The sequence below is a fragment of the Sinohyriopsis cumingii genome, chromosome 15, assembly GCF_028554795.1.
Source record: "Sinohyriopsis cumingii isolate HCF-2022 chromosome 15, ASM2855479v2, whole genome shotgun sequence".
NCBI classification, from domain to species: Eukaryota; Metazoa; Mollusca; class Bivalvia; order Unionida; family Unionidae; genus Sinohyriopsis; species Sinohyriopsis cumingii.
This window is the reverse complement of record NC_142975.1, coordinates 70,881,610-71,025,788: the sequence shown is the minus strand read 5'-3', so window position 1 is coordinate 71,025,788 and position 144,179 is coordinate 70,881,610. Positions and strand designations below refer to the sequence as shown.

The 144,179-nt window shown below is 35.4% G+C and overlaps 3 protein-coding genes and 1 long non-coding RNA gene across 7 annotated transcripts in view; 2 read left to right on the top strand and 2 right to left on the bottom strand.

Moving 5' to 3' along the window:
- LOC149782045 (6-phosphogluconate dehydrogenase, decarboxylating-like) overlaps window positions 1–41,145 on the bottom strand; it is a 44,342-nt gene extending 3,197 nt beyond the window's left edge. The window contains exons 1-12 of one of the 2 annotated variants that reach the window (XM_089933452.1): window positions 40,953–41,145; window positions 30,998–31,073; window positions 29,210–29,389; window positions 26,961–27,026; window positions 24,570–24,688; window positions 19,298–19,364; window positions 18,004–18,138; window positions 14,652–14,777; window positions 12,959–13,022; window positions 9,616–9,880; window positions 6,470–6,569; window positions 3,028–3,150 (exon numbers count right to left, since the gene is read on the bottom strand). In XM_089933452.1, the coding sequence (XP_089789578.1) occupies window positions 3,028–3,150; window positions 6,470–6,569; window positions 9,616–9,880; window positions 12,959–13,022; window positions 14,652–14,777; window positions 18,004–18,138; window positions 19,298–19,364; window positions 24,570–24,688; window positions 26,961–27,026; window positions 29,210–29,389; window positions 30,998–31,073; window positions 40,953–40,966 (1,335 nt within the window). In that variant the 5' untranslated portion in view covers window positions 40,967–41,145. Of the gene's footprint in view, window positions 1–3,027; window positions 3,151–6,469; window positions 6,570–9,615; window positions 9,881–12,958; window positions 13,023–14,651; window positions 14,778–18,003; window positions 18,139–19,297; window positions 19,365–24,569; window positions 24,689–26,960; window positions 27,027–29,209; window positions 29,390–30,859; window positions 30,905–30,997; window positions 31,074–40,952 lie in introns of those variants that run through there. The other variant, XM_089933453.1, reaches the window with a different exon arrangement.
- Window positions 41,146–41,244: 99 nt separating this feature from the next.
- Window positions 41,245–55,906, top strand: LOC149782044 (uncharacterized). Its single transcript, XM_089933454.1, has 5 exons — window positions 41,245–41,431; window positions 44,515–44,625; window positions 51,160–51,237; window positions 52,326–52,391; window positions 53,853–55,906. The coding sequence occupies exons 1-5, from the start codon at window positions 41,327–41,329 to the stop codon at window positions 53,955–53,957; spliced, it is 465 nt and encodes a 154-aa protein (XP_089789580.1). The 5' UTR covers window positions 41,245–41,326; the 3' UTR covers window positions 53,958–55,906.
- An 8,554-nt stretch (window positions 55,907–64,460) lies between these two features.
- LOC149782043 (uncharacterized) lies at window positions 64,461–65,120 on the top strand. 2 transcript variants are annotated; one of them, XR_016414208.1, is made up of 3 exons: window positions 64,461–64,561; window positions 64,680–64,707; window positions 64,856–65,120. It is a non-coding gene; the product is annotated as an uncharacterized LOC149782043 (long non-coding RNA). The 2 variants fall into 2 exon arrangements; XR_016414209.1 differs by having other exon boundaries at window positions 64,468–64,561; window positions 64,680–64,825; window positions 64,886–65,120.
- Window positions 65,121–66,633: 1,513 nt separating this feature from the next.
- On the bottom strand, window positions 66,634–143,145 carry LOC149782042 (uncharacterized). Of its 2 annotated transcripts, none has more exons than XM_089933450.1 (6): window positions 142,808–143,145; window positions 92,565–93,066; window positions 91,911–92,051; window positions 89,380–89,661; window positions 78,184–78,445; window positions 66,634–69,992 (listed from the first exon to the last, which is right to left on the bottom strand). In XM_089933450.1, the coding sequence occupies exons 1-6, from the start codon at window positions 142,930–142,932 to the stop codon at window positions 67,069–67,071; spliced, it is 4,236 nt and encodes a 1,411-aa protein (XP_089789576.1). In that variant the 5' UTR covers window positions 142,933–143,145; the 3' UTR covers window positions 66,634–67,068. The 2 variants fall into 2 exon arrangements, with proteins under 2 accessions (XP_089789576.1, XP_089789577.1); XM_089933451.1 differs by lacking the exon at window positions 142,808–143,145 and adding an exon at window positions 97,421–97,792.
- Window positions 143,146–144,179: the final 1,034 nt, after the last annotated feature.

The window sequence follows — 144,179 nt, the reverse complement described above, 5'->3', positions numbered from 1 at the left end:
TGAAATGCAACTTATCAAGAGTGTGATACACACAAGTCCCTCATTATTAATGGGCCATCCATTTAGTACGAATGCAAAAATCTGGCAAAGCTTGACCCCTTCCCTCCTCCCTGTACACATGCATACTTTTTGACACCCCCCACCTTCATACATATGCTTGACGCACCGCCCCCATCATCAAATTCTATAGAACACCCTATACTGAATCCACACAGATGAAGGATTAATGATATTAACGTGTTTAATAAAACAGATAGTCTACCACTAGTTGATATACTGTGCAAAGGAGTGGATGTTCATTTGTATGTAAGACATCTTGGAAATAATATTTCCTGTATTCTTGAAGATTATGTCATGAACACCAGAACCTAATAAGGTCTTGGGATAAAGTACAGGCATCTAATTATGCAATTAGGTCAGGTTCGGTTTCATTGTTCAGGAGACAGCATGCCTGTACACTATGTAGGCCTCTCTCACCCATACATGGTGCACAAACCTGCATACTTAATGCCACCCTGTAACATGACAATTTGCTGAAATGTTTACCAGGTCTTGGGATCCCGTTAAGGCAAATGGATATCAAATTTATTCAGTCTGGTCAAATCATTCTGAAGGCTTCTTGCTTACAAGCTGCCATTATTTACTTGTACAAAAGCTAATTCATTCATTAGGTAGGATGCATCACCCTGTGCCCTTGAAACTGAAGTCACAGTCAACACCATCTATTTATAGCTTGGGACCATATTAAAGGATCTAAATGTTCAATTAGGACTCAATTCGTTAAATTGCTTTGAGATATCTTGTTCACTATGTCAGTTACAGTCCTAACCATCCCAAATGTGTGCTGAAACCTTACCTTGCATCATTTATGGCTAAAACTGAATGCTGATCACATACAGTGTTTCCCTTTACCCACATTTGCGCTTCAGAGACCCCCAAATTTTTAATTTGACCCCCAGTTTTGATACCAAAGTTTGTTTTTAACTCAGTCTGACCCTCAGTTTTGACACCAAGGTGATTTTTGACTCTCAGTCTTGCACCCCTAGGGGATACAATGACATAACATAACCCAAATAAGTGTAAGGAAAACATATATCCATCTGGAGAGGACCCCCCCTCCCCAGTCCCATGATCATGTAAAGATGTTTCATAAATGTAGCATGCACCTATAGATCATAAAAATTTCAACAAATTACATTATCCATTAGTCTCCTGCATATTCATGCATTTATTTCCCTTGATCTTTGTAAACTTTATATTAAATTATTTGGAAATTAAAGATGGCCTATTATGAGAATCCAGATTTGCATAGCAATTTCCCTGATGAGCATGCAGTCTAGATTCCCTAAACCTTTGTATTTCAAAATAAAACTTGGTCAAACGGTGTTGAATTTAAAACTCATATGGTAACACTTGTCTTGTGAGCATGCGAACCCCTTTTAATAATGTTTAATATGATAATGGACATCACAAGGTGCAAGCCAAGAATGCAGTTTATCTCAATTTGATCATCAGAAACAAGAACACATGTATGAAATTTGCACGTGTTAGATGGTTACCAAAAAAGTGTCTTTCCAAAGGGAAATCAAATATATTCTTGACTGTGCTGGTAATTTGGGATGACCTTGAAGATGCAAAAATATGGCAAAATGTGAGGTTCATAAGACACAGGAAAAGTATATGAACACAGGCAACTGTTCGTTTCACAGTGTTTCATTATGTCATCTGTATTTGTGTTACATTGGACATATAGTGATTGCTGTATAACAATAACAGATACTCTAGCAAATACTTTAATTTACTGCCAACTGGGGGCCAAAACTGGCCTTTATCCAACCTTCTCCTTTTGACTGACCATGAAACCAAGGTCACTGAGGTAAGCAAGCATGTCAAAGGAAGGAATGGTCATAATGCCATATATGACGCAAATTTGTCACCATGCTTAAAAATATTATTACACAAATTTTTTTACCCAAAACCTTAACACAAATTCTGTATGACTGTGACCTTGACCCCCAGGGTTAAGGGTAACCAAGGATGCTGCAGCATGAATTATTTTAGCTTTATAATGATTCATGCCAAGTCTGATGAAATTATATCAAGGAAATATATGAAAGTGAAAATCTTTAACCAAATGCTGAAGAAACTGCAGCTATTGCCAGAGCCAAATAAGTCTGCTATGTTTCGCTTTCCCACTAATTTGTATTGGACAAAAATTGGTGTTTTCTGATGTAAACCTACAGTCTGCTCGATTTACAAAGACAGGCCATAAAACTGAAATATTATAAAATTAAAAGACAAATATAACATTTTTTATGCTAACTGAGTTGAACGAGAAGTTCAAACTCTGGCCCAACCAAAATGCAAATTTTTAATTTCACAGAAAAACGGATGTTACATCTATTGTAACTGGCAGTCAAGTTGTAGCTAATGGCCAGTAACAAGGATTACTCATTCTAATAAAAATAATCATGTGCTCAATAACAGCGAAACAGCGAATAAGTGCAATCGTCAGGGTAAAACAACATTTTAATGAACACAATGAAACCCTGGCTGGGAATCAATCACGTTGTCTCTTTTATGCTGCTAAATCTACTGGGCACTACCTGTCTGCTGATTACTCCTAAGAGCCTGACTTTAAACTAATGCAGAATTTGGCAAATAATCTGAACCATACCATAAAAAATTCGAACAGAAATATTTGGAGTTTATCCAAAAAATAACCTATCAAAGGAGGGTTGGCTCTCAATCATCTGAAAATGAAACATTTGTGAAAATTGAATTTTATGACCAATCAAAGAGGGACAATGAATGGACTCGACAGTTTAATTGCTTCTCAACAGTAGAGTATTAAAACCAAGTGAAATTAAATTAAGTAGCAGTAACAGAAAAAAATTTGACCAATTTATGCCATCCACACCCATTCCTGTATTGTAAGAGTGGTGGTATTATAAAGAAGGTCTTTAAGGCAAGGGAGCACTGGAAGTGGGTTATATTAGAATATACTGTACTACAACTGGCACTCACTTGTATGAGGTTAGCTGGAAGTCTGGCAGATCTGTACCCATCAAAGAAGGCCAAGGCCGTGCTAAAGGCTGGAGTGGGAATTCCAAGCTGGACAGCTGAAGCTACTACTCGTCGCCATGAGGCCTGAAAGAGTGCATCATGAATAGAACAGTCGGTTTCCAGCTCATTAGTCTGTTAAACATGTTCAGTCACTATCAAACTCTATTTTATGAAATTCTGGTGAAACATGACATGTAAAATATGACCTTCCAAAGGTAAGTGGATGAATAAATTGCCATTTAAGGGTATGTACAATCAAATTCTAAAAAATTACACCCATTATTGTGTGTGTGTGTGTGATTTGGATTTTAATGTAGCTTTAAAAATTTTTCACGACTCAGACAGGGATCGAACCCACGACCTCCTGCACCCAAGGCAGATGCTCTAACCACTAGGCCACCGGTGCGTTATTGTCCAATTGTCAGTTACAATAATAATAATGAGTTTCTTTAGAAAAGGTAACTCAGTTACAGGAACTAAATAACCATGAGGCTTTCAGTTATGTACTATATATAGTTTGTGACAATAATTTGACGTAAAAATTGAGTTTTTGTGAAAATTAAGACATGCACAAGCATCAATGAGCACATAACAATACATAAAATATCACACTGTACTGAAAAATTCATATGTAAAAAAGATGTACAAGTAGAGAAAAACAGCAGGTATTTATATTACTTATAACTGTTATAGTGTCCTACGACTTGAAGCAACAATATCAGAGCTAAGTCATGTGAATAAACCAAAGAATGCAGAGGTGCAAATCAAATGCAGTGTATCCCCCAGGGGTGTAAAATTGAGGGTAAAAAAAAAAACCTTGGTGTCAGAACTGGGGGTCAAATAAAAAATGTGGGGGTCAAAAATGTACTGACAAATTTTTATATGACTTGTACTTTTACAGCTTGAAATAGAATATTGCAACTTGCACAACATACTCTCTCTCTTTTTCTCTCTAAACATACAAATAAACCAACATGCACAATTAACAAACAAATGCATTGTCCATTCAAAGAATAATTTTATTAGTTCATCTTTGTTTTAAAGTTGTACTTTTAACAGTCTCCTTATAATCATTATGAAGCAATATTATAGCCCAACACAGTACATAAAAGCCAATACAAAAAAACCAAATAAATCTTTTAAACAAATGGCAGTCACATTACTGCCTTTCATAAAATGTGTACTATCATTGGTTTCATTGTACTTCGTCCTAGAACATATTTATCCAAATATCAAGGAGGATAGTGATTCATCTTCTTTCTAATAAGTTACACTTGAACTTTAAGATCTATCTTTTATTGCAGCAAAGTTAAAAACCAACAAAATCTGCAATGACCTGCTGACTTTGTAATCCTAATAACGCATTTGTCTATGCAAGTTTACTGATTTCTTTGTTGTGAAAGAATGTCTTGGGTTATAATGTGTTCTCCAGATATCTTGTGGCAAACGATGGCAGATTTAAAAAAATTCTAAAACCCTTTCACGAAAGGATTATTCACTTTTGCAGTATTCGCAATCACGATCATAAAATCACACCGGTAATCCTAATGTATGAATACCGTATTCCAGTCAAGGGTATTATTTTCTCCATTTTTCATTTAAGTTAGATCCACAGTTACTCTTTTGTGTTCTGCTTCTTTCACTTTCTTCGCTAATGATTTTTAGTGCACGTCATTTTAATCTGGAGATCACTTTCTTGTGCAACAAGCATTGAGATTAAACATTTAGATGACAGCTTGCTGAGCTCGATGGAAATCGCGTGAGAGCTCGCGAGATTAGGAGAAGCTACTCCGTCATAATATTGCCTATGCTAGTCTGGTTCATTGTTTCGAATGTTCCCTGCGTTGCACTCTGTTATACGAATAGAGGAGCGCAAGACAAGGAACAAACAAAGCGGGGAACCAGTCAATGCCTATGCTCGAAGTATATATGATGCCATCCATTGTCCACTGCATTGGGTATTAAATAAATCCTGATCACATTATGAAAATCCTTTGTGTCAAAAAACCGCACAGAAACAAAATGTGTGCGTCAATTTTCTCCAGCGTGCGTCCCTGACGCACAAATGTGCGTAAAGGGAAACACTGCAAATGTATCACTATTGCACTAATAAAGCTCCTAAACTCATACAGGTGATTGGATTTAAAGTCCATTAAACCTATTAAAGCATATCCTAAAACATTTCTTACTTATAAGTCAAGTCCAATTGCAAACTGCACAGACCCAGAACTGGTGTTACATAATGCATGGGCAGATCTAATTCTATGCATGCAGGTTGTCAGATGTAATCAGAAGAACAAACAACACAGACCCTGTTCTGCAGGTGCATTATGCATTATCGTCTGTCATTTGCAGTTGGATTTGACTTATAAGCGAGTATAAATTTTAGTGCCAGCAAAGATATTAAATTGCTAGTTAGCTTGTTTTAACACAAAAGCACACAAAAAAGTAAAATTTATACAAGATGCCCACTCATTAACTGTTTTCAGTTATTGATACACCCCATACCTAGATCTTAATTTCTTCAGTTTTGTTGGAAGATACACTTGTCAATGCCCAAATACAAAATGATTAAACTATACATTCTCATTTTCTCTTTTCATCTAAATGCAGCATAAACTTATCAATGCAAGAATTCAGCCGCATTTCACAGTAAACGAAAAAACTTGTACCCTGAATTCTTTAAACTGTTTTATATTTTGTCTCTTGATTGAATGGAGAGGATAATGGAAATGGTATTTATTCATGAAATCATCAATGGATTAAACCGTATGTAGGTTTTTCATCAGAAAAATGCACCGACATCATACCCATAGGCATCATGATTAATCATACATTATTTTTCATCTAACATTTATGCTGAAGTAGATTGATCTCATAATCATTGTTGTGGTCATACAATTAATGAGGAACTGAGAGTTGAAGTAAAAATTATATACAGTAATCCATAATATTTTACATTTGAGACTCTGACAAAAACAGCAAGTTCAGCTTAACTGCACCATACAAATTTTGTCATTTGTGTATTCAACAAAACAAATTTTTATCAATTTGATAGGATCTGAAATTCTCAAGAATACAAGAACTGCAGTGCTCCTGGATGTGCTAGCAAATTAAAAACAACCACTACAAAAAACTTCCAAAAAGTGAAAACACAATGTGATAAAGATGCATGCAAAAGCTCATAATGTTGGCAGTCATTTATAAGAGAAAGTGACTATTACTGTCAAATTGTGTCAGGTATAGTTGTCATATTCAACAGCCATGGCTTGTCAGTTGGTCTTGGAATGAAAAACAAAGGATATTTAGCATTAAACCATTAATGTGAATAAAATCTTGAATCTTGCTAAATTCATGATTTGTTTGCAAATGTAAATTTTGTTGAGATATGCTGTGTTCTTACCTGGCATTTCTGTATCTCTGCTTTGAAGAAGTCATCTAAGAGGAGATTACTCAGATCTGGATTTTTCTCAAAGGCATGCTTAATGTTACCCAGAAACACACTGGAAATGAATAAACAGGCAAAACATATACATATCAAAGAACTGTAATAAAATATATTTAATATAAGAGAAACCTCAGTATTACAGAAAAGAAATGAATAACATGAAACAGTAACAGAATCCTTTATATGCCTTTGTGTTGGATAGGAATATTCCAAACTGGCTTAGCCAAGTGTGTGATGCAATATTCTGATATTGATACTGAAAATGGGATTTTTCGATTTGACAATGATGCTTACTGAAGGATTAGCAGCAAAGACAGAATAGCATATTGTGAGTACTAATGCAACTTTTATACATGATGTTTAAGCACATATCAGCATTCAAATGGTTGTCAAGAGATAATGGCAATACACAACTTCTGAACTGTGTATTGAAAACAGCTTGTGCAATGATATAAATGCCAACAGATCCAAAAGTAAAGCCCAGTTTTGCTCCTAAAATTAAATGAAACTGGCAAAAGAAAATAAAACAGACCTCAGTTATTTTCATTTCAGAATAATAACAGAAGAAAAATAAGAAAAACCACAATTACAACTTTTTCACTTGGAAATGTAATACAGAATCTGTACATGTAGTGAGGCTGATCAGTACAAAATGTCATAGTTACAGGATACTAACTTTAACTGCTTCTTGTTTTAGTATGTGAATATGTTCCAATAATGTTTAAGATGACTATTGTGCAAGAACACTTGAGTGATGATGGAAATGGGGGAATTTTTGCCAGTCAGCATCCATTGTGATTGCAAAATAAAAGGTCATGTGAAGAAAGGTAGTTGTCACAAGATAAAAGACATATCCCCATTGTTGATCTACACTGGAAAACATGATCATGCACACAATTAGGGACATATCCCCATTGTTGATCTACACTGGAAAACATGATCATGCACACAGTTAGGGACATAAAAAAGTTGTGCCCATCTTCATCAACCGTTGGTAAAATCCAAACAGCTTAAAGTCTTTCCTAGCCTACCTGCTAAAATTAATATCAGTTGTGATTATGGGAAAGCAAATAAAAGTATACCACACAATTCCATCTACAGCTTGCTCAGTTTAGTTTAAGCTGACTGACTATTTACATTTGTAATGACTGGAGCAATCAAAGTTGAGTCAGGGGCAAACTGCTTGATTGTACTACCATAGGGCTGACAAGGGTATTTCTCGTACTACCATAGGGCTGACAAGGGTATTTCATGTCTCGTACTACCATAGGGCTGACATGGGTATTTCATGTCTCGTACTACCATAGGGCTGACAAGGGTATTTCATGTCTTGTACTACCGTAGGGCTGACAAGGGTATTTCATGTCTTGTACTACCATAGGGCTGACATGGGTATTTCATGTCTCGTACTACCATAGGGCTGACAAGGGTATTTCATGTCTTGTACTACCGTAGGGCTGACAAGGGTATTTCATGTCTTGTACTACCATAGGGCTGACAAGGGTATTTCATGTCTTGTACTATCGTAGCGCTGACAAGGGTATTTCATGTCTCGTACTACCATAGGGCTGACATGGGTATTTCATGTCTCATACTATCATAGGGCTGACAAGGGTATTTCATGTCTTGTACTACCATAGGGCTGACAAGGGTATTTCATGTCTTGTACTACCGTAGGGCTGACAAGGGTATTTCATGTCTCGTACTACCATAGGGCTGACATGGGTATTTCATGTCTCATACTATCATAGGGCTGACAAGGGTATTTCATGTCTTGTACTACCATAGGGTTGACAAGGGTATTTCATGTCTCGTACTACCATAGGGCTGACAAGGGTATTTCATGTCTTGTACTACCATAGGGCTGACAAGGGTATTTTGCACTCTTACAGATGTATTATGATTGGTCATGTATCTTTGTAAACTTTACTTGATCTACAATGACGGAGGCAAGTAATCATATTTGTTTAAAATGTCTGAGAGAATGTGTAGATGAGAAGATTTGAATCCTGGATGCAGCACCCATGGGAGGAGGGGTAGGGGTAGGGGTCAGAGATGTGTGTGATTTGGATTTTTAACATAGCTTTAACAATTTTTCAGTCGTACTGCTATGATGTCTGCAGTGTTGCAGTTTATAGTAATGTCTAACACTGGGACATCATGCTGCAGACACGTAGCATCATGTCCCACCCAGTCACATTATCTTGACACCAGGATCATCAGTCCTAACACTAACCTCTTAATGCTAATGTCTTAGGAGGCTGAGTAGATGTGTGGACATAATAGGGATGGGGTGATGTGGGGGGTGTATGGGGGGTGGGGGTGGTGCAAAAACAAATAAAGTGTATATTTGTGGTCTATTCCATCTCTAGTCACAAGTTGTTGCAACTTAAGGGTGATCTCTTGTGAAATTTTTGATTCTTTAATTTAAAAAACAATGGCATTTTTTATGTAATAAAAGGTCCAAAAGATCGAAAATTACCTAAAAATGTACCGGTTTAAAACCAATTATTTGTGTTTTTCTTAGCTGAATATCCATACCAAAGTATGGGTCACTGAACAGAAACGTACGAAAATATACCATTGACAACTGCCCATAAAATAATTGCTGAAAGAGCAGTTAAAAAACCCAAAGGCTGAAAACAAGTAAACAGTAAAGAGAAGTGTATGTTGGGGAGTGACTCTTTTTGTTAATTATGGTAGAATTCTAGAGATCACATCAGTTTTTCACAACAAAACTTACAAGCTGGAAAATTAAGGCAGGTCTTAAATCAATTAGATTGAAGAAGTCTTGATTTTCTTTTCATAGACTATATCATTTTCTTTTTCAGGACTTTTTGTGATTACTTAGCTACTGACTAACATTTTTCTTTTTTTATTATGTATTTGGAGACAGAACTCTTCTCCTAACATGTGACATAACATCAATGATGTGGTAATATAATAATTGCAATATTTGTTGCACATAATTTGTTAACTTTACAAAAGTGAACATCCCAAAATAATAAATTTTACTTATTATTTTCCAGTCGTCAACCATATTCAGTCCGTGTCAGTCAATGTTAATTATTTTTCACCAGTTAATATCAATATGTGAGTACCTTCTGATAATGCATCCACCCCTCCACATTAGTGCAATTCCTCCAAAGTTGAGTTTCCAGCCCAATTCTTTGGCTGTTTCCCTCATTAGCATGAACCCCTGAGCATAGGAAACAATCTTTGAAGCATACAGAGCCCTCCTAACATCCTCAATAAAGGCTTTTCTGTCCCCTGTGTACTTGGTGTTCTCAGGACCCTTAATCTGTGTGCTAGCATGAACCCTTTCCTCTTGCAGAGCAGATAGACATCTAGCAAAGACTGCCTCTCCTACAATGAAATAGTTACAAAGTGAAATATTAAAACCCCTGTTTTTTTCATATTTTTACAATGTTTAATGCAAATGCACAAACGCTGCAAAGTACAGTCATGGCAAAGTACAACACTGCAAAACAAAGTATAACCATTGCAAAGACTGTGTCTGTGATTTGGATTTTTAATTTAATATAGCTTTAACGATTTTCCAGTCATATCACTATGATGTCTGCACAGTGTGTCAGTTTAAAGAGATGTCTAGCACTGGGGCATCATGCCGCAGACATGCAGCATGATGTCCCACCCAGTCACATTATCCTGAAACCAGGCTCCTAATGGTGAGTGCATAGCGAGGCTGCTATTAGTACCATTTTTAGAAGTCTTTGGTATGACTGGGCCAGGGTTCGAACATACAACCTCCCACATCCGGGGGACACTCTAACCACTAGGCCACCAGAGTGGTTACCATTGCAAACAACAACACTGCAATGTAGAAGACAGCAAAGTACAATCACTGCAAAGAATAACACTGAAAAGTACAATCACTGCAAAGTACAACACTAAAAAATTAAACAGCTCTCTCAAGTGATTTCAGATATAGCATGGTACACCAAAGGACTCCATGACCAAACTCATAATAGCATGGTACACCAAAGGACTCCATGACCAAAATCATAACAGCATGGTACACCAAAGGACTCCATGACCAAACTCATAATAACATGGTACACCAAAGGACTCCATGACCAAACTCATAAAACTTCATTAGCTGAATTAGCTGAAAATTTTTTGTGAAAAACATTGTACCTGAACTGGTCCATCAAATATACGACATAAATGGATGAATAAAAGCAATATGAAAACTTAGTATTTTGTCATTTTTATTTCTATATTAAAACATTATTTGACAAAATTAAATCCACAAACTAAAGTGACACAGTGCATGTAATTTATATAAACTGAAATTATATTTCTGACTGGTCCTTTGTTATTCCTCCTGCTACCCACACCTGACATGCACATATTGAAAAAATTTTCAAGTACGTTTTTTAGTGCCAGGGTAAATGGGGTAAAGTGCCTTGTCCCAAGGCCATGCCATGTGAGCCAACCTGGGCTGATCCAAAAGCAGAATTTCAACTCACACTACTGCAGTTGCAAACCTAGCAAGCTAATCACTGAGCCATTGCCATGACTGCCTCTGTCAGTCACTTTATGCAACATGGAGGAGAATGAACTGGGGATATTTTACATTCCCATATCCACATGTCACTAACAGTGGGGACTCACATTTTCTTTACTCCTGCCCCTGCCATGACACATATTAATTGAATTTTCACTCATTCTTACTATTCAGTGGTTTGGTATGATAACGTGGTCAGCAATTATGACTAATGTTTCTCTAAACACAAAAAAATGCATTCCTCTAAACATTATGGTCATTCTTGCAATACTAGGGACATAAAGTAGTTGACTGCAATGGATCTAAAGAATTCCATCATAAGAAAGGACAGCTCAACATTAAAAATGCCAGGAAAAAATATATCATTAAGCTGAATGAAGATACACATCAGATAGTAAAGAAGAGGGCCTGTCACAGCAATGCAAAACATTAAATATGAATCTTCATGTAAGTTATAGTGTCGTAGACTACATTAACATCATACAGGTATGTCATAATCTGACCTGTATGACACAGTTATAGTGTCGCAGACTACACTAACATCATATAGGTATGTCATAATCTGACCCGTATGACAGAGGAAGTTGTACAGGCCTGGAGTACACTTTAATGACAATTCGACCAGCAGTTTAGAAGTAGTAGCAATTACAAACTTGAACTAATGGATGTCAGACACTTAATGATGGACAAAGGGCCATATTATAAGGCCTCCTGATCTAGAGCTAAAAAACTACACCAATAATAATAATAAATATTTCATACTCTGATCCACTCACTTCTTTGCTGGTTTCTTCATTTAACATGAAATTAAGACTATTTTATTACTCATATAAATTACATGCAAAAGACAAATTTGGGAAGTATCTCTATTTTGTATGCATTTTGAATGCAACTTTGCCTACAGTTTTCTTTTCACAAAGAACTTTCTTTTTCCCCAAGCAAGACCAGTAACTAGAGCAGTGCTGTCCAACCTTTTTGACACCATGGGCCACTGAAAAATGTTTTTCTTGAACCCAGGGGCTGCAGCAGAAAACTGAAAAGCAATGACTATATAGCTGTTTGAGCTCTGGCGGACCATTTAAAACCAGCCTGTGGACAGCACTGAACTAGACAAACACCGCTATTATCTTTTGGCACTGAGCAGTAACAACGTACTAGAGGTGCACAGTATTACCAGTATACCATGGTATTTTTTTTTATGATGTTACATACAATTTTACTTTTTCACTCTACCAGTACTTAAGTAGTTTCTGTCAATATGAAATGTACAGAAATTTCTGAGCAATACTGTTATGAATTTAATGATATTAACACCATGTTTTCATTATTCATGTCAAAATAATTCAAAATTATTTATTGTTTTATGAAACAGATGTATTTGTCAAAAATTAAAACTGAATCTTACAAATAAAATTATATTTATGTTCCTTTAATCACATGAATGATATGTGTCATATATGCCAGCATGGTGGCCGAATGGGATATTGTGAAAGATATTTGGACCAAATCAAGCTTTTGGAGAAAAAAATTTATTTAAAAAAAATGCCATTGATGAGTTATGTTAATGTGTTAAGTATGTTATGTATATTTAATTTTTATTTGCTAGTTTTTTCTCTATGATTATATGTTATGTATAATTATATGTTGGATTTGACCATGTAATTTTCTTTTGAGCTGATATTTTTGCATATATCTCAAGATAATTGTTTTATTTTAAAAAATAATAATATAATGAATATGTTATCTTGCCATCAGGCAGAACAAAATATACATTTTAAGTTTTGAAGAATGGAAATGTAAAAAAACAAACACATGTCAGGACCCTGTCCTAGAACAATGAAGTTTTGGCCCCTAATATAATTGTGGCATACCTTGGTATGTATGGCAGTATTTAAAAAAATACCATAACTTACCAATCAGTGTGACAGGTACACCATATTCAAGGGAGGCAATAGCTGTCCATTTCCCAGTACCTTTCTGAAACAGAAATATAGAAAGTGCAGCTTGTTGTAGAAAAAAATCAAAGGATTGAGAATACTGATGGCCTGGAGAGCTGAAGTGATAATATATACAAGATCAGATGGAAAAACAATACTCAAGAGATAATACAATTCCCCATCATTGTTACAATACCAAACAGAATGTATGTATGTATGTATGTATACACACATAATAAATATTGTATGTATGTATGTATGTATGTATCTATGTATGCATATACTGTTTTGTGGCATTTAAACAAAAAAGTGGCTATGCAGGCCATCTAAAGGTGAAATTTGAAAAAATAAAAAAAAAATTGCACAAATAGTTTGGATGACAAAACATTCAAAATAAATGTAAATAATTACTACAAAAAAGATAAAATATAAACAAAGATGTTAAAATTTTGTAAAATGTATAAAGAATAACAGATAAAGGTAATACATGTAGAGTACTTAAAACATGATCACTATCAATGACAGACTGTCCATAATAATGTTTATCTTAGTCTACATTTTCTTCTTTCTTTATCCGTATAAATTTATATTAACATTTAAAACATTATTTGAGGAACTGTACTAAAAATTTCTTTCTAAAAACATTTCTATATTTTTGTCCAATATACAATATATCTACCATAAAGACAAATCATTTACCTAAATCTGAGTTGCCTCCCTTGATATATAAAATTGACCTGAAATGCCAGTAACTCTTAATTATCTTGTTACTAATTTTAGCAAGACCATATAATGTATTACTATGATACAACTATATCTGGTAAAAGAGTATGAGTACTATACCACTGACAAGGTGATAATGAAATCCTTCCATACCAAGAAGAAGGTAGCTCTGGGATCTCAGAACAGTGGTTACTTGAGGAACTAAGACTGTTTATTACGGATGGTAGTAAAAAAAAATCATGAGTGTCCAAAATTTACCCGATTTTTTCTTTTGCTTTTTCCTCTGATTCCTACAAGTCACGAATTCCCACAGCACATAACTTTTACAAGGATATGTTTAATAACTGCTCAAAAACTGGGTATCTATGTAAAGATATTTCTGCCATAAACGGTTGACCTTTTTTTTTATATCAGTCTATTATAAAACAGATTATTTTATTATTATTACAAAAAAATATTTTATGAATTTTAATTTCACTGGTTTTCATTTCCTCAGAAATGTTTCCTAAATTGTTCAGGGTTGATAACAAAGCATGACTCTACATGTCAATGTAAACCATAAATTAGCACTAAGTGCATTAATGCTTTACGTACCCCTACCCTAACATCTGGTGTTAAAACAGATTTAAAAAATTTCAACATTGAAGAGCAAACTGCAAAATATTTTGGTCAGGTACCAACCATTTATTAATGGTAAGTGGGTGGGTGTGGGAGGCTAGGATTTACACGGGAAATAAAGAACTACAAGAATCATTATACTAGTTTAAAAAAAGAAAGATTACTGTGAGCTAAGAGGATTAAAGAAATTCCTAATTGAAATGATCCCAATTCCCCTCACCCCATATTAAACAACTGGGCACTAAGCCATTTTGCTTAACTGTATATATCATGTAGTTAAAAAGAAAGAAAAATATAGAACTAATACTCAGAATTGTAAATTGCATACCTGTCCAGCTGTATCACGGATTTTTGCCAGAAGATATTTTCCATCGGTGTCCTTAAATCGAAGAATATCTCGACTTATCTCAATCAGGAAAGATTCAAGCTCACCTTTGTTCCACTCATCAAACACCTGTATTACAGAAGAAACAATTTGGGTAAGTGCTCAACCAAAATTTCTGATGTATAAATTTCATCACATTACACACAGGATAGACTTAGACATAGTAGGTCCTGTCACAACGGTGATTCTTATGTCATAGTCATAGCAGCTAGATAAGTGATACCTAGGTCTCGTTATTTACAGGCAAGACAATGTACATCACTGTTCATGCTTATCTTGTACATGTGAATTACAGTGTGTGAACTGAATTTTGATTGAAATGTCAATATATGCACTGCTTGAAGAAAAAAACTATGTTGGAGTAAACAGATTGCAACTAAACGTTAACCCAACAGTGTTCTAAAAATTCAATATCCTGATGCCCATCAATCTCTAGATCAGGCTCTCATATTATTCAAAGTGAGTTGCCCAGCAGGCTTGTCTGCATAAGAGACCCTTGCTCACTTGTACTGTGTAGTGCATATGTGGTTAAATGCTTCAAATGGTGTCCCATGGGCAGTACCAAAGTAACTTTGACAACAGGGGATTAGTGACTCTATCAAAGCAACCATGATAGCATTTTTCACCTTAATGAACAGTAATTATTTTCATCCACTAGTTTAGAGAGTTGCCAGCCACTGCTTCCACTGTTATGCATCCACATTTCTGTGACATTAATTAGGGATAAAATTTAAACTTATTGTTTCTTAAAGTTGAAAATAGTTGATTGAAATAAAACATTATTGAAACACTGCCTTAAAGGAAATCAAAACTGAAGTGGACAAAGTCACAGATACCTGTTGCTGAAATACATGCAAAGCATAAACTATTTATTTACTAAGTAATGGTTGACATCTGGATCTGGAAAAAAACAGTTTTAAAATGGAATGTAATAAATAAATTATCCTGAGACAAATAAACAAATAACAAATATTAGTCAACAAAAAGTATTTATTTCTGTAGTTCTTTAACTACAACAATACATAAATATAATGCGGAATAGGACCCTATTGAATTTGAGTCAGGACAAGCAATTTATTTAAAGCCATTGCTGTAAGCATGTATCTTAAAAAAAAATTCTGGAACTCTGTATAATATAATTTTGAACTCTTTTAGGCATGATTGTACACTGTGAGACATATGACAAAATATGCTGATATTTGTTCTTATTTAACAGTAAAATATCACTTCATCCCTATCACCCAATTAAGGAGGTATGTTCCATTAAAATATATATGGGACTCAGAGAAGGCACTTTTAATGTGGGGTACTCATCCATAGATGCAATCTGGAATTTTCTTATAATTTTAATATGAACTATGTGAAATAAATTTACCCCAGCATATATTTTTTTTAAAAACTGTCTTCTCTGGGAACAGCCCTGACTGTTTTTGGTGATTGTGTTAAATATATTCTGGTTTGTCATAAATGTTAACTATTTTTACATCTGCACTTTTGCTAAAATATTGTTACTGCACTTTATCCATCATTCTGTCAGCACATCTTGTAGCAAATCTGTCAGCTGGTTCATCGTATAATACACCAATCTGTCGGTACATCTTTCAGTACATACCTCAGATGGTTCCCCTTGATGTTAAGTATATCTATATTTTTTGTAATTCCTGGTACATGATCTTATTTAATTTTTGTAATCTTATTCTTGGCTGTAAATCTTACATATTATCTTTGTTAGATTTTGCTACATGACTCGAGTCTATTAAGAGAATAAAATCATATAGGATCTATCAATAGATGCTTACATATGTGTTGACAATTACTGATAATAATCTTAATAATAAGACTTAATGACAACATTGGGTTAATTTTTCATTGGGTTATGGGGTTTGGATGGTTCTAGAAGAATTCAGTAATTTCCCATTGGTTGGGCTAGGTCAAATGAATTGGCAATTTCGAGATAAATTGGGTTGTAAGATCTGTCACTGAATTATGTTGTAAAATATAGTCATAATAGAAGGACAGACCTGAGTAATCAGATTCATTTCCTATTTTTGGAGTCATCCTCATTTCTTTTGTTCCTGCTGTAAGTCTGCTGATGTCTTTTATGTTGTACTTATATATTTTTTGAGAGGAAAAACATTTGTTTGGACTGTTCAGTGGAAACAGAAAGTGCTCACCATTTGGACTCAATTATTATTCTGAAACTGTTGAGAATTATTCAAAGGAGTTATGGTTGTTGTTGTTGTTGTTGTTGTGGGGTTTAACGCCATTTTTCAGCACACGATAGGCTATACATGGCGGCCAGTATTAATGGTGGAGGAAGAACCCGGGAAAACCCCGGAAAGAACCACCGACCCACGAGAAGCTACTGGCAAGCTTTCTCACATACCCACATTGGCTTAATCCTAGACTCGAACCGCCGCAGACAGAGGTGAGATGGCAGTGATCCATAACGAAGAGCGCTTTAGACCACTCGGCCCAAAGGAGTTATGGACAATGCCATCTTGACAACATCATGATTCTAGGTGGATCAGTACATTTCTGGTTTTAATATTTATGTGAAACTTTTCATTCATCTGGAGTTTCACAGAATTTTATCAGGATTATTTTGGATTCACTTCATAATGCTGTCAGTTCCTCTCATAGTGTCATTTAAAACTTTGATAATGATATTACTTAGTTTGTGACCATAGATTGGTAATACTGTAATCCGTCACTCTGTCAGTGCATCTGTCAGATGGTTCTCCTTGCAATCCATCAGTCTGTCAGTTCTCTTTATAATCCATCAGTCTGTCAATTCATCTGTCAGACAGTTCTTGTAATCTACCAGACTGACAGTACATCTGTTAGATGGTTGTCCTTGTAATCCATCAGTGTCAGTACATCTGTCAGATGGTTCTCCTTGTAATCTAACAGTCAGTCAGTACAGCTGTTAGATTGTTTTCCTTGCAATCCATCAATCTGTCAGTACATCTGTCAGATGGTTCATTTTGTAACCTAACTCTGCATACACTGATTCAAAGAGGATTAACATTCATGGTATATTGCTTCCAAAGGATGAGTAAATGATAACAGCTTCACATCTGGGATGCTGTCTTAAGGTGAGTAAATAGGTTGGTGTCAAAAGTTAACAGAAGTGAGGATATTTGTGATGCCTTCCATTATTATGATTTGTATGCAAAAAGTAATAAAATATACCATCTATATCTAAAAAAGACAGTGTAGACAAAATATGACAGTTTTTCAAAGTAATGTATTTTGCTTACTAATGATAAATCTATTCATGAAAAATGCTTACATTAGCCATTTCATCCTGTGTCATTTCTAGAGCATCCTTCAGCAGGTGGTAAGACTCACAGATCAGCTGCATGTCACCATACTCAATTCCATTGTGTACCATCTTTACAAAATGACCTGCCCCCTCAGGACCAACCTGCAAGAAAAGATGTAAATGAATATTATGAAGCACAATAATCACAGAATATTTTAACATAGTTAAATATTTGGAAAGTTTGAAGATGTAGCAGCAATCCTGTTAGAAACTGTCTGTAATTTGACCCTTGGAAGTATGCATTTAACTATGTTGCAATCAATGTAAATAAGAAGTTTTCAATTTTAATTGCCTCCAACAACAAAAATTCACAAAGTTTCATCCTCTTAAAAACCATATGACTGACAACATATTATCTTGGATAATAAGTTTTTTGATGGTTACTATCTTTTTCATTCGTTTTGTGTAACAATGAATCTACAAAACATTAGGATCTTTTTGCAACCTGTGCAAAAAATTTAATACCCATGAATTTGAAGTGATTTCAGTACATAACTGGGTCCTCAATAGAATTTCTGGCCCAGGACTCCAAACTCCAACAACTTGGAGGTTCAAAGCTCAGCCTTGAGAAACCCCATCTTTGCTAATCACCAGTTAAGCCTTTTTGTAAACTTTGTAAAAAAAACGTTTGATTTACTAAAAATTAATTTTGATAGACAAACTAAGGAACAGAAATAATAAATGGTTGAATTTCGTACAAACAACACATGAACTGTGCTCAAATTTGAAAAGCAATCTGCAGATGTAAAGCATTATTTTTCCTTTACTGAACATATGAACTCAACATTTTAAATGTTTTCCCGTTTGAGTAATTGCTAAAGTTATTTCCCTTTTAATGACATGAACTTTACTGACAAGAGTCATTTCCCTTATAAAGACAGCTATACAGGACAACTTTGATGAAACACTAAACAGGATTTTATTATCAACTTTACACATAAGGAGAAATTAACTGCACTACTTTTTTTAAATTGGAGAAATTCTACATCCAAAAAGTATGATATTATAATACAGTAAAGTTTTACTACTATAAAATATTACAATCAAAATTGACATGCATACATAATAAGTCCCTGATGTTATAACTAGGAAGTGCAAAATTTAGCTGGATAAAAAAATCACCTCAAACATTTAACATGTTGAAATGCAGTTACATACAGTTGCAGCCACCAAAAAGTACAAGTAAATTCTTCAGTTCTGATTTGTTAAAGGTGTTCTATTGATACCAGACAGACCTGTTTTTACAAGTCAATTGACTCACCCATTCACAGCAAGGATCTTTGCCCACCTTAGCTGCTATTGACTGGAATATGTCCTTGATATGTGGCCTGAAAAGGTAAAATAACAGCTCTACATAGTGTTAATGATCAGCTGTTTTGTAATGGTCCAATCTTGTGTACAATGTCAGCCATATATATACCCAATTCATGCCAACACAGTACCATCCATATGCGATATTCACCTTTTAATTCTCTGCCTCTACCAATGTTGTTACCTGACCATGCCTTTTGATTGTATTACTGATGTTATAACCTCCTATCCACCAATTAAATATGTTATCTTTCTTTAAAAAAAAATCTTTTTATGCAATTTCTGAAGGAATAAAATCTGCAAAAAATCATTTTAATAAGTTCTGTTAGTTGCTTGATTTTTTTTCTGCATTTTTTCTCACTTAACACAAGCATATTGGATTGCCATTCCCATTATCTGCAAAACATATCTGAGATTCAAAATGGAGCCTCCTCCATACTAATCCACTGTGTACATGTCTCTAGATAAGAAAGACATTAATATGTATCCTAAAAATTACCTACCCTTTCAAACCAAATTAAATGTTAACATTTTAAATTCATTTATTTTTGTGTGCATACATTTTTTGTGGCATCACAAAAGGTGACATCTTAATGATGCTTAGATTCATGGATTGAAGAGATTATTGCTTCTTGGGTCTTTAGATTGGAGAAGAGCTTCAACTTTATTCTCTGGTGAGGAATAATTGCTTCTTGGGTCTTTAGAATGGAGGAGAGGTCCCCTTTTATTTTCTACAGAAGAATAATTGTTTCTTGGGTCTTTAGACTGGAGAAGAGATTCCATTTTTTTCACAGCAGGATTATTGTTCATTGCATCTTTAAATTCATACTTCATAACAACTATAAAATACGAAAAAACTGGTCTCTCAAAAAATAGTAAATTCAAAGTATTTTGGTCTGTTTTAAAAGAATATATCAGCGTGGATTATAAAGAATTTAAACATCAAGCAATGAACAATTACAGAAAAAATTCATACAATACAGAACTTTTAAAACAAAATTTGGAAATTAGTACAGGAATATTGTTATGTTGGAGGTTCAAGGTGAAAGACAATTTTTTATTTTATAAGTCTAAGTGGCAAAAGAAGTGAACAAACAGAAGACAAACTAATAAGTTCATGCAATGATCATAAACAATCTAAACATTAACAGAACACCTTTACCTTGCTTTCTATATATGAAGTTGCCTACTAAAAAAATCTGATACATTACTAAGTTAATAAGTTACATTGCTATCTATATATGAAGTTGCCTACTAAAAAAATGATATATTACTAAGTTAATAAGTTACATTGCTATCTATATATGAAGTTGCCTACTAAAAAAATCTGATATATTACTAAGTTAATACGTTACATTGCTATCTATATATGAAGTTGCCTACTAAAAAAATCTGATACATTACTAAGTTAATAAGTTACATTGCTATCTATATATGAAGTTGCCTACTAAAAAAATCTGATATATTACTAAGTTAATACGTTACATTGCTATCTATATATGAAGTTGCCTACTAAAAAAATCTGATACATTACTAAGTTAATAAGTTACATTGCTATCTATATATGAAGTTGCCTACTAAAAAAATGATATATTACTAAGTTAATACGTTACATTGCTATCTATATATGAAGTTGCCTACTAAAAAAATCTGATATATTACTAAGTTAATACGTTACATTGCTATCTATATATGAAGTTGCCTACTAAAAAAATCTGATACATTACTAAGTTAATACGTTACATTGCTATCTATATATGAAGTTGCCTATTAAAAAAATGATACATTACTAAGTTAATAAGTTACATTGCTATCTATATATGAAGTTGCCTACTAAAAAAATCTGATATATTACTAAGTTAATACGTTACATTGCTATCTATATATGAAGTTGCCTACTAAAAAAATCTGATACATTACTAAGTTAATAAGTTACATTGCTATCTATATATGAAGTTGCCTACTAAAAAAATCTGATATATTACTAAGTTAATAAGTTACATTGCTATCTATATATGAAGTTGCCTACTAAAAAAATCTGATACATTACTAAGTTAATACGTTACATTGCTATCTATATATGAAGTTGCCTACTAAAAAAATCTGATATATTACTAAGTTAATACGTTACATTGCTATCTATATATGAAGTTGCCTATTAAAAAAATCTGATACATTACTAAGTTAATAAGTTACATTGCTATCTATATATGATGTTGCCTACTAAAAAAATCTGATACATTACTAAGTTAATACGTTACATTGCTATCTATATATGAAGTTGCCTACTAAAAAAATCTGATATATTACTAAGTTAATACGTTACATTGCTATCTATTTATGAAGTTGCCTACTAAAAAAATCTGATACATTACTAAGTTAATAAGTTACATTGCTATCTATATATGAAGTTGCCTACTAAAAAAATCTGATACAATACTAAGTTAATAAGTTACATTGCTATCTATATATGAAGTTGCCTACTAAAAAAATGATATATTACTAAGTTAATACGTTACATTGCTATCTATATATGAAGTTGCCTACTAAAAAAATCTGATATATTACTAAGTTAATACGTTACATTGCTATCTATATATGAAGTTGCCTACTAAAAAAATCTGATACATTACTAAGTTAATACGTTACATTGCTATCTATATATGAAGTTGCCTACTAAAAAAATCTGATATATTACTAAGTTAATACGTTACATTGCTATCTATATATGAAGTTGCCTACTAAAAAAATGATACATTACTAAGTTAATACGTTACATTGCTATCTATATATGAAGTTGCCTATTAAAAAAATGATACATTACTAAGTTAATAAGTTACATTGCTATCTATATATGAAGTTGCCTACTAAAAAAATCTGATACATTACTAAGTTAATACGTTACATTGCTATCTATATATGAAGTTGCCTACTAAAAAAATGATACATTACTAAGTTAATACGTTACATTGCTATCTATATATGAAGTTGCCTACTAAAAAAATCTGATATATTACTAAGTTAATATGTTACATTGCTATCTATATATGAAGTTGCCTACTAAAAAAATCTGATATATTACTAAGTTAATACGTTACCTTGCTTTCTATATATGAAGTTGCCTACTAAAAAAATCTGATACATTACTAAGTTAATAAGTTACATTGCTATCTATATATGAAGTTGCCTACTAAAAAAATCTGATATATTACTAAGTTAATACGTTACCTTGCTTTCTATATATGAAGTTGCCTACTAAAAAAATCTGATACATTACTAAGTTAATAAGTTACATTGCTATCTATATATGAAGTTGCCTACTAAAAAAATGATATATTACTAAGTTAATACGTTACATTGCTATCTATATATGAAGTTGCCTACTAAAAAAATCTGATATATTACTAAGTTAATAGGTTACATTGCTATCTATATATGAAGTTGCCTACTAAAAAAATGATATATTACTAAGTTAATAAGTTACATTGCTATCTATATATGAAGTTGCCTACTAAAAGAATCTGATACATTACTAAGTTAATAAGTTACATTGCTATCTATATATGATGTTGCCTACTAAAAAAATCTGATACATTACAAAGTTAATATCAGCCCACAGACAATAGTTTTATTCAAATGTAACCAGAAATAACCACTTTTATCTGACCTACATGTAAGAATTATGCAGGCAGAAAAAAAATCATTTAAAGCAACTCAGATTAAAATTCTTGCTATCATCTGAATATGGCAAGTTAAAAATATGAACAGTGTGAACTTCAAGTGACAACTGTGATAGAAACAAGAATTAGGCCAAAAGCTATGTCTTGTCTGTCTGCTCTGCTGAAACATACCCCAATTACCCTCCACAGCCAATGGAACATAAAAATTAAAATTAGGTCATTATGACCTCCTGAGATGAGTGCCCTCTTCGATGAACACAGCCATCATGTTTCATGACTGTACATGCAACAATATTAGAGAAACAGAGCTAAATGTAAAATCTTACCACTAATGCTTACATCAACAACAATGTCAATGTTGTTTGGAAAGTGATACCAATGCTTCTCAAGTCAAACAAAAATCAAAATGCAGAACTATTAAACCAGACAACAAGTTAGAAACCATCAAACATGCAGCCTTACAATAGATGACTGTTGCAAACAGATCTATAGCTCTTGGGAGATAAATCTGCAATAATACACGTAACGGGTAGAGTCCATCTCAAATGTGTATGGGGAATTGTCGAACACAAATAAACCAATGAATGAATTTCAGAAAATTGATGTCTCTCATCTGACATCTTCAATAATTCATAATTTCTGACTTATTTGTTAGCTAAAGTTAAAAAATAGAACTTACTCTCCATAAATCTGCAGCATACCATCTTGTATTTACAATAATATTTACATAAACATTACAGGTTTATATCCATTGATTTGTATTTATCTGTATATACCATACATCCCACTTCAAACAGTATTAACTCAGACCTGCAATTGTACCATGTGTTGGCGATAAGGTCCATTTTATTCATTTCAAATCCTAGACATAAGGAATGCCATATAGCATGATCTGCCAGCTTGTCTTGCAGTGGCAGACTGATGTCTATGATGTTATCTTTAATGTATCTTATACATGAAAAAATGCAGAAGACCAGTTTCAGAAATCCTTTACTGGTGATAGTGATGTTATCCGGAGTCTAAAGTCACAATACTTTTATTGTTGTACAATACTGTTGGAATATCATGATTATAATATTTTTATCATATCCAGCACACTGAGGCCAAAGTTACATCTTGCAGAAAATTCCATTTTTTCCTACGACTATTGCCTAAAAACTATTGCTAGTTATATCTGACAAATATCTATGTTGTTATTGTTATTATGGGTTTGAACGCCATTTTTCAGCATACAATAGGCTATGCATGGCGGCCAGTATTAAAGGTGGAGGAAGAACCCGGGAAAACCCTGAGAAGAACCACCGACACACGAGAAGCTACTGGCAAGCTTTCTCACATACCCACATTAGCCGAATCCTAGACTTGAACCCACGCATACAGAGGTGAGATGGCAGTGATCTGTAATGGAGAGCACTTTAGACCACTCGGCCACTCTGGGCCCCTGACAAATATCTATTGATTGAAATGTACTGGAAAACAAATTGTGACTTTTTCATTCTGCAATTTAATAGAAAGAAACAAAATAAAATGGCAATTTCTTACCATGCTTTTTCTGATCCTCCTGGCATCAGGGATGGGCCATACCTGGCTCCATCTTCTCCTCCACTGACCCCACTTCCTACATACAGCAGCCCCTTCCCCTCTAGGTACTTACACCGCCTCTGTAAGAAACATCTTTGTTGGTTGCATTTTCTTAGACAGTTCATACTGCTATCAAGATTTATCTCCCTTTTCAAATCACAAAAACATCCACAATAATTCTAAGTTGCATTGTTCTTAATAGGAAGAGTTGCACTGTCTTTTATTAAACTGGGTAACAGATATAATACCACGCAATTATGTTGTCTACATCATAATTACAACACATTTTCAACATACGGACAATGACAAATGACACTGAACTGAAACAATTCTGTCGTGTCATGTTAACATATGACAATCATGAAGATAAATCTGGCGACCTGAAACTAAAATGTTTCTTACCATTATTAATGTACATTTCTTACCTGTGAAATGCTAATGAATTCTCACTCCAGCAGTATTTTTATGACATTCTAAGAGGAATTTTCCTTTGCAGTTTTATGTCAAGTTGAGATGTAGAAAATAATATCAAGAGTTTTTCTTTTTAAATCAGGAAAGTGACTGTTGATCCCAAAATAGATGTACAGTCAAGATATGTTTGGATGAAATACAGTTTGTATGAAAAATTGTATGAACATAATATGAACAATTGATACAATAAATATAAGTATTTTTTAGTACAAAGTGAATCAGCATGCACAATGAATACTGACCATACTCCCCCACAAGTCTAACTATCTTGCAACTACACAGACCCAGGTCTGCCACTGCATACTGTGCTGGCAGAGCTAGGTCTAAGCAGTTTGTCAGAAGTAATCTGCGGAACAAAACAACACAGGCCCTGATTTTCCAGTGCATTTTTTGTCAACAGACAGGGTTTATGTTGTCTGAAGCTGGGCTTGACTGGAAAGCAAGTAGTGGCAGTAGGAAGATAGCAAATAATGGACACAAGAAAGTAGAGATGATCATGTTTGACTGTACTCAGATATGTTTATGAGTGATGGATTTAACAAAATACACATCATCATTAAAATATATTTGCATCTAATTACAAGCACATTATCAAACTTGGTTACAATAAAATAATAAAAGTTATATTGCAGCGCCTTTAGTATACTTATCGATGTAAATGTGTATGACATGGCAGCAATTTGATTTCCATACCAGACTATAAACTGCCAGATGCTGCTGAAAGCTTTCATCCCAAAAACAGCCACAAAAATACTTTGTATCAGTGTTTATAAATATAACATGATTTTTGGAACTTTTATATTAACACTGAGATTTATAATCAATCAAAAGGACATTTACCTAACATAAAAGAAATTTCAACCGTCCACATTAAATATACTTAAATTTACCTAGCATAAAAGGAATTTCAACCGTCCACATTAAATATACTACATTTACCTAGCATAAAAGAAATTTCAACCGTCCACATTAAATATACTTAAATTTACCTAGCATAAAAGGAATTTCAACCGTCCACATTAAATATACTACATTTACCTAGCATAAAAGGAATTTCAACCATCCTCATTAAATATACTTACATTTACCTAGCATAAAAGAAATTTCAACCGCCCACATTAAATATACTTACATTTACCTAGCATAAAAGAAATTTCAACTGTCCACATTAAATATACTTACATTTACCTAGCAGAAAAGAAATTTCAACTGTCAACATTAAATATACTTGCATTTACCTAACATAAAAGAAATTTCAACCGTCCACATTAAATATACTTAAATTTACCTAGCATAAAAGGAATTTCAACCGTCCACATTAAATATACTACATTTACCTAGCATAAAAGGAATTTCAACCATCCTCATTAAATATACTTACATTTACCTAGCATAAAAGAAATTTCAACCGCCCACATTAAATATACTTACATTTACCTAGCATAAAAGAAATTTCAACTGTCCACATTAAATATACTTACATTTACCTAGCAGAAAAGAAATTTCAACTGTCAACATTAAATATACTTGCATTTACCTAGCAGAAAAGAAATTTCAACTGTCCACATTAAATATACTTACATTTACCTAGCAGAAAAGAAATTTCAACTGTCCACATTAAATATACTTACATTTACCTAGCAGAAAAGAAATTTCAACTGTCAACATTAAATATACTTACATTTACCTAGCATAAAAGAAATTTCAACCATCCACATTAAATGTACTTACATTTACCTAGCATAAAAGAAATTTCAACCATCCACATTAAATGTACTTACATTTACCTAGCATAAAAGAAATTTCAACCATCCACATTAAATATACTTACATTTACCTAGCATAAAAGAAATTTCAACCATCCACATTAAATGTACTTACATTAGTATCCGAATACTCTGAGTTCCCTCCATCGATGATGATGTCACCCTTCTCAAGAAATGGGATCTAAAATTAGATTTAATCTTTCATTAGATTTATTCATTTCAGCATATTACTTTCTTTAGTCTGGTTAAAGAGTGAACGAGTTCAGATTAGCTTATAACAGTTATAGAGTGAAACGAGTTCAGATTAGCTTATAACAGGTATAGAGTGAACGAGTTCAGATTAGCCTATATTAGTTATAGAAACTGCTACCAGTGGTTAAGCAGAGCATGGAATCGCCAACAAGCATGTATCACGATACATATTACAGTATCTGTTTATAATACAATATGTATCCTAACTCTATCTGTAAACAGTTACAGAGTGAATGAGTTCAGATTAGCCTATATTAGTTATAGAAACTGCTACCAGTGGTTAAGCAGAGCGTGGAATCGCCAACAAGCATGTATCACAATACACATTACAGTATCTGTTTATAATACAATATGTATCCTAACTCTATCTGTAAACAGTTACAGAGTGAATGAGTTCAGATTAGCCTATATTAGTTATAGAAACTGTGGCAAACGGTTAAGCAGAGCTAGGTATCACCAACAAGCACGTATCATGAAACACATTATAGTACATGTATCTGTTTATAATACAATATGTATCCCAACCCAACTCTATCTGTAAACAGTTTTCCCTCTCTATAAAATACATCAATATAATGCAATCCATGCAAGCATAGGTGTGGTCACTGATCCCAAAATAATGGAAGAATATTTTAAAAAGGTAACTTATTTAATATTATTTTAGGTTTTGGTTTATTATAACTCATTATATAATACCGGTAATACATTATCACAGACTAGTTTTTCATAAAACATTCCCATGAACACATAAACTTGTTTGTAAAGTGCTACCCATCTATAGTACTGTTTGTAACATTAATGCTTGACATACAAAAGATGATATTTAATAACATGAAATCAAAACTTTAATTGGTTCACAACAGTCAAGAACTAAAATTAATTACAATATGCTGTTAAGGTACCAATAACATAACAAATTTTTAATTAATTTAATGGCAAACTAAGATGAACATAGCAATTTATTTCTTGTGATCTCATTGACCTAAACTGTGTGACACTATTCTATTGAGACACCTTGCAATGTGACAGGTGTTCTTCACTGTGGCAAAGGAAACAATCCCACACTGCACAGTATATTTTATATTTAAAATCACAGTTCATTTTTGACCACAAAATGTTTTTAATTTTGTTTTGGTTGACTAGTTGAACAATACTGCTCTACTGAAAGGAAGAAATCAAAATCAGTTTAAATCAATGGAAATGTTCAGCTATTCCAAAAATCAACACTTTAAATTTCACCATAAGCTTCTGGTAGAAAAATATTTTTCAAAGCATACACAATGGAAAATCTATATATTTATTAACACATTATCACAACAGCTGGCTTTGTAAGCTGTAATAGCGGGCTGTCAGTATAACGAGGAAATTTATATAAAGTGAGCACTGTAATATACCCCAGTGTAAGCCACCTTTATAACAGCAGAGTACAGTATAAACTACCTTGCCTACAATATAGTACAGTGTAAGCTAGCTTGCCTACAATATAGTACAGTGTAAACTACCTTGCCTACAATATAGTACAGTGTAAGCTACCTTGCCTACAATAAAGTACAGCATAAACTACCTTGCCTACAATATAGTACAGTGTAAGCTACCTTGCCTACAATATAGTACAGTGTAAGCTAGCTTGCCTACAATATAGTACAGTGTAAGCTACCTTGCCTACAATATAGTACAGTGTAAGCTACCTTGCCTACAATATAGTACAGTGTAAGCTACTTTGCTTACAATATAGAAACATGTAAGCTACCTTACCTACAACATAGCAAGGTGTAAGCTAACTTGTCAGCAATATAATACAGTGTAAGCTACCTTACCTACAACACAGTAAGGTGTAATTTACCTTGTCTGCAACACAGAACAATGTCATGACTCGCATGAGAATGCAGAAACTTCATAAACAATGGATGAAGTAAAACCTACTTGCTTAGAATCTGAGTGACTAATCAAAAGTTTTTAAAAGAGTCTGTCACTTTTAAAAAAGTGTCATTTAAAAGTGTCAGAAAAAGACAAAGTATGAAACATACCACTACAGAAAGTTTCAATATCATGTAAGTGTTATGGTTTACAAAATAAATATTTCAACATTTGCAAAAATGAATTTCTTGTTACCAGTTTTTCAATAAAATCATCCACAGCATCTCCAGCTTTGACAAGAAGCATGACACGTCTTGGTTTCTTTAGCAGTTTACACATCTCCTCTAATGAGTGAGCACCAATGACCTTTGTGCCCTTGGCTTCTTTTGCCAAAAACTCATCAACCTTAGAGACAGTTCTGTTGAAAGCCACAACCTGTAGATAGATTAGTCAACATGTTTTAAGATTAGGCATGATAATATATAGATGAGAAAAGTGTTCATGGAAGTTAAATCACAGTGTAAATCTAAACTAAGATGTACTGGATATACAAATGTACAGACACTATCTGCCACGTATGTTAATTAGCATACAGTTGCTGAATGTGGCCTTGATACTTAGCTATCTTAGAGTTACTGAACGGTGATATCTTTTTATTTGTTACCTGACAGCAGAAATGTCCATGGCAACGTTTATCCTGGATAACTGTGAACATTTTCTCACAAAGACCTCATCTTCTTGGAGTATAATGTATATTTAGCCACATAAAAATTTTGACATGTTAACATTTTGCAAAACATAAGAAAAGCATGTAAACCATGCCGAACAACTCAATCATTCTTAAAAAATTCTTGAAAATGATTCCAAATGCCCTAACCTTTGTTTCTACATAATTTGAAGTCAGAGAACTCGTGATATTCTACATGATTTGAAGAGATATCAAAATAACATGGTGTTTCGTTAAGATTTTCAGCTTTGAACACATAAAAATGGTGTTGTTATTAATGTTACCATTTACAAGGAAACAAACAACTGTACAAATATAAATCAAACTAGTGTCCCCACCACCTCCCTTACAAGACCATCTCTTCTGTGACAAAAAGATGACCTTATTCAAGGTGGCAGCGATTGGTTTTGGGCAGAAAATTTTAAAACTGTACCTCTGTTAACTTTTCTTCAAATGGCAGTCTCTCTTGAGAAGGTGTGTGTGACTTGGATTTTTAATGTAGCTTTTAACAATTTGTTCAGTCATATCGCTTTGATGTCTGCAGTGTGGCAGTTTATAGTGATGTCTAGCACTGGGGCATCATGCCACAGACAGGTAGCATGATGTCCCACCAAGTCACATTATTCTGACACAAGGCCAACCAGTTCTAACACTAACCTCTTAATGCTGAGCGCCAAGCGAGGCAGCTGTTAGTACCATGTTTGTAAGTCTTTGGTATGACTTGGCCGGGGATCGAACCCACGACCTCTCTTGAGAAGGAACTTATAAGCAAGAAGACTAATGTATTATATGACAGTGATGTACACACATTTTCATCTTGAATGAAATCATGAAAATGGTTTTTGTTTCCCAGCTGAAAGTGCAAAATTACACCTACATTAAGCTGGAAAAATCCTTTAGAGCCCAGGATAATTTAATTAATTTTGAATTGCATTTAAAATACTGTATCACTTACACAGAATTTTTTTAATGAAATGTATACAGTCATCATGCAAACTTCATGATAAAGTTCATCCAGTGACAATACTGAAACTCACTGTGAAACCATGATCATTCATGTTGAGAACTATATTCTGTCCCGTAACAGTGATAAAAATATCGATATTTACCTTGAAATCATTATCATTCATGTTGAGAACTATATTCTGTCCCATAAAAGTGACAATATCAAAACTCACCGTAAAACCATGATCATTCATGTTGAGAACTATATTCTGTCCCATAACAGTGACAATATCGAAACTCACCGTAAAACCATGATCATTCATGTTGAGAACTATATTCTGTCCCATAACAGTGACAAAATCGAAACTCACCGTAAAACCATGATCATTCATGTTGAGAACTATATTCTGTCCCATAACAGCCAGCCCTATCAGAGCAATATCTCCTCTGAAACAAAACAATATGTAAAATAAGTTCAAATTTATCAGTCTGTACAGTATGGGAATGGTAAACATATAAATAAAAGCACCCATTCCAAAAACTAATTTGCAATGCTGCCATTCAAATGAGTAAGTAGCAGTTATGATTCGACCCAGATGGTACATGCCATATTCCATTTAACCAATCAAAAACAGTGTAATGCTGCAGTAGATAAAATGGTACTGTTTGCAGGAATTGCAATCAAACATAATACTACCAGAAGAATATTGAATTTTGCTAATAGTCAATCAGGTGAAAGGGAAAAGGTGAAAGAAAAGCTACAAACTGGCATATAACCCTTGTTTCGTATCTTCCATTTACTATCAGACTTGTCAGCCATATTCAGGTCATATTTCTGAATGTAACAAGTTGCCTCCCTTTTTGATAAGGGTTCAGCTCCCCAGAGTTGATATTTAATTATTAAGTATATTGCTGAAAGATTCCTTTTTTTTGGGGGGGGGGGGGTAATTAGTTATGATCCCACTTTTAACACATTATTGGCTGTATCATAGTAAGGACACACCTTGTTAACCAACATGGACTGGCCTAGCATAATATTGAACCTGTGGCACTTGGATTATTTGTTTGTTCTTGTGAATTTAATGCCATTTTGCAGCATATGACAGGTTATACCTGGAAGCCAGTATATTCAATGGAGGAAGAACTAGGCAAAACCCAGGAAAAATGACTGACCCATGGGAAGCTACTGGCTTTCTCACATACCACACTGGCTAAACAGAGGCTTCAGAAACATGGCCAGAGGTGAGATGTCAGTGATCTGTAAATGTGAACACTTTAGATCACCCTTGGTATATTATGAGACTGCAATGAACTGATGACATACAGTCATGTACTGAATAAAGAAAACTATGTTGTAATGTTTTATTATCACAACTACCGGCAATACAAGCTAAAAATTAAAAACTATCTGTTGTCACTAGATCTTTTTGTTCATTAAAAATGCTTAATAAGGGAAGGTAATTCCATGATAGCAAGTGAACCAGTCTATATAATACTAAAATGTTACAATATGCAATAATCTACTGGTACAGAGACCTGGAACACAACTCATAATTATTATTAGCATCTGTCGAGTAATCTATGTATTTCTGCAGTCCAATTTAAGTTTATATCATATAATAATTTTTTATGTTCCAAAGCAAAAGAGGACTGACCCACAAGATGACAGGATATTTTTTGTGTTAGATCAGGTAAATCCTTACAGTAAGAGAAAATACAGCAAGAAAAGTTTTTGCAGGCGATGGTTTCACTACACAATGAATTAATCTTTTGTTCTGGTTTTCTCTACACACTGAACCAAATCAGATTGCAAAGTGTGCACTGTAAAAATCATGCACCAATAATGGCTCTTATTGGAAGGACATTTTTGGGTAGGGTAAGTGGAGCTGAACTAATATGAAATAAAAAATATACCTTTCACGCCATAATAAATAAATGAAAGTCTTTCAATATATACATGCTTATTCTCATCTAAAATAATCACTTCTTAAATCTCAACGGGAATGACAGGACATTTGAGATTTTTAAGAAATATTTAAAACTAATTAACTTAAGTGATAACCATACTCAAATACTACCTGAAAACTATTAATAGAACCATATAATTGGATTCAGCACAGCAGTGTCTGCTATTTTAAACATGAAATCAACAACTATATAGCTATTGGCAACTATTACTCTGCACCTGGATGATACAGATCAGGCACATGCAACCCATGGACCATGGGTGACCTGGTTTTATGGGCTTATTCACATTATGTGGTGTGACTTTAAAAATTGTGCAACTGGCCCACACCATGCAGGAAGTTGCATATGCCTATAGTGTTTCAGCAAAAGGGGATGCTCAAAGGCCATGACTAAACATAAAATTCTGACAAACTTGTGCCTACCATGTTGCCTGTAACTGGAGATCTACATGTACAATATTTGGCCCATGACAAGGCAAGGGGTCACCTGAATAACTGTCAAAAAGGATATGCTTATTTTTCAGATAAAAATGTCCTTAGTAAATGTTTTCCAAAAAAAATGTAAAATGGGGGTGGTGTTGTCATTACATAAATACTGGTTACATATTGGCCATTGTGCAAAGGAATATAATGTTTGCACCATAATGGGATTCTCTCTCAACTGTATAGAATCAGTGCAAATGCTGTTACTGCAATAAGACAATATTCAAAACAGTTTACCAATATTTATTTTTGCTACCCATGGAAACTGACTTTGGAGACGGTGTTTTAGTACATGGTGGCTTTTGTAGTGTGTTTCCTCAGTGAAGCAAAGATAAATGTAATTGTCAATCCACTACAGTAATATGCCAGTAATATACTTGTATCATGTTACACTTTTTAATTTTTCACATTACTGATTGGATATGAATGAATTCATTCTTTGTTATTTGTTGCAAAATTATGCATGTTCCAATTGTTTCCAAAATTTTGGCTATAGATACATGTACATGACTGTTCATAATTTTAACAGTACAGACAAGAAAATGAAGTCAACTTCTGTCATTGCAAGTGCACTACATTTAACAGTTTGGAAGTTTATAATCCTCAATACAAGTCCCTAGAGGTTTAGAACAGACCCAGGGACTAGTTCCAAGTTCTTATCCTCTGGTTAAGTCCTTGGGGGATTGTGCACTATATTTAACAGTTTGGAAGTTTATAATCCTCAATACAAGTCCCCAGAGGTTTAGAACAGACCCAGGGACTACTTCCAAGTTCTTATCCTCTGGTTAAGTCCTTGGGGATTTGGACAGATTCAGGTGGCATTGTTAGTTGCAAATCCGAATTTGTCTTGTGATGCCCATTAAGTGCATATGTGTATTTAGTCATAGGGTGGGAATAAAATTAGTTTCTAAGTTGTGACTGATGTGCAAAGTCCCTGGATGTAAAGACAGACCACGTGACAAATGTTGGTTGCATATCTAAATCTGTCTTTGTTATGTTAAGTGTGGAAAGACTTTGAAAATAATCTGTTGGAATCATCCTTGACACAAGTGTTGATGATGACTATGAACATTAAAATAATTTGAATGTCTTGACTATCGATGAAAGAATATATTTAAGAAAAAAGTTAAATCTACACTTGAAGTTCTTAATTGTTTTATGCCCAAATATATGATGCCAAATAAAACAATATGTGTGGTTCTGGTTACCCAATCAACCCTACAATTTTTACCAACAAATCCTGAAAAAAGAAGAAAAAAGTTGAGAGAAAACAAAAGGATGTATCGATGATGAAAGTTAAATTCAGGATGAAAATGATGCTTATTTTCTAGTTTATGCTCTATTTAAATCCATCTGGATTTACTTACCTACCTACACTCATTTTTTTCTCCAATAAGAACCAAACATATTTATTTTGTCCTAAATGATACATTCAATAAAAGGATAAATAATACAAATGCAGACTCCAGTCTACCAATAACATGCTTTATGTCATCCAAATAACCTTCTTCCTCTTCAAGCCCAAAACCAAATTGTATAAAAATACTGGCTTTTTTCTGGTGGAATAATCTGCAACTGTCTACATAAAGATATTAAACAAAGGTCGTCATCAGTGCAGCCTTCCTTTTATCACATATGTTCAAAATGGATGCATTCTGATAATGGTTAAAATGGGTTATGGACAACTTTGCTGTATATTTGTATATATATATATTTTATACAAAATGTTTCTAGGTCTATGCTTGTGTGTGTGTGTGTGTGTTAGCAAAAAAGGTTTCAATCATGCATGTATATACAATGCTGTGCGTGCTAAATCCATACTCTTGGTTATTGTACACAAAATATGATACTGTTTTTGCACGATACATGTACTCATTTCCTAGCTGCATTTGATATATTTGCCTTTACATATATAAATAATTGAGGGCCATGTGGGGAGAATAATTACTTTTTTAATAATTCTGTAACCCTCATAAAATAACGACTTTATTTTTATTATATTATTTTGGAATCAAAGTGTCCACTAGTGCTTTTCAAAAAGGTGTTGGGATAAATATGGCATGTGATATATCAGGACAGGACTGTTCTTCATGCCAACAGGATATACAAAATCTAATATCTGCAGAGCTTCTAATGGTGGATCTCAGCAGGATATGATACAAGTACTTTACACCTGCTGTTCCACTCCCTTGACAATGACCTTTCATCCAGGTAAAGGATAGGTTATACAGTATACCTTCTAATGATTCAAACATCAATCAGCCAAAACTTCCTGTCACATAAAACATTCAGATGATTCTATGTGGGACTCTTTGTTTTAAGTAGATATATAGGAATGGATGAAAAAACAGGGTGGAGTACATCCACGGTCCTTGTAATACTCTTCTCTTTGACCTTGAAAAATGCACAACAATTAGAAACTCAAACAACAAATCTGGGACCTTAGTACTTTCATAGTACTTCCAGTTTGCAAAGTTGAACTGCATTTACAGCCAGGATCCAGCAAACAGGATGACATTATGTAGTACAGTACAACCTGACGTGAGAGATTTATGACTGGTGACTAAGAAAAGACAAGTCAGTTTTTAAAGATGCTGGTCAGAATGGACAAGTGTTATTTTAAGTTATTAAGTTGTAATTTATATGTACAAAAAGAGAATTGATAAAACTGAAGTACACAAGTATTATTTCAAGTCACTTAACCTGAAGGACAAGCAGTCAACTGAAAATTTGTTGTGTCCTAAAACTACCACATTAGAAGGCTACTTGACACTTACGACATGGAACTGGTTTTACAAAATTTCCCACAATTTGTCCAGAATTGAGATTTTACTTGAGGGTAATCTTCAAATGTTCTTCCTCTGAGACAACTCTGTCCTGGCAATTAAAGATAACAGTTGTGTTATCATTTTTTATTTTCAATGTCTGCTAAATATTACATGAAACCTGCCTCTAATAGTCACTTGACAGTATAATATGGACCAGAATCTTTTACAAAGAGGTTAAAAATGATAATAAAAACAAGAAAAGCAAGCCTAAAGTTAAGATTTTATATGCAGGTGTCCTTTATATTTTTGGGGCATTTTCTGTTTGGTGTTAACATCAATTATAACACATTACTGGCTATATCATGCCAAGGATATGGGAGCCAAATGCCTTTCCCAAGGGCATACAATGGCTTGAGATTGGTCTGGCCTGGAGAGGATTGAACATGCAACCCTTGGATTATAAGCCAATGCTCTACCAAGTGATCTACTACAACTCCCTCCTTTATACTGAGGTGTCAGGTAAAGCAGGGTTATTATGTAGTTAAAAGGTCAAAGGTGACTTGGATGATTTTGACAAGTTGATATTTCATATTTATTTTGTTAACAGTATAATTAGTAATTTACATATTTGCCTACAGTATTTCTCCTCTGACAAGACCTGGGTACTAGGTCTTTCTATCAACATGATATACTTTGTAAATATTTGCAAAAAGTTTGCAAAACTACACATACCTGTAAATTTGAATTTAGCTGCATGTTCCTATAAGCCATCTACAAGTCTCTAATAGGTGAACTATTATTTCTACAGTCTTACAACCTGATTTTTTCTAAGTCTGTGAAAGTCATACTGGTGACAAATTAATTTATAGGTCACAAGCAAACCTCACCTGCAGGTGGCCTGCCATTACATCCATAAAAGTTTGGCGGCCAGTGGCCAAATGATTTGAAAGATTAAATTTTCTCAGGCTGACTTCTACTTAAAATTATTTTATAAATATTGTAGTCTAAATGCACTAACCTCAAAATGCATGTCCAGTAATTACATGGATTTATTACTGGATACTGGATAAATATGGTAGCCTGAATGAGATAAACCACAATATGCATGCAATCACATGGACTGAGATAATTATTGGAATTGGAATGAGCTAACCATCTACTTTCATATCATGCATGGATATATATGTTAGTCTGATTGAACTAACCATGATGGGTATATACTGTCATCCTGCAAACTTGTATATGGTAAATAGCTCATTTTATTACCCAGATTATCATCAACAAGTGGGTACCAGAGTCCCCGCATACCCGTTGGCATCTTTACAGATCGGAACCATTTTCATTTAGAACCAACATCATAAAAAGTATTTTAGTCAATCTCCATGTTGGTCATACACAATGAGTAGCAATAAGATTTTCAAGATATCATGGACATTCTGGAAGTCAGTATGGTACCATTTCATCTAGGACCAACTAGACATTTTAAGAAGCCTTCTGGTGAAAACCCCACGTCAATATGATTTTCTGTTCTATAGGTAAAGTAATCACAAGATTTTCAAGATGGCTGCAGCAGTGGCCATATTGGGAATCACACTGGCTCCATTTTTCAGACAGGACCAAAAGTCTTTTAGAGAAGCCCCTCTTGTTCATAAAACTATCCACTCAGGAAGAGTAACACAAAGGTGGGCATATTGATATCTGGTTGGCCCCATTTTCATTTTGGACCAGCCAGTCTTCTTGTGAAAACCCCATGTTGATGTGACATTCTGCTAGGAAAAGTAGCAATAACAAAATTTTCAATATGGCTGCCATGGTGGCCAATACTGGACAACAAATCAGTACCATTTTATTTAGGACCAAATAAATATGATAAAACGTCTTTCAGTGAAAACTCCATACTGATATGACCATCCATTCCACAAGAGTAGCAATAACAATATTTTCAAGATGGCTGCTGTGTTGGCCATACTGAACATTCAACCAACACCATTTCCATTCAGGACCAACTATATCTTGAGATGAATGTGTTTGTGTCAGTTTCTTGGTAACACAGCATTTGTTTTAAAAAAATTGGCCCTAACTACTGATTTTCAGTATAATCAGCACATAATACCATCTGCATTTCCTATAATAAACAAGTGACAAACACATTAGGATCAACCCATATCCACTAACCTGAAATCAGTGATTTTGTTAATGGATCAGTAAAATCCCAGCCCTTACTAATCTGCTAGAGCATTGAAAATTCTGCCAGTCGCCATCATAACAGTTAATAAGTACAGTATGTTATGTTATGTCTACCAACATTCTACAATAGACTAGGCACAATATTTTCCTATGACATAGATTTACATGAGTTAATCTATTCATCAAATAAATTCTGGTGATTATTGTCAAAATTCTTTGTGCAGCTGGGACATGCCTGGTGTACCGGAGCCAAACAATGAATAATGATGACAACAAAATTTTGAGCACGACTTTAGTACTGGGCAATTGGAAATGTTTGTGTTTGTCCACTCTCAGAATCATACTAAAAACATGTTATAATATGTATACTGTTGCTGATAAATATAAAATACATTGTGCAGCAACAGCTGGAAATATGTGGAAGTTTATGCAATGTACACATACCCCTCCAAAATTATAAATACAAGCATGAGCAGATAAAGAAAGTACCAGATAGCAGAAATACTGGGAAAATGCACATGAATGGCCAAAGTACAATACAGCAAAGGATGTGATTGGTGAGTTTCTCCACTGCATATTCAGAGAAATAAAAAAGTACATGGGGTTCTTTATTATGATTCATTGATACAGCAGGTGCAAACACTTGAATAAATCATCTCTGAACTCAAACTAATATTGGTACAAGTCATGTCATCAAGTTATGGCGTGTTGCTGGACCAAGAAACAGACTAGGACTTATGGACATTGTTCCAATAATCAATTTATTCAGAAAATGAATAAGAAATTTCAATGAATCTTGTTTGTGAAACGCAGCTATTATTGTTTTAAGTTGATATTAAATATAAATGTTGAATTAGAAACTGAACTATCTTTTGATTAGTGAAATTTAGGTAGTGTCAATAAAATTTTGGTTGTGGTGACCCTGTGGGCTAGTGGAAAACAAAATATAAAGTATTATTTTGTTGTAAGCTGGGAAAAAATCTTAATATTAAGCTGTGCAAATCACAACACATGTATATGCTTTTCCATTATAAAAAGAAAAGCTTAAAATGCAAATCGACAACCAGATATCATGCATTCATTTGCAGGGAGCCATGTTAAACTAGCTGGATGAGGGTTTGACTTGTAATCAGGTTCAACATCGAATCAGACCGGCCAAGGTCAGCTGCCTTTGTATGGTAAAGGCTCTACATGATATAGCCAATAATGTCAAGAGTACTGTTAAAATCAACAACAACAAAATCACAACAAACCAGCTAAATATGTGTACAATCCTTGCAAACCACCTACAATCCTTCATAGATGCAAGTCTTAAAAATGTGAAAGGAATATGGTAACTTCAACTATGACCAACACTGACATGGGACCATATCCTGACATCAAACACTTATTATTACAGTGCGGTTCATTAATTGCAAGTCTATAATAGATACTAATCATTACAGTGGGGTTCAGTAATTGCCAATCTATAGTAAATACTAATCATTACAGTGGGGTTCAGTAATTCCCAGTCTATAGTAAATACTAATCATTACAGTGGGGTTCAGTAATTGCCCAATTGTTATAAATACTAATTATTACAGTGGGGCTGATTAAGTGAAAGTCTGTAATAAATACTAATCATTACAGTGGGGTTCAGTAATTGCCAATCTATAGTAAATACTAATCATTACAGTGGGGTTCAGTAATTGCCCAATTGTTATAAATACTAATTATTACAGTGGGGTCAATTAAGTGAAAGTCTGTAATAAATACTAATCATTACAGTGGGGTTCAGTAATTGCCAATCTATAGTAAATACTCATCATTTCAGGGGGGTTCAGTAATTGCCCAATTGTTATAAATACTAATTATTACAGTGGGGTCAATTAAGTGAAAGTCTGTACTAAATACTCATTATTACAGTGGGGTTCATACATTTCCAGTCAATAAAAAATGGAGTGGGAAGGGTAGTCAGCACTTGTAGGAAAGACTAGTTAAGATTTAGCAGGACTATTACATTTCTCAAAGGGGTCCGGAGTGGCAGAAAGCACTCTCCGTTATGGATCACTGCCATCTCACCTGTCTGCATAGGTTCGAGTCTCAGATTCGGCCAATGTGGGTTATGTGAGAAAGCTTGCCAGTAGCTTCTCGATGGTCGATGGTTCTTTCTGAGGTTTTTCCGGGTTCTTCCTCCACCAGTAATACTGGCCGCCATGTATAGCCTATCGTGTGCTGCAAAATGGCGTTAAACCCTACAACAACATTTCTCAACTAGCCATTCTTGCCTGAAGAAATTGATCTGACTTCCCTCTGACCTTTCCTACCCCATTTTTGACATTTGGATATTTATGTTGGAGTGTAGGTCAGAGTAAATTCCCTATAGAAAAAGCTGGAACTCAGTGCCACCATGTGGTGGCGGCATAGGGTAGCTTAGCCAACTTAAGCCACACCTCAACATTGATATTCAGATGTCAAATAGGGTTAGAGGAAACTTGGATTATGAAGAAACTTATTAAATTCTAGGCTTGCTTGGGGAAAAAAAGAATCAAAATTTTCCACGTCAAAATTGTGTATGCAGTTCTCTTTAAAAATATAATCTGGAAAAAACGTTCAAATGGCAGAAGCATATAAAAGACGTTAACACGTGTTTCGTCAACTCTAAAACAGAAGAACTTGAGAATAAAAGAAAAATGAAGTCTGTATTTATGGTTCTTTCGTATATCTTGTGATATGACTATTATTATTATTATAATTAAAAGGGTCCTATACAAATCGACCAAGTACACATTATCCAAGGTCAAGCTCGTGTGGTCACCTGAATGACCACTGTCCAAATGCTGAACTTTCTATGACAAAGTGACCGGATATTTCAACATAAAATAACGATCTTGCAAACCATAACATTGTTATCAAAGAAAGACAGCATTAAAATTACTTACTGTGGCTTTGACATCTTTGTGTAAATATTGATATTAATAACTTAGTGAACAACTGTATCAATCGTGCATGCACTGACGACTAATGCCAAAATTCAGAACACTGCCGGTAAATGTCCGCTTTAACAACCAAAAGACGCCTGTCTATGTTGACCAATCAATATTGAGATGTGTATTTCGTGATTGTCACTTTCGTGATAATGAAGTATATACAGAATTTTCAATGAATAGGAAACCAGACTCGTCGAGTTAGACTTGTTATCTACTGTTTGTTTTACTCAAGCATCTATTTAGGATATCAGATTTCGTAGAAACCAGTCTAGTTGTAAGAGAACTTGTTAGTTATCCACGAGTGTTGCTGCCATTCAAATAAAAAGATGGTGTTCCTCACAAGTTTTTTAGCGCGAAGACTTCCACTTCCTAGAGCCCGAGATAAACAAGACAACTTTTGGAGAAAATCAATGTGGCTTCGCATATCTTCGGTAAATTATGCTCAGCAAGGGGTATCCTTAAAGTATCACGTGTTTTCGAGGTGGTGTTTAGGCCGAATGAAAGTCCCAATAAAGTCAAACTTAAGGGCAATAACACGAGAGATGCTATTCTTAAATGTAAAAATAAATAATTATTAGAAACAACAGTTGAAGGCAGACATTTATTTACATTTATATTATTACAGATGATGCATTATATGACATGGGATGGAGGGGGGGCCTTGACCTCTACCGAGAAACAAAGAAAAATACTTAGTGCTTTAGTAGAGGTAATAATAACAACAGAAAGCACCCACACACCCAGGTTTCACCAGAAAAGAGGTGCATTATGGAATATTTTTTATTTTGGATCTTGTTCTCATTTAACTTTATAATTTTCCCGGACCAATGTTTATTATAAGAATTGTCACACTTTTCTTGTTTACTTTTAATTGATTAGATGCCATTCTGTAAATTTCTGGACATCTGATACCCAACAGTCCATTTTGTTATTAATTCAACCTCAAAATATGACTTTGCAACACAGCAGACTAACACAAACCTTTGTTTTGTGTGCCAAATACAATGCCCCCCTTATGTGGCAACCACTTCTGCACAGGGAAAGTGGTCTTATAAGAGGGTTGTCCATTCCATAGGGGGACTCTGTTTATGAGAAGGATATGTGCATGAAGTGAGAAAGCTACATGTAACTTAAAAACATTTAATTATCTTCATTTACGAGTAACATTATTTATCAAAAGGATTTTCTTGTCTTAAGAATAGATCTATTTCAAGGGAACATACATTAATAATTTTTTAGTCTTACGGGTGAAAGTATTTATCCAGTTCTGTTTGTATCATGTTGTCTGTAGCCAAACCATTCAAAAACATTTAAATCTTTGTACAAACATTGCTTTGTATCTGTTTCCATTTACTGTATTTTTCCAATGCTTATCTGTCATGATGTTGTTTATTTGAATCTTTACAACATCACATTTTCATCAAGAACTCTTGAACTCCCACTCTCTACTTGAGTTGAATAACTTTTACTTTTTCTTTTAAAGTAATAATTTTCCATTTGTGTGATGATATGTTAACCTTTTGTAATGACCTATTCCTACGTTGTTAATTGTACTACAATTCATTCATGCAGAAGTAACTTATATAGAGTAGGTGAAATGTTTTGTTTATAAAGGAAGTGATACATGTACTGTCATGTGATTTTTTGGTCTTCATCAGTTACCCTGTTTCATTTCATTTTCTGTGTGAATCCATAAAAGCTATATTTAACCTATACCGACCAAGTTATGATCTTATTACCTCCAGTCATAATCATTAGACAGAAGAATTCAACAGTTTTGTAATGCCCCAAACCCTATCACAACATTGTTGAGCCCATTTCCTAAAACATCAGCATTTGTAGATAATGATATAATATTTACTTTAATAGTGCATGTTATTATGTACTTTAGTCAGCAATTATCTCAGATGTAAATTAATTGCCATTTGAAAGTTGTTATTTGCTGTTGGTGACTTTGGCTTTTGCTAGTACCAATAAAGACAAGTGCAGATCTGCATCAAAGAAAACAGGGCAGTTTTTAAAAACAAAATTTCTGTAGAACAAAGTATACCCAGTGGATGAACAGCAGTCAAGATTTCGGGGATACAGGACAGAATCACTGTGTGAAACCCACAATCCCATGCTGAATGGGGTTCTCAACAGATGCATACCCTCTGGTTTTTATGCTTGGAATTTAAATGTGACCTGTTTCTGATGCAAGCTGTGTTTTTACGATGCACATTGATCTGGACCAGAACATCAGTCGTTGATTTGATTTGAATTTTCTGCTGAGCAGATTAATTATATGCATCAGTGATTAACTCGTGCTGGACTATTGTTTACACCTTATCAGCCAGTAATATCACACCTATGTCAAATCAATATGAACTGTGCAGAGCCAATATGTCACTGATGACACCCTTAGGTATGCCTAATTTAGTCAAAGTTAGATTCTTTTTTGATTGTCTTTGATGTTTAAGATACATTGAAACTCCTCAAAATTAAAAAACCATGGCCTCGCCTTCCCCCTCCCAGCAATTGTTTGATTATGATACGTTTTTGCAATTGTGAAGAAAGTCACCAACTTAATCCACACCACAATTAACAACTGTGGTTCAGAGTTCAGTTATAAAGTAAATATTTAAGGTATTTACATGCACTGCATAAAGGTTCAATTTCAGCAGCTTGGTTTGAGTGAAAGCCCTCAACTTCAGGATGGCTTATAAATCACACTACTAATGATCATCCATAAATAGAAAGGAGCAAAATGCAAACCAAGGTGGTCCCTCAGCAAAGAACATATGGATATTTCTTTCTTTTGAATAAAAATAAGCAGAATCTGGATTAACATCCATGAAACTGAAATAGGGGTGTTTTAATTTATGTTGCTTTAAACACCAACAAAAAATTAGTCACATGCTATAGTACCGGAAGGGGAGTTGGATTATCTCTTTGATGGCTTCAGGCATTGCTTTGATGGCAACTACACATGATGAGACTCGCTTCTAGGCTTCATCACTTGCCAAGCTGCAGCAGCAAACCAAGACTTAGAGTAATTTGATAACTGTGGGAATTTTAGCCTTAACTGCAAGTTGTCCATTTTAACAGAACATGGAGGCAGAATTATTCTGCATGTATATGTCATTACACCACCTCAATCAGTCAAAGAGATACGTTGGCTCTTCTTCAAGTGCTGTGATGTTGTCAGTCACTGATCACAACTATGTGCACAACTGGTACAGCATGTACTTTGTCAATAGCTTATATATAAAGAACTTGTCAGCTTGAAGTTTAATTTGCATATGGGGGATGAGTTGAATTTAAAATCAGTTTAATTAAACATCATCATTTTGGTTCTTGTAGAGATGTACTGTGTACATATTTGAAAAGGTTAGTAATCATTGCAGCCATATTTTGGTAAGTTGGTATGTGGATGTGGTAGAGTAACTTGTACTAATTATTACCATGGTAAACCATCACAAGTTCCCAATTCTCAACTTTTTATCGCTTCTTCTTTTTCTTTCTTTTAATACAGAAATTCTATGGAAGGAACAGAAATTGTTTTGGTTTAGCAATTGTTCCAGGATGGCGGGCCCTTCGATATGCCACCAGGGCAAGAAAGTTGAAAAAGGAAAATATGAAGAATGTGAGTTTATTGTATGATAATAAAACAGTATTTAAAAAAGAAATTGGCCTTGTTACATATGCACTTTTATGGATGAACTTGTGATATGTCATGTCTGTCAGGAAGTGTGTCTGGGTGTACATCCAGCCGTTTGTCCATTCATCCATTCCACTGAGTCTTTTCCTTATAAGATGATGGATATAGTCTGTCACTCGGATGCATAGGTGACTGTTAAGATCTTTGAATCTTGGAGAAGAGGCATATTTGTCAGAATGAAAAAAGTTAATGGCTGTCATTGCTAGTATTATTTTGTTGTGAGCTGTGAAAATTGAAAATTGTGCATTTTACTTTTTAAGCTTAGCTCTCTCTCTCATATATATATATATATATATATATATATATATATATATATATATATATATATATATATATATATATATATATATATATAACACGTTCTAACCTTACCCTTATGGATCATTGCCATCTCACCTCTGTCCATGTGGGTTTGAGTCTCATGCTTGGCCAGTGTAGGTATGTGAGAAAGCTTGCCAGTAGCTTCATGTCAGTTTGTGGTTCTTACAGGGATTTTACTTGGTTCTTCCTCCACTAGTTATACTGGCTGCATATCTTGCAATGAAAAATGGCATTAAACCCAAAGCCAGAACAACAAAACTCTCTCAACAAAATTGCCATACCATATTTTATTAAATGTGATCAGTAGAGGGCTGGCTTGTGTACATTTCACATTAATACAAGAGATGCCATTGTACTATCTCGTCCAGTTAATGTTACTCGATGCCATTGTACTATCTCGTCCAGTTAATGTTACTCAAGTAGAACCACAGTAAAGAAGAGCTAGATCAAGTTTGATTTTCATCATTTTCCAGAAAAATTTCACAGATTAGATTTTCCTATTTAAATTAGAACTTTGTCCATCAGTGTCTGGTCATTAAATGTTTGAAGGAGGTACAGTTTGGTATGAGGGTTTATATTGAAAGTCCTTGGTTAGTTTCAGTTTTACTATTTTTAGCAAAATTGTATGGAGTTATAGCCCCTTTTTAATTTTAAATTTTGCTTCTTTAGTTGCATCACATTGGAGGGGGCATCTATGACATATGGATACATTTCTAGTTTGCATGAAACTCAAATGTTTAATGCTCATATTTTGCATGACAGCTAGGGCTCTCTGCAAAGTGCTTCCATTATGCCCATACTTGTATTTTACATGACAGCTAGGGCTCTCTGCAAAGTGCTTCCATCATGCTCATACTTGTATTTTACATGACAGCTAGAGCTCTCTGCAAAGTGCTTCCATTATGCCCATACTTGTATTTTACATGACAGCTAGGGCTCTCTGCAAAGTGCTTCCATCATGCTCATACTTGTATTTTACATGACAGCTAGAGCTCTCTGCAAAGTGCTTCCATTATACTCATACTTGTATTTTACATGACATCTTGGGCTCTCTGCAAAGTGCTTCCATTATGCTCATACATGTACTTGTATTTTACATGACATCTAGGGCTGTCTGCAAAGTGCTTCCATTATACTCATACTTGTATTTTACATGACAGCTAGGGCTCTCTGCAAAGTGCTTCCATTATGCTCATACTTGTATTTTACATGACATCTAGGGCTCTCTGCAGAGTGCTTCCATTATGCTCATACTTGTATTTTACATGACAGCTCAGGTTCTCTGCAAAGTGCTTCCATTATGCCCATACTTGTATTTTACATGACAGCTCAGGTTCTCTGCAAAGTGCTTCCATTATGCCCATACTTGTATTTTACATGACAGCTAGAGCTCTCTGCAAAGTGCTTCCATTATGCCCATACTTGTATTTTACGTGACAGCTAGGGCTCTCTGCAAAGTGCTTCCATTATGCTCATACTTGTATTTTACGTGACAGCTAGGGCTCTCTGCAAAGTGCTTCCATTATGCTCATACTTGTATTTTACATGACAGCTAGGGCTCTCTGCAGAGTGCTTCCATTATGCTCATACTTGTATTTTACATGACAGCTAGAGCTCTCTGCAAAGTGCTTCCATTATGCTCATAGTTGTATTTTACATGACAGCTAGGGCTCTGTGCAAAGTGTTTCCATTATGCCCATACTTGTATTTTACATGACAGCTAGAGTTCTCTGCAAAGTGCTTCCATTATGCCCATACTTGTATTTTACATGACAGCTAGAGCTCTCTGCAAAGTGCTTCCATTATGCCCATACTAGTATTTTACATGACAGCTAGAGCTCTCAGCAGAGTGCTTCCATTATGCTTATACCCCTAAATAGTGATCTGATACTCAGGATATTCTTATGACCTCAATCATCAGGCCTAGATGCACATTTTTGTGAAATGTAGATTTATTCTGATTATTTTGGTTTGGTGTATTACTCACGCCAACACAAATTAGATTATATAGTACTGAGTTATTTGGAGTTAATTGCTTTGACAAGGACATGTCATAGTTGCTGCCTCAGCCAGATCCTTTGGTGTGTCTGGCATGCCAGTGACTGAGTCACCTTGAACCCCTGTTAGTTTCTTGGCCCATTCCATTCGTCATAATGTGACCTTAGGTGATGATTATGTACAATGATTGGAATTACTAAAAGTAGGAGAAAAATAACTGTAGTTTCATAAGGTAATTGAGGTTTTTCTGGTGCATGTTTGCTGTTTAATCTGGGCTAAAACATTGAAGTTACAGTCCAGCAGGTGGTTGGTCTTTAAGGGTGACACTTTTTGACAAGGACTTTAGTAGTGAAACAGGTGAGATTTCCCATTTTGCTACAGTATATAGTGTGTTTACATCCATTGATGGCACACTCTCATGGTAGGTATATTTGAAGGGGAGAATTTTTCCAAATAATACTTAATGGATCCATCTTTGTTGATTTTTCTATATTCACTCCAGATGAAAGTCAGGATAATGGCGACAAATCACATGGAAAGGCAATTCCTGACTTCATAAATATTAAAGAAAATCAAGACAGTGTAACAGTTAATGTTAACTATAACATAGCACTTCAACAGTTCAATGATCTAATGGTAGACAAATGAAGGACAATTAACATGTACAATTTTTCCAACAAGCAATACTATTCTGATACATGGAAGTGGATATATAGCTTGGACCTATAATGGCTTCCTTGATTAATGTGACATGATAAGCAGTACCAGCCATCACCAGTATCAGCAGAGCCATCTCCCACATGACCCATAACCTTTAGCTCAGGATGTGCCAAGCAAGCAAGAGGTTTTTCATACCTCCACATGCATTGATAGATAAAAAGTTAGACAATGCCTAAATTGTTTACACTTCCATCTGCACAAGGCCAGGCAGAATAATTACTACAGTATATAACATAATGTCCCCAGTTGAAGGCCAGGCAGAGGAATCACCACATTGTATAAGATAAAGTCCCCAGTTGAAGGCCAGGCAGAAGAATCACCACAGAGTATAAGATAAAGTCCCCAGTTGAAGGCCTGGAAGAAGAATCACCACAGTGTATATAATAAAGTCCCCAGATGAAGGCCTGGAAGAAGAATCACCACAGTGTATATAATAAAGTCCCCAGATGAAGGCCTGGAAGAAGAATCACCACAGTGTATATAATAAAGTCCCCAGTTGTCATTATCGAGAATCATAAACTGATAAACACTGAAGAACTGTTATTGACTTGATGGCGCACAAAAGCAAGTGATGAAATAATTAAGGCAATTCAGGTAAAGAGGATCACTGTAATATTTTATATGGCTACACAAACAGATGGCTCAGAAATGGCAATGGTACATATTTAGAACACTCCATTACCTGCCAAAAGGAAGTGTTCAGTCAGCATATAGGGCAGTACATGAAGATACTGAAGAAAAAGTGGTTTATGAAGCACAGGGGTTTCATCATGTTTACTCATCAGAGGGTCCCATAGATGAAGATTTAGTGAGGTCCATCACAACTGAGAGAAGATCAAGACATGATAAGAACAATAGACATATCAGCGAACCCAGTGCTGATAATTAAAGGACATTACATATTGGTTCCTCTATTGTTAAAGGAATCTGAACTAAGGGGCTAATGAAGGCTACTAAGAAGGGCAGCATAAAACATTTAACATACAATATTGAACATGCACACCATACAAAACAACAGTTGTTCTTATAGGTGGAAATGATACCAATAATGTTCATAGCTTGCATACAGTCATATATAGTTATAGAAAAGTCTTCATTACACTCAGCATTCTCATAGTACCTGCAACATTATGTGTCTGGGATACCTTCTTGTATCGATGCACAAGTGAGCCTGTTAAATGAAGTACTTATTGATTTATATAAATAGTTTAAATTCCATTGTATAGACAAATATTCTTCATTATGTTTGGGAAACACAGGTAACAATTAAATATAAAACTACCCTAAATATAAATTGCAATATCCCAAATTTTGGGAAAACATTCATTGAGTGTTGTTTTGTGGTGAAATAGGACATGTAACAGGAACCAATCATCATGACAAAGTCATTTGCTATATTTGGACTTGGCCATAAGCAATAGCTCTGCTCTATGAATACAAATTTGTAGGGGTGTGGTGATGAAGAAAGTGCCAACAGTATTTCATATCAGAATATTACTTAACCACAAGTCCGTTATTAAAATAAACTAATGTATAACAAGTTTAATGTTTTGTCACAAATATGCAGAGAATGCAATGAAACTAAGTGTAAATGCATATCACTAATCCATTTTTTTAATTGCCATAAACCAAATTACAACCCTGAAAGAGAAACTGACTCCTAAAATTCCAGTTCTAAGTTTATTGCACAAACATCCAGCTGTGCATATTCTGCTAAAACATTAGACAAGTCACCAATACACTTGTACCAAATTTCATGTGAAGATATCTATAAATGTTCAACTGTAACCTCCCTTGAGGCATTACAGTGCCAATGTAACCTCCCCCAAATCTTACAGTTCCACTGTAACCTCCCCTGAGGCCCTGCAATTCCACTGTAACCTCCTCCAAAACCTTACGGTTCCATTGTAACCTCCCCTTAGGTCTTGCAATTCCACTGTAACCTTCCCCAAAACTTTACAGTTCAACTGTAACCTCCCCTGATGCCCTACAATTCCACTGTAACCTCCCCTGAGGCCTTGCAATTGCACAATTTAGCTTACAGAACTTGTGAAGATGTAAATAATGAAGTCAGCATTAATTCCTTTATTGGCATTGATTTGAATACAGATGTAGGTTCTAATGGTATAAGCAAGGGTAAATTACATTTACATAATTGTACAACAAATGTAGAATCTGATAATTTTAATTGTTCAGGTAATGATGATACAACAAAAAACATGTATGAATACATAAGAGTAAATCCATGATATCAACCTTATATTGCATTGGCTAGTAAATCCCAATGATAGAGTATTTGTACCTCAAAATTTGACACTTCTCTCACTTGTAATGAGAACGTAAATGATTACTACTACAATTAAAATACACCTTTTGGAGTAGTTAGGAAGCATATTTGTGATAGTCTTAAAACTTAGATGATTTGAAGCTCACAATAAAACAGAAGAGAGTTATACTGGAAAGAAAGGAACACTCTGATGAAAGAGATGGAGGTATTATTCTTTCAGATGCAGATGAGGTATTAATCATGCGTGACTTCAACGTTGATTACCTTGAATTTGCCGGAGTATATAAGTCAGTGCAGTGTATAAGTTGAATCAGCAAATTTTCCATCCTTTATCCATATCAGTGCTGAGTATAAGATGGAGCCAGATCAGCACCTCATATTGTTTTTTTTCAGGTCGTTCCACACAGCATCACAAATTTTATCCTATTTGTAACTCAGTAATCTTTCCCCGGATAGAAAGTAAGTGTTTTATAGGTAGAAATATCAAGACGTCAGAGTTAAGTTATTGAAGACTTGGACAAGCTAGTAGTATAATGGTGATTGTGTATTTTATTTACAGTTAAGGGGTAACATAATTGGACCTCTGGTTTTCCTGCTTAGACTTCTAATTTTTGAAGATTCAGTCTCCAATATCTATTAAAATAACAAATGCCTATAAAGAGCTCTGGAAAAACACAAGCATGTAGAAAACAATTAGCAAGTAGAAAAATATATAATTCAAGGTATACACAGTTGATGCACAAAGAAACAATATTTTGCTGAGGTATTAGAGTATGGTGAAAATTACTTGTTCCCATCCTTTTCAAGTATAAGGACCTTAACTTCCAAACATTTTGAGGACCCGCACATGCTAAAAGTTGTATTTTTAGGCCCCATTAAGTAAGAAAATATATACCCCTTGGAATAACCCCATGGCCCCTTGGTATCTGTGCTGAACAAGACAGGATAAACTGGTTTAAATGGTTTGCCTAATCTACCATTTATATGGTGTTACAAGAAAAAATTATTGTTGATTGTATAGTTTACAAAGGTTACCCATGAAAAATGCTAAAATTGCTTGCTGCAGGTATCTTATTTATGGATAGATAGGTAGAAAGATAAATTGACTGGTTATTTCTTTGATTAAATTTCAGCTATGGGAGATCCGTCTAAATGCAGCCTGTAATGAACATGGCATGGACTACCACACTTTTATGACCAGCTTAGCTCAGGTAAGTTAACACGTCCTTATTCATTGCTTCTGCATGCTTTGGTTGAATGCCAGTAATGGTGCAATTAAAACTCTTTACTTAGCTTTTGAAACTTTTAGTTTCTGTTTCCAACTAAAATTTATATTTATCCATGTGCCAGCAGAGTTGGGAAGGGATAGAGTGTTTTTCCAGTTCATTTGTGTTTGTTTGCTATGCTGTCAATATCTTGGACCCTATTTTACCAGCACTCATGAAAATTGGAATTTGGATCAATGGTTAGGGTTGGTAGCTTCGTCATAAAAAACCTAGGTCACTGTGACCTATTTTTTCTTCTTTTATATCCTGAAACTCTGAGACGGCCATACCATAGGTAGGTCACTGTGTGGTAATTTTGTGATGCTTTAATTTCTTTTGTATTTTAAGCCATTTGTTTATTTCACCTCACTGTCTTGGTCAATATTTAAATTAATTTAATAAAAATAGATACATGGATAAATCTCAGTGAAAGTATCTCATTTGTTCCAAAACAAGTTCACTTAACTTTGGTTTCAAGCTTGAATGACTTTTGTATGTTCAGCTAGTTGTTTGTTATGTACTTAATATTTTTGACTCTGTTTCCCCCATGCTTGTGAAAAGTGCACCTGAGTAACTTATGCATTCACAGCAATCGTTAATCATTTTCTCAATACCTTGAACTTATTTCAGCATTTATAAAAATTGGCATATGGATACAACACAGCATGATATAGCCAGTATTGTGTTAAAAGTGCCATTGAAATCAACAGAAAAAGGCAAAAATATTAAATTGAAAATTAGAAGACAGATGCATTGGATTGATGCCTAGATAAAATCTATATTTTACTTATTTTGTATCCAGCTGAAGATGTCAGAGTTGTAACATGAGACTTTCAGATAAGTCAATACTAGTTAATTTTTAAAGAAAGAACCATTTCATGATACTTTGTGTTATAAGCAGACTGTACTTGAAAGGGGTCAGAGAAAGAGAAAGAACAAAGAGTGCCATTGTAACTCATTATTCGAGAGTGTTGAATATGGTACAATCAATTTTTGTATTCATTTTCTAGTGTCTATACTTTTCCCCTTTTCAGGCGGATATTGGACTGAACAGAAAAGTTTTAACTGACTTGGCCATATATGAACCTAGAACATTTCAGGTTAGTATTGTATTTATCATATGACTGATGTGCTATTTAGGTACACATACACTGTCGTAAAAGCCTAGTTGCTCTGTAGCCCTGCTTTTCCTAACTCAATCAGCCACAAACGCCTTTATTTAGGCAAAGTAATTATTGCTGTCAGCTGAAAAATCCTGGACTGATTCATATAAATTATAACCAGTTTCACTGGAACCTTAATTTGGGAAAAGTAATAATGCTTATCAACTGTAATGTTAAAAAGTGATTCTTATAAATTCTGGTCATGATGTCTGCCATTTATGTAAGAGTTCTTATCACGGTGAAATGGGCATTGTCACTTAGTTCAGTAGTAACAGTAATACACTACTATGAAATCAGGATAAGGTCTGGAGATATAATTTTTCAAGTTAATCTTTAGTCCATTCCAAATAGGTATCTTTTCTTATTTAGAAGATAAGAAGACCAGTCTAGGATTACACTCTGACAATATGTTGTCTGCAACATATAATCTTGGTGAATGTTAGAGAAAAATAATAAAGTTTATCTTTACTTGTTCCCCTTAAGATATATAGAGTTAGTGAAAATTTATTGCGATAAATAATAAATAATAATTCATTTAATTTTAATTAATTATTATTTGGTAGTTTGCACATTATTAAGCATTATCATCAGTATTTTTTAACTTGGGGTGAAATGATTAATCAATATATCGATGCCTTAATACCTTTTCCCTATACAAGATGTGAAATACAAGATGATACTTACCCTATGCAAATTACATTATTCTTCAGCAGCGGTGAATATTTAAATGGTTTTTGCATTTTAATTTTTGTTGTTGAGAATTCATCTACAACAGCTGTCACAGGCATATGCATTCATTTCTGTCCAGTTAATGAAACAAAACTATTGTTAACACTTACTTGCCTTCAACAAATCATCACAAGGTGTCTAGAACTTGCATGGTTTGAAATCTACATCTACACCATCTCACCAATTTCATTTTATTAATTTTGTCCCGTCAGCATATTCAGCTACAGATAACATATATAGACATAAAGGAGACATTCAAGACTTGTGAATATTACCAGCATCATGGTTATTGTTTTTATAAATTTATGAATTAATTGACCAATAAACCTTTATGAGTTTCCTGATTCCACAATTTTTTGGCATTGTCAATGGATAGCAATACTTGAACTGTTGCATAGGCATAATTTTGAGTGCATTGTGATTGACCCATTGTCATTCTTGTGATTAATAATTTAAAGAAGCGAGTATTGAAATCCTAAAATTGTAAGGAGAACAAAAATATCTATTTGTGGAGAAACTACAGTTCTTTAAATTTAATTTATTGTTTGATGCAATACCAATGGAAATGAGAAAATAATTACATATTTTGTACTAGTGTTTCATTACACATAGAAAGAAATATATATAAAAATAATAATTTTTATTAGACATGTCTTTATATTTTTTCAGAGTTTGGTGCAATTTGCAAAGCAAAGACAGTTGGAAGTTGGCCTTGAATCATTAACAATAGATTCACCTCATGGTATATTCCACAGAGGATTGCCTAACAAGTGATGACTTGAACACTATTTGATCTTATACTGATGCTGTGCAGGGAAAGAATTTTTTTTAATATACTCTCCATGAACTGTGTTCAAAGGCTGATACAGTAATCATGTTTACGCAATCAGGACCTAAAGTGGAAATAGTCTTGCCAGTATCTTGAAAACATACCCATATTGTACTCTTCGGGCTAAGAGGGATTTCATTCCCTTCTTGCCTATGATATTGTGTCCATTATCTATTACCAAATATAGGTTGTATTGCTAATAATAGTGAAAATTCATGGGCTTTCTTAAGTTCGTAACAAAGATCAATGCAGTGGCCTTTCAGTTCCACGGGTTGTTATGTCAAGGGAGGCCACTCAAATTTATGAAAATTAGACCAGATTGTTGTTATATCCCTTGGGTGTTGTTCCACTGATGGTAATATTTGAACAGTAGTAGAAAATACTTTTAAATTGAAGTCCCCACCCCACAACAATTGCCTAAATAATATTTCAGTGTGACATATAAAGAAAAGAAAATTTAAAAATATACTGTAAATACTATTTAGAGCAGATTGTTTGTGGTCGTGAAAGGTACCATGAACAGTAGAATCTCTGGAATTAAGCTCTTCCATCCAATCTCTTGTAAATTAATATCATCTTGACTCTTCAAGTCATTAGTATCATCAGTGATTTGATTATTCTTTGAAGGAATACTGAAATAGTAGTTTTCTTTGCAGAGAATACCAATTGTGAATATTTTTTTATCTAAGATTTGCTGTAAATTATGTCAGAATCTGTGGCAAAATCAAGAATGTATAGTTGACCCTTTTCCTTGAAAGGAAAAAGAATGCTTTGTTCATACCTAGTATTATGACAGTACAGTGTTTTAAATACAAAAACGTTTTGATTAAAATGTTCAGCATAAATCTGGCAAGTTTTTAACAAAACACTCATAAAGGTTAACAGTAATGATTACAGTATATATTCACTTACAAGTCAATTCCAGCTCCTAAAAGGGACCCAGAACTACTGTTACATAATGCACCAGAAGAACAGGTCTATTTTGTGTTTTCTTATACTGATTAGTCTTCAGAGACTGCATAGACCCAGATCTGCTGGCATCTTATGTGACAGCAGATCTGAGTCTGTGCAGTTAGCAGTTGAATTTGACATATAAGCAAGTATATACACTATGTAAAATCTGATGTCCACAGTTAGTCATCTTTACTTAGCACTTCATTATCTGTCTACTTGTGATGAGTATTCATGTCACCAGCTGTTTTCTGGTGTGATTCATCGCACATTATTATGGATACAAATAAAAGTGGAACTGAAAATTGGACATGCCCTACAATGTAGTCAAAATTGTATAGCAACTTTGAGCATGGACAAGTCCAAAATTATTTATTGGATATAGCTCAAATTTTTAAGTCCGTTTCATTTGATTAAAATTGGCGAGTGTGTAAAATTTTACAGCCTTTGAGGAATGAGTAAGGAGTTTGGGTGGACTTCACTTACAGCAGATATTGTACTTTGTTGTTTTGAACCGTATTATTGGAGATGACATGTCTTAAAAGAGTTTGTGTGCTAAAGTGTGAAAAATTAAGTATTACTTTATTTGGAAAATTGTTGATAACATATGGTCTCAAGATGGCTTTCAGATTGTCTTAGTCCATATGTGTGGCATTTTTTAATAGGTTAATTTTCTTGTGGTTAGATCTCAATAATTTACTCTTCTGTTTCATAATCATTAATTATGGAAACAGTCACAAATGTTGAAGAATGATGAAAATTAAAGATGGAAAGTAGAATTCAGTTCAGTTCTCTAAATGACTTGTGCTGGTTCAAGGAAAATGTTGACAAAATGCAATGCATGAAATTACAAAGAGACAAATGTTGATAACTGTATGAATGTATGATATAAGAACTTGATGTTGTCAACATTTCCAAACTGAGAATAAATCCTATTGTTTTAGTTACTGCATGTTTATGAATTGTCCCCATATAAATTACATCCAGGTAAATCTTGGTTCCAGAATTTTTTCAAATGATTGACAAAATGAATGTGAACAATGTACTTCTAAAATGTCATTTAAAGCCCAAGGAGACACACACACACACACACACACATACTTTATTTAAAGTCCAAAGGATCTGCACTACTCAGCAACTGACATGGACCTTTACATTATGGTAATTTAGCATTAAATACAGCTTATATTATTACTAAAAGTAATCTACAAAAATGGTTCAATTGCTACTTCACTTAAAAGAAATTGAGGCTGTATTTAGTGGAAAGCCTTAAGGTATCCCACTTGTGATCGATTCCATTGCCATGGATAGTAATGGAAGCAATCACACATGGGTTTCTGATGATATAAGGTATTGAGACTTCAGGGTCATACAGTTAATGTCCTTTCACAATCTAATATTGCTGCTTTTACTAAAGTAAGAAAAAGTCTTAAAATGACTCCTTAACCAGTTTCAACCATATTTAATGTGGATCATCATTGTACTGAGACCCTAAAACCTATATTTGTCAAGAACTCCTGTTTTTGAAGGACAAGTCATCTTGTCTCTTGAGTGTCAAAAAACAAGTCATTGTCTCTCGCTCCAGTGGCCTAGTGGTTAGAGCATCCACCTCAGATGCAGGAGGTCGCAGGTTTGAACCCTGGCCACATCATGCCAAAGAGTTATAAAAATGGTACTAACAGCTGCATCAATAGGTGCTCAGCATTATGAGATTAGTGTTAGGACTGGTGGGCCTGGTAGGAGGATAATGTGACTGGGTAGGACATGACGCTACATGTCTGCGACATGATGCCTCAGTGCTAAACATCACTATAAACTGCCACACTGCAGACATTGTAGCAATATGACTGAAAACTTGTTAAAGCTGAATTAAAACTCCAAATCACACACACTCTTGACAAAGGAGAAGTCATCTTGTCTCTTATCAAAGGTTAAGTTATCTTGTCTCTTGTCAAAGGATAAGTCATTGTGTCTCTTGTCAAAGAACAAGACATCTTGTCTCTTGTCAAAGATTAAGTTATCTTGTCTCCTGTCAAAGGATACATCATTGTGTCTCTTGTCAGGATAAGTCATCTTGTCTCGTTATAATACAAGTTATCTGGTCTCTTAATTGTCAGTGAAAGACACAATTCACTATGGTTTGTTCAAAATACCATATTTGTCTATTATAAAATGCATCAAACTGCAATTAAATCCATTAACATCATAAGTGGGAAGAGATGTGATGAGACTGCATTGTCAAAGTGACCAGATTCTGTGATCCTTAATTAAAATATTCATCCAGAGCTACTTTAACATAAATGACAAGTTGTGTTTAGAACAGGAATGACTTTGAACATGTGCAAAGTTTTTAGTTGAATTTAAAATATGAAAAAAACATGTCTAAGGGTGATACACTGCAATCTGTTTCATTTTTTCAACAAACTGAACTGAACATTCATGTTTCTGTTGGTGCTTGAATTGTTTTTGGTCCAGAAGTATTCATCTTTTGTGTCTCATCTGTAGCGATTGTTACATAATTCATTATTAAGTGGTCAAAGTGCCCATCTGTCCTTCCATCTATCTGTCCACCTGGCATTAACTTCTCTGTTTGGTCTGAGTGAGAGCAATGGTTCATGCTTTGAGATCTTTCTCTGTCTTGTGTATTTATATGTTAATTTCATTGAAGAGTACCGTAGGACATTGCATAATTTTGGAAATCTGGAGAATCAGAGATCAAAGTGATAATTATCTATTTGTTGATTCTTTGGTGGTGACCATACCTCAAATTCCATCATATTTAGTACACAAGTTCACCAAGTCTCATGCTTAGCAATACATTCTTAAACGAAAAGTCAGACTCAACTTAACACCCTGACATCTGAATGTTCAGTGATTTTGCATTAGCCAATTTTGACATCTAAACTTTTCATTGAGCCCAAGGTGAAGGATGATAGTTTGATATGCACACCATTATGTTGACAATATGATGATATGATGTCCATCCGTCTGTCAGGTTTTAGTTCTGTATATTTACATTTTTAAGCAAACTTTCTTGATTGCAGTTAAAATAAGAAATATTCCTATTGAATTTTAGGTTAAAGAGCAAAATGTCAAGGTCATAGGGACTAAAAGAAAATGAAGAATGTTTTCCATACAGTTGTTTTTTTGTTTAAGTTGACTTGGCCAAACTTTGTAGATGGCTTGTGCTTAATGTAAGAAAGAAGTTTATTAATTTTTAGGGTAAAATGTTTCAATATCAAGATTGCTGAAAGAAAACAAATTATTCTACCATCTGTTGTTCTATATCACATTTCTTGACCAAATCTGTGGATGACTTGCACTTGGGACAAGATAAAATCCCCATTAAAAAGGGGTTAAAAAGTTAGAAGCTAATGTCCCAATAACAGAAGCAAGGGAAATTGTTAGGGTAAAAGTTAAGTGTCAAATTTAGTGCATGGTTTGGAAAGGACGTGAGGTCTAAAAGGTCAGAATCATAACAAGGGATATTGATTGGGGCCTGGGCTCACCTCCCAGCTAAAACCTTAAAGGTCTTTGAGCTTAAGGCCAGCACTATAATTTTGATTGCCTCAAATGCCATCCTCTGTTTGGCAGCTTCATTCAGTCTCTTGAAATGAGAATCATTGTCTCCAGTGGCATTTAAGTGCTTGCTGGAAGCTGCAGAGAGGATGTTGCATCAAGTGCTCTGCATGTCAATGGTGCTTTTTACATAACTGGATTTTGGTTAATCCCATCACAAGGAACAAGAACCCTTCTTATGCTTGTGAGGAAATTCATCCCCACATAAACGAAGTCCTGAGGAGGGATCAGATCCTACTTCTCTATGTTGAGGATAATACCAAGATGGTTCACATTTGACAAACAGAGGAAGACTACTTCAAAATGAATTGCTGTGGACATTATTCATGAACTAGTTGTTGAAATAATGGAGAATGGTGATCTCTGATAATCTCATGTGGGTTGCAACTACCCTCATGAGTCTGATAAAGGCTCAGAGGGCCAAAGGGAGACTGGGATCATGTTCTCTTTAATTTTGAGCCCCCAATACTAATTGTGAGGAAATAATTAACCCAGACTGTGGACTAAGAGTCCTGGAATAGGAAAGCACTGCAACAGGAGCAGAATGTATTAGTGCTATTACTAATGGATTATGATCTTGCTTCAAGATTTTTAAGGGATGACGCTTGTGGTCCATCAAAGGATTTTGTTTAGCATCTTATAACAACTAGTGTGTATCATCAAAACTTCATCACTCAAACATAGTGTGTAGCCAGCACACAAAAATTCAAGCTTAAGTGTAGAACATTCTCACCAACGTTCATGGGTATGAATAGGAAGTTGGTTGGCTTTTAGTGGTACATTTAACACATAACTAGCTATATCATGCCAGTGAAATGGAAGTTAATGCCATGCCTTTTCCTTGGACACACTAAAGCAGCCAACCCATGGATTAGGACTGTGTTGCTCAGCCAACTGACCAACTGTGGATTGATAAATATAACAGGAGATAATAAAACATGCAAGAGCTTTTTTACTTCCTTCTCAGATTGTCCCTTGAGGATATCAATACAGGTGTACCTGCAATTCTCATTTAAAAACACAAAAATTAATTTGTTTACAATTGAAATAATTTAAAAAGCTTTAGGTTTATATATATTTAATGGTTATTCAGTACAGAACAGGCCATATTTTTCTATGACGAACATAAAATTGCACATATAATCCATTTTAGAGGTTCTTTTTGTACTGCAAATTATATTTTGTCTTGATGATGTTGTGACCACATTGAAAAACTCTCTGAAATGTACACAAGAACAGCCAGTCAAAAATTCTTACAATACAGGTAGAGAAGCAGAAATGAAGTCAAGCCAGCAATGAAGCCATGATGTGAATTATGTGATTTAATTGAAAATGCAGTCCTGATGCCTTTAATCTTTCAATTTTGCACTGTAGTCTCATTCCTTGTCTTGGTATCTGGTGACACTTCTGCAATTACTACAGACTTATAACTTGGCAGACAAATGTGTGGGCAAGAGATTATTGATATGTAATAGATGAATTTGTGTGTGGCAGTAACTGGATTTCAACTGCATGTCATAAATATATCAAGTTTATTGCATATAGGCCAATATATATTATTTTTCTGACATTCTCTTTTAATCAAAAATGTATATGTTGGCAATATTTAAGTAAATTGTTTCTTCTCAGGCATCAGTTTATATTTTATCAAGCAACTTTTATCCATTACTTATGAAAGCAAATTTAATCAACATGGCTGTGTAAGATGTTGAACTGACTATTAATGGATTAAATACAAATTAGCTAATTGTAAATATATCTTAAACTTCACCAAGTTATCTAGCAAACACTTGCATGGTATTCAATGTAATTAAATCAACTCAAAGTAGTCTTTTAAAGAGCATAAACATCAATCTTGATGAAATATTTCTTTTCCCACCATTTTATGCAGGTAATTGACATATGATATCTGATATTAGCTGCAGGAGAAACACAGGTTTGAATAGTTATTTTTTTTTTTACATGATCTGAGCACGGATGCAGGATGATACACAAGAAATTTTAAACTGTTATTTGCTTTTCAAACTCCTCTCATCAGTTTGGTCCAAATTAGTTTACTCTCTTCTTAGGCTAATTTGTTCTAGTCAGGAAAGGCATTTTTATGAATAACAAGTGATATCGCAGATAATGGCAGGTTGAATCTTATAAATCCTATTTGAAAATATAACTCCTGAAAATAGAGAGTCATTATTTGCAATACATAAATACATGAAAATGACTATCAAATTAGAAAGGTTAAATGTACAATTCTGTACCTATTTGTGTGATTACATAGTTAATTGATAATTATACTTACATTAAACAATGCTGAGAAGCATACATCAATTGCTACAATTAGTCATTGTATTATGACGCCCTTTGTCATATTGGCACATATAAAAATGGACTAGTGTCAATATGATGCACATGCCAATAGAGATATGTGATGCAAGTTTGTTTTTTTTTAAATGACCAATGCAAGGCCCATAACTGAGTAAAATATCATTCTCCAAAAAGTGTAAATTGAAATTGACCTTGGCATCTTAATGTTAGGCTTCACCCAGATTTTATTTTCGTCCATTAATCTTTCAAAAGTTCTAGTGTGAATAAATTTGTGAAGCAATCGAAAAATAAAGTTCTAAGTCAAAGTTATCAGAACTTAATAAAAATTTCCTTGGACAATTGTGAAAACTGAACTTGATTCAGGACTTCCAAATGTAAAACCCTATACAAAATTTGGCTTAACAATAGAGGAAATGTGACCTAATGTGACATGATGAATAGACATGGATAACACTACAACCCCACCTCCTCCAGATATCCTTGGGCATAAAAAGTTCATATGACCATTACTAATTTAAAGCAACAAGCAGAATATTTATCTAACATGTAAAAATCTCCATCTAGAATGTGTGTTAAAGCAATAAGTATATACTGGTAGACTGTTTATATAACCTTTACTGGGGATGATTTCTGTGATGTCAATGACCCTGGATAATGCAGCGGTAACATGCTCATTCTGCACCCCAGATTCTAGGTTTCGTCCATTTCTCCAGCATGTGCAGATTTTTGTTGCCCACCAGATAGATCTATACTAATTTTTTCTTTTTGACACGATTAACATCTTCCTCCTATATATGTGCAGGATAGGGAAATCTAAAGGGATATCATTTGTTTCACATCATGCTAGTACCTTGTGTATTGTGCAAAGTGTAAATGTATTTCATATTCTGACTTGTTTTCAACAACATGATACAGCCATCTCACTTTTGGAGCATTAGGCTTGCATATAGGACTCAGCAGGCCTCATCCCTGACCTAAATCTTATTCCCTCAGGTTAGATTACCTATTGTACACTGCATTGTTAAGATTCTAATAGTCAATAACTATTATTTCCACTCTTGTGTAGCTGATCTTGAATGATCTGTCAATTTAAACTTTAACTCTGTTATAAATGCTTAATCAACCAAAGAAATTAGTACAGTGCAATGATGCCCATGCATTGCACAATGTAATTCTCTACACTATGCATGAAGACAACATACATACATACATACATACATACATACATACATACATAGTGTATCCATAAAGTGTTGGGTGTTCCTAAATTGATCTAATAGAAACAAAAGCAACAACTCTTTATGTATAATAATTTTATTAGTCTTTCAAGAATGCATTCAGTAAAATCTCGTCTTAAAAGATATTATATAAATGGGTTTCAGAATTACTCAACTTTCTGAGACTTGACTTTTTCCCATGATCATATCAAATGACACAAGATTCATACTCTTTCTATGAAATGAGGGTCAAGTTTTTGAAAAAAATATATGATATCAATGGGCCTTCTGTAGAAAATAATATACTGATAAATTTGATTAAGACGTATTTTCTACAAGTTTACTTCCTTCTTAAAACTCAAATTATTGTATATTTACACCAATTTATATGACATTAAAAAGTTAATTTGACCTTTCATGTAAGAACACAAATAGCAAACAACAACCTTAGCGATTATTTTGTTGTCTTGGAAACTGAAATGCAACAATTCTTTCCTTAGTACACTAGACAATGCTTGTGAAACATTAATTTAATATCTTTATTTTGTTGCATCATAAACTTTTTAATTGCCAAACACTTGAAAAAGATATAACAACTTTACTTTGCAGTAAAGATAAGAGTCAACATCGTGTCTGCATTGTTTAGATTTTTTGCTTTTCTTAGCAACCATTTGGACTGCATATAATGCAAATGCATGGAACAGTGTTTTGACATTTTTAAATCCAATGTGAAGAGTTTCTTTCAAATGCTATACAAATGGTCTGCACAAATCCAACATATTGATCATATACTATCTTAGGTAACCATTTTTATTGCACAGTAGCCTGTGTAATAGTTTATTTCATTCCATTCAGAAAAAAGGTAGTTGGTCTATGAACGTGATTCTTGTGAACTATGTGAATTCTGGATCAGTACAATGTCCTTTTTTTTCTAAAGGCCATATATACACACCATCAACACAAATTACTACAGGACATATATCCATGAATTAATACTTATTAATAGAAGAACAAAAATAAAATAAAATAAGCCATGCTATTTTAGGTAGATTATTCAACACTGATCACGAATGACAAGTTACGGGAAAGATGCTTTATTAAAAAATGAATTCAATGTTAGAGTTACAACCTTCAAAACAGCTTATTTTCAAATATATTATTTCAAAACTGAAACAGAAATTAAGGATCTGACTAATTTGTAAATCAGCTGGAAGCCCAACTAAATTCCAGGAATAAAACCTGTCAATCTAGGTTGTATTCAGCAGCCCAAAGATGGCAAACATACAGTTGAAATATGACACAGTCAGCTTCATTACTGTTCATTTCCTTTAGTACGTGTTCTTAATAATTATCTTTTGTAAAATATTTTGTAGTTATCTATTGAAACAAAAACTATTTTAATATTGTATACACGAAAAGCGGAGCTATCTGGCTTCAGTATATGGTAGCCCAGATCCAACAATATGGTAGCCCCATGGCTCCAGACACAAGATTTTGTCCTTTCCTTACAGCTTTAAAAATGATAATAATATTTCACCTGCATTACACTTGGAAGAAACATAATGCATAAAAAAGAACATAAAAATGCATTCTTTATGCCCTGGTCATTTTAATTGCCACATTAACAATTAATCATGAAGGACTGAAAGATACAGAATTAAATATATTAAAAATGAAATACTGGTAGAAAACATTATCTTGTATTCATATTCATATTCAAATGTACACAGGTGTTAAAATATTTGCTTTGTTACAAATTTCCATGTCGATGACAGGTAGATTTAGTGCATGTATTATCTAGGTAGGTAGATTTAGTCTATAAATGATCTAAGGTAGGTAGATTTAGTCTATGTATGATTTAGGTAGGTATATTTAGTCTATAAATGATCTAGGTAGGTAGATTTAGTCTGTATGATCTAGGTAGGTAGATTTAGTCTCTGTATGATGTAGGTAGGTAGATTTAGTCTGTATGATGTAGGTAGGTAGATTTAGTCTCTGTATGATCTAGGTAGGTAGATTTAGTCTATGTATGATTTAGGTAGGTATATTTAGTCTATAAATGATCTAGGTAGGTAGATTTAGTCTGTATGATCTAGGTAGGTAGATTTAGTCTATGTATGATTTAGGTAGGTATATTTAGTCTATAAATGATCTAGGTAGGTAGATTTAGTCTGTATGATCTAGGTAGGTAGATTTAGTCTCTGTATGATGTAGGTAGGTAGATTTAGTCTGTATGATGTAGGTAGGTAGATTTAGTCTGTATGATCTAGGTAGGTAGATTTAGTCTATGTATGATTTAGGTAGGTATATTTAGTCTATAAATGATCTAGGTAGGTAGATTTAGTCTGTATGATCTAGGTATGTAGATTTAGTCTCTGTATGATCTAGGTAGGTAGATTTAGTCTATGTATGATTTAGGTAGGTATATTTAGTCTATAAATGATCTAGGTAGGTAGATTTAGTCTGTATGATCTAGGTAGGTAGATTTAGTCTCTGTATGATGTAGGTAGGTAGATTTAGTCTGTATGATGTAGGTAGGTAGATTTAGTCTCTGTATGATGTAGGTAGGTAGATTGATTCTCTGTATGATCTAGGTAGGTAGATTTAGTCTGTATGATCTAGGTAGGTATATTTAGTCTATAAATGATCTAGGTAGGTAGATTTAGTCTGTATGATGTAGGTAGGTAGATTTAGTCTCTGTATGATGTAGGTAGGTAGATTGATTCTCTGTATGATCTAGGTAGGTAGATTTAGTCTCTGTATGATGTAGGTAGGTAGACTGATTCTCTGTATGATCTAGGTAGGTAGAAGAAAATATGCAAAATGTCTAAAATAAATAAAACGTTAAAAAGAAAATATATACACTAAAATCTTTTATAGTTCCTTCTTTTGCCATTATTCATTCATAGTCATCAGTAAAGACTAGATTTAGAAAATCTGTTATTTGATTCCATTCTCACCACTGTGATTAAACAACTAAATCAGACAGGGATCACAGCTTACTTTGCAGTCTGGGATCTAATGGCAGGGGGTGTCTCTATATAAAACGGCTAATGGTTATGTCATCCATGTCAAGTGGTTTTCCCAGTTTATGTCCCCACTTGAAAACCACCTCATTTACTGTGATATGTATTGTCCCTGTTACAATGTACTACTTATTATGTATAAATGATATAACAAGTCATCTAGAGATTACATATCCCCTCTCCTCCCCCATCCCTGATTTATGTGATGATTCTTCCTGAAAGTACTTTAAGGTCTAATATTCAATTTTGATACTACTTATGTTATTACTATATGGTACACATGACATAATGTACATACTACATACCTGTTTGAGAAAAGCCAAATTAATGTACAGGATATCTCAGAATAGTGCTCCTGAATATTTACAATCACTATTCCAGTATAGGCTACCTGGTAATACTCCCCACCTGCGATCCATGTCTACCAAACAGTATAAAATTCCCAAACCAAATAAGGAGTTATTTATAAAAAGTTTCCAATACTCTGGAACTCTGCTCAGGAATAGTATTCCAGTTGAGATTAGAAATGCCCACTCTATTTCCTTCTTCCAAACCCAATATATCCAGTGGCTTCAGAGATGCAGCTTAAATAAATGAATTCCTTTGTATGAGGGCCTCAAGGTAGATTAGTTTTTAGCTAATTGTGTTACCCTCTTTAAATAAGGTCATTATTATTATTATTATTATTTTACTAATTATGTTATATCAGGTTTCCATGGTAACAAAGTACTGAATGCAGAAAATTCAAAGCATCAAAAGAAACTTCTGTGCATCTTACCTGACAAATGTACTATGTTTTATTTGAAACTGAAAGGTTTAGAGTTTTTGGTCTAGAAATACACATATTTATGGAGGGGGCACTCAAATATTTTTGGAGTTTTACAAATTTACAATGAAAATAAAAAAAGTACATTGTTTAAATACTCTATTACAAACCACTATTGCACGCAATCAGCATGCCATGAGAAAATATGAATTAGTGTAATTAACATATGCCCATTCCCAGCTCCTCACATCAGCACTAGAAAAAAGGACACCTTCTCCATTAGTGTAGCATTTTTCATCCCCCATTCCCCTTATTAGTTTAAACTTAACCACAAACAAATACTAAAATCTAAATAAAGAAATATATTCTCAATTTTTTATGTACATATTGTTAAAATTTTAACTGAATTCCACAAAGTCAACAAAAAAATAAAAAGTTCAGTACAGATGTAAAATGGATAATCTAACATTGCAAATATACATGAAAATAATAATACACATGAATTACAAAGTAATTAAATTGAGAAAGTAACTTAATATTTTTCATGTCACATTTCTTCTTCCTCAAAAATATTAGTTTCAGATTTATTTTCACCAGAAGGTACTATGTGGTGGTGAGAAGTCAGAAACTTCGGCTAAATGTCAATCTACAATTTCACATGGTTTCTTATACTGACATATTTCCAATGCATTATAATCGCACGTCTCTCCCAGTTGTCTACCTTGGATATTTTTCTATAACTTTATTTTATTATTACTTATTATTATTTTATTATTTTAAAACTCCATTCAAACTTTTCCAAGTGATTTTAGTTCAGAATTATGTGAAACGTTTTCACACTCCAGAATATGAGAAACAAGTCTTATGGATAATGATCTCAAAGGTCTCATATATGCAATTTTGCTTTCTCCATCAAAATCAGAAAAGGCAAATAATCTGAGTAGATCTCCAAATATGAGAAAGACGATAAAATTTATAAAAACTCAAAAGAGATATTAAACATTAAATGTGAAATGAAGGAATGATATGATTTGACAGGAGGTTTCTGCCATAAATACATGAAAGCGTTTGCCACAAATTATCATATAGATTTAAAAATATCAGCACATTTTAAGCATTACATATGTCATCATAAACATTTAGTTTTTGGATTCTTAAAAATATGTAGAATACTATATATGCACTTAAACTGCTGCTAATTGTCTAGGTGTATCTGGGTCTTTGGAACAATTTGTCTCAGTTTTGGACAGTGCTGTTTACTTTCATTCAGAACTTTCCTGCATTCATTTGACATTGTGACATCAATGAGTTCTAGAAAACTGAGATTTCTAAATTTATTTAGGTCAAGTACAGTATCATGTAATGAGAAGGTACGCAGCTCCAGTTTTTCCAGGTTAGTACAGGCATTGATACTGTTACACAGAGATTTAGTACACTCTTCAGACATAGTTAATCTAAACAGTTTGAGGTCTGTCAGGCTAGCCATGGTAGTCAAGTCAAATACCCCATGTAGTGTGATGCGCTTCATGTGCAGTCTCTTCAAGTGAGCAAAAAATCCAGTACTGATACAAAGACAGAGACGTCTACTGCACTCATCAGACATGTTTACACTTTGAAGTTCGAGGGAGGTCAGCTGTGTCAGGCTGTTCAAATCAAATATACCATCATTTAGTGTAATATACCATAGAGTCAAGCTTTTCAGGCAAGTACAATTACTGATGCTACTTTTCAGGAATCTACTACACCCATCAGGCATAGATACCTGGAGCAGTGAGAGGAATGTTAAGTTAGTCAAGTCCCTCAGGTCAATTATACCATCATGTAGTGCGACATCATCCAGTTCTAGGCTGTTTAGGTGACCACATCCACTAATAATACTACAATGAGAAATACTACACTTCTCACACATTGTTACCTCAACCATTCTGATGTATTTCAGCCTCATCAGTCTGCTTGGTTCAGGTAAACCATCATGTTGTCTCATGCACAGTTTCATGCCAAGCAAGTCCAATTTCTCTAGTTTCTCCAGCTGAGCAATGCCACTGATACTGCAACACTGAAGTCTGTTTTCCTCAGAGATGATAAGGCGATCAAGTCTGATGGAGATCAGACAAGTCAGGGTATGCAGATCCAGTACACAATCATGTAGTGTGATGTCATTCAGCTCTAGCTTCTCTAGTTTAGTACAGGCACCGATGCTCCTGAATAGAGACTTACTCAACCTCTCAGAAATATCCAAGGTAGACAGTTTCAAGGAGGTAAGATCATGCAGGTTACTCAGATCAAGTACACCATCAGTTAAAGTGATGTCATACAGCTCAAGTTTGTGCAGGTGAGTAAAGCTACTGATACTGCTACACAGAGATCTACTTTGCTCCTCAGACAATGAAAGACTCGACAGAGTGAGGAACATTAAGTAAGAAAGGGAACTCAAGTCAAGCACACGGTTACTTTTTTCACTCCAGTTCAGATTTAGTGACTTGACATAGCATGAACTTTGTCTTGACATGACTAGTTTGTACCATTCATCATTCAAAGCAAAGATATCTGGTATTTCAAGAGGATTATGTGTATCCATTTCATTCATGCATGTTTTGTACATTTCATTCAGGCTCTCAATATCATCACTTACTTTGAAATAAAAACTACCACCATCATCATCACCATCATCCATTCCTTGTCTATATTTTAGAACACAGGGATCCAGATCACAAACTTGGCATATTCTGATGAAAGCCTTGTGACCTTGACCTGCATCAAGACCACATACGAAAATGAAGAGATTCTCATGCCTAAGGACATCATTCAGTGTTTTCAGGGATTGTAAAAATGACTGAAAGGCATTTTCATTTTGAACTAAATGGATAGAAGCCAAATACTCTTGAACTGACGTATGGAGAAATTTAATAGAAATATTCTTCTCCAGTGGAGAGAAGAAGTCTTCTTTGGATATTATGCCACAGTCAAGAAGGGCACTGAGCTTCATATCTGCATCATCCCCAAGTTCTTGAATCAGTTCCTTCTCAGGTATTACTACAGAAACACCACCTTCTCTTGTTAGTAGGAAATGGTGGGCAACCTTACAAGCACTATTCAGATATTTCTCACGAAACATTTCTGAACGATGGTCTATGTTTTCCTGAACTTTCCTTCGTTTAAAAGAGTTATTTCCACTTTTCGTATGATGCCTCTCAATGAGACAATCAAGTATTTGATCGTAAAAGTCTGTGCGTTTATCAGGAAGGCTTTGGTTCCTGTACAAGATGTGGGCAAGAAAGAGGAGAAGAAGGGGTATATTTTTAAAGGACAATATTATTTCTTCATGACTGTATATATCTATACTTTTTGCCTGCCCATACATATCATTGTCCAATTTAATCACCTTCTCAACAAACTTGAGAGCGTTATTTGGGCTAAAACCCTGGATGTCCAAAAGGAGGTCATAATGGGATGTTGCTTTTAAACCAAGCCTGGAAATCTGCCATCGTCTCATTCCCATTAAAACAGTGACTCTTGGGTATAAACATCTCTTGAACAATTTTTCTAAAAATTCAGGAGGTTTTTCCAATTCATCCAGTCCATCAAATATGATCAAGATTTTTTCTGGATGATCACTTAAAATTTTGGAAACTTTTTCCTGAATTTCTGCTTTATCTCTTTTTAGCTCCCTTTGTATGCATTGGTTACACAAAAGCTCTACAACATTTGTTTCATTTGAAATTACAGGTGAATAGATGTAAAACAAAAGATCAAATTTAAGGAGATCTTCATCTAAGGAATCATGGGTTGAAAGGCCTGCACCATCTTTACCAGCAGCTCTTTTCTTGTCTTCTTGTAAGTTATACCATGTGATAACATGTTTCCTACAATAGGTTGATTTGCCACTACCTGCAACACCTGTCAAAATTATTCTCTGTCTCGCTTCAAATAAATCTTTGTTAGATACTGGACTTTGGTCTTGCTCTTGTATTTTTCTCTCTTTATCTTCATCTTTTATAACAACGTCAGTGTAGAAGTTATCAGGAGTAAACACTTCTTCGTTCTCATCAAAGGGAGAGATTGGAATGGTTCTTAAAGACTTGTACCGTGACAGCAATTCAGCACGCAGATGCTCAAGCTCTGCAGAAAAAAAAGATATAAAATTAAATTGAACAAATGAATATAGACTGAACATACTGCAGTACAGTTACAGATGGCTCTAAAATAATAAAACTAAAATCTTTGTATACACTGTATGCAGTTTCTCTCACAAAATGAAGAAAGCATGAAACGAACAGAAGACAAATCCAGTTTCTTTTTCTAACTTTACTGTGATGATGTGCATCACAGACTAGAAGATGTTAAGAAAACAGTTGTATAACTTGAAAATAATTGGAATTTGAATACAAGATAAGTGAGTGAGAAGTAGCCACCTATTTCAGTAAATGACTTTATCAAAACAACGACATGTAAATAAGACTTCAGCCATTCCAAATAAAAAGCTGAAAATAGGTTTTTTGATATAGCTGCCTGGCCTGGATCCAGAAATTAAACAAATGTGGCAGGAAATGTAATTTTGTTAAGAAATTTTAAGTAAATATAGTTATGCCATTCTAGAAACGCTGAAGATGTGTTTTGGTTATAGTTAGTATTTAAGTCATGTGAATCTGCCACATATAAATTTGATTCAGTATAGCCATGCCAAGGAACATGTATACCAAAAGTGATCAAACTAGCACCATCTGCTTGGAGAACACATTAAAAAAATGTTCATCATGAAGACACATAATTTGTAGAAGTCACCACTAAAAAATTGTGAAGGTAATAAAAAACACTTCTGCCTAGGTTGATCAAGAATTCAAAAGTATATTATCCAACAAGTTGATAATACATTGCTATGGAGCCACCTTGACATAAATTTGATAGACAATATGCTAAAAAAACATTTGGAGTTACAATTTTTACTATGAAACAAACTTACAACTGATTCAATTAAGATAATTGTCAGAATTTTGTAAGAATTTTGGCGCATGCTTGTATCATTACTTAAAATTCTGTCCCACTTAAAACTCAAGAGTTAACTAATAATTTATGACTCTCACCAATGGAATCGGAAGGAGGCAGTCTATACACACAAAACAAATTACTGGTACATTCTTTAATATGTTAATAAGAAATTTAGAACTTTTATCCAATAGTTTATTTTAGATATTAAAACTCACTGAATTCTCTTAAATTCAAACATGCTTCCTAGTCATCGATCGCATCATGTGACACATTTATAACAGAAAGACCACAAAAGCACAACATTCATGTTGATGCCTTGCATATCATGTTTTGAATGTTTGTACCTTATTTTTTTTGTGTGTGTGGATATGTTGAAGAATACCTGTTGCCAAATGTCATAATAAGAAAACATAAGCTACAAATTATTACCTATATATCATGCACGTCCTTAAAAGACACAGTAAATAAAAGGTAATTCAAAAAGGAAAATAGGTATCAATGATAACAGATGTAATTTCAATAAAAGATATATGCATATTTCCTTTGAACATAACTTTTTCATTTTAAAATCAAATGTATTTTCCATACCTCCAATAAGAAACATTTATGGCATGTCCTAAAGCATAGAAGACTGCTTTTCAATTCGTTTTATTTAAAATGGTTTTGAGGTTTTACGTTGGATCAGTTGATCTGAGAAGTGTTTTTCTATATTTTACGTACCGCTATGGAGAGAAACCTATTGCATGCAGGAACTATACAGTTTGCAGGAAAGATCTGCTAGGGTGATTTTAAATGTTAAAGATATTTTAACATTTACATCATCTCTTTTCACCACCCTCAGGTGGATGCCAATAAAATTAGATTAGTTTTAGAAAAGCTGTTCTTTCAAGGTCTTCAATAATTATGTGCCAAGTATCTTAATGTTTTTAAGTTCGTAAGAAACATTAGCATGAGTACAACACTTTATATATTACGAAAGACCAGGTAGAGTAATTTCAGAAATCTTACGCTTATAATGGTTGTCTGATAGAATAGTTTGCAGCATGCACCTACTGTTTCAGCTTGAAAGAAAGTATACCTCAACAAATATTTTAATGAGTAATCCTGATTTTATGACAGCATAACATTTGTAAGTGGTAGCTGTGATTCATCTATGTGATAGCAGTATGTTAACCTTGTGTAACTGATATTAACTTCTGTTATATTTGTATTAACTTCTATTATATTTGTATTAACTTCTATTATATTTGTATTAACTTCTATTGTGTTTCGTATTCTTTGATTCAGTAAATGTTAACATTGTAAATTGTTTTGCTAATTGCATGTATATTTGCTGTAAATTTATTTTAATTACAGGGCCATAAGGTAAACTATCTGATTGTCAATGCAGTAAATATACCATGGCATGTACTTTACCCAGCTGATTGTCAATACAGGAAACATACTGTGGCATCTACTGCAGCCAGCTGATTGTCAATGCAGTAAACATACCGTGGCATATACTGCAGCCAGCTGGTTGTTAATACAGTAAACACAACATGTAATACAGTAAACATACCATGGATTTACATACTTATATTTATATACTGTGATGATTTAGCATGATTACAGCAGCGTTACAACTTTGGTGGGGGTCTCCATTGATGTGTGATGAGCAAGGATTTAAGAACAATCAGCAATGAAATTTGTTGGCAGCGAATGCAACCAACTCTAATATTATAAATACCTGTGTCTGTTATATAATTTTCTTGCTGTTTATTGTTTTGAGCCTGCTATTGGCAACTGTTTTCCTTGCTATTACTTCTAGTCTAATGCAGTGTGTGACTTCACTGCAGTAGCCTCGCTAGGGTTCACTTGTTGGTCATGAGTAGTTTTGTGTGTGTGTGTGTGTGATTTGGATTTTTAACGTAGCTTTAACAATGTTTCAGTCATATCGCTACGATGTCTGCAGCGTGGCAGTTTGTAGTGATGTCTAGCACTGGGGCATCAAACCGTTGACATGTGGCATGGGGCCCCGAGTGGCTTAGTGGTCTAAAGTGCTCACTGTTCCGGATCACTGCCATCTCACCTTTGTCTGCGTGGGTTCGAGACCAAGGCTCGGCTAGTGTGGGTACGTGGAAAAGCCTGCCAGTAGCTTCTCGTGGGTTGGTGGTTCTTCCCTGGGTTTTCCAGGGTTCTTCCTCCACCAGTTATACTGGCCGCCATGTATAGCCTATCTTGTGCTGAAAAATAGCGTTAAACCCTAGAACAACAACAACGACGACATGTGGCATGATGTCCCACCAGTCACATTATCCTGACACCAGGCCAACCAGTCCTAACACTAACCTCTTAATGCTGAGCGCCAAGCAAGGGAGCTGTTAGTACCATTTTTGTTAGTCTTTGGTATGACTCAGCCGGGGATCGAACCAACGACCTCCCACATCCGAGGCAGACACTCTAACCACTAGGCCACCGGAGCAGTCTTGAGTAGTTTTGATCTGCACCTCCAAAATTTTCTGAAACTATGAAGAAGACTGTTTTTATTTTTCTCCACAAAGAAATTTTGTTCTGTGTCACGGTACGAGGTAATTATTATTTAATGAATATTTATTACATTCTTGTAAAATTATGTTGTTCTTTATTGAATATTCTTATTTTCTTGAATATGTTCTGTAGTGGGGGTTAGATTTTCCACAGAATTCAGCATGCCGAACAGGATTTTGTAGGGTATATAAACCAGAAGCTTTGCGGAATTGGGAGGGTGGTCAACCATTTATTTTAGGTCAGAAATCAAAACTATAGGTACATATATTAAATTTATTATTATTTCAATTTGTAGTAAATAAAACTGATTTGATTATAGTCTTATTTCAGATAAGGGAGGGGGAAGTAATGGGTAAAATCATTGCTTATAAATGATTTTTTAAACGTATAAGCATACAGCTTTAATTTTCATATAACAGAGATTAATGATTTGAAATTTCATTATAAATCCATCATTTATTTCAACTGGTGTAATTGAGATATCAGTTATCAACCCATGTTTCATTTTTGTCTGTTTTACTGCAATATTCACCACTGTGCCAGTATAATCAAATACGATGATACATTCAGTTATCTTTAATTCTTAAGCTTATTATTTAGTTACACATTTACATCTGTTATTGTTGAGTTTGATTAATTAATTTTGCAATAAAACTGAGGAACCTAAAAATCAAAGCTTGGTTATTCAATTAATTTTAAGATATATATGCACACATGCATTCATTTGATTGCACTCTAATTACAAATAACTACGTACATCCACAATAGTAATAGTCACTTAAACACACGTTACTGAAGGATGTCACAATACTTTAGCCAGCTGATTGTCAATACAGTAAACACCCTGCTGTTCAGAAAAATTCTAACCACTATCACTTAATATCGAGTGACTTATTTGTACTTTGGTATTACATCCATTTTGTTCAAACCTCGCTAAACAAAGCCATTCTTATCTGAGAATATGTATTTCATTGATCTGGAAAGTTGTTGTACTTGTAGGGTTTAACGCCATTTTTCAGCACAAGACAGGCTATACATGGTGGCCAGTATAATTGGTTGAGGAAGAAACCTGGAAAACCCTGGGAAGAACCACTGACCCATGAAAAGCTACTGGCAGGCTTTCTCACGCACCAACGTTAGCTGAGCCTGAGACTCGAACTCACGCAGACAGTGGTGAGATGGCGGTGATCCATAATGGTAAGCGCTTTAGACCACTCGGCCGCTCGGGGGCCCCGATCTGGAAAGTCATTTGTTTTACCACATGCACCATACAGACACATACTAAAAGTTGATTCTGGACTGTGCACTCAGCTGGTTAAGACTACAAGATCATATGCTAAATTGGAATTGCCTTTCTACTGTAGTAATGGATACAATATGTTCCGGCACTGTTTCTGTAGGGATGGCAGGTGGAGAGGTCATCTTGACATCCCCCATGAGACTAATCAACAATTCTACTGTATTCACGGTTACAGTATATTCTGGGTGTTATTCTTGCATGTGCATGAGGGTGGAGATGGTATCACAACATCCCCCATGAAACTAATCAACAATGAGACATGAGGTGTAGTTAACATACTGTTTTCTTGTAGCTCTTGAGCTGCTTTCCAAAATGCTGGCTGAAGTATTTTCATAACAAAGTGCACATTTCTAATGTGTATGCCAATGAGCAATTGTATGCTTAGACACGTCTTGTGTCCCTCTTCACGATTTTAAATTGTTTACACTTCTAGCAAAAGCTGACAAGTACAGTGCCTGAAAATGTCTGGTGAAACTGAATGTTACCTATGGTAATCACATGTGACAATAACAAATGGCAAAATAACTGCAATAATATTATACATTAAACAGATTTTACAAACATGTTGTAGGCACTTAAGAATAAATTTACAGAATTTAACTGGAGTGTCTGGAAGACAGTTTTAGCAATATGGCAGTGAAAGAAAAATTGGTTGAAGCCAGATACACCAGTAGCTAACTAGCATATATAAAGGAGTGTAAACATTGTTTATATGATATATACACATAAAGACGCTTTCCATCTTTTATAGCTGGATTTGAAGGTAGCAAAGAAAGTAATCTTAATGTAATGTGATCAAGTAATATATCTGCTGGAGAAATGTAAAGGCTGACACCATTGGATATCCTTTTTCCTCTGACATAACTTTGTCATTGTAGATGTGTCATGTGCATGATATTTCTTACATCTGAATCACCAAAATAAATAGGTTACACATATATATAAATATATATGAATATAACCATAAATAGGACAGTGGTTACTATTAACACAATAAAATTAATAACATAATATTCAAGTTTATATAATTAAAATTTTTATAAATGGACTACACTTTTTGTCATAGGTGGGCTGTAAACGGTTATGTGACACTGATCTGGAATTTTGTACACATTCATATATGTATATATGTCAGTTCCACTGACAAAAAACACTAGTTGAATTTCCAACCTGTGCCAGTTTGGGATAATTTTTTTTACGATAGCCGCAAAACATATTTCCTTCTAAGTCAATAAATTAAAGCCATTGATAACAAAACAATCCAATGTGGCTGCAACTTTTGATATCCTTATGATACATCAAATTCGACATTCTGAAAGGCCAGGCTGACCTAACTCATGATTAGTGTAACCCATGTGACCTTGTTGACAGTCAAGATATTCTAATGCAACGCTCTTTGTATTGCATAATAGCTTTGTATAGAAGAGAATTATTACACAGAATTAGGCATTCCTAAAATTATTACCAGTCTTGGAAGATATTCAGTTGTATTAAGAGGATTGATTCTTTAATTTAATTTAATCATTTGCTGGAATTACAGTGCTCTAACATCCATTTAAAGACATTTGGAAATTTAACAGCTATTATTGAATTACTGTGAATTCATTTAAAGTCATAATGGCATAATATCAGTGATTCTTCTGTACTGTTGACACATCAATACAAAACAGAAAATCATTCAGGAAACCATTGGAACTCGTTAGGATTACTCGATACTTTTAGAATTGATAGAACATTTAGGACTGTTTAGGATTTCAGTCACCTTACTGCAAGTTCCTTAAACTTTTTCATTCATTTTGTAATTAGGGAAATAAATTATATTTTCAATTTTACAAAACTTGTTGGTTTACACCCCTTTCTTTTTACTTATTTTAAGGCCATAGAATCATAACACCATGAAAAATTAAAGAATAATTACTGTCATTTAATAAGTTCATAAAGGAAACCAACACTAATGCTGGTACTGTTCCTTTCTTTAATTTAATTACACTTACTTGCTAGATTAAATCAGAGTGAGCCATTTGTGATGATTAGGTTAGAGTAAACAATACAACAAAGCCACTTAAAACACTGCTAATTACTCTACACACTCTGTTCTGTTTGGCCAATTCTGATTTGCTAATAATTTGGTCACTTAGTCCACTTAGCTCAAAATGCAGTCACACAGTAACAGAACATTTGTACACGAACAGTTGGGGTGTGAGACAGGATGTAACATGACCTCAAGTAAAAATTTGCAATCCAGATAAAGTCTGTGACCAGAAGATGAAACACTAATCATACAGCCCAGATAATATCTCTGACCAGAAGTTCAAACACAGTAGTCATCCATTCCAGACAAAGAGTCTGACCACAAGTTCAAATAGTGCAATTGTACAGCCAATATTAATTCTCTGACCACAAGTTCAAACACTAATTGTGAAGCCCAGATAAAGTCTTTGACCAGAAGATCAAACAATAATCATAAAGTTCATGATAAAAGCACTGAATAGAAGTGTAGACACCATTGTACAGCCCTTTGCTCACTCCAGCACTTAACTCAAAACATATGACAGGCTTTACAAGCAACTCTACTTTCATAAATCACGGCAGCTTTTCTTTGACATCAAGTTTGTTGAATCAATCTGTGGTTGCTATGGTGAAAGAACAATGCATCTTTTTAAAAGCATACAAAGCAAGAGCAACAAATGATCAACAAATAAAGTGTCCTTTTTGCTCTAAAATATCACTGTGACCCTCATCAACTCTTGTGTTGTAATTCTGAGTGTGTGATTTGGATTTTTAACGTGGCTTTAACAATTTTTCAGTCATATCGCTATGATGTCTCCAGTGTGGCACTTTATAGTGATGTCTAGCACCAATGCATCATGCCGCAGACATGTAGCATGATGTCCCACCCAGTCACATTATCCTGACACCAGGCCGACTAGTCCTAGCACTAACCTCTTAATGCTGAGCGCCAAGCAAAGCACCTGTCAGTACCATTTTTGTAAGTCTTTGGTATGACTAGGCCGGGGATCGAACCCACAACCTCCCACATCTGAGGCTGACGCTCTACCCACTAGGCCACCTGAGCGGTGTTGTAATTCTGACTTGGAATCCTTGTTAGCCAAGGTAGACAACTGACTTTCTCCAACATCAGCCATGAATGAAGTCAATTGATGACCCTTGGCTATCTACGATAGAGTTTGATATTATGGTGCCATATGAAAAAGCTCATGAAAAAAGTATGTGCTACTTAAAATGACCTTTTTGTTGTTGATGGAATCGATTAATTTGATTCCTGAAAGGAGGAATACTGTAATTATAAGGATGAAATGGTCATGGGTGGATATTTAGTACAGTATAAATATTACTTAATCAATCTCAATCACAAAGTTAACAAAGTCCTTCAACACTTATTTACTTTAATAGTGATTAGGCAAATTGTATATTTCAATAAATATCTAAAAATGATCATTTAATCACCGAGATAACGAGTCAGATTCCAAAGCATACCTTTTTGCAGATCAAATGCAGGTTGTTTCTTCCCCCTTTCTTCATCCATTTCTGCAACTTTATTTTCTATCCTGTCCAGTCTACTTTCAAATGATGACATTCTTGTTTTAATTTCTGCAATATCTTTTTCTGTTGCAAGAACTCTACACTGCAGATCATACATAATTTTCTCAATTTCCAAAATGTTTTTTGTAATATTCTGGTTATCTATGTCTGGGTTGGTTTCAAAGAAGGATTTCATTTGTTGAAAATGTTGTCTCTTCTGTAACAAAAATTTCTTATGACTGATCAATCATAATAACTGAACCATGAATACAATATATAAACCAGAAGTATTTTTAAAAAATACATTTTTTCAAAGAAACAACAGCTGACACATATCAGTCTAGATTTAATATATATATATATATATATATATATATATATATATATATATATATATATATATATATGAACGAACACATGTCCTGCCCCACACCCTACACACAGATTAAAACATGGATTACACACTCAGCTTTCTCACTTGTGCTCAATACTGGTTGGAATTTATTCCATTTTTCCCACCATATTTTGTATGCTTTATGGATAAATACTAGGTGACTTGACTTCAAGCAACTTTTAACACTGCAATTTAGAGTCAAAATTAAAATTTTATTATTTTTTCTGGAATTTAACAGAATGTTTGCATTTGTGCATACCTGTATCAATTACTAATATGACTTGTACTGTGATCAAACCAAGAAAAATACCCCTAGGAATTTAAAGTGTGTTCAATTTCATTTGAACTCTGTAAACAAATTCTGAATTGTTTCCAAACATAGTGTATAAATCTACACTGAATATTTTTTTCCTGTGCTTTACACAAAATGAGCACAGCTACTTTTTCACTCTTCCAAAATTAAAGTGTCTGTACTTAAGAAATAAGAGTAATTAGAACTAAATTAATTTTTGAGATAAAGTACAACATCGATAAACAACCTACAAATAGGTGTAAGTGACAGTATTAAACATAGTCCATAAGACTATCCATTAAGAACTTCTGATTTCATAATTCTTTCAGGCTTTTAGTTTCCAATCACCTTGAAATGCTGCTTTTATTCTTCAGAATTTCAAGTTGACTAATCTGAATATGATATATACTATAAAATAAAATCAAATAAAAATAGTTATAAAAGTGTCCTCATTGACAAATAATGTATGAACCAAAAGTAAAACACCACCGTTTTTGGGGTGGTGGTGGTGGTGCAGGATAAGTATGATTTAAGAGTTATACTATGAATATTTACTCAATATATCTTCCGGAATTTATTTGATCAAAATCATCTGTGGCTAAACTGCTCCAATAAGGATTTTAAGTTTTCTGTAATTTATTTTGAGCAAGGTTCTTGTAACAAATAATGTTTCATATGTAATTGTGTTATTAAGTGTCCACTGAGAAAATATTTCATTGCTATCTCTGATCCCCCAAAGATATGCAAGACAGCTTCTAGATAATCTGACTGTAGAATAAACTCCATGTGTTGGGGGAGAGGTTTCAAAACATAAGTTGTTTCCCTCCCGCAAATCCAGCAAAAGAAAACTGTTTCCCTACCGCAAATCCAGCACAGGTCGTGAAGCTGCATACTTATGAACCTGTTCAATGAATCTGGAAGGTAACCAGTTGTGCTATGGCTAGAGATATCACCTGGACAAGTTAAGCCTTTTATGATAAAAGATCTCTAGAGATAAAAGTTGGAGAAAGTGGAATTGGATCTCCATCCCACGGCAAGGATAACATCATTTGGAGAACAGTTTCACTCAAATGCAATGTTTGTGGTGACTGCCGTAACTTTGTGAGCCAAAATGCATAGAAAATTCATTTAATCTGGGGCTATTTCCTGATATGAGGAACAAATAACCCACTTTATTTAGGATGAAAGTGTCTGTGTGTTGATCTATTGTCCTTTCTGTCTTTGAGGGCTAAGAACTTCAGTTAGTTTCAAAGAGCATGTATTCTGCCAATTCTGTCTGCCCTAACTAATACAGTGAGGAAGTAGGTAAAATAATTTGAGAGGTGAACAAATGAGGCCGTTGAAAATGGTTCAGATGGGGTCTTGTTCATCCAAGTTAGTACCTATGATATATTCCACTTTGGGCACAGCTTACAATCAAAATTGGACAGATGATCAGATAGGCCTTTGTTTTGTCCAATATTCTCTCTTCCATGATGATCCAGGGTGTTAGAGATCATGGAACAACTTCCTGTTGCTAACTATTTCTCACCAGAAAGCCACAGTAGGAAGTTAACTATATCCGAGGTATTGATACCTGCAGTGGTAAAATGTGTTCTTGCAGATTTTCATTTTGCCTTCATATATTTTTAAGTGGAGAGTCATCTCACTTGAGTGATTCTCTCCACCACTGGTTGTAAGAACTGTTTGTTCCTGAGGGCTTGTTTAATAATCCAGATGGGTAAGTTCAACAACTCTGGGCTGGGATGAAACACCTGTCATTGTCATTGCTTGAGCAGGCGAGGGAATATCTAGATTTTCCTGTGGATTTCCACTGCAAGATTTATGAGGTCAGTGATCCACAATTTTTCCCATCTGAGTAGTAGTGCAATCAGGATGAAACGACACTCTGAATCTTTTTCTTTCTCTATCACCTTCACAATCAGAGGCATAGGAGGTTAAGTGATTGCATCCAGGCCGGTCCAATCAATGAAAAGGGCATCAACTGCTTGGGCCTGTGAATCTGGGACAGGAGAGACAAAGGTTGGGAGTTTGGCATTCCACTAGTTGCAAATAGGTCCACTGTTGGTTGATCCCATCGGGCACATATCCAAGTGAAAACAGAGGGATGAAGAGACCTTTCCATCTGCATTAATTGATTCTTCCGGGACAGCGAGTCCACAAAAACATTTAGTCATCCTGGAATATGACAAAAATGGACATGAATTTGCCACTGAAGACACCACTTTAAAAAATCCAAACTGGAATGCAAAGGTCTGGGAACTTGGTTCCACCTTGCTGCTTGAGAGAAGTCACCACAATGGAATTGTTGGACAGAACAAAAACTCCCTTCCCATTTAGACCCTCCTGCCACCAATGACAAGCTTTTAAAATGTCTTTCATAATGAGAACATTGATATGTCAATGATGGGGGGGGGGGATTGCACATTCCACTGGCTTCCCAGAATGATCGAATAAGGTGTGGTTTTCGATGGTTGTAGATTCAGTTTTACGGCTTCCCAGTGGTCTGTGTCCTAGGGGAATCCCTGTGATCTTTTTTGGGTCTAATGAGTGGCTTGTTTGTGAATTTCTTCAAACTGACAATTAAAGAGGAGATTAGATGAGAAAACTTATGAGCGTAGCTCGGCTTGTGGTGGTCTTTAAAAAAGGTGGAGACAGAGAACACTACAACTCATTCTGCCAGTTGTAAGTATGTAGCTGTTGTTCTGACATTGACAAGGGTATGCTGTGCAGCTCTATTTAAGACATGGGCCATTCTGGAAATAGTCTCCCATGCATATCCAGCAGGATTCGGGGTGGGGGAGGAGAAGGTAAGCTGTGTTTTGCCTGTTTAAACATTGCCACAGATACTAGATCCAACATAGGGCCCTTGGCCACTAGTTGCACACAAACAGCTGTGTGTCATTAAAAGACTTAAAATCCATGCCAAATGGAAAAAGGCTTTGTCATGCCCAAAGCTGCAATATCTCGATCAACAGCTGGGGTGTCCATATCGAAAATTGGAGTGAGTGTGCAACTTGTAGAGGGAAGGCATCTTTTATGAGAAAAAAGTCAGTGGACACTTGGGTCTTGTTATTGACGATGCAAGCAGACCAAAATGTCTGGAACTCTGCTTGACTGTGGAAATAATTTTATTCTGAAACTCAAGGCCAAGTCGTTGACGAAGAGGGAGGAGGCAAGCAAAACTTTGGTGGCAGTAGAAAATTCTTCAATCGATGCATGGAAGGTCGAGTCTTCATGCATTGTAGTAAAATCTAATAATGATAAGGGGACTTGAGAGCAAGTCTTGCATTCTTTGGATAAGGTGGTGAAGCTGACATCTCTTGTGATACCCGAGAAGTAGCTGGAGAAGAATGTCGAGGATGGTGGCCCACTATTCTTGCAGAACATTCCGAGTTAACTACTGTAAGAGCCATTGATTTCAGTCAAGGTCATATCTGGCCTACCTGTCAATTAAAATGTATCAACTGTTACAAACTCCTGTTTTTTCCAGAGGACTGACCCATATCCTGGCATCTGTTTTGCATATTAGAAAGTCTTATAACTAAGGCAATAAACCATTGACACTTAAAGGTGTTTTGTTGTGATCAGTTGAGTTGAAATTCTGTTTTATGGAATTATTAATTCTTTTGTCTGGAAATATTTAAGTGCTCATACAGAATTCTTGGACAAAGACATTTATTGAAATTTTATTCGGAATTCAAAACTGGAATATTATTTTCTGTGGTTCAACACGGAACTGTTGACACAACAGCACTTTGAAGGTTGCAATTGACATCATTGTCCTCCATCTTGGATTTTTTTTATCAGGACTCCAACTCAGATTCATTTAGGACTTTTTATTTCTAGGACTTCTAATTTTTAATTCTTGGATTATTCTTGGATTATTTCTTATGGATCTGATTCGTAGAACCATAAGTTCTTTTTCTCATATTTACCTTGTTTTTCTAGGAAAATAATTTATCTCTTAAATTTTACAAAGCCTGTTGTCTTCATTCTTTGTTGTGTTTATTACAAGCCTAAACGTAACAATAAATTTTAAGACAATGTTACCTTTAGGAATGGCCCAATGAAGGCCAATACAGGTAAAATCAGGAGTGTGTAATGTATATAATCATGAAATGAACACTAAGACTAAATCAATATAGAAAAGTTACCTGTATGTATCCAACCATAGCAGAAGTTATACAGCAATATTATGAGCTTTCTATATCACACACCAGACCTGCACATATATTTAATTACAGCTATAACAATGTGGGGGAAGTGCATACCTGACCCATGCAACTATATATCCAGGATGCCTAAGTGTGTCATAACCACAAAGTGATAATAATGCAATGAAAGAATGAAAGTTGGAAATATTAGATGTATTTTCCTTCCAAGTGAAGACTCCTTCAACATGTATAATGGTAGAGCTTCCAGAAAACTGGTAATGCAACCTGGCATGAGCAGAAGTAGTAAGTAATTTATGGGATATGGTGCAAATCTGTGTATCAAGGGGAAATCACTATCAAACTGCCACCTAGGTGGGCAGATAATATATAGTCTTTTAGGTCAAGATTTTTAACCTGTGAGGGCCGAATTTGCAAGGTAGGAGCAGTTTTCCTAAGGTACATATATTACGATTGTGAAACACATTTGAAGAAAACTAGAATTGGTAATATTAATAAGTAGCCTTTAATTTAAATTTTCATTTGATATGAACAGTTGCTTACGTTTTATTGAATGAAAAGGAGACTAGATGTTGCATGTCTCCAACTTCAATTTTTAAAAATTTTTTTGGTCATGCTTAAACATGAAGAAAACAAATGCAACAACTTCAGGGTGTATGTTAAAGATTTTTTGCAGCTGATTAATGATGCTGTTTTATCATCAGCAAAAGACTAAATATATATTCATTTTTAAAGCAAAAACAACATACCTTTATAATGTTGGAAATAGACTTTAGTGCAGTGTTTTTGACAAGCAATCAGTACAGTAATAAAAGGATCCTTGTGTCAAACGCCAAGATCAAAGAAGAATGAGCAATAACCACATTTTGCCATGCATCTAAGAATATCGATATACTGCATATCTATTTCATAAATGTATCCTACAAACTGACCCCCCCCCCCATTTTCAAAATTTCCATTTGAAATTGCTGAATTTTTTCAGTGTCTAAAGCATTTTCTTCATTCAGTGTCATTTTTAAATTGTAGTGTGACACATTCTCTCTCCTTCCTTCCTTCCTCCGATAAAGGTTCTCTCTCTCAACAATCAAGTTCAGGAGAGAGAGAGATATCCATTTCTTAATTAGTCCACTCTTGTAACAGCAATGTGAAATGTATGTGACCTGAGAATCTAATTTTCATGACCATCGTTCAGTTGCTGAACTTTCGACCTGTTGGAAATCCTTTCTTTTTCCATCGTCAGTTTCGTTTTTACATAGCTAGTTTCAGATGTAGGCCAACAAACATATATTGTTCTATTTTTTTATTTTCCTCAAACGTTTAACTGCGCAGACATTATAATATTTTAAGATTGTTGCCGAGAAATCTTTTTTATTTCAAATATTTTTGGTGGGTTGCAATTAATAAGTATAATTGAAAACCTCACAACTCTTGCTCTATAATTTATAATCAGTGAGAAATAATTATGTTAATTTTTGGTAATAATGACTTTCAGGCCTCTCAAATGTACAGCTCCACTCAAAATAATACCTGACAACCAATGTCACTATCATGATACATGTGTACTGGACACCAAAGCTCCCATCCACTGTTGCAAACTCACATCTCAGTGTTCGTATTGTTGTTTATTTCTGCCACACTTGGTGGTAAAGATCAAACATCTCACTTGGCTTGGTAACACATTTGGTATTTCTCAGTTGATGTTTCGTACCATATATAACTGTAAAATAGTACACTTCTCTACTGTGTAGAGAGAAGACCCAAACTAATGGCTGTGATAATGTTGCCCTACCTGAAGATATTACTTTAAAATCATTCAGATGTAGACACCACTAGAATGTTACAGAATTAAATACGTCTAATTGGTAGGCTATTGAAAGTTGTGTTCAAACGTGCTGAACATCAGAAGATGTATTGAAAATTAGATTTTAAAACAACTTCAGTTGTAAAGAAAGCTATTCTAAAACTATATGTGTTTTCATATATTAAAGAACACATTAATTATAAAAGCTATTAAAGAAATCAAAGACATAATACAGCCAATACTATTGATATGCATTCAGTTTGCATGTTTATAGATAGTAAAGGAAAGTTCAGACTTACATAAGATTTAGTAGTGAAGCAGGCAAAAATAAAATTTTATGTAGTACGAGTCTAGAAATAACCCTAAAAGTCGTTAAATCCATAAATGAAATCCTAACTTTTTCAGTGGTATTTATTAATTTGAAAGAAAAATTTATGTTTCATTTTACATGATGTGATTACAAAATTCAGACCACTGCAGTCAATGACAAACCTGCAAATGTATTTTGTGTCAGTTATTACATTTGTCACATGTATAGGGTTGTATTCATCAATTTTTTTCTTGCAAGCAACATTGCTTGTAGATGTGTTTACATAAAAATCCGTAAGACATCTGCCTTTCACAATTTTCAAATGAGAAAACTAGTTTCCCATTAGTTTGACTACACTGCATAACAGTATTCTCTATACAATAAAACATGAGAAATATAGCTGTTCTATATTTCCACCCTTTTTCTCAACATTATGATAATTAGTACTTTACCTTCATAATTAATACAGCTTGATAAAACTGAGTTCTTTGAAAAATGAATGCTGTATTTATTTGGATAAAAGATTCTGCCAACAATATTATTTAAAAAAGTCTTTTAAACGTTTCAAACATTATTATTTTATTTTAGTTGCTATGGCAGCCAAAGTAAATCTATAATTATTTCTCATTTTCAATATGATTAGTATTGGTTCCTTATCAGTAAACTATAAATAAATGAACATAATTATATTTTATATGGAGATCGTTTGTGAATAACGCTGCATAAATATTGCATCATCTAGAGAAACGTAATTTACTTAAAAGTTTGCTTTCCTTTTCAAAGATGTTTCCAATCACATTAACATTAAGAGAACATGTAACAGGAGGAGGAAATGCTGAGCATCCAACATATACCTCGAATATCCTTCCAGGGAATAATCCCCCCCCTGCAAAAGATAACCCTTTCTCCTATATCCAGTAAAGAAAGTGATTACTGAAATCTTCTTAATGACGAGCTTTCACTGGCAAATCCATTGAAGCTCATAGGTTGTGTTTACTTTTAATTGGGTCCGATGGTCATCTTGGCTGCCGTCACCAGACCCACCAGATTCTAAGTTTGTCTCTGTGAAGCTAAATCTCCAAGATAAAAACTGGAGAAGATTGATTCTGTATGCCAACAGTTTCAATTTTCTCAGATAAAAATGCTATGGTTGAACATGAGTTTCATAGATTGCACTAATTTAATGAACTGAAATCTTCATGATGGCAGCCACTCTCCATGTGTTTATGGAAGTGAGGGAGTAAGACGACTCTATGTAGATTGACAGTAAACTATTACAACCCAGGAGAGATTCCATTTTGGTAACAGGATGAGAGATTTTGGTTAATTCAGATCAAACTTGGTTAAAATGTCTGACATATCTTTATCATGAATGATACCACATCTGCCAGGAGGCCAGAATCAATCAAATATCATGGAGCAGTAACCTGTCATGGTGACTGGGACCAACTGTTTCTCTTCATAGAACCAGAGAAAACAGTCAGTTGATGTCTTGATACACTCAAAGGGATGATGTTATAGACTATGCACCAATTCCTGAAAAAATGAAACTTTCTCTCATGTGCCTCCAGAGTGGAGAGCCTTTTTTCTCCTGAGATTCTTTCCATAATCTAAGGTTTAAATTCTTTCTCTCATAAGGCGTCCTGACATGTGCCAAGCATGAAGACAGTCCAGGCACGAGTGGAGCACACATGAGCATGGTTGTTTCAGTAGATTGGATTTGGCTGTAGTCTTTCTGGACAGATCTGTTACTAGATCTAGTAGATCTGAGACCCAGGACTTATCCCATCTGAGAGAGGCTTTCAGTATCATACTGCAGTTCTGACCCCACAACTGCTTGATTATTTTCGGTACCAAAACTGGGGGAGAGTAGGTGAATTGCTCACAACTCCTCCCAACTGACAGTTTATCCACAACCCGAGATTCTGGGTCTGGAACTGGCAAGTCATAGGAGGGTAACATGTGATTCCATATTTTCGCAAATAGATCTATCAATGGATGCTCCCAAAGTGTGCAAATTCTGAAGAAAGACTGATTGATGGAGACACCATTCTGAATTAATGGTTTTACATTGGACCATCTCAGGACAGAGTGTCTGCCAGGAATGTGCCTGATTTGAAACTGATATGGAATTGGTTGCACCAACATAGAAACTGCCAGATCTAGAGTTGTATGACATCATTAGGACTATTTTCCAAAACTTAAAAGTGTTGACAGTAGTGCAGACCAGCAACAGTTGGGCACCCCAACCATATGTACTGGCATTGGTACATACTGTCATTTCTGCTTCTACACTTCAAATATGAAAATATACAAACAAAATCATAGTAAATTGACTTGCATGTTCATTTGGAGCTACAAATATTTATAGTAAAGCAATGTTTTCCTCCAGTCTTGAGGTCAGCTATTGTACTCAGTGGATCAACGGCATTTATGTTCATTATCATCGATTTATACAATTGATGTTACATGTTTGTTGTTGTTCATAGGTGACGCTTAATACGTTTAACCAGTGTTTCATTACACTAGTGTAAGTATGGGCAAGGGACAGTTGAATTATTATTCATTAAAATTTAACTTGAAACATCTTAAACAACACATTAGCAATTGAGCAAGACCGTTAAAATTAAATCAAGATATTTAACTCAAGTCTATTTGCTAAAATCATTTTGAGTTGGTTTTTCCTTTTCATCGCAAATCTGCCAAGGGACGGCTGAGTTTCAAAGACTCAAAAGCAACACAACCACATTTGAACCCTTTATTACTTATAATACCTTAAAAACATCACATATTTGGCCCAAACTCTCCAGATTACAACAATAAAGTAATCAATTAACTACTTGTTGTGTATACATCCTAGCCTTATTCCATCTATGTAGCCATACAATGGTTGCAACGACTGCTGCGTCAGTTCCAGATCTCAATGGACTGGTTCTGATTAGTTTCTGTACTGCCACAAATGCCCAAAATGGTATTTTGGAATCGCATGTATGCTAAACCATGATAATACTAGTTATAGTAACCCAGTCACTCTGTTTGCCATTCACAGGTTACATGCTTCTCTTTGTAAGCAAAGTTTACAGTCTTCAGTAGAAGTACAAGTAGACAATCATCATAACAGCAAGGGTCATACAGGATGATAAATATTTACTAGTCTTTCAACATCTTGAAAATAAATTTCTGCATTTTGTCAGCATAATCGAAGTTTTCTCAGGCAATTTTTTTCTCTCAATAAACCCGAAGGGCACCTCCATTAGAATATGCCTGTGGCATCAGGCTACCGGACATAGTGATAACAAGAGTTTCAAAGCTGGTCACCATGACAACCATATTAGACATCACAGTGGCACCATTTTAATTTAAACCTAGACATTATAAAAAGTGATCTAGTGAAAAAACACTATGTCAACATGCCTTTCCATTCAGCAGGATCTAACATCAGCACCATTTGCATTTTAAACCAACTAGACAACGTAAGAAGTCTTTTTGTGGAAATCCCATGTCAATATGACTTTCCATTCATCAGAACTAGTAATAATAAGATTTTCAAGATGGCTGCTGTGGTGGCCCTCTTAGATGTCAGATTGGTACCATCTTCATCTAGGACCAACTTGACAGCATAAGTATTTTAATGAAATCCCATGTTGATATGACCATGCATATAGCAGGAGTAGCAATAATAAAGTGTCAAGATGGCCACTGTGGTGGCAATATTGGGAGACAGATCAACATGATTTTATTTTAAGACCAAGCCTATATCAACGAAAGTCTTTTTGTTAAACCTCCATGTTGATATTACTACTGATTCAGAAGGAGTAGTGAAAGCAAGACTTCAAGTTGGCTGTCATATTGGATATCCAGTCAGCACCATTTTTATTTAAGACCAACTAGATGAATGGGATGAAGGGGGTTTGAAAAGTTTCATGGCAATCCTCCATACAGTAATGATAAAAAACTGGTGTCACCTTGAATATATAATTAGATGCACACAGGAGTATTAGGAGAATGAATAGGATTCTGAAGTTTCTTTGCTCTGAAAATTATGTATATTAAAAAGTGCACTACAGGCATGTCTCAGATGAAAGGAATACACATTTTTTAATTTTTGTAACTCTCTGTAACAGAGTAAAAATTTACAAATATGTTTGTGTCGTAATTTCTACACGTCATATGAATTACCTGTTCTAGTTCACTCTTGATCTCTTTAATATCAGTTGCCATAGTATCCACTATTCCTGAGGTCTGTGTGGTTTTGTCCTTGATCTCTTGCATATCCTGCTCCTGCTGAGTCTGCATGGCTTGTAAAGAAGTCATGGTTGTCTGAGCTGTATTAAGGTCACCAGATAGTTGAATATGATCAGCAAGTAGAGAATCCATCTTGTCTTTTACAGCTGACAAAATGGTATTAAAGACTTTCACTTCTGTTTCACGGTAATTTATGTCAATGTCTTCAAGCCTTAACTTTATGAAAAGAAAGAATATTATGAATCTGAAGTTTAAAAACAACTCCAATCAAATCAGAATTATACATTACTGCACAAGTTAAACCTCAAACCGAAAATAAAATCATGCACTCATTCAATGGAACCGTACATAGATATTGTTCTAATAGCTACCTAATTCAGACTAATCAGTTGGTGCAGTGTCCAAAAAACGGACCAAACAGAGGATGGTATTCAAAACTATTGATAAATTTGAACAGTACATTCTTCATATAATTACCAATAGTTTTTTTTTCATGTAAGGGCTGAAATATTCAACAAATATTCCTGCAAGCAATGACAGCCATGGGAAAAGTTACATATTTTTCTTTTTGGCAGGTAATATCTGTCTATATATCTGTTATGGTTTCAAAATAAAAGGGGTTTTGAAATATTAGGAAATCATAATTACACATTTCCTTCTAACTTGTCAAATGGTTTTCAAAATGGGGTGAGGTGTGGATCCCATAATTTGTTTCTTCTAGAAAATACACAAAGAATTGACCCTTTTCTGTTCAGCATGATGAAAATTGTGACCAAAACTCATAAATTAAACCTTCATAGCTCATTTTAGTGCCTGGAAATAGGATCAACATCATGAAATTCATCCCTTGTAATAAGCTGTATATTTTTGTTGCATATTCTTTACAAAATAAGAAACATTCTCAGTACATTGTAAACAGCAATATTCAAAGAAATTTCCATCCATGAAAATGCTTGCTGGTGGTAACACTTTATGAAAAAAATACCACTTGAATGTTTTGACAGGCGAAATTGGTGTTTTAGTTCATCTTTAAATAGATTTTATTTCAGTGTAATCACATAAATATGACAAGACCTGTTATATTCAAATGGGAAAAGTGTCAATCTACCCTCACAGCTATGTTCACGAGCATTTCAGTGAGAACCTAATTAAATTTCAACCGGGTTTCGATCTCCAATACTGAAGAGTTTGCTTCATTGTTACTATTAATGAAAATAGACCTGCTTTGTAATATCATGTTAATTATGTTTTCTCTACCAAATGAAATAAAGGGGATGAAATTAAAAAAAGGCAAGCAAATCCTAAAGCATAAGAGCTAGCGGTCATGGTAATGTACAAGGTCATATCATTTTAACTGACGAATTAAACTGTTATAAATAGTATGCATGTAACATAATTAAAGTCTCTAACATTAATCAGTGGTTCATCCTGTTAATTTACAAATGAGAGCAAGGGAAGCAAGCAAAAGGTGTACAGAGTACATAAAAACTTTGTTTCACAGATACATTATGGAGAAATGACTTCCAACGATTGTGGTGAACTTAAAATTCACAAATTATCACTCTACTGAATAACTGCAAAATTTCTGCTCATCCTTGAGCAAATTTATATTTACTCAAGGATGAGCAGAAATTATACAGTTACTTGCAATTAAATCATGGCATCAATATTTTACTAATAGATAGTAACCAAAAATACTGATCATTGACACTTATGGTTGTTGTTTTACAAAACAAATGCCCCAAGTTATTGAAAAAGGCTACCTTGTTTTGTTTTGAACAAACAATAACACTTGAATATATCCAAATTCAAACGCAATTAACAGTGATGCGATACACAATGTTTTCAGTGGTATGCATGTGACGTCTGTTGAAACCTCTTGGAGTAACAATCTTTCTAAGGCTGGTTAACATGAAAATAAAAGTTAATTCATATACAGAAAATTGAATAACTTCATTGAAACAAGCTTTGTACTGACATTTATTTCCAATGCAGTTACAAAACAAGTGTTAAACTATTAAACACCCCCATCATGTTCTCACTGTTGATGTTCAGCCAAGATGGCATCCCTTTCTCACAGGTCCCTCTTTATCTCATGCCCTTGCTTATAATGTGGTCTGTGCCCCATTATGCATGAGTTATGTATGGAGAGGTGTACTGGATAACTGCATGGCATAATTATGGACATCTTATGTCAAATGTCTGACACTGAGTTAGCAACCAGTCATTTTGCTTGTCTGTTAGGTAAGTCAAGCAAAATCTTCATTATGCAGCAATTTGCTTCTTTTTAACAGAAGCAGAAATAGTTCTCTGAATTCATTGGACTGTTAAAGAAAATACATCATACTGGAACACAAAAACAATTTAACATGAAATTTTTCTATCCACAACAAGTTGATATCCATTGTTTAAAAACTTAAATATACTTGTTGCTTTTGTATAACCAAAACAATGCTCAGATTTACCTTCCATAATTCAGACACAACATTCCCATTTATACAGAGTTCTGAGAGAAGCTGAATAGTGTTGTTAATGCAAATATCCTTCTTGTTGTCTGCAACTCTGAAGTCTTTGGAATGAAATAGTTCATTTCGGATATCTATCAGCTAAATGAAAATACAAAAGGATTTAGTCTATCAAGTTCTGTATATAACAGCCAGTACCAACCATATTTGTTCATAGACTTTGCATTCATATGACAAAATACACAAATGCAAGATGTCCTAATAAAGACACTTGCTGATAAAATATGAGTGACCATATTTCACTGTGTTCATAGTGTCTAAAGGTACAAATCTGTAAAGTACATAATTACATGGTGCATACGATGTTTAAATAATGGCTGAATATCGAAAAATAAAGGACATAACTGATAAAAAGAGATAACATGCTTCAAATATTAACTTCCATGCTTGAAACAAAACACAGAGGGTTACAAGATGAAAAGTACTACACATTTGTATGCAACTAACAATAACAGTTCACACTACTCTTCTTTTCATGATTATTTTTAATGATGAAGTTCTGCACACATGTCAAAGTATTTTTTTTCAATCTACATCATTACTGGGGACTCAGTGTAATTAAGATAGACTGAAAAGTATGTTATAACTACTTACATCTGAAACAAGATGAGCAGTGTTCGGTATTTTTTTGGTAAACCACGTGCAATACTTAAAAAGAGACAGAATTGCAGAAACATCAAAACCCTGGGGGAGGTTCTTTGTTTGGTCCTGGCCTTTTGGCATGTATACTTTGGCCACCTCATATGCATCTGTTGGCCACTTGCTAATATCAGCATTCTTCCAGTTGATACTATGGTTATACTGGTCATTGTGTTCCAACAGAATCTGAGACAGCCATCTGTCACAGATATTATTATTACAGCTTATACACCAACGTCCTTGCCTGTATTTAATGCTCTTCCATGTACAGGAGTTGCAATGCCTTCCATGGATGGTGACAATCTGTTGCTGGATGTCTGCATGAAGTTTTTTTACTTCATTGTCCACTAAATCATGAAGGCTGTCTTTGCAATGGATCAAAGCAAGGCCAGATTTTAGCCAATTTTTGTATTCATTATCACTGAACCTCAGTGGAGTACTCATGGCAGTAGAGATCCTGAAAAGATAAAGACTGCAGTACAATGCTACTCATTTCTTGAGAACCAGAAAGGTTAAATAAAATCTTTCCAGGCGATTGATTGTCCCTGTTTTTAGGTACTGACCCTAGCACCACCACCCCAAAAGAAAAACATGGATGGTTCCGACTTGTCAATCAGACTGGGCACATTGACCAATCAAAAATATGCATAGATTTCACAGTGTAGTTATGCATGGCTATCCACCACATTTGCTCACAAACATAAGACCATGCTTGATTTGTATCTTATTACACTGTAGACAAATTTGAAAGAGAATCACTGAAAATTTATCAGAAAAATGGTATGCCATTGTGCTTCAGGCACATGCAATGCAGATTGTCATTATTATGAATGAATTCAAAAGGGCAGTTAAAAAAAAAATTCCCAAACCAAACACCAGCATGTCTGCGTTGACAATGATACATTATTTATAATCATATTTCATATATCTGTTTTTAAATATTATTTGTTGTGCATGTGAAAATATTAATACAATTTTATGCTAATTGAATGCTTTGAATTGTATAACATATTTGAGCCTTAATTTTACATGCAATAAAGAAAATGTGTGCATAGGTATTGTTAATTTTTGTTTTTGTTACCTTGGTTTAAATTGGATTATTGGAATCCTGAATCATGCTTCAACAGTGCTGATTTTATAAAATGTTTTCGAAATTGAGCATTTACTTGTAACTGATGCTAACTTGACAAAATATCATCCTATACTTTAAATTCTGGATTTGCCTTAATCCTATTCATATCTGTAATCACAAAATTGGATTTTTACATCAGTTATTTAAAAATGTTAACTTTAAATACTTTGGGTACAGTGTTTATTATCCCTTTACCTCACAGAGCATAGTTACAAAGTGCAGCATGCTATAAATAGAACACCTGTTACCTATTCGACTCCATACGCATAGGCCTGCCTGTTAACTGTTAAGCAATGTAGTGTATGTTACGTTTTAACAGTAATTTTAACCATTTTACATTTTTGGTACACATCTATTATATGTGGAAAAATGTAAGAGTAAAGTCCAATTGTTATAGCTGTGTAATTATTTTTCACGGAAGAATTTTTTATGTGCTTTAAAATCTTGAGAGAACTTGTTCACTGTCATGTCAGTGAAGCCACGTGACCAACTGTAGCTGACATTTCTCATACTCGAAATTCACAAGTTTTTCGTCTGTGTCTACATCACTAAGTCATCTGAACTTGATAATTTATAAAAACTAATTTATGCCTACATCAATATCAGAGCGTTTACCCAAGTTATTAAATCTTTCATAGCTGTGATTCTAATCGTGAAAACTTCGTAAGTATTAAATGAAATCTGCAACCGCCATTTTGGAGAGTGGAGATTATGACCCAGTTTCTTTAAATAGCAAATACTGACCAGAGCATTAACAGTGACCATGTGATATGATGTAATTGTCATTAGCAGAAATGAATCTAGTATTTTATAAGGGGTTTCTCCGAAGGTGGCGCTACAAAAAAACGGCTTAAAATGGCCGATGTTTACTGCAGGCGTCAAAAGACACTTCCATGCAAATGGAGTAGAGGCATCAAAAGGCGCTTCCATGCGAATAGAATAGAGGTGTCCAAAGGCACTTGCATGAGGTAAAGGTTAAGGAAGGTTTATTAACAAATATTTCCATACATGCCAACCCCTGGCGAGGAAGAAGTGTAATCCAAGTGGACAAAAAGAGTAATCCAAGCAGAAAAAGAGTAATCCACATATAACATGATAAAAATTCAATGAGCATACGTACAAAATGATTTATTTATCCATCTGGACTTTTAACATCAATTACTGCTTCAAGTTTTCGTATATAATGCTTTGAGCTTTAAAAAGCAACAGACTCTTATATTGCATTTCAAAACACTTTGTACCAGCTGAGACGGAATGTTTTGCTCAGCAGTTGAGCACCAAGTGCTGGGTTACAGAGCCTGGATCTGAATTCAGTTTTATTTTTGTTAACAATACTGAAATATCTCTCAGTCAGCATTAGAATGGTAAAAAACCAATATTCCTTTCATAACCTGACAAAGAGGAGGAAATTGTACCTTACAGTTATTGGGTCTTTAAGCTGGGAAATAAGATGAAAAAAAATAAACTCTGTCCGCATGAAGTACATTGTTTTTCTCTTTCTACTTTATGACTCTCCAGCTTCCTCAACTCCAGTCCCATCTTGTATTTTAATTCTAACTCCTTCAATTTTGTGTCAGACTATGATACATGCTTACTGTCTGAAACCACAGCACTTTTATCTAAAACATTCTTTTCTACTAAATACTGAACCAAAATATTTCTTATTTCCTGTTCCGTTAAGGAAGCCTTTGCTTCAGAAAGATCGTATTTTCTGGCAAGTTGAATCAAATTATCTTTTTTGAAGAGATCTAATCGTTCCTGGGTAGGATCTGAAAGAAAGATTTCCACTTTTGAAGCCATTTAAGAAAAAGCTTGTCGATCTCACTAAAGATTTCAAAAACTAGGGAAATTCAAATTTCAAAACGCATTGTTTTCTAAAATATTTTAGCCAAAATACAAAAATCCTTAGGACAAGCGCCGAATTTCTATGTCACATGTTTAGGCTCAAATAAACTGTTAACGGTAACACAGAAAGAGTGAAAACAACAAGCTTTTTAAAATTTAGCAAATAATTTATTTTCCTGGAAAAATTCTGTAAAAAAGAAAAAAGTAGAACCTATGGTTTCAACAATCAAATCCAGAAATAATCTAACAATAATCCACGAATTATTTTGCAAAAGTCCTATTAACAAATGTTCTAATAATTTCAAGTTCGAATCCTGATGGAAAATCCAAGATGGACGACGATGATGCATGCTGTAGTCAATACTGTGCTTATCTACAGTTCTTTGGAGTACTAATATTAGTACCCTTACTCGTACCTCGTGGACAGGGTACTAACATGAGCATATACGTGTTATGGAGCAAGCCGGGTGTGAATCACACCCGGCGCTCTTTTAGCCTAATAATAACACTTTAAACACATTCCTTGCATATAATCCAATAAATTGAGTAGTCCTCTTATTTAATACCGCAAGTATCGAAAATTGTTGTAGAAATAGTTGTAAAATCTCGTTTACCTTTTTTAGCCGATTTTTACATTTAGATCGTCCGCCATATTATTTCAAATAATGATTACTTCCGTTCTCAGCCTCGTTTGTTTGTGTGCCGTATAAGGACATTGACGCCTTATTTGGTAATGTTGACAAATCGTAGTAAAAATTGGGCGCCGTTTGGGTCAGAAATTCTGCGCATTAAAAGTAAATACGGTTTATCGGCAGCTTTGAAATTCACAAAGAAGCGATTATTCGCACTTGATTGATAAAAATATAGTGTAGAATATCCAAAATATAATCTGGCAAGCCTTACGTAGAAAAGGGGTCACGCCGAGTCTCGCGTTATCTGTTATGGCGGACAGTATGAAGTTAGAGAAACCATGCCAAATTATTTTATCGTGTAAGGGCTTAATAAATTCAAAATAAGCCACACTTCTTTCACAACATGATTATACTTATGTAGTTGATTTCTACACTCTTTGTTTTTCTCACTTTAGTGATGACTTTTTTTGCTCCATTACATGATATGGAATCAGTTCGCAGCCTCAACCACAACAAATCAAGTTGAGGCTACGACATCGTAGCTACAGTTCTTTGTAGAAATACATGTAATGGCACTCCCGTGTTGGAAATCCAAATTTTATTTGTAAGCAGTCTTTCCAAAAATTCTATATAAGCACTCTTCAAATATTTCCAGAGAATAAAGATATAATCCTTTTGAAATCCAAATGATCTGAAGAAAATTATATATATGGACATTTATGCTGGGCTGTAGGGTCAGAACGCATTCCCTATCGACAAGTTGGAATACGCCGACACCATTTGGTGTCGGCATGGGATAGAAGCTTTCTAGCCGATCCAGCACACTTGAACGACCTTTCCTTGAGGTATACCTGCGTGAAATCGATAGGAATATGATTTATTTTCTCAAAACTCGTGAGCATAGCATTCGTCATGTAATCCGCTGACAGACGAGACGAAAGTACGTCGTTGCTGAAATTTGACCTGGATCTGGCAATTTGCATTCCGAGTCACGTGACTACAAAACTCGCAAGCTACACCTCAATGACATCAGAGGTTATACAGTCACGTGCTGGGTCGGCTAGAAAGCGGCTACCCGAATTCCTACTTTTCGATAGGGAATGCGCTTTGACCCTACACACCAACATAAATGTCCAAATATCAAAAATGGGGTGGCAAGGGTCAGAGGAAACTCGGACTAGTATTATTTATGAATTACATACCTGTTCTTCCGTGTGTAACAAAGCAGTAATCGGATCAGGATGCTCTAATGTTGGCCATTTCTCGCCGACAAAATGTTTGCTACAAATGTAGGCGCAGTGTTTTATTTTTTTGTACGTTAATATCTTCAGCTGGCCTTCCACATGCCTTGATCCATTTTTCACACGTCTCCGTACGTTTTAATGGCTTTGGAAACTGGATTAAAACACACCTTTCATTTCATCTCGGTATCTGTACCTGGAGTCACTGTTGCAAAACAACAATGTTTTAATTGTTTAGTTCCTTCTGATTTGTTTTTTTACTTTCGTGGAATCCATTACAACGTTTTAAAATCGTTTCATGCAACAAGCATCATTCTCATACAAAATGGCAGATTACACTGGACAACAAATTTTTACAAAAGTCATGTTACTGAAATAAAATTAGTCAATTCTTATCAATTTTTATGTGCTGAACACGAATATGACAGTCAAATTGCAAAATTGGCTCTAGTTTTTTTGTAATCTGCAAGAAATTAATGTTTACATAACGAAATGCATTCCAATAGTAAAAGGTCAACTGTAATAGCCTACCTATAAAAAATCAAGTCATTGACTACATCTTAGATTTCTTCGCCTGTCTCTTGTACAGCTGTTCGGGAGCATCTCTGAGGAGTGTCCAGCAGTAGTCAGCCAGCATTGTAGTGGACCATTTTCCCTGGTATCTTTGTTCCATTGTTGCGATATCTTGATGAAAACGTTCGCCGTGTTCATCACTAACAATACCACAGTTGCTAGGAAAGAAATCCAAATGGGAATGAAGGAAGTGAATCTTTAGAGACATATTGCAGCCAAGTTTCTTATACTTCATCAACATGTCTTCTACTAGTTCCTTATAGTTTTCTGCCCTAACATTTCCGAGGAAGTTTGTAGAAACTAGGCGAAAAGCATTCCATGCTTGTTTCGCGTCACCTTCCAGCAAGTTGTTGAACCGGTCATCTTTGAAAAGCTCTCGAATCTGAGGACCCACAAAAACTCCCTCTTTAATCTTTGCTTCGCTGAGTCGAGGGAATTTTTCATGCAGGTATCGGAATGCTGGCAAAGTCCGGTCAATGGCTTTCACGAAGTTCTTCATCAAACCTAGTTTGATGTGAAGGGGTGGTAGCAAGATTTTCTGAGCCTCAACCAGAGCTGGGTGTTGGATATTCTTCTCTCCAATGGCTACATTCTGCCTGTGAGTCCATTCCTTCCTCATGTAGTGCATTTCCCTTGCTCGGCTATCCCACTCGCATAAGAAACACATGTATTTTGTATATCCTTGCTGCAGTCCCATTAAAAGGGCAACTACCTTCAAATCACCACAGAGGTGCCAGCTGTACTTGTTATACTCAGTGGAATTCAGTAGCTGCCTTAAGTTATCGTATGTCTCTTTCATGTGGACAGCATACGCTACTGGAATAGATGGAAGAATGTTTCCATTGTGCAAAAGCACAGCCTTGAGACTCAGTTTCGAAGAGTCCACAAATAGTCTCCATTCTTGTGGGTCATGAGTGATTTTTAAAGCATTCATGAGGCCCTCAATATCGGAACAGAATATCAGATTACTTTCCTTTCTGAAGAAAGGCTCCAATTGCTGGTGGCGCTTTCGATATGCAGTAATTGTGACATCTTCTTCTAGAAGATTCCATTGTTGGAGTCTTGATCCTAGCAATTCTGCCTTGTTCTTTGATAAGTCCAAATCACGAATCAGGTCATTTAGTTCTTCCTGTGTTATTCTGTGTGGGGTTGATGATGCACCACAGTGAAAATCTGGATCACTGCATGCTGATGGACCAGGAGAAGAACAGGTCGACTCACCTTTGTCTTCGTCAGATGAATCAAGAGAATATTCTGCTGGAGGTTCTGGAATAGGAAGTCCCTCACCATGTGGAACTGGTCTCAATGCAGACGGAATGTTTGGGTAGACTATTCTCGACTTCTTTCGCTTCGTTATTCCGCCGGAAAGAGGAGGAACCAAGCAGAAGTAACAGTCATTTAGGTGGTTGCTTGGCTCTCTCCACACCATTGGGACTGCAAACGGCATTGATGACCTTTTGCAATTCAACCACTGTGAAAGCTGTGTTGTACATGTAGCACAGCATATATGCGGAGCCCAAGGCTTGTCTTGGTCACCAACCTTGCATCCGAAGTAAAGATGATATGCCTTCTTCACTTGAGAATTGATACTTTTCTTCTGGTTGGCAAATGTCACTTCCCCACAAATATAGCAAAAATTGTCCGCGGTATTAACACACTTTCGAGGCATTACTGTTCTTTATTGTACGTAAATGGATAAAATAATAAGTTTTATGTAACAGTAGCTTGAACTGTCTCGCACAACGTCTAAAATATTTTAAATGCTGAACCTATCTGATTGGGCTTTATATAGTACACTGCTTACGTCAGCTTCAGCAGCCGCCTGGCATTAGTATAATAGGCCTACACATGTCTAGTACACTGCTGACGTCAACTTACTTCAGCAGCCGCATGGCATTAGTATTGCATTGCATCAGAAAATGATGCAATCAACTGTGGATGATGTGAGCATGATGGTATTATGCAATGTTACATCATTATTCCGGATGTTGCTGCAGTCCTACTGGAGAAATTTACACAGTGAAACATAGAAAATGAGGTATATGAATATCTTCAAAACGAGAGCCAATACAAATTTTTCACGGTTATATTCGTGTTCGGCACACCAAAATACTACAGATTAGGGCCTTTTCAAGTCAGTAATGATTTCACTGTTGACCAGTGTTACACAACAGCTTGAATGACATCCGGGGATTTCAACAATGACATAATTCTAAAAAGACATTTCCGGTTTATAAATATCTCGGTCTATATTTGCTGTCCAGTTGTTAATAAACACCAGTAGATACTGTAATGACAATAAGACAACTTATGCATCAATCATTGTATTTTCTCAGCAACAATTCAGTATTAATTTTTTCCTTTTTCAGGGAGTCGAATCTGGGTTTTTCAACTCCAATATTTAACGCATGCGCAATCAACGTAGGCCAACTTTTAAGCGATTGTCATTAATATAGTGTATGTTCGTGAAGAAAGTTTCAAACAAATTTGTATAGGTTTGACATCTTTACACCCTTCACAGAAATAGTGTGTTTAAAAATCATGAGTGAATAGTTCAGTAACATGTCTAAAACAGAAAATTAGATATGAGCACAAAAAACATCAGAGGGGACCAGGGCAGCGGATAGGATTTGTGGGCCCTAGGAAAAATTATCCATCAGGGTCCAGTGAATCACAAACTGAAACAACGGTGGACCTCCTGACCGTTGTGGTGCCCCGGAATTTGTCATACCCTGTCCACGGTCCTGGATAGGACTTACAAAGTTGGATGATCCATTTCTGAAAGGATAGGGGTGGGTGGACGATTTTCCTATGTGACCAGAATTACAATTTGTACAAATCTACATGTATTTAGATGACTCTTCAAGACCATATACTCGCGAAAACACGAGGACTTACAAATCTCTTTGTTGCATATAATTAATTTGATAGTGGATGGATGCATACAGGTGAACACAGCATTATCAATGCCAGTGTAATCAGATCCAAAGCCCAATTCGAGAAGCCACACGAGTTACACATAGCTGATAGTACTGTAGCAACAGGCCATTGCAAATGTATCGCTGAATGAGTTGACTCATTATTATTATTATGATCCATATTTGTTCAAGGAGATAGCAAACTAAGGACCGCTCTGGTGGCCTGGTTAGAGCGTCCACCTCGGATGCGGGAGGTCGTGGGTTCGATCCCCGGCCGAGTCGTACCAAAGACTTATAAAAATGGTACTGACAGCTGCCTCGCTTGGCGCTTAGCATTAAGAGGTTAGTGTTAGGACTGGTCGGCCTGGTTTCAGGATAATGTGAATAGGTGGGACATCATGCTACATGTCTGCGGCATGATGCCCCATTGCTAGACATCACTATAAACTGTCACACTGCTGACATCGTAGCAATATCACTGAAAAATTGTTAAAGCTACATTAAAAATCCAAATCACACACACACATCACACGCAAACTAAAGAGAGAGGGAGAGAGTAAATTCCATGGCCAATCCAATGTATCATAAGCAGTTTTGGGATTCACATTCATTCTCATTGAATTTATTAACTAAACGGCAAATCTTTGAGGAATCGGCTTAATATGTGATGTGCCGCCTTTGTTGTTCATTGTTTGCTGCTAGTTAGGCCTGTTAATTTGTTTATTTTCGGATTATTTATCACCATGTAGTCATAGGGGGGGGGGCAGTTAAGATGAGAGTCACGATGCAGTAACTCATTTTTTGTTTTAAAAAAATACTTGATGAAAACGTACAGTTCAACTCTAATACTTGTGGGCTGGCATATTACTGCTTACATCTATCTGCGGCGATCTATAATTACAAATGTTCTATTCATGAATGAAGTGTAGGTCACTATAGTTGCCCTACGTCAAATGCGCATGACCTTGCCGGTGTAGTGTTAAATTTTGACCCTCGTTGAATTCTGACCTGCCGGGTCATTTTTCAACGACCGTGAGCAAATTTTCACGTTAAAATCTGACCCTTTTTTAAATGTCCTGTTAAATAACGACCCAGATGTAGTATCACATTTTGATCGTTTTTCATTCCATTCCCATGGTTGATTTTGTTTGGTTAAGGTTCGAAGAGGGTCATTGATTGTTTGATGGAACGCAGCAGGCGAAGTACAAACAAAATTACATTATATCCATTTCAAATATGGAAGATAACTATATTCATAATTTTATTACTAGATGTAATGCATTACATTGCTTTTGTTGATTTTATACATACTAAGCATTTCCTTATTGACGATTCATAAACCCATGTATGCATAACTTAAAACAATATCCGTTAAAAAATGACCAGGAATTCTGATCAAAATTCAACGCTGCGATCAGTTTTCAACGACTGTGAAAATCAAAATTCAACGTAAAGAACTGACCCTGGGTCAACTTTCAACGTTAAAAGCAGACCCGGAGGGTCAGAATTCAACGAGGGTCAAACTTTAACACTACACCGGATGCGGCTATGGGATAGGTCTGGCTAGCTAAAAATAGTATTTGAAAATGGTCCATGGGCGCCCGCAGGATTTTCTTTTGCGGGGGTGGGTGGGGGGGTGTCAGTCAGTCACGGCCGGGAGAGTTCTTAGTATAAATGTTATGTCCGATAATTTCAAGGATTTTTCGAAAAATACAAAGTGATATGTACGAAAAGTTGAAGGGAATAAATACACGATATACTGTACTCCTTAAAATCATTAGTATTTTAAAAAAAGAAAGTAAAGTATTACTGATGATTTAAGCTGGTATGACTAAAATACACAGTGGAAATTATGGAACACAATGCACTCAAATTATGTCATTATTTAAAGTGAGTGTGGGTACTTTTTGACTTTTACGTTTCGGTCTGGGTACGTTTTGACTTGAGTACGTTTTGACCTGTTCCCGGACCCTGTCTATCATACTATAAAAGAGATTATTATATGCTCATTTTTTCCCCCGTTAACTTTACATTGTCGGAATCGTTCAGTATTCCCCGATACTGAATGCGCGCGACAATACACATATAGCATTCACGTGAATAAAGGAACTACTTTCTATTGTAAACAAGCAAAGACGTAGACCGGCACTTTTGATTTGTAAACAAATCATATACACTCGCGTAAGAGGCTCTTTACGTTGTGGTTATTTAAATTTGTTTCTGAATGAACTAAAACATGTTTCGTAGACTGTACACACACAAAAAAAACAGCTGTTTTGGCACATTCCGCGTTGATACAATGTTACGGATTTAGGCTAGCTACATTATATAAAAGACGGACGATCATGTCCTTAAAATAACATACAACTGACAAGGAATATACTGTATTCTTTATCTGGTGATAAGAATGGCAAAATAAAATATACTTACAGTTTTACATCCTGAATTTCCTCAAAATGTTTTTTCTTAATTCTGCAAATCGGAATTACATGAGCCACGTCATAGGTTTTCAATCTGGATTACGTTTCAAATGTGTGCTGTAATTTCTATAAGTGCAATTGCATCCTCTTTACTGCACTCAAAATGAAATACACATTAAATTCCACAGCGTTCGTTTGAAAATTGCAATTGAAAGACTTCATATTTTCCCATGTTATGATTTCAAACATTCAATGACAGAAACAGAAACACATTTGCTGACGTAAATACGCTTCTCCCGCGCCACTTCAATCCGATGAATTTCATGTATAATTTGCACAGATGAATCCAGTCCAAAATCACAAACTTTCATCGAATCGAAACAAAATACCAAAAATGCATTCACTCCAGATCAAATGGAAAAGTCGTTGCAATGCGCGTTCATTCACAATATGACTGCAAATTTCAATTTTAACTAGACACGCCATTTTCTTTCGAAAGTTATGTCGACCGCGCGATTAAGTTCAAATTTATCTGGGCGGAGCTATGTGCGCATTAATAATGATGTCATTTTGTAATGTCAAATCTGTGCTTGTGTATTTAGTTTGGAATACGGCATTCATTCATTTACGTTGTTTCTTGTAGTGTATTTTGTTTATATAATTTAACCTCCGGTTGAATAAAAAAATGAGCATGTAATAAAAAGGTTACTGCTTTTGTATGGGAAAATAGGAACTCGTTTTGTCGGAAGGATATACTGCACTCACAAGTTCGTGCAGTATTCATTCCGAAAACTCGTTCCTATTTTCCCATACAAATGCAGTAACCTATGACTCTTTTATAGTGTGATAGACATGGTGCTATGTCAGAACGGGTCATGGGCAGTGCCGGATTACCAAATAGGCAGATTGGTACCGGCCTATGGGCCCTACGCCTTTTAGGGGCCCCGCGACAACGGATAAAAATAATATTGATAGGCGATAATTTGGGAGTGGGGGGGGGGGGGGAGAAATTTCGACTGCCAAGGGCATCCACAGGGTTTAATCCGGCACTGGTCATGGGCGTAATCTGAGGCAATTTTGTGTTGCTTCAGATTTTTTTTAAACATCAAGCTCGCGTCGAGCACCTGTGCATATACATTTACATTACCTTGGATAAACCGGTATACACCTGTTCTCAGTATGGACTCTCTCCCTCTAATAAACAACACACATGCATCCTTGGAGTAATGGGGTTAACACTTTGATTGCACAAAAGGTTAATAAATAGTACATGTATAGAACAAATAATACATGTTTGATGCTGAACTGTTATTTCTAGATCTGATTGTAAAACTGATTCTGTACATCTTTTTACTACTAGTAATTCATTATAAAGCATTGAAATGACAACAATTACGAAAGGATATTTAGTCATGACAGGAAAGGATGTTAAAGTGCTACTAGAGTATAAGGGCTGGCTTTGTTATGTTATTAGTCATTGTTGTGAGCTGCAATCAAATTAGTTTTTAATATTTTGAATAATGTTTAGATTTGATTTAGATTTTTTGCCATATTGTTGCTAAAACTAAGTATTTCAGTTGTAAGTATTGACTTTTACAGCACAGATTTAAATTAAATTATCATTTATGAGACAAATGATAATTTATTAATTTTTTTCACTTACAGAGTTACAACAAAACGTAGCAAAAGATGTACGCAGGCTTGCAGAGCTAACAGCCACTACAACAACATGCTTCACAACAACACATGGACCAGTCCTTTTGTGATAAAAAAAAGAACACACACTGAGTATCTAAAGTGTCTGCTATTTAGTGAAGAATTATTATACGTTTCTTGTAACTTTCTAATTTATTATCTTTGGTTGCTACAACTGTCATTCCAATGAAAACAGTAATGTAACAAATTCAAGGCTGATAAAGTTTATTTTACAAAATGTGCAAGTAGGTTGAGACCCACTATATACTTTTCTTTGAAAGACAAAACTACCATGAAATTTGCTTTCTCTGAAATGGGGTGGGGAAATTGAACTATGCCACCTGATCAGGGTTCCTGCCACAAATTTAGAAGAAGATTTAAGACCTTTTCCAGACCTAAAATTAAAAATTTCCAGACCTAATAATGTGACAAGTTTACTGAGCTGCATAGCCGACATGTCGCTTTAGTCTTAAGTTTGGAAGGCCCTATCCAGGCTTTGAAGTCATCAGCTTCTTCCCATAAGGGTTATAAACACAATGTCCCGGCATTCCTCAAATATCAGGTTCACACAGGCACATAAAAAGATCAGTCCAAGAATGTAAATCAAATAAATCCAAATTTTTGTTGTTCTGAATAATCACTAGCACAACAAAAAACTTAATGAAATGATCAATGAAACAGGGTTAATACAGATCAGGAGAGCTGAAATTCATTGACTTTTCAATTACCAGTTTTCAGTGACTACTCACGGTATCGAGTGTTGCTTCAGTTACTAATACAAGAAACGGGGCCCCGAGTGGCTGAGTGGTCTAAAGCTCTCTTCGTTACGGATCACTGCCATCTCACCTCTGTCTGCGTGGGTTCGAGTCTAGGATTCGGCCAATATGGGTATATGAGAAAGCTTGCCAGTAGCTTCTCGTGGGTCGTTAGTTCTTCCTGAGGTTTTCCCGGGTTCTTCCTCCATCATTAATACTGGCTGCCATGTATAGCCTATCGTCTGCTGAAAATTGGCGTTAAACCCCACAACAAACAAACAAACAAAACAAATAAAAGAAACAAACACAAAACCAATACAGGGAAATAAATAAATGGAATATGTAAAGGAAATGATATTTAAAAAGAAAGTCATTGTTACCCAGATTAACCATTGCCTTTTAGCTTCTACTTTATTCTCCAGCACAACACCAGTGCTTTCACCCCAGAGATGCTGCCAGGCTTTTATCTAATGGGGTGGGGGTGGGTTACGCACTTGTTATGAAAATAAGGGGGGGGGGAGAAAAACAAAATGTAGGGAGAGGAGGAAAGGGTCTTAGTTCACTATATACCTAACACGACAACATCCATCTATCTTTCTTCCAGCAATACTCTCTTTGAGTCCTGATGAAATCAAAATCTTTAAAAGATGTTGCCTCTAGCTGTATACGCATTTATTTTTATGAGCTTAATCTGTTCTTCACCAGCGTATGAATATTGTTCTATGCTGAGACGCCCCTGCTGATGGGGCATATATATAGCTACTTTAGCCAGCTCGAACAAGTTTGGAAACTGTTCCTTATGTTTGTAAAGGTCTCGTAGACTACCTTAGGTTGGGGTGCTCCCAGTATTATCTTTAATTATTACAGAAGACCCACCCTGGCTCGTTTTTGTTAGAAATTGAAGTAGTGATAGAGATGCAAAGCTCCGAGCCCCCAGTCAGTGATGCTGACAGTTAAATTACTGAATACACAAAAGGCGAAATTTAAATAAACAACAAATTTAATGCCATTCAATTACAGATAGTCCTTCCTCCAATGAAATTCAATATTCAAAACCCTATCACTCGTCTTTCACTCGACCAAGTGATGGCCTATTTCATCATCTGACTTAGTGTGATAGATTTTCCTCCTGTCCTGTGTTTCTACTCATCTGTAGTACTTCTTGACTGGTGACCGCTCCAGTGGCCTAGTGGTTAGAGCGTCCGCCTCGGATACGGGAGGTCGTGGGTTCGATCCCCGGCCGAGTCATACCAAAGACTTACAAAAATGGTACTAACAGCTGCCTCGCTTGGCGCTCAGCATTAAGAGGTTAGTGTTAGGACTGGTCGGCCCGGTGTCAGGATAATGTGACTGGGTGGGACATCATGCTACATGTCTGCGGCATGATGCCCCATTGCTAGACATCACTATAAACTGCCACATTGCAGACATCGTAGCGATATGACTGAAAAATTGTTAAAGCTCCGTTAAAAATCAAAATCACATCACATCTTGACTGGTACCCAGTACCCCTTCAGTCCAACAACCACGTCCTTCACCCTTCCATTACCTCCACTTCCGTTCTCTCATTTTCATGTCTCCCAGAGACTCGGGACCAACTGTACCAGGGTATTTCCCTTCTCTGTCTCCTACAGCTCCTCCGGTCCCAAAAGATTCCTGTACGAACACACACAATGACATTAGTATATTCCTCTAGCTATCTAGTCTCACACTAAACAACAATCTATCATCAGATAAGCCATTACCTTCTTTGGTCACACATTTGTGCACATCGAAATACCCATACTTTCTGGTATGGTATACACGGTATCAACTGCTTATCATGCATATATCAATAGATTTCATCACATCGGTATATATAGATTCTCAATCTTATTATACAGAACAGTATCATATAATCAGACGCATTTCTGTACATTACACTTCTACAAAGTATACACAAATAGTCAAATACCCCTATTAACTAATGTTGCACACTGCAACCATTATACAAAGTTATAATTCAATTCAACATTTGCAAATCTAGAATATCACATGAATAAATGCACGAGGTTACTACGAATTAACCAAAAAGCGAATTACAATATTAATTCTTTACATAAACATTGCTCATATCTCAAAATATGCATGTAGATCAAACACTACAAATGAACCAAACCCTACAAATGGTAATTCTACGCACTAACGATTCTATTAATGAAGTATACATACTGCACATAATTAAAGTACAATTATATTGCTGTAATAGATTGCGACAATCGAGCAAATAAGTCACTGACCTTTCCGAAGTTCCTTTGTAAATCCCAGGAAAACATTGTTTCCCGCCAATTTCGAAAGACGTCGGAGTAGCTTATAACTTCTTTACGTAATTCCCGCAAGATGGTTTAGTGACTACTGACGTTTAGTTTCAAGACACTATATTTAAACTTGCGATTCCAATGGTGGCCACGCCTTGCTCGATTCCGAGTGTATGTGGATTCACCCATGGTCTACAGAATTAGCAGACATTGCCCCCTCCCCGGCAGTCTGTCAAGGGTGGATTTATGACCCCCACTTGATGTTCCTTTGAGCCCAACACCGGCAATTCATGCCACTTACCTGTGAATTGCATGCAGCCAAATAAGGCACCAGTAACAAGTTCCTATGGCCCTTTTATATGTCGGCTTACACTTGCAACATTTATGAAGCGAATAATTAGCCTCAGGGTCTAGCATATACATGTTGCAATCTGGCTATTGTTCCTTACTTATAACGTGAAAATGTTCTTATGTATTTTTTCACTGCTCATGGGTAATGTCTTTTCGATACTTCAGCTCCAAAATAAGACTTTTTACTAAAATAAGCTCTGATTATGTTTCACTTTCTTTAATTGCTCTGATAGTGGCATTTTGATGAAATAAATGTATTTACTTCATAACTGTATGTTTAGATTATTTATTAAATTGATCTGAACCCTTACAGCTATGCTCAAGGTATTTTGAATGATGGATTTTTAAGGAGAACTGCATGCTAACGTTTTTTTTTGATTTACCCTCATTATTACATATTTATGTTTTTGTTTTCTTTTTTCACTACGTAGTCCGCATTTTAATCGTGCAGTTGTAAAACTTGCTCGATGCATGGTTCGAACTACAACATAATGTCTTGTCCAGTACGCAATATGACAATTAAACGTTGTGAAGGGAAAGAGTGTTAATGACATCCTGTGAAAGGGAACAACGAAAATGTAAGACTTTTTCCTGACGTTTTAGTCATTGTTTAATTTTTCCAGACCTTTTCAAGACATGGAAAAGCAATTTTCAAATTTAAGACTTTTTCCAGAATTCCTGACCCAACGCGCGGGAACCCTGCCTGTTGCATGGAATTTTGTTTAGTGTAATTATTTTGGTTTGGCAAATAAGTTAAAGTATACTGTGCTGGCTAAACTGGTATTCACAGCTATTTTCCCCACCCTCTACTTCCCCTACTTTCTGGTAAATGTGTATGTGTGTGTGTGTGTGTGGTTCGGATTTTTAATATAAAATGGTATTGCACGATATCTAGACTGGGGATTAAAGTGCAATACCACAACAAAATCTTCAAATTAGTTACTATGGTGGATATGTTAGATGTCATAGCACTGTTTTCATTTAGGATCAACAAGATATTATTTTGGACCAAAAGCTATTATAAATAGTCTACTGGTGAAAGCCCCATGATACGACTTTCTGTTTTGAAGCAGTAACGATAATAAAAGTAACAAGATGGCTGCCATACTAGATATCTAAGTGGCACTATTTCCTCTTAGAACCAACTACACACTATAAGAAGTCTTTTGGTGAAAGCAAAATATTGATATGACCAGCCATCTAGGAAAAGTAGCAATAACATGATGGCCATTGTGGCAGACATATTGTAAGTCAGATTGGGATCATATTCATTTAAAAACAACTAGACATCCCAAGAAGTCTTGTAGTGAAGCCTCATGCTTATATTGCCATACATTTAGAAGCAGTGATAACATTTTCAAGATGGTCATTGTGGTGGCCATATTGGATATCTGCACAGCACCATTTTCATTTAGGACCTTTATATGAAGTCTAGAGAAAACCACATGCTGATATGAACATACTTTCAGGATCAGTAGCAAGAAGATTTTCAAGATGGCCACTGTGGTGGCCATATTGGACAACAGATTGGCACAAATTTTTTTAGGACCAACTGGACATCATTAGAAGTTTTCTGGTGAATGAGAGCTTAAAGTAAAGGTAACTGATTGAATGGCCCAGGCTACAAGAAGCCTTGACTTGTCAAAATATTTTCTTTCAATTCTCTACTGAAATAAAAATCTGCAATATTGTTTGGCGATTTTTACAACAGCTGTTACATTTCCAAAGTTTACCTAAGTGTCTCTTCTGCTCTGAAATGTATGCGTTCAATCTATCCGACACAAGAACATACATTTTTGTTTGGATCTATTAATTATAACACTAGTGTTGGTTTTATACAAAGCATGTTGTAACTGGTTCTGCTCAGTGTGTCCCATGAGCAACTGTGTTAGTTAGGTTAATTTACCCATAATTGTTCTTTATGTAAGATAATGACCAGCAACTAAAAAATAGTTCCTCTTGGGCTGAATAAATGTATGTATTATCAATTTTCTAGACTATTTTGTCCAGAACATTAGTATCTTTATTGTCACAATTATGTACGAGTACTGCTGTGCCTGTTGGATGTCATCTAGGCAGGTAATCTAGGTTTCATTATATCCCCAACTGCTAATACAGAACACCTGCATGATAATATTATAGTCAGTTCTAAAAAAATCAGATCCAAAATATCAGATAGCCCGACGCCCGGGGCCCCTCTAATTTCAGATCGGGTCCGTTCTGTATTCTAAAAGAGGTGCCTGTCGGTCTTGTAAAACAGTAATCAGATTTGTCAGAGAAAACTTTGATCACACTGATGAAATGCATTTTCAAGACATTGACATACAGCCCATAATACGGCAGTCTGATTAAAATCAGCCTGCCATTGTCCTACGTGGAGTAGATATCTGATTTAAATCAAATTATAACATGACATGTCATGCTAAAATCCCGATTTGCGGTAATTAAAAGGCAAAGAGGTCAGGTTATAAACCACCATTTCAAATATTATGTAATGGCTGACAATAGCTAGTGAGACGTGTTTGAAGACTTCAATGGGTGAGTCCATTATGCTAATTTGCATAGGTACAATCACGGTGTGAAACAAACGAATACATAAATTAAAGCGATGCTAGATGCGTATAGAAGAACAAAAGGTATATGTATCATTGCTTTGAAATAAAATGTCTAAGTCATATTCATTATAGGTTTTTGACAAGTCTGTGAACGTTGTTTCTTTAAAGTTGGATTTTACTGCATATATAAAACGTAAAGCATGATCATTTCAATTGTCAGAATAGTGTTGAAGTATGATTCATTTTTGAAGCTGATTTAGGAAGCAAAGCCCAGTAAAAATAAATCTCAGAACTGGTTGATGGAGTTTTAATTTGTGAAACATGCCAGCAAAATAAATAAAGATGGAGGAGAGGCTATTCGTTTTTGGCACATACTGCAAACAAGATATTGGCATACGTCAATTTAGTTCTGCTGACCACGAGAGAATCTAGCTGAGAAGTTGATGATGACCACTAGATACACTTGCATTACCTTCTACCCCCCTCCTGCTGAATTTATATTTGAATTGTAGCAAATGCAACATTGTGTGACAATAATATTAAAAATGGGGAAATGTTGGGCATATGGAATTCGGTATCCGAGCTTGTGGAATGTCAGGCAGGGCTTGTGGTGTTTTTAAGTAACCAACCCTGGGCCTGGGCCAAAAAATTGTCTTTGAACACTGACAGTATTCTTTATCAATACAATATTTTGGTTGCATATATGGTTTTTATTTTTGGTTATAAAACTATGGCAGTCTGTTCATCATGTACAAGTACTACTTTTGGTGACAAGTCACATGTCCAAATTCTAATATCGATATTGTTTCATAACGTAAAGATTGTATTTCACAACATAATGTATCACCAAAACAACACCCATTTATTCATAGGTGTTTGTTGATAGCACGAGGGACAGCAAGACTGAGGAGGCAGATAACTGAATCAAGAATGACACTGCAAGGCGAGCGACCTTACAATTCAGAATTATGGAAAAAAATAACATTCTCCTTGTTCGTTGTTGCAGACCACTTTTAGTGACTTAAGTATAGATTATATATAGAAATAAAACAATTTAAGTCAAAATGTATACAAATGCATATAAAAGTTACTGCTATAATGGCATAGCTTCTCTATGCATACTTCACGACACAGAGAGGGCCAGACACACCCAGCGCTCTCTACCTTTAAGGAATGCAAGACCATTTTCCAACACTACTGCTCGGCACGGCCATGATCGTGCCCACTTAATATGCAAGAACGACGCGATGAATAGAATACTGCCTTCTTATTGGCCAACTTAAAATAAGTTATATAAATAAATGCAGGACGTCATTTTCTTTTAACCAGTGAGAGGACAGTATTCCATTCAGCGGGATTTCACTTGCATATTAAGGGGACGCGATCATGGCCATGTCGAGCAGTTGCGTGGGAAAATGGTTTGGCGTTCCTTAAAGGGATGCTAGTAAGTCAAACATCGGATACATGTACAAAGTCGAATGCCTAAGCTAAACACTGGTACCAAATTTATTATGCTACGCGAAATGTACCTTGAAATATCTGGGTTTATTCTTAAATAGGTCGCACGAGAAAGAGAGAATTGTCCTTCTTTGTAGTTATTAGTTTTGCGCACCTAAGGTTTCCTTCTCCAATATTGAAGCAACACGCTTTCCGAATTCGACCAATTGACAAAAATAAAATACTGCAATGCGTTCCACTTGAAAAGAGACAATTGTCACCAGAATATTCTTTTCAAAATAATAATAATTTTGGACACACGGAATACCACCCCCGTGTTTTCATGACTATTTATATATCGTCCTATTCTGAACACAGCTTTGAAATGATGTAATATTTATCCCTCGCGCTATGGAAATGAAATATATTACTTTGGACTGTTTCTGTCAGCAGTTCAGTCGAGTAATTAGGTCAGGTTTATAGCTAGTTTTACACAATTCAACGTAACAATGCCAATAAATGGCAAGAGACATTAAGCAAACTAAACCGATCTTGAAAAAAACTAGTAAAGTTTAACATTTTATAAAAAAAAAAATAAGCCATTATGTTGAAGAGAAACAACAATGAATAGGATGTAATGTGTTACAGCGTCTTGTTTATGGGAAAAATATTAAAGATTTTAGAAACAGACTATACGCCGAAGAATTTCTTGAGAATCCCGTTCTAGCGGAAAGTTGACATGTTGGGTAGCAGACGATATTGTACGTGTGGGACAACTTGCAAAATGGGAAACTTGGATTAAGATGCGAATAACACCCTTGGAGTGTTGTCTGTCTCCCGGGTGGTAGCATATGTACGTCAGGTCATAATTGGCGGCTCAGTCCCAAGAGACCATGCGAATAGCACCCTTGGAGGGTAGTCTCTCTCTGGGGATTTGACATCGTCTGCTGTGGCTGTGCAGGCCTATGCGCAAGTGACAGTCCATATTGCAGTTGGTGCAGACATACTACGAAGTCTGAGTTGCTGAGGTTGTTTCCGCGCTCTTTTTTCTCTGACGTTTCTTTGTCGACAGCTGACCTCTCCTCACATCAGCGACTGCTATGTCGATGCTTACCGTCCAGGTGCATCGGTCCTCGGCCTGAACTTCCCAGCCGTCGGGTGAAATGTCGCATGCCTTCATGTCCCTCTTGCACACATCCTTGAAACGGAGTGAAGGGCGGCCAACTCTTCTGGTGCCAGCTGTCCATATAGGATGTCCTTTGGCAGCCTCCCATTCTATATGCGTCGGACGTGAACCCATATATCGATGGCGGCGCTGTTGCCTCATATACGTGCTCCAGGTATCGTTTCCATATAGGAGAAAGCTGAGAACGCAGGCCTCATAGACTTGGATCTTGATGTGCTCTGGCAGCGCGTTGTTTTCCCACACCCTCTTTGTTAGTCGTGCCATGATGGTGTTTACCTTTCCAAGCCTTCTGTCCAGCTCCACATCGAGCGACAGAGTGTTGCTGATGGTTGACCCCAGGTTAGTAAAGTTGTTGACTATTTCCAGGGTGACAGCGTCGATTTTGATGGAAGGGGCAATGGTGGTATCTTGCACGCTGATGTTTATCTTTTTGAGGCCGATGGTGAGCCCGAACTGCTTGCAGGCATCAGCGAAACGGTCTCCCATTCTCTGGACGGCATTCTCCGTGTGGGTCACAAGAGCCGATTCATCCGCAAAGAGCATCTCCCACGCTTTGGTCTTCAAGTGCATTCGTGTCGGGTTGAACAGCCTACCGTTGGACCTGGTGCGCATATATACACAATCAGTGGACGAGTCGAAGGCGTAGGATAGAAGCAGAGAGAAGATCCTGAAAAGGGTCGGCACCAGCACGCAGCTTTGCATCACCTCTCTTTTGATGGGGAAGGAGTCTGAGGAGGATCCATCATACAAGACTGTTCTCTTCATTTCGGCATGGAAAGAGATTATCATGCTGAGGAATTTTTGGGGGCGACCGATCTTACTGAGAAATTCAAATAGGCTCTTCCTGCTTACCAGGTCGAAGGCCTTGATGAGGTCGAGGAACATCATGTATAGTGGATGACCTTGCTCTCTGCTCTTCTCTTGGAGTTGTCGGAGGGAGAAGATCATGTCTGTGGTCGACCTGCCAACTCTGAAGCCGCACAGGGATTCCGGGTATACACGATTCGCCACCAGTTGAAGCCTGTTGAGGATGATGCGGGCGTACACTTTGCCAGCTATGCTCAGGAGCGAGATCCCTCTGTAATTATTACAGTCTCTGCGGTCGCCCTTGTTTTTGTAAAGGGTCACAATCGTGGCGTTGCGCATGTCTTGGGGGACTGCTCTTTCCTCCAAGCAGAGGCAGAGTAGCTCGTGCAGCGGCTGGAGCAATTTTGGTTTTCAACGTTTGATAGCTTCGGGCGGGATGCTGTTGCTACCTGGGGCTTTGTCGTTTGGGAGGGTATCGATTGCTTTGCTGAGCTCCACTAAGGTGGGCACTTTGTCGAGTACCTCCATGGTGGTCAGTTTCTGTATGCTGCTAACGGTCGCATCGGTGACTGACATTTCTCGGGAGTATAGCTCTGAGTAGTGCTCCACCCATCTGGCCATCTGTTGCTCATGGTCTGTGATCTTCTCTCCTGTCAGAGATTTCAGGGGGACGACCCCTTTCACTGTAGGGTCTAGAGACTTCTTGATGCAACTGTACATACCTTGGATGTTTCCAGACTCGGCACTGCGCTGGATTCCTTTACACATTTTCTGCCAGTACTTCTTCGCATACTGTCTAGAGATGAGTTGGGTGATCCTTCGGGCACTTCTGAGGGCAGCAAGCGTCCGTTCATTGGAGATTTTTTTGCAAGCTATGAAGGCTTTTCGTTTGTCCTCAATTATTGGTTCCATCGAAAGGTGTGCGTTGAACCAGTTCTAGCTTGGCTGTTTCATTTTGCCCAACGTGGACATGGCTGTGTTATATATGCTGACCTTCATGGCGTTCCACTTGGCTGTGGCATCGTGCTCTGGCAGGTCCTGGAGAGCCTGGTCCAGGGTGGACACATACTCCTCCACTTTGGAGGGGACCGACATCTACGCAGTGTTTATGCGAGGGCGACCTTTTGGTTTTGAGCGGTGTAGTGTGTGTGGCTGTAGGTTTATCCTGCTGCTCACGAGGGCGTGGTTGAAGTCGCAGTCTGCACTGTGGTAGCTTCTGGTGGAGAGGACGCTGTTAAGGGCAGAGCGCCTGGTGATGACCCAGTCGAGCTGGTGTCAGCGATTACACCTGGTGTGTTTCCATGAAATTTTGTGTTGTGGTTTACATTTGAAGAAGGCGTTTGTAACGCACAGGTCACGGTAGGTGCCTAGCTCCAGTAGTCTCTGACCGTTTTCGTTGGTCTTTCCAGTGCCATGGTGTTCGAGGCAGGTAGTCCTTGGCTCGTGGTCCGCATCTACTCTGGCAGTCAAGTAACCGAGGAGGAATAGTGGCTCGTCTTTGGGGAATCATTTGATCTGTTCGTGCAGCTGCACATAGAGCTGATCCTTTGTGTCTTCTCAAGGCGCGAGGGTGGGGGCGTAGACATTGAGGATATTGACAGGACCTGTAGCAGTGGCAAGGCGGATGAACAAGAAACGCTCAATGCCCCCTGATGGAGGCTCACCCGAGGCCAGGAGGGTGCTTTTGATGACGAAACCCACTCCGTGCTGGTGGGGCTTCTCAGATTCTCTACCATTCCAGAAGAAGGTGTAGTTTTCTCCGCTGAGGGAGCCACTGAAGGCGAGCCTGGTTTCCTGGAGGGCAGCTATGCTGACATTTAGTCTGGTGAGCTCTCTGTCGATGATGGAGGTCTTCCTGGTGTCGTCCACCTCCCCGAGGTCATCAGAGATGCCTGTGCAAATGGTGCGCACGTTTCAGCTTTCGAATCGAAGAGCTGAAGTCTTCTTTGTTGGTTTCTTGTTTATTTTTTCTGTTGTGGAGTTACCGCCTGCTTGTCATGCTGAGCATCACACTGAGCTCCAGACACCCACTGGAGCAGGCTGACGTTGGCGGCTCAGCACCTTACTGACCGAGGGCTGCCTGGCTTGCGGCGGGCGTTAGTCGGCCAGTGGGACACGATGATCCCTCCCCCCTTCGAAGCTGACCCGTGACGCCCCTTCTCTACGCCAATCGGATGGGACTTATAACCCTTAGACTGCCAGCGTCCGTGTTGTTTCTTCACTCAATAGCGAGGCTGGAGTGACCTCTGCAGGGCGCAAGCCTGCTCGTGGAGTATGGAGATCCTGGGCTGCCCAGACGTCAGGATCCTCCTCTCGTCCTTGCTGCAGGGTCCAAAGGAATGCTGAGCATGACATTTGGCACCAGTTCGGATGTCGGAGCTGACGGAAGGAAGTAGTAGTTGACCCCCAGCCGTCTTTGGGGCTCCACTCCGGATTTTCTGTCTGGGTTTACTCCCGTAACCTTTCCTTGTCCCGAAGATATGCGCAAGGCAGCGAAGCCGTCATCCAATGGCTGGGACTTGTTGGGGTTGGAATCAGAGTTTCCTTCTCCCAGACGAACTGCCTGACAAGGCTAACGAGCTCCATCTGCCCGGGTCTGGAGTCAGAGTTTTCCTTCTCTTAGACTGGCTGCCTGCAAAGGCTAACGAGCCCAGTCTGCCCATCCAGTTATACCACCAGGCACTCGGTTGCGTCACACAGCAGGCTCTGTGAAAACGGGGCCCCGCGAGAAGGTGTTGCTGTGGACACAATAGTCTAGGTATGTAAGTATCCTCCCGACCAGCAGAACCAGACAGTGGACACGCGGCGATCACTACGCCTGGAAAGGCGAGGGTGTGAGAGACGCTTCACTTTATTTTGGATTGCAGGACGTCTGACCCAGACCTCGCACGACAGGTAAATTGTTACAATTACTTCAATAGCGTCTTTATTTGCGTTGCGTTCCATTTTTTTATTTTATTTCCAATGCGTTTAATTTGTCCATTGTTTATTTTAGTGATACCAGCTTATATTCATCAGTAATACTTTACTGCTTTTTCTTAAATACTAATGATTTTAAAGAGTATTATAAAATATTTAGCTGCATTAGAATCCGTGTATTCATACATACACACCTTTATATTAATCAGGTCAGCTGATCTTGAAAAATTCAACATATGCATTCCACCCAAATCCAATGTAACGTTCACCAGAGATACTAATTATCATAAAAAGTTTACTGGCTGAAAACTTTCTTGCATTATATGCTCTTGCATCTGTTTGCACGGAAGCCCTATAAAATGCAATTATTACATTAATCAAATCTATCGCATACGGGCAAGTGAACTGGAATATGTGCTGACTCACATAAAAAAATCACACAAATCCAGTTAAATTTATGGTGCTTCTGTTCATGGTATTTTCGGCATTTTTTTTTTTTGATCATGAGCAGTTATTTGCCACGGTAACCGATTATTACTGATGATTCAAGGTGGTATAACTTAAATACACAATTGTAATTATGTAACGGAAGGGAAATAAAATAAAATACGAAATGTAAAAATAGAACGCAACGCAAATAAAGACGCAGAGGAAAATATTTTTGTATTTTTATTTTATTTTAATATAAAAAGTCAAATGAAAGCATTAGTCTTCAGATGTATACAAATCTGTTTCTAATGCGAAATGGAAGATGGAAATAATTTTCAAAACTGGTCCTAATAATTGTTGAAACGTGTGCATTTGATAACTCTTTACAACACATGAAGCAGTCATCATGCATGGTTCAGATCAGCTGGAAAAATTTTCTCCACGTGAAAGCACAACATAAATATATAAGAGCGATACTTCTTAAGTTAAAGACCTTTTTCTTAGTGTGCTTTGAAGAAGATTGTCACGTTTGCCTTCCCGCGATTACGTAAGTCAGGAACAAAGGAATGGGTTAGCGCAATGAGTATGTCGACCCTGCACTGTTACGGCGATTTTGTTTGTACAAGAACCCTTCGTTAGGTGTTATCGCTCGCATATGGATGTTAAAAGTTTTGATCTAAGAACAAAGGACCCTCAATGCTATTGTAAATCTCTCCGCTTGACAGATGGCCTGAGGCTCGTCTGTTAAGTTGAACCGACTGGGGGTAGAATTGATATCCAATCAGAACTGAGGAAGGGTGGGGCCATCAATTCGAATCAGAACTTAACAGTCATTTGAACTGATAACGAATTAGTGATTTGTAAGCCGTCATACTGATAAAGCAAAATATACTCACTCCGAGGGAGCCACTCGTGATTTGGCGGGAAAACTCTTAGTACATTCTAAGGACAGAAAGCTTCGTAAAGGTCAGTGAGTTATTTGCTCGATTGTTGCAGAATGTTACGGCATTGTAATTGTAATTAAGTGCAGTATGTATATTTACTTACTAGAATCGTTAGCACGTAGAATTACGCTTGTATTGTTTAATTTACATGCATACTTGAGAAATGAGCAATGATTATGTAGAATTAGTATTGTATTTCGCTATTTAGTTACTTCGTAGTAAACTAGTGTATTTATTCATGTGATATTCTAGATTTTGCCATTGTGAATTAAATGGTAGCTTGTAAAATGGTTGCAGTGTGTAAATTTAAATAATATGGATATTTGAATATTTGTGTGCACTTGAGGGAGTGTATAATGTACAGAAATGCGTCGGATTATTGTGATATTGTTGAGAATAAGGAGATTAAGGATATATACATACATACATATATATATATATATATATATATATATATATATATATATATATATATATATATATATATATATATATATATATATATATATATATATATATATATATATTGATGTGACGCAATTTAGTGATTTTTGTATGATAAGTAGGATACCGCTCTTATCGCAACGTTGTTTCTATAAGAACGTGTGTGTTTTTCGATGTGCATGAACGCCTGACCAATGATGTAGATAACCTTGATCTCATGATTGATTGATTGTTGATTTAGTGTGAACGAGATGGCTAATACAAATGCTAACGTCCTTGTGTTTTTCGTAGGAAGCTTTTGGGGACAGAGTAGTGAAGTCCCGAGTCTCAGAGAGACAGGATAGAAATAGGCGGAGAACGCCGGAAGGAGAAATAGAGAATAGAATTAGGCGGGAAACAAGCCTCGTTGAAGGGAAGAGGGAAAGAAAAGGAGGAAGAGAAAGGAAGACAAAAGGGGAGGAGGACAGGAAGAATCGGAGAACGCCGGAAGGAGGAAAGAAATTGGCGTAGTAAACTCAGATGAGTAGAAACCAAGTACAGGGGAAAGCCATCTCACACTAAAATCACGTGATGAAATAGGTTGTCACATGGTCGAGAGGAAGCAGATTGGTTGAGAACTTAATATCGTTTAATTTGTTTTATGTATTAAATTGTTATTCGTTTGGATTTCACCCTTGTGTTCTTAATAATTTAATTGTCGGTATTGCTGACTGGGGGCTCGAAGCTTTACCTCTCTCTATCACTAATTTCACTTCCTTCAAAAACGAGCCAGGGTGGGAATTCCTCAGTAATTCAAATAAATATTGGGAGCATCTCACCCCAGCGACTAACAGGGAGTCATATAGAACTTCACAAAGATTATACTATAAGATAGTTCCAGTGCGTCTGCCGAATTCCATTGCTCATCAGGCTTGTCACTGTCAAGAAACACAATACATGTACACAAAAGTTGTCATTATTTAAAGCGAGTGTGGGTCAAGTTTTAATTTGGGTACGTTTTTACTTGGGTACGTTCCAGTCTGAGTACGTTAAGATCCGGGTACGTTTCGGTTTGGGTACGTTTTGATTTGGTTACGTTTCGGTTTGGGTACGTTTTGACTTGGGTACGTTTCGGTTTGGGTACGTTTTGACTGTAAACCCTGACCACTATGGGGCAATTCAGTTGGCCCTTCCGGGTTCAGCTCATTATCATAACAAAGTAAGGTAACAAGTAAACCCAACCTCATTACACCACCGATAAATGTACCTCGGCACGCGTAAGTAGTTATTTTCTTATTATCTTACCTCTAACAATTTGAAAGATATTCGATATTTTCCTTCAAAAATAAATGAAAACATCTCAGCATTAAAACTCCAAATATGGCATTCACTGCCGTAAGTAAGTAATGGAGTCAAATCACTTAGACTTGTTCTGGAATTTAATTTGAGAATAACATTATTGGAATTCCAATGATACATATGATGACCGAACCATCTACATCCAAAACTACCTTGTATACTACTGAAAAAAAAAGAACTTGCAAAACTCTAGTGCTTATTACTCTATCACAAATGTGAACCAAGTTTAATTCACGAAAAGAAAAAAAAAACCAATAATAATGGCATGCACACACATTTAAACACTTTATTATATCAATTTTTTTATCCACTTTAGCTATTTAGTGAGAAAAAAAACATATGTGCTAGACTGATTTTTCTCTTTGTTCATTCCCCAGCGGTAAATGTATGAGAAGCTTGCGATTATATTGTTGACTCAATGTAATGCCTATGACCATTGATTTTACAGTTACCAAGGTGATTCATTAATGGTGCCAACTGTCTTAAGATAAAAGATAGTTTATCCTTTATCATTTCCTTTAACAAACTTGCTGTTCGCTTTGCTTAAGTAATTTGCTTGATCATGAGAGTCACATGATAAATATGGTAATGAAAGCGGTTTAATGGCCAGACTGTTGACTACTCAATCACCAGTTTTTGAATACCGTCAAAACAGTTCTGTTTAAACTGCAGCCTGAATTTTTATTTTTTGCCAGGTTGAAAAAACCCATTTCCTTTTCGTCAAGAAATTTTGTGTACTATTTTAAAATTAATAAATATATATATATATATATAAAGTCTCGGTAATCCAGAAATCATACAAAGGTAATAATATATATTAAACTGTATTTCCTTGAAAAGATAAAAAGATGATTTGTAAGATCGTCCGTAGTAAATAAGATAGATGGACGCAATAGAGGCGTCCATCTCCAGCGCACAGTGTTTTCTCTTTTACAATTAACGCCAATATCCTCTCATTACAAATATAAAAATATTATAAAGCAAATGTACAGTTTTAAAGTGGGCATGCACTACATGATAATGTATTAATGAGGAATGAATGAAGCTTTCAATTATGTAAAAGGATACATTAAAGCAATTCAAAGCTACGTGACTAAAAAAAATTAAGATGATCTGCAAGATCGTCCATGTTAAATAGGCTTGAAGGGACCGGGCTAGACGTCCATTCCCAGCGCACAGTGCCTTCTGATGTTGGCGTGAAAAGAAGTGATGCACATTCGTTTACACTATACTCATTGGTTAAACCCAAACACGTGTCACAAAAATTGATGTTTTTCATTTTTAATATCGGTAGGGAAATGCAACCAAACAGAACCTTCCTCAAAAGCTGACATCAATTCAAATATACAATGCTTGACTTTTATTGATTGATTGATTGTGCTTTTACAGTGCACCAGCATTGTAAGGCTATTTGGCACCACATAACAGGTTACATGCTAGTTTATTTACATCTGATAAAACGCTCATCATCGACAAGCGATAATAAGACCAACCAACGAAAAGCAAAACGACGAGATGGTGAAAATAGCATATCAAGGTTCCCAAACAAAGGGAATGTCCACAGTGTGTTTCAACGAACAATTAGATAAAGAAAGGAATTTGGGATGAATGACAGTACATATACTGGGTACAAGTATTCAAAGAAATAGTTCAAAAACTCTATTTTAGAATGAATGTCTATTTCTTTCATGTGCTGATATTGTGGTAATGTTCGTGTGTTGGTTAGAGATCGAATAATTTGTTAGAAAGAGCTTAACTGTAAATGGTTCGTTGCAAGAAACATACTTGGGTCGATCTTCACCCGTTAGTACGTAAAAGTGGGCTATGTAAAAATGACCGATTCTAATTCGTGCAATGACCACTTCGTCCTCACGGATAATTCTATAGGAAGGGGCCATTCTTTTAAGGAGGGAGGGTACCACATGGAGCTTGTTGTTGGTAGCATTATTTTGTGATGCCTGCCACGTACTAAATAAAAACTTTTTTCCCCATGTTTAAAATCAGTGTGTGGTATTTTAAAATGAGATGGTTGTAGAAATAGGGTTAATCTGGCAGCGCGGTTTGCTGTTTCACCCGGTACCAATATGACTGGGCAAACAGCAGTATATTATATCGTGGGAGGCACACAGCTCGGTATGTTTACTGAGGGCATTGTCCAGTAACGGGCTTTCCAACTTCATATTGTGGAGTGACTGAAGTACTGATAGTGAATTGGAGAAGATGATAGAGTTTAAAATATTTTTGGTTTCCTTTTATTTCTGAGCAAAGGTCTATTGCCTTGTTTTCGGTAGAAAATATCGATGAAAATATCGATGCACCATCTAACGCACGAAATTTTGTAGTGTGGTTGACACAAATGAAGGCTGTAACAGTCTTTTCACCATCCTTGTCAAATTGTCAAATTTAGAAAGACGTTCGTTGAAAGAGTTATGAATAATGGAAGATTTGACTGATTGTTTCCTTTCCGTCAAGTAAAATTCACCATGGGTTGTTTTAGTGTATGAAGACCAAACAATGTTTGAGTTTGTAAATGGTCACTTTTTATATTATAAAGACTGGGGGACTTTCTGATGCCGAAGATTGTAATGGCATTGGGTTTAGTTTCGTATAAAGGTTTGTATTTTGGTTGGGAAACATGCAAAAGCAGAGTTTAGAGAGTTAAATCTCAAATTTAAAGCAAATTATAAGAATAGTGAATCTCTGTGATGTGATAGATGTGGTTCGTTTGCTTCAGCCAAAAGGCTTTCGCATGGAGATGTCATAAACGCTCCCAAAGTGAGTCCTATTGCTTGATGATGAATTGGGTCAATTATCTTTAAATATATTTTCTTGCTGAACCATTAACAACACAACCATAGTCCAGTTTGGATCTAGTAAGCGTTATATATAGGTTAGAAACTACTTTTCTATCAGTGTCCCAGTCAGTGTGCGCTACTACTTTGAACAGGTCAAGGGTTTTTGAGCTTTCAGTTGCTTCATGTGCAATGCGCGGAATGAAGGCGAGCTTTCTGCCGAGGGAAATACCTAAAATCTTTGTTCCGTCCAGCGTGAGCTTAGGATCATCATGATGTCTTCGTTGCTGGCAGAAATGTGTACATAATGTTTTCGTTTTTGAGAATTTAAAACAGTTGGCAGTTGCCCAAATTCGAAACTTGTTTATAATTTGTTGTAAATGTAATTCAATTGCATGCATGTTTTTGGAATGATGACATAGTAGTAAGTCATCGACTTAAAGTGAACAATCCACACCGAAAGCCAAACACTTGCATGTTGTTAATTTTTTTAATGCTAAAAAGCGTACCGGATAGAATACTGCCTCGAGGCACACCTTTCTCTTGTTTGTTTATTTCAGAGAGGAAGGAGCCTACTCGTAATTTGAATTTCCGAACTGAAAGAAAGTTAGATATAAAAGTTGGTAGACGGCATTTAAGACCTACATCGTGCAGGTCGGTCATGATTCGTATTTCCATGTGGTTTCATAGGCTTTTTCCAAGTCGAAGAAAACAGCTACCAAATATTTTTTCTTGATAAAAGTATCACGGTTGAATGTTTCCTGTCTAATCAGATGATCGTTGTTACTACGATCATATCGAAAACCACTGTAGAAACGATATATTAAATTGCTACGTTCCAAATACCACACAAGTCTTGTTAATATCATTCGTTCCATCATTTTGCAAACACATCTCATCAAAGCGATGGGACAATAATTTATAGGATCTTTGCTTTGTTTGGGGACAGGTATTACAGTGGCCTCTTTCCAAGGTTTCGGTAAATTACTTTAATGCTTGACAGACATTTGATGTTATATAGGTAGAAGTACGTAAGAATAAAATACAATTTTCCATAAATAACATTTTAACTGTTGAATTTAAGTGTATTTGCATATATAAAAATAAAATAAAATTTGTCGTGAACAATATTTAAACTACAGAATGTGAGTCTATTAGGATTAGATAAAAATAAATTTTTCTGTGAATAATATTTAAAATTCTGAATTCGAGTCTATTAGAATCAGTGAATAATATTTCAAGTACTGATTTGGAATCTTTTCCAAGAATAATATCTAATCTACCGAATTTGTCTACTAGAATTATAAAAGAATAAAATAACCTTTTCATGAATAATGTTTTAACTGTTGAATGTTAGGACTATATAAGAAGAAAATTTTGTATGAATAATATTCTAACTGTTGAATATGAGTCTATTAGGATTATATAAAAATAAAATCAACTTTTCAATGAAAATATTTTTCTGTTGAATTTGACACTATTCGAATTAAATAATCAGGTTAAAATGATAAACGAATGAATGACATGACTAAGTTTTAGGCATTTATTTTATATCCTTGATTAGTTTTGTCTTTAAGATCGGTAGTAGGCTACAAACAAATGGGAGGGTGTGCGAATACTAGAGGCATGGACTACAACCATCATATGATTATTGAAGATATGAAGATATTGACTTATCTATCTCCACTTCAGAAAATTTCGCATTTCATATACTGAATTGCTGGCAAAATATTTGTCTTAACTGTTTTGCGTCTTTTTGTCTGAAAACTTGTATTTATTCATTTTTAAAAAATCCAATTAAAATGCTTAGGTTTCTTCAAAATATTATCACAAATATTTGGTGAGTTTACTTTGTGTGGACACATTTAGACAACAAAGGCAAGCAAACATATTTCTGTAAATTTTATTTAATATCTTCAAGGAGTAAGTTTTGGTACATTAGTAATCAAAAGTGTTATCTGTATCTATAATGTGTGTAACTTTTGATTCTTAATTTTATCTGCATTGTGTGTAACTTTTGACACGTGCCTGTTGATGGCATAGTAGCTATAAATAGGTGTTTACAATCCATTTATGTTATTATTATTAAAAACCTTGTTTATGACTTTGGGTTGATTTTCCTTTGCATGGGTCGTTCATTTTTTGTTTGTTTTTGATAGAAGTCACATATCGAATAGGGAAAAATTTTGATTTAGATTACGTGTATAAGTAGAGGTGGAAAATTAATTTTTATTAGCTATGTTATTCTTTTTAGTTGTGTTTAGATATAATTTGAGAGGAAACAATTGTTTGGATTATTCCTTTTACTTACAAAGCGCTCATAGAATTAACATATTATTCCGGGACTCTTGCAAATTTATTAAAAGGAGTTCTGAACAATGCCATTAAGAAACATGAAAAATGGTAGCATACCAGCACACTCGAAGACCTGAAAGTCATTAGGAGCACTCGATTCTTTTAGACTTGTGTAGAACTTTTAAGTATTATTTTGAATTTTAGATAGAACTTTAGGGCTAGTTTGGACCTAATTCACAACATTGTGTTAAGTGTTTAAAAAATCTTTTCACATTGTATTTTAGAGGAATAAATTCCGTGCTGAATTTTACAAACCTTGATGGTTTTTGATCTTTTCTGTTACTTAGTTTATGATTATAAAGTCGTAACAGTATAATTTGGATAATTAAATTATTTTGTCAAGTCACTTTTATTCTTGATATTGATCAAAATGTATTTATTATAGTGAGCCTCTGTTTATTACTCATTCTATAAATTCTAATCAAGGTGACAAAGACAATCACTCATTGTCGAACAGGAACAAGATCATGATAGCTCCTATTTGTTTTAGAGGGATATTATCCAAACTGAAGCCTTACAGGTATAAATTTGTTATTTTTATGGAAATGATAGCCTCATGAGAAAAAAGAGCCCACCTGAGGTACCTTCTGGCAACGAGTGGTCCGTGAGCTATCAAATCGTTATTCCTAAATTGCATTAGTCTAGCCCATGATACTCCCTTTGCTGGTCATTTAGGAGTCAATCAGACTTATCATAAGATCTTAAATCATTTTTATCGGCTGAAAATTTAAAATGATGTTACTAAATGCTGTATATCTGGTTAGATTTGTCAAGTGGAAAACCAAATAAGAAGATACCTAAGGCTCATCTGCGATATATTCCTGCATTTTACGAACCATTTATTGAATAATGGTAAACTGTATTAGTCCTTTACCGAAGACCAAGTCAGGCAATCAATGCTTATTGACTATATGAGTGCGTGAACAAGATTTCCAGAAGTAATTCCTTTACTGAAAATAAAGACTAAAAGCATTGTAAAAACTTTGATAATTTTTTGTTTAAATACACATTTTGGGCTTCCCAAATCTACTAATATGATCAAAGGTAAAATGTTTTGTTGGCAATTTTCCAACATGTATGAATTAGGCAAACAACAATTTAAATCGTCTGCCTATTACCCTAAAAGTCAAGGGGTGTTGGAAAGATTTCATGAGACTTTTAAGAATACGATTCGTTCATATTGTTTTGACACAAAAAGACTTGGACGAGGGTATTTATTTGTTGTTGCTTGCTGTTAGAGAATTAGTTCAAGAATCTTTGGGTTTTAGTCCATTAAAACTAGTTTTTGAAGATTCTGTCCATTGAACAATAAAGTTCTTAAATAGGAAATTTCTTTTTCAGAGACTGATGTTCTTGATTATGTATCTGATTGTAAATATAAGCTGTCAAAGGCTTGTGAAATGGGTAGGACAAACATATAAAGGAAAGAACATTTCAGCCTCGTGATCAAGTTCTGGTTCTCTAGCCTATGCCTCTAAATCCTCTTCAACTTAATTATATCGTCAACACTCTTGGGAGGCGAAAGCAGAAACATATGTCATATAAATATGTTTAAATGAATACGTTGATAGAGATAGACCCGTTAATCAATCAATCAATTTAGCTACACACACAGAGGATTTAAACGATGGCTTGCAATTGGACTGAAGAGACTTTGGTGTAAGCCGTGTTCGGAAATCAGATATATTGAGCAATCTGGAACAGATATTTTCGCATTTACAACCAAAAGAAGAGATTGAATTATATCAGCTGTTATGGGGATATGAGCACTTGTTTCCAGATGTTCCAACACAAAGAAATAAAATCTACCATGATGTTGAAATTATAGGTTCTACACAAAATTTTAAATGCAAAGTATGTCACCAGTTTGATAAGTTGAAAGGAGTTTGGCAAATTCCACTTACGGAGGGAGCAAAAGAAATGTCGGCCTTTCCAACTTGCGATGGACTTTAGCATTATAAAGTGATGTCATTTGGTACGAAAAATTATTCCTGAACATTCCAGCATCTAATGAACATGGTATCAAATGATATAAATGGCTGTGATGCGTACAACGATGACGTCAGTACATACACATGGAAAGATCACCTAGAAATTATCTGGAAATTTATTATTCGACTGAGTCAGGAAAATTAGGTAAAAGTGATTTTTGTTCAGCTTGTGTTTTATTTTTAGGACATATTGTGGAACAGTGTGAAGTAAAATCTCTAGAAGTTAAGGTTAATGTTATCCCTGAATTCCCAGTCACAAGCAGTAAAATTCAGCTGATGCGACTTCTGGGTTTGCACAATTTTATTCCATAATTGCTGAACCCCTGACAGATTTGTCGATTAAGTAAACCAGGATGTATTGGTGTGACCAATGTGAGGAAAGGCCATATTTAAAAGTGCACCGGTTCTTTCACCTCCAGACTTCAAGCAATCATTTAAAACGTATGTTCTTGCAAGTAATATAGGTGTTGGTGGCGTATTACTTCAAGAAGACACAAATGATGTGTATCATCCAGTGTGTTAATAACTAAACGAACACAAGATAAATTATTCCACTATCAAGATGGAGAGCGGGGTTTTAATTTTGAGTTTGCAACACTGAAGCATTAATTCAGCTCCTTCTCCAGTTATTATTTTCAGTGATCACAAACCATTAATTTGAACAACAAAATGAAAAACAAAATCAGAGATTGTTGGAATAAAGTTTGATGTTGCAGGAATACAACGTTGATATTAGGCACATCAAAAGAAGAGATAATCTGATCGCAGATGCACTTTCGCGTGTGTAGAAGTTCTATATTGCTGCCTTTTGTAAAAAAAAAATTGTATTATTCATGATACATTATCCTTTGTAAATTTAATTGTTATTACATATATGTTTGATTAATACGCAAAAGATTTATTATAAATATATTTACCTTTGTCATAGGAGGTGTTATATATATCTACAATGTGTGCAATTTTTGGAACATAACAGTATCTGTATTTTGTGTAACTTTTGCACATTCCTGTATATGATTGCATATAAACTGTAATTAGGTATTTAGATCCTTAATATTAATATTACTACAAACAAAAACCGTTCATGAGTTGTTTTGGTTGATTTCCATTTGGATAGGTCGATCATGTGGGTTCTTTTGCAACGCAATGTATTGTGTCAGAAGTAACTATCGAGTTCGAAAACATTGCGATCTAGATACCGCATTGGTATATATACGAACGTAGAGGACGTTTTTATTTACTATATTCTTATTTCAACATTAGTCTACAGATGTGCTTAATATGTTTAGATACAATTTGAGATGAAGCATTTGTTTGGATTATTCATTTGAATTACAAAGTACTCATTGGAACAATATTATTCTGGGCTTATTGTGAATTGATTCTGAACAATTCCGTTGTGATACATGAAGACTGTTGACACTTCAGCATATTCGAGCACCTGGAATACATTTGATCACTCGATTCTTTTGGACTTTTGTAAAACAGTTTAGGATTATTTTGTATTTTATTCATAATATTGTAATTTCCTCTTAAACTTTCATTGTATAACTTAGAGAATTAAATTATTCAAGTTTTACAAAACTAGTTGATTTTGCTTCTTTCTGTTACTTAGTTTATGAGTATAGCTCCGTAGCTCTGATTCTGTTCAATACAGTTGCAATAAGAAGCAAAGGCAAAGACAAATCACTTCGAGAGAGAGAGAGAGAGAGAGAAAGAGAAAGAGAGAGAGAGAAAGAGCACTGCTCACCTAAACCTACACATATTAATGTACTATACATCGCTTTTTCTGTCCATTCGTGTACAGCCATCTTCACTTCCATGTCAAAGGAAAAGAAGGAAAGGTGTACGTTCACTATTCATCACTTTTTATATTTATTTTCAATTGTGAGTTTCTTAGTCACATATCTAATTGCTTTTCATCTTCAGGTCGTGTCTACTGTGCGGTTTCAATAGTAATACTTGTCTCTGTTTTCTTGAAGATTGCAAAGGTGCCTGCAAAGCACTTAAGGATCACAAAGGCTCAGATCAGAAGCATAAACAAAATGGAAGAGCGTAAATTAGAGACTGATTTTGATACGAATATAGAGTCAATTGAAGGGGAGAAAATTTTACTAGCCCACCGGAGACTGTGATGCCATTAATCAAATGTTTTAGCATTGTACAACAAGAGAGTCCGAGGCCCGTGGATGTCTTCCAAAAGCTAGTAGCTAGAGGAGTCACAGTCTATGATTTGTATTCTTACAAAATGGCGGAGGAGATCGCCACCTTTTTTACGCCAAAGGTAGATCCCCAATTATCCCAAATGGTAGAAATCTAGAAATCAGGCAAACAAATTAACGGTGTTCCTCCATTAGAGAGAACAGTGCAAAGCATACCAGTGAACGTACCTTTATCATTCCTACCTTTAGAAATTCCAAATGGGCAACTGAGATTTAAACTTGAAAAGTAATACAAAAGAAACTTGCCACCTTCTGAACTACGTTACCATTGCAACAGGGGTTAGGGTAATAGTCATGAGTAACGAACATGCCCCAAATCTTCCAACCTGTTTCTACGTTGCAGGCTTACTCGTTAAGTAATGGCACAGGGGTTATGTTTACCACCGCCCCTCTGCTAAATGTGGATACAAAGGTGATGCACCTAGGAATTGTAAGAATCCATTACAAATGTAGACATGACAAGAATCCTATGCCGTAATGGCAGATAATAGGAAACTAGAAAATGGAGGAATCCATTGAGGCAATCCCGGACCCAGAGATGTAATTAGCAGGCTATAACCCACAAAATAATGATCTACAGAGAGGTCATAAACGGCTTTTTAAAAATCCAAAACCATTAGGGGAATTTTTCAAATAAAATTAAAACTTCTTTCGTGGAACCAAGAAGGAAAAACGGGAAAAAAGAAAAACAACAAGAAGAAACCAAAAAGAGAAGTACCTCACCGGTACTAGTTGAAAATATTTCATCTCCATATTACGTCATGGAATAGCTGAAGTTACAGGACACAAGGGAGATAAAAACTAAAACAGGAATCTAACCCTCAGCGGGTAGGAAAAACCACCGCACCTAACTATGCTCTGGAGGAATTGAGCCTCAGGACGAAGAAGTGTTAATAGAAACATAGAATTTCATCCTTCCTTCGGAGGATGATCCAGATAAAATAACAGAGGTAAGCGTTTATATATCCCTGGAAACAGAGGTTTTGCAGGTGATGCTGGGAAGATACCCATCTACCTTGATCCCCAAACCCTCCAGAGAAGAGCTGGACGAGATGCTAGCTCAACAGAGGTTGTCCCTCCCCCACACAGACAGAAAGAGGACCGTCACTGCCTAGGACGACGAGAGCAGCCCGAAGAAAGATCATGTTAGAACAATGCAGAATTAAAACTCCCAAACAACCGGATAACACAGAACAGTAGTAAAAATGAAGTTAACTAGAACATCAACTTAATAATAGCAATGTCAATAGCAGCATTGAAGGACAAAACCTTTTTGTTTTATCATTGAACATAAATGGATTAAGATAAATAATGTAAACAAACTTGCAAAAGACTGAAATAATACTGCTACAGTAAATACACAGAATATAACAACAGATAATCCCCCAGACTGAGTAGAAACTGGACGACGTGATAATAACAAATAGCAATATAAATTAATGTTGGGTGGGAGCTAGCTATAATCATATAAAGGAACATTAAAAGTAACATGGGATATAATCCCATTAAAAGTTGTAGGAAGATAATTACGTCGTAAAATAAATGGATGGCATATATTAAATGTAATGTTCTGCCCAGATATAGTACGAGAAAAACAGATTTTGTTGTTTTACATTGAACACTTTTAAGATACTAACAAGATTTTACAAGGGAAAGGTTTATAATGGGGAGGGGGCTTCAACTTTATAGATTCAGAGCTAGAAAGAGATCCAGGATATATTAAGGATGACAAAACTTAAAAATTTAATTTATTCAAAATTTTTATTGACGATAATATTAAAATCGGCATATACATAACAATACATAAAGATTAGCCTGAGTTTACACACAAGTATGGAACCGATCATGGAAGCATGTTGTACAAATACTATGTGTCAGAAGCGAGATCAAAATATGTACAATCCTGTCAAATACTACTTGTAAATATATCAGACCATAGTCCAGTCAAAGATAAATGTACAAATGGAACAGAGGATACAATGTGGGTAGATTAGTAGAAATTCAGTAATTCGATATTGGAGGATGAGGAGGAAAATGTAAAAAATGTGTTATGTTGAGAGATTTTATCGATAGGAACAATGAAACTATTGTGGAAGAATTGGAAAACTCAGAGAAATCAGAATAATATGTGAAATATATAGTACAATGAAACAAATGTAGAGAAAAGAAGTAGTGAGGTAATAAATAACAATAAGGCAAATTATGGAGAAAATGCTAGGCCAAAAAAAAACAACAAACAAACAAAAAACAAACAAAAAACAAAAAAAACCCCAACAAAACAAGTACTATAGAGCAAGTTGTAACATTAAGGATTAATGATGGGAACAATTCAACTCAGGCCATTTATGATCAAAGACTTGACAAAAGCTGACTTCACATTGAAATAGGGAAATAGCGATGAACATAATGGCATAAATCCATGTTGCAAATTTGGTACAAAAAATGGAAAAGTAAACAATACCTTTTATATGGGGAGTGAATATGCATTACCTTTCTAGAAACATTTGTCCCAAATAAAAGAAGAGCATTTAGGGCGGGGGATAACCCACATGATATGCAAGATTCCTTTGACATGTGTACTTTGCAAAGTCGGAGGGTTGTCAGGTTAGTTAGATTTTCCAGGTAAAGATCACAGTCATGTAGTGTGATGAGTGCCAGATCTAGTATCTCCAGGTGAGTGCTGTTCTTGAAACTGATATTAGGCATGTATGCCTAATGTAGTCACTGCACAGTATGCAGCCAGTGAAATACCAATATTTGGCTTGGAAGAAGAGCTAGCTACTTATAGCAGTAGTCAAGTTGGTTCAAGGCAAGTAAAATATCTCAAAAACTGATTGGATGACACCTATTTGGAATACCATCAAACTATTAAGTACATAATTTTTTCAAAATTATCACCCAAGAAAAAGGCTTGTTTTGCATTGTGAGCACCACGTGTTCTCAAAGATGGCCTTCGGACATGAAAAATAAATGCATAAATTTGGTGTTGGTGTTATCAACTTTTTATTCTATGAATTTCCATTGACTTGTCAGATCAAGTGAACGATATTCTTATGTGTTGCTTTATTATACGTATCCAAATGTATGGACCTTTTGACCACACTCATGTATTTTAATTTTTGTGTGGAATTTTTATATCAGGCAGGTGTATATATGCAACAATAAATTTATGCATAAAAAACTGTCCACTGCACCAAAAAGTTGGGGGAAGAGGTCTGATGAGCGTTCTGTGACTATGCTGATACAAAACATAAGGAGTAAGTGATTAAAAATTCTTTGTCGTAGTCCAAAAGAGGGCATTTTCTGAAAGAATAATATAAATGAATAACATTTGAGGATGCGCAAAGAAAGAAGACGATGACATTCGTTGAGAAGCATAACAGCGGCACGTGAGGGGATCTACAATGGATTTACAGGGGAGAAGAAGAAAAAAAGGAATAATTGCAAGGAAGGATTGAGAAAGCACAAAGTGAAAGCAAGGATTAAATAATCAAAACGTCTCACAACTGTGTAGAACTTATGAGCAAGGATGGGACAGTCACTGACCTGATGATATAAAGCATAGGTTAGTCTGGTGTGAGTACTAAAAAAAATTGGCATGGCAACTTTGCCCCGGATGTACACTGGCAGCCTTCTCATGGGTTTAATTATTTAAACAAGTGGTACTATATCAAGGCAGAGATACAATTTCAGCATATAACCCAACCGATTGATACAGCGCAAGAGAGCTGACTTAGTTCTGACTGACAAGAAAAGGGACTTGGCCTACATCAAGACTTGCCAGTAGCCAGGGACTCTCACGTCGCAGCTAAGCTAAAAGAATGGTGAACAATTTGCTCACATAATATACATCTCTCCCGCACCAAACCTTTGCCCAAAGATGGAAACAAGTCTATAATACCACCCCCCGGCTTTTTAGATTCGGATAAAACTTAGAATATCATGATTTTAGAAGTGGTCTATAATGAGTGAAATCCAAGTATATTAATGAGGTGATCTTGCACCTGATTGGCTGTGTCTCTTGCTACCCTGGAGCCATATTTCTCTTCTGATTTTGATCAATGCTGGAGTATCAGCTTATATCGGCAACATGTAGGAGGAGTTGAATAACGAATGAGATCAGGACCTTTTAATGATGAGGTCTTGCATCTGATTAGCTGAACTTGTTACAATTTCGAGGGCCATATTTCTAATTAGATTTTGATCAATCTTGGAATAACTATAATGTTATTAGTAATACCGAGGTGATACTGCATCTGATTCGCTGAGCTACGGACTTTTCTTTAGTGAGTATATTTCTCAACCGATTTTGAACTTGGCAAATAGGTTTATATTGTCAACATCGTGGATGAATTTTGATAGCTAACTAGAACTGTGCATAAAAAATTTCATGAATTTATTTTTTCGATGAACTTTTTCAGTCTGTCGCAAAATAGGTAAATATAAAGGTTAAACAATAATTTACATAGGGTCATCTTTTTACAATAATACAGAAACATGCACAGTGAAGTGGTTAATTGTTAAGTTGTTTAATATAGGCGAGCAATATCAGGCCAGCTTGTTAATTTTATTCACTGTTTAGTCTGTCTTAAATTCTTCTCTACTGAGCTATTACCTGCCTTTGACATCCACTATTTTAAATTCCCCCATATAACCTTATTGCACAAAACCCACACTTCTCCCGTCAGTTAAGCTACATAACTTGAAATGCCGCTGTCGTATTCCATAAGCTGGCTTCCTGAATCAGTATTAACTGGATTAATGAATTTTTAACACAAATATTTCTACGGAAATGAAATGATATCACGAGTAACATCATATTACATCGTTTTGTTTCTTTTGTATATAATGAAACTGGACAATAAAAGTAGTGAGAGTCACAACCAAGCTCGTCTGTAGATAATATTGTCTGTCTGATATGTTTTCAAAAGAAACGTACGACTAGTGTGATACGGTCCAAAAATTGATGAAAAACTTAGGGATTGACATATCATTCCCGAAGGCAAGTTTCCATTTCATAAATATTTAGTCAAAACTTCGAGGTCAGGGCCGCATCAAGTCAAGTGGTGAGGGGTGGGTGGGTTCAAAATTTCAAAAGGGCCCTGATTTTCATCGAAAAGGCTCCAAAAGTAAAGAATGTGTTTATTTACTCAAATGGTGCATAATGCCCAATAAATGTGCGCAGGAATAAAACGATTGTCACATTTCAAGTGACAAGTGACTGACGTTTGTTTGTGTACGATTCTTGGCGGGTTTTTTTTTAGCCTTAGGGATGTTACGGAAACCCCCGAACCCTTCTCAAGATCTAACCCTGGAGGTATAAATGTTACTCTAGACATAAAAATCTGACTCTAAATGTACCCATCCATTGGTCAGAATACATTTTTTAAAAAAAAGATTTAGAGTCGAGTAAAGTTTTATGGAAGAGTGGCCAAATGTATGGCATTTATGTATGGAAAATAGTTCACTATTGAAGTGATTCTCAATGAATTAAATCAACTTCTGATACGTTTAGATAACGATTGCCTGCCTACCACCCAAGTTATGCCAGGAAAAGCAAACTGTAAACATTTGAAAATGTGAGAAAAGTATACGAATGTGACCTACTTTTTCGTCGGGTAGTTCAAATGAATGGAAATAAAACTTTGCTAAGGTTTACTAAGGAGGTAATGTTATGAAAACAAACAGTGGATTAACCTGACTGCGAATGACGCGGAGGCTAATGGCCATATATTGTACTTAGTACAGTAAAGATTGAAGTTGCTTTTTCTGATATTGTTTAAATTGCTTCATGTTTTGCTTGTCACCTAACAATATGTGTATCCGTGCAATTCTGTCCGACGTAAAGTCATTTAGAAATAATGACACGTTTATATACGCTTTCATTGGAACCGTTGTATTAAGCCCCCTTATTCATTAACTCCAAACCGTACCAAATAAGTTCTATCTGCATTAGAATAAAAAGGATTAGCTAGACAGTCAAACTAAGCTTACTTCAAATACGAGTTGACACGGTTTACTTTGGAATCCTCATATAAGCAGCTATTCAAGCAAAGAGATCTGCGCGGGGCTTGATTAAAAGAATTATAGAATACGAGACAGTACAACACCATCAATGTTAACAAACCGTCTTTGAGAGAAAATCATAATCGTGTGAAATAACATACAACTCTCCTAAACACAGAAGTTAGTTTAACTTTGATATAGCATTTGATTGATATTAAAGAAAGTGGAAACTGCAAAATATTTCATGCAAGTATCAGTCATAGCGTTGGAGATATGATTTAGAAATTTCGATTAGTTTAGTATTAACACTAGCATAAACATGGTGCTGTACGAAGTAAAGGATTTGAAAAAGAATATCTTGAACAGTACATTATACGCCCTCTCCGTGTATAATAGACCTCTGTGTAGGTGCTAGTAGGGCATGGCTAATGGAAGTGAACAAAACTTAATGTGCAGAAACCACTATTTTATAAATAGATTTAACCTAACCATGATCTCTGGCCTTTAGACCCAGGAATCTATAGGTTTCGTTAATACTCTTAAAGCAAGCCATGTACACAGTTTGGTCAAGGAACTATACAGGAGAAGTTATTCTGCAAACACATTTTTCTTTGAGCCACAGTGACCTTGACCTTTTGAACCACAAATAGTTGTTTTTTTTTTAAATTTAAAAGTTCAATCAATTAACAAACTATTACTTTAGATGTGTACATATAAAAAAACTGCTTGGTAATTTACACTTCCAGGACTTCAGAGGTAACTTGAAAAAAGTGCCGATAGCTTGTTTTTTTACTTTTTATATATTTTGTAATTCATTCATTGCCAAGAATCTTATAGTATCTAGTCTAACAAAATTCGATGCCACTATTTTAACAACTGCTAAAGTTAGTGTATTTTAAAATACATCAGGCCGATTTTTCGAGCATATGAGAGTAGTCATCTGGTTAGTTGTGTGTTTAGATCACGTACAATTTTCACAAGAAAAACATTCAATGAAATTTCAGCCACAGGACATAAGAGTAACAAAGAGGTATGCCAACATTCTCTCCAATGTGCATATTGCATATGCAAACAACTTTACCTTACACCTGTCACTCTCTTAGAAGTACATACTATCTGTAGATTCGCACCATAAAAACCACGTATGTATTATTGTTGCAAGATTTAATTTTGGTGGAATAGCTGAAACTATTAAGTTTCAAGCATCAAAACAGTCCTTTTTAAAAATAATTTGAATTTTTATCCCCAAATAACAGCATTCATTAGTAGCAAATTCCACACAAGCCCCCCCCCCTCCGAAAAGTGAGCTATTTTAAATATGCACAGTACATTTTCTCAACGTAGCAACCAATGTTATGCTGAAAGGCACATGAAACATATCACAATTATTCTTGAGATGTCACTAATAAATTTTACAGTTTAAGCAGCGACAGAACAGATCAGGTTCACGGAATTGAAAGGTCAAAGAATAATACGTTTGCTTATTCTTCTAACTCTAGCATATGGAAAAACCGAATCTGTTCTGTCATCATTGTTTTCCCCGTTAATTTCATTACAAATGACTGAAAAGAAACTTTTCACTTAATTATTCTTTCACTTAATGTAACAGTGTTAAATTTAAGTTGACTTCACTCCTGTGTTATAAGACTTTTTAATTTTGCTATAATTAATATCATTGCACACAAAATATTACCACAAGGCATATTAGGTAAACAAGAGCAAGCTAAGCGTAATTAGCTTATTTCCATGGATAACATTAATGTTAATGTACTGTTGTGTTGAAAACATCATACCTGATGGTATGACAATAAGAAAACTATTTGCACAAATTTTCATATTTGTTTTAATGTGGCACTCTACAGTGTCGTATTTCGCATACGGTTAGATTTTTAAAGAAAAATAATTTCCTCGATTTTCCTCACTGATAATAATTGCTATCAAAATGCATTGTGTATCTTAGGTATTGTTAAAATAAATTTTGATTCCCTTGTTTTGGTGTATGATTGACGGGTGTATGTTATGCTTCAGATGTTTAGCTATGATAAAACCCTGCTAGCTCCGATTGATCATTTTCACTTCCTGGACTTTAGAGGCAAATTGTAAAAAAAGACCGATAACGTTTTTACTTTATATATACATCTTTTTTACAATTTATTCATCTAACTATCAGAGCTGGTATTGTCTAGTCTGGCAAAATTCGTTTTTCTAAATTAAAAAACTGCTGAACATAGTGTATTTTAGACTAATTCAGGTTTATTTTTCGAGCACATCGAAGCAGCCATTTTGGTAATGTGTGCGGTTAGATCCTATACACTTTACACAAGCAAAATATCCAAAGAAACTGCAGCCACAGTAAATGAAAGTAACATAGAGGTATGCCAACATGCCCTCAAATGTGTTGCAAATACAAACAACTTCACCTTACAACTGTAGTTATCAGAAGTACATACTATCTGTAGCGCGCCCCTTAACGCCTGGAATAGGAAGTAGCACCAGTCGTCAGACATTGCATGGACGTAGAAGAGTTTTTGACTAGAGGTGCGAACCAATATTGTACACAATGTGCGAGTTATTCCCTTGTAATCTCATCCAGCAAATTGGAGTGGTCATTAGAAACAATTAAAAGTTGTTTAGTTTTTCACGTGGTTTCTATTATCCTTTTATTATGATGAAATATTCAATATATAGACTAAATTTACTCGGTGTACTTAAAAAATCAAACTGACCCAAGATGACTACTCTGATCATTATTATTTAAAGTTAATTTTTAAAAACTTCTTTTGGTTTACATTATTTAAAACAGAAACTGTGTTCATACCTCACTGATGCCACCGCTAGTATGATGCAAGTAAAGGGAAAGATTCTAAGTCAAACAGGGACGATAATGCCAGAAAAGTTTGCATAACAAATATCCTACGACTTGTTTATATAATGTTTCGTACCAAATGTGGTTTCAATTTATGAAGTTCTACCAACGATAATGAGTAGATATTAAGTGAAAGGTTCTAAGCGAAACCCTCTTTTCTATGGCCCGCATTGACTTTGACTTTTTGATGTCCAAATAAATAGATTTCTTACATATCTTAAGTGTACGCCCTCAACACAATTAGGCTAAGGGTCGTGGTCTAGAGCCACAGCTTTTTTTAAAAATCCATTCTTTCAGTCATAGTGACATTGTCCTTTTACTTCACAATCAAGAGGCTTCTTTCCTGCAAATCACACATAATCTGTGATGCAGGTACATGATCAACAAATGAAATTCTTTACCCCATGTACAAGCCATCCACTAACTTTATTAATATTAGATGGTTGACAACTCTGGCTATTGTCCAGAAACCATATTGACAACGTATGTAAAAATCCACTGCCCATTAGAGATACATTACTTTCATAAAACAGCACATATGACATGCACACCTGAAAAAGTTGTGGCAATTTCATGAGGATTGAACGAAAATTCTGATTTATAAAGTTTTGTTGTTTCCCAACGTAGTAGAACCGGTTTTACTTTTTTTAAAAAGTCTAGCTTTTTGTCAAACTTGTTATCGATGACCTTTAGGATGGGAAAAAATTATGATGATACATTTGAACAATCTAAAAGTATATTCAACGATCTCACATTTAAGTCATAAACTTCGAAAAGTCAAGACTAAGAAAGTACTAGCAGCTACTATCTAGAAAGATATCCTAAACGATACAGTATTTAGTTGCGTAGCAATTGTTATTAATTGAAGTTACATGGACAGTGTATCATTTGTACATGCATACAATCATCAACTCGGAATCTGCTTACTAAATGTAAATTATTTATGTCAGCCGTAAGTATCTTTTGAAGTGTGTGAAACGTTCTTGTCAATCCAAGATGTCAACAATCTTTGTTCCTGGTGTGAGCCGTGTTCTGAGTCGTTGGGAGTTTGTTTGCGCACAGCCAAACAACCCTTTGAAAAATAATCATAATTAATTATGAAATGGCTAGATAAACTGACTAAAGCAGTGCATTTATATTCTTTGTGGTGCTATTTCTCGACGCCTTAAAATGTGTATATAGACGAAACGGTTCTTTGGCATGACTGGTGCACACTAAATTTATTTATCAGACGACAGTAACACCTCGAGCTACGTGAAATCGCCTGTTTAGAGTTGGTGCTGGTTTCTTAACATACAACTGCAAATGTGGCAAGATGGCGGATCGGTGCTACAAACGAATGTAGTTTGCATGTTGTCACTAAGTAATTGTTTTATAAATATTTTAATAAATTTCTTTGTACTGCAATAACATATAAGAACGAGAAAAAATGACGAAGTGAGATAAGATTTAGAAATATTTTAACATTTATGAGAATGAAGGTACATTTATTTATCAATAAAGTGGTGTTCGTTCATTAAAAAGAGCCACGTCCATGTGTTAAAATCTGGCTCATATGCCTATTATTTGTAATAGAATTGCGGTACAATGCTCAAATGTCCTTTTGTGCTTGAACAGTCTTTTATTTAAATGTGCCAAATTTAGAAGAAGCGAATTTGTAAGACCAACAGAAACAGGACAAAATCGTTTTTTTTCCTTTCTAAACTTATGTATACCCAGGTTAAAGAATGCACGACTTCTCAACCAATATGTTATCAATGAAAATGAATGCACTTTATTATCGCAGGAAATGATGGCAGATTGTTTATCTGAAACATGTGCATTGCATGTGCATTGTTTTCCTGGAGGACGAGGCCAAAACTCTTGAAAACAATGATATCATGAATATATTGTTTTCAATACTAGACAACAGTGTGTATTCCGAAAGTAGACAAATGGACTTGTAACGGTGTAATGGTGGTACGGGAGCATTAGAAAAACAGCTTGCAACATCTGAATATCTTGAGAAGTGGGTGATTTTATCTTACCAATTTAGCATGTCGATGATCGTTGATACGCGACGAAATGCATTCTCTGCAAAGACAGATGCACATGTAAACCGTGTTTAGTTTAACATTTCTATCTTAGAGGACCTTTAGAATAATGAAGCTGAAAGGGAAGATTAAGTGTTAAATTTGATATGTGACCTTGACCCATGAAATACTCACGCTTAGTTACAAATCCGCATTTTCCAGCTAAAGGAGTGCGTATTTTAGTGAAAAATGGAAAAAGTTCTTGATAAAAAAAGAACCACCCCCAAGACAGAACCTCAAATGTAATACATACACGTATCACTAGGATTAGAAATTCCAGTGCTGCCAGATATCACTCGTTTCCTTTTGATATGCAAATTTGATTCCCAGTGGCAGCTTAAAAGGTAAGATCAAATGCACACCTGGGTTGAATCTGTTCACATGCTAGAAACTTAGCTATGTATACCTAGATGACACATTGACATGGCATTAAAAACTGACGAAAGCTGATTATTCTGGTCATAATTTAACGTTACATATTAAAAACTTATTTTGGTTTTCATTATTTAAAACAAAAAATTCTATTAAAAGGACAAAGTTTTAAATACAACATTAATCCATAAAATGTTGCCAGAAAACAGTGAAAATGGAACATGTCCTCTTTCTTCTTAAAACCTCATAAGTCATCCAAAAGTTATAGAGCGAGAACGAAATCTTAGACGCACTTGACGTGAATATAGTGCGTGTCGATGTGACCATGTAGGCGCATTTACTCATCTTAAATTAAATATTAATTGTTAATCTCAAATGTAATACTAATATAATTTAAACAGAATCTACTAAGGTACTAAGCTGGGTAAAGAACAGAGGACGTCGATTCTAATCGTCACATTATAGGGTAGTACGAATTTTGTTTTCAACATGCGTTGCATTCATTGTGACACCACAGCGCGTGACATTTAATCTGTTTTTTTTTTAATATTCCAACACACCTTTAAGTTGAACTTGTGCAAAAATGTCCATGTACTTCAACATCGAATTTTGCCTTATGCATTTATCGGGGGCGTGTAAATAATGACCTTCCAAAGGAATATATATGTAGTAGGATCCCCAAAAAATAAAGTGAATAATCGCCATTTAAAGGTATGTGTAATCAAATTCGAAACAAAATATCCGGAAATTGTCAGTACTGGACGCATACAAGACCTGTATGACTTTTCCTATAATAGACGTGGGTAAAACTATATGCCAAGAGGAATATTTATCTTAAAGAGGATGGACATGTCGGGATGATACAAATCATTTACAACTTTTGTACAATGAAATTTCACTTGACTTTAAGTGAATTGCCTTAAAAAAAATAATACGAAATTGTACAGTGTACTCAATTATATATTGTGAACACCTTCCATTCTTGTACAGCTTTTTTGAGAATCCCAATTTAAGCACATGCATTCAGTCTATATTAGGTTTTAATGGGCATAAACGAGAATTCTTACCCTTAGCAGAAAATAATTTCGTCGCCGCAGAAACGTGGACATGATACGTAATTAAGCATGTCGGCTTACTTTAATATATATTTATCAAATATTTAGCTTTTAATATATGACATCCGACTCGTGTCCTCTGTATATGGTATATATGATTTTTTAGATGCTTTCTATGGAAAATAAATAGTGAGCATTGATGGAAAGAAAAAGGTTACATACCATTATCAACCGTAACAGTTAAAGTTTCTGGTAAGGAATGCTTGTAGAGAAGGAGGGGAATAACGATCACCCTTGTCTATATCGTCAGGTTTCTTAAGTTCAACGGGTTCCTTAACTTACGAACTGCAAATATTGTTTGGTCATTATAGTATGCTGTTGGTGCTGATATAGGCCTATTGTTCCCTGCATTTGTATTAAAAAATGCCCCTTTTGCGAGCTTCGATATATCGACGCAAGTTTATTATATTCCGGCTCATTCTAAAAGGCCACCCCACTCCCATCCCCGACATATGAGGCGCAGAATTATATAGCTAACATTTAACTTACCATGTGTATTCTTCATATTCCGGGATTATAGCTATAATTGCAGTCACTCCACATCTTATCAACGTCTGTTCCTCTTGCTCGTGGCCGATGCGTGTACTTTGTACCTTACAAGTATATGCAGGCATTCTCACGTGATCGAATCGATAAGAAAATTTCCACTAATGTAATGAAGAAAACTATGCAATGCACAATTATGCCACTAGTATTGGAGACTATTCACCGCATATCCTCAATATGACTAAAGTCTTGTTTATGTCACTAAGCCAGAGACATATATAACACGTTCTCAAGCTAAGACAATGTGAAGAGTATAACCAGACACGAGTACATGACGAAGGTAAAGATAATGCTGGGAGAAGAAACTAAATGAATCTAATCGAGTCGAAAACTATTGATATCTAGACGGTCTCCTTCATTACGTACACATTGTCCATTCAACCTGAAAATTTTTGAAATATGGATGGAGAAATTAAATGTGCATGTATTGTGTACTACATCCAGCAGACCGTATCTTTCCAGGAAGTTAGGGGAAGAGGTATGATTAGTGTTTAAGACTGTGATGAGGCAGAAAATAGGAGAATAGTAAGACAAATTATCACCATCATTCCATGATAAGGACCTTTTAAATGAAAATAAAAGAGAGAATGAAAATTTGCAGATGGATCGCAAACAGTTCATCAGAACGGAGACAAAGGCATAGATAAACAGTTTGATAAAAAAAGTATAACAACTGGCCTGTGGTGACCCGATCCGACTTAAGACCCTTAGACACTCCAAGACTAACATGTATACAATTAAAAAAATATTTAACAAAAATCCAAACAGAAACGCATCAGTGATCAGTTTTAAGAGACGAAATTAGTAAAATTTTGCATTGTATAATTATCGAGTAATATCGTTAGATTTTTTTCCACCTTGTTGGTAATGGATAAGAGAAAGAAATATTCCGCTCTAAATACAGCGAAATAAGAGATATGGCAAATTTAAAGAAATAACGCTTTAAAGGAATATTGCATAGAAATACGATTAATATTCATGTCTGATAAATGTACGATAACTTAATTAAATATGCGAGTTTTGCAGCGTTCTCTGTCTTTGTCTGATTTTAGATAATGACACAAGTACTCGAGAAAATTAAAACTGAACAAATTCTAAGTAAACCACTTTTATATGACAAAGAGCGGTATACTTAATAAATCAGAATTACGGGTCGCTACATTAATATTTCTGAAATTCTTTAAAAGCGCTTTCATAATCTTTGATATGACAAATAGCGGTACTCTGAATAAGTCAGAACATACAGAATATTTGTTTAATCTTTTTGCATGGCTAAAAGAGGTACGCTAAACAAGTCAGAATCACAAGGCGTATT

Bases quoted from the DNA above. Each gene is read 5' to 3' on its own strand.
- LOC149782042 (XM_089933450.1), bottom strand. From the start codon at position 142,932: ATGCCTGCATATACTTGTAAGGTACAAAGTACACGCATCGGCCACGAG. The intron at 92,052-92,564 runs GTAAGTAGTTAT...ATTTTCATTTAG, and splicing joins CTGCTCATCTTGTTTCAGAT to CTGATAGATATCCGAAATGA. The intron at 69,993-78,183 runs GTATGCTTTGGA...TTTTTTCTGCAG, and splicing joins TGCATTTGATCTGCAAAAAG to AGCTTGAGCATCTGCGTGCT.
- LOC149782044 (XM_089933454.1), top strand. From the start codon at position 41,327: ATGGTGTTCCTCACAAGTTTTTTAGCGCGAAGACTTCCACTTCCTAGA. The intron at 44,626-51,159 runs GTGAGTTTATTG...ATTAAATTTCAG, and splicing joins AAAAGGAAAATATGAAGAAT to CTATGGGAGATCCGTCTAAA. The intron at 51,238-52,325 runs GTAAGTTAACAC...TCCCCTTTTCAG, and splicing joins TTATGACCAGCTTAGCTCAG to GCGGATATTGGACTGAACAG.